Source organism: Rhinopithecus roxellana, chromosome 4, assembly GCF_007565055.1.
Source record: "Rhinopithecus roxellana isolate Shanxi Qingling chromosome 4, ASM756505v1, whole genome shotgun sequence".
NCBI lineage: Eukaryota > Metazoa > Chordata > Mammalia > Primates > Cercopithecidae > Rhinopithecus > Rhinopithecus roxellana.
In genome coordinates, this window is record NC_044552.1 from 76,198,421 (window position 1) to 76,338,678 (window position 140,258).

Sequence of the window (140,258 nt, forward strand, 5' to 3'; positions counted from 1 at the left end):
CTCAGCCTCCCTAGTAGCTGGGACTACAGGCATGTACCACCATGCTGGCCTAATTTTTGTAGGCTTAGTAGAGATAGGATTTCACCATGTTGACCAAGCTGGTCTCCAACTCCTGACTTCAGGTGATCCACTCACCTCGGCCTCCCAAAATGCTGGGATTACGGGTGTGAGCCACCATGCCTGGCCCAGAATACAAATAAAAATCTAAGGAATATATTTTATACACATCATCAACTAAAGAATGATAAGGTTCATAAATTTGGAAAGGAGACCTTCATTTCTCCTAAAGGTTTGCAGATTGCAGGGTGGCCATTCTGACAGGCTGGGAAGCATAGCCTCCAGTCAGAAGCCAGTAACAGGCACTTCATGGGAGGGGTAACAGGAATGGCAATTTATGCTGAGTGAAGTGGCTGGATATACATAATTAACAAGCTATCAGAGGAGTCATGAATATTTATGAAAGGAGAAACATGCACATGTGTAATTGAGCTTCGTGCCTCCTCATGGGTCTGAGGGTGGGGTTTCTGGCCCTCTGACTTCAACAGGTGAAGCAGAGGACATGAAGAACCTTTGTGTGCAGCCCCTGTAGACTGGCCAGAATCACTCCTTGGTCAGTGGTATCTGATAAGAACCGCCAAAAGGAAGAGGCAGCATCAGGCAGCTGATTGATATCAGCTGTGGAGCCAGTCTTTCAAAAGGGCTGGTTTCTCTTTAACACTTAGGGAAGAAGCCTAATGGTGGTTGGTGAGGGACAGAGTAGAATGAGTTGTTCTGATCTCCTACCTCATCATGGCTGGGAACTCAGTTTTCAAGGGTGTCCCAATAGCCAAGAGGGATCCATTCAGTTGGTTGAGGGGCTTAGGATTTTATTTTTATTTCTCTACCCTTTCACATGTACACACACATAAACTCATATATATAGGAGACAGAGCTAATTTACCGAATGTGTTTTTAAAAGTTTTGCAACACAATAAGAAAAGGACCTACAACACAACAGGAAAAAGGACAGGGCAAAGGACAACTAGAGGCAGACAGAGGATTTATAAGCATAAGGAGAAAATGACCAGTCACATGAATAATTAAATAAATGCTAATTAAAACTTACCAGCAAGATAATATTTTTCACATATTAGGTTGTCAAAGATCACAGTTTTTATAATAAGCACTTTAGGCAAGGCCGCAGGGGAAGAGGCACTCTTAAACAGTTGGGAGAGATGTAAGTTGGTGCAAGCTCTTTGGAAGGAAAATCGACAATATTGACGAAAATTTAAAATTCAAACACATTTTGACCTAACACTTTCTTTTTATGGAATTATTCTAAGAGATTTATGTATAAGGATGTTCATGCAGCAATGTTTGTTACACAGAAATTGGAAAACACCTAAATGATTTTCAATATTGAGTTGGCTAAATACATTATGCACTCCCCCTGCCCTCATGAGGAAATACTGCAGGATGTAGACATATACTTTGTGACAGGACATCTGCACAGGGATAGTCATGGAAGCACATCTGTAAGTAGCAAGAGATGGAGCGACAACCCCAGTGTCCTTCAATGGGAGTCTGGTTAATTGGACTGTGGAATGAATTGGCAGTGATGAGGAGCAGCTACCAGGATATGGTGCTGGAGGCAGATGATATCAGGTATACAATGCACTGCTATTTGTGTGGCAAACACAGAGACATGTATATGTCTGCATGTCTTAGTCCATTTGGGAGGCTATAACAAAATATCAAAAACTAAGTGGCTTATAAACAACAGAAATTTATTTCTCAGAATTCTGGAGGTCACGAAGTCCAAGATCAAGGGGCCAACAGATCCAATGTCTGGTGATGGCCTGTTTCCTGCTTCATAGATGGCACCTTATCACTGGGTCCTCATATGGTTGAAGGCACTAGCTAGCACTTTCAGGTCCCTTTTATAAGAGCACTAATCTTAATCATGAGAGGTCCACCCTCATGACTTAATCATTTCCCAAAGGGCCCATTTCCCAACACTATCATTACTTAGAGATTTGGTTAGAATTTCAACATATGAATTTTGGGGGCATGCATGCATTCAGATGATAGCAACCACCTTGGAGAGAAATCACAGGAAGAGGGTGGCTGTGCCCGCCTCGGGAGAGAGGACCTTGGTGTCTACAGAACAGGATAGAAAGGAGAGACCTGCTTTTCATTGTGTACTTATTTGTTCATTTTAAATTTAGTGACATATATATGCATTACCTATTCAAAATAATGTATGAATTAATCTGTCAAAAAAGAAAAAAGAAAAAAAGCAAAGTGGCTGGGCACTGTGGCTCACACCTGTAATCCCAGCACTTTGGGAGGCCAAAGCAGGTGGATCACCTGAGGTCAGGAGTTCAAGACCAGACTGTCCAAAATGGCAAAACCCTGTCTCTACTAAAAATACAAAAATTAGCTGGGCATGGTGGCAGGCGCCTGTAATCCCAGCAGCTCGGGAGGCTGAGGCGGAGAGAACTGCTTAAAACCCAGGAGGTGGAGGTTGCAGTGAACTGAGATCATGCCACTGCACGACCGTTTAGGTGATCATTTAGGTGATCTCCATCCTGGACCATAGAGCAAGACTCCATCTCAAAAAAAAAAAAAAAAAAAAAAAAAAGCAAGATGTGGAATGATGTTTATTATATGGTCTTAGTATAAATTAGGTGAGATATATGAAGTATATGCATACATACACATAAAGATTTTTCTGGAAGATGATACAAAATAATAAGGTTGTATCTTGGGCAGTGGACTGGGGAATTGAGTGAGAAAAATTTCTTTTCGTTGTACACTGTTTTGTCTTGTTTGAATTTTGTTTTTTGGTTTTACTGTATGAAAAAACTAGTTGCCTTTACAAAGTGTAATAGTGCACTTAGACACTATACGTGTTGGACTAATAGTCCAAATATATAGTATTCAATGAAAAAAGCAGTTGTGAAAGCACATTTGTGGTTGCTGCCTCAGGGCCTTTGCACTTGCTTCCATAGATTTCCATGTCTGGCTACCTATTGTCATCTGGCTTTCAGCCTAAACGTTGCCTCTTTTAAGAGGTTCATCATCCTTTCCTTAGTAATCTCCAAGTCACTGTTCAACTCATTTCCTTATTTAACTTAAAAAAAAATTGAGACAAGGTCTCGCTCTCTCACCCAGGCTGGAGTGTAGTGGTGTGATCATAGTTTGCTGCAGTCTCAAACTCTTGGGCTCAAGCGATCCTCCCACCTCAGCCTATCTAATTTTTAAAAAATTCTTGTAGGAATGGGTCTTGCTATGTTGCCCAGGCTGGTCTTGAACTCTTGAGCTCAAGTGATCCTCTCACCTCGGCCTCCCAAAGCACCAGCATGAGCCACCACGTCCAGCCTTAACTTTCTTTAAAGTGCTTATAACCCTATATGCTGATTCTTCCTCCTTCCTTCCTTCCTTCCTTCCTTCCTTCCTTCCCTCCTTCCCTCCTTCCCTCCTTCCCTCCTTCCCTCCTTCCCTCCTTCCCTCCTTCCCTCCTTCCCTCCTTCCCTCCTTCCTTCCTTCCTTCCTTCCTTCCTTCCTTCCTTCCTTCCTCTCTCTCTCTTTCCCTCCCTCCCTGCTTGCTTGCTTTCTCTCTCTCTCTTTCTTTCCTTTCTTTTTGCCTTACTTGAATGTGAGCCTCAGTAGGCAAGACTTTATAGTCTGTTAGTACTGTACATAATACAGAGGTGCTTAAGTGATAGGAGGAATAAATAGAATTGTCCCATTTTTATAAACATTATTTTAATAACAGTGAATATAAGTATATATAGACAAAAGTGAGAAAATGTGCACCACATTGTTGATAATAGTTGTTAGTTGCTTATGAGGGGTGGGAGGACAGGATGTATTACATTCTAGTTTTTACGTTTCTATAATGTTTGGATTCTGAATAGTGAACATGTGTTGCTTTCATATGTTTATTTTAGTTTCAAAACACATCTACCTACAAAGAGTGAGCAAGGTTTAAAGAGAACAGTCTGGATATGCACTGCATATATGTTAGCTAGTAGCCACGTGTGGCTATTGAGCACTTGAAATGTGACGACTGCAACCCATAAACTAAATTTCAAATTTAATTAGATTAATTTAAATTTAATAATTGATAACTAAGTGCTTCATTCAGTTATTGGAACACTTCTAAATATGCTTGGAACAACTTGGGTGTGTGAATCTACTTTTTCAGGTATAAATTTCATAACATCCATAGTCAGATCACGTTTTTCTTTTTTTTTTTTTCTTTTTTTTTGAGACAGAGTCTCGCTCTGTTGCCCAGGCTGGAGTGCAGTGGTGTGATCTTGGCTCACTGCAGACTCCGCCTCCCGGGTTCACGCCATTCTCCTGCCTCAGCCTCCTGAGTAGCTGGGACTACAGACACCCGCCACCACGCCTGGCTAACTTTTTGTATTTTTAGTAGAGATGGGGTTTCACTGTGTTAAGCCAGGATGGTCTCGATCTCCTGACCTCGCAGATCACGTTTTTCTAATGAAAATGTAATGTCCAAATTGAGATGTATGGAAAATCTAAACTACACACTGGATTTCAAAAATTTAATACGAAAAAGAATGTAAAATATTTCACTATTAATTGTCTATATTGACATGATAACACTTTGGGTAGATGGAGTTAAATAAAGTATGTTATTAAAATTAATTTCACCCATTTCTTAAAAATGTGCCTGCTAGAAAACTTGAAATCTCATAAGTGGCTCCCATTCTCTTTCTACTGGACAGTGCTGGTCTGGATGGTGGAGGAAGCTGGCAGAGAGAGGTTAGAGAAATGGAGCAGAAAAGGAAGGCTGACTGTAGAGCAACCCCAGGCCTGGGACTTTGGAATATGTTGTACTAAGGCTCATCCCAAGGCCCTGCTCTCCAAATTCACAGCTGCCAGAGAATCAGGAGCTTGTGCGGAGCCTGCGATTGACTCACCGTGTGGCCTACATGTAAATAGCAAGGCACCTCCTGACCCCTCCTCCTGCCTTCACTTGGTGCTTCACTTGGCTGCTGGTGGATGAGCTGACTGGGCCACCCTTCCCTCCCCCACTCCGAAAGCAGTTCCCTGAGTGTAACCCAGCCTCCCTTCTCCAGGCCTGTGCTTTCTTGGCAGGGAGCATTCAGGAGGCGAAGGAAATGGAACACTGATTACAACAGGTGGCTTTTTGCAGGCAGCAGAGGAACCACGTGGCCTCTACTAGGTTCACTGCTCCTCCAGGAGGCTGGGGGCCAAGGGGTAAGGACCTCATCAGAGCAGCCTCTTGGTCCCAGGACCCATTTTGGCTATTACAAATTATTGCTGACCCCAGAGAGCTTCAGTTTATATAGGTTCTATTGGTTGAGTTTTACCATATTCGAAATTAAAGCTGAGAAAATTTGAAAACACAGACACATTCCATCATTTGTCAGAGCACTGACGACATCAGAGCAGCACGTTGCCTCTGGAAAATTCCACTGGATACTAGTGAGAGACTAAGAGTAAAAAGAACAGGCCGGGCATGGTGGCTCACGCCAGTAATCCCAACACTTTGGGAGGCTGAGGAGGGCGGATCATGAGGTCAGGAGTTCGAGACCAGCTTGACCAACATGGTGAAACCCCATCTCTAGTGAAAATACAAAAATTAGTCAGGCATGTTGGCATGCACCTGTAGTCCCAGCTACTCAGGAGGCTGAGGCAGGAGAATTGCTTGAACCTGGGAGGTGGAGGTTGCAGTGAGCTGAGATCGCGCCACTGCACTCTAGCCTGGGTGACAGAGCAAGACTGTCTCAGAAAAAAAAAAAAAAAAAATTACAAATGTCCTTATAGTATTCTTATGAAAGTAGTTTTGACCTTGCAATCTTCCTCCAGGGATCCTTGGACCACACTTTCAGAACCTTTTAGAAACCCTGTTACAGATAATGAAACAGACAGTTGGTAGATTGTGACAAAACCAAGCACACAGACCCGGGCTCCTGACACCAAGCCTGGGCCCTTTTAAAGCAGTCTGTGTCCCAGTGAAATGCTATCGCCTGGTGTCTCCTCTCTCCCTCCAGCCCCACCCCTCACTTCGCCAGCCTACCTACCTGGGCTGCTGCGCTTGTGCTTGACTGTAAATAGCCATTCAATCTTGAAATGTGTTTCACCCAGGCGCCTCATTTCCTGGCTTTGGAGGCAGGTATGTGATCACTTGGCTGAGTAGTGCTGATGGGATTTGTGGGAGCTGGCTTTAGAGCAGAGGCCATTTGGAAATGGGACTTCAGGCCTGAGACTCTTAAGAGGTTCTGCTTGGCAGCCTGGACAAGAAGTAGAGTTTAAGAAAAGCATCCTGCAGAGTTCACAGAAGGGCTCGGCCCCTGCCTATCACTAAGGCACATAGTTGGTAGGGGCAGCAGGAGCCCAGCCAGGCTCCTTCAGCCTCTTGCTCTTACCTACCTTCAGCATCGCAGTTTCCACTGCAAGTTGGCAGCATTACAACCGGGGGAGAGGAAGCATCTCTAATGTTCTGGACTACTGCTGGGCGTGGTGGCTCACACTTGGAAACCTAGCACTTTGGGAGACCAGGTGGGCAGATCTCTTGAGCCCAGGAGTTTGGGACTAGCCTGGACAACATAAGGAGACTCCATCTCTACAAATAATTTTTAAAAATTAGCCGAGAGTGATGATGCATGTCTGTGGTCCCAGCTACTCGGGAGGCTAAGACAGGAGGATCACCTGAGCCTGACAGGTCAAGGCTACAGTGAGCTGTGATGGCGCCACTGCACTCCAGCCTGGACAACAGAGTGAGACTCAGTCTCCAAAAGCAAAAAAGTCTGAACTAAACTAAGCTTGGAGAAATGAGGCCCTAGTGAGGTGGGCTAGGAAGAAGTCTGCCTTTGAATTTTACTCTGGGTACTTCGCACACATTAGCTGACTTAAATCCCACAACACTGTGAAGTGGCTATTATCTCCATTTTACAACTGGGGTAATCGGGGCTCAGAGAGGTTAGCTCACCTGCCCATGGTCACACAGTTGCTAAGTTATGGAGCCACACTCTACTCCATCCGACTCAATGCCCAAGAACCCTCACGTAGAAGCCTCCTCCTGACTTTTGACTCCTTACCCCAGCTAGTTTTGGAAGGAATCCTCCAGAGTTACCTAATCTCTTTGGGGATCTGACAGATTTAAAAAAAAAAATGTGATGGGTCAGGAGATGGGATTCATGGCTTTCTTTGAATTCTTGGTGAAGTTTGTGTAGGTAACTTTATACAATTTTTTTTTTTTTTTTTTTTTTTTTTTTTTTTTTTGAGACGGAGTCTCGCTTTGTCGGCCAGGCTGGAGTGGAGTGGCGCCATCTCTGCTCACTGCAACCTCGCCTCCCGGGTTCAAGCAATTCTGCCTCAGCCTCCTGAGTAGCTGAAACTACAGGCACATGCTGCCACGCCCGGCTAATTTTTTGTATTTTAGTAGAGACGGGGTTTCACCGTGTTGCCCAGGCTGGTCGTGAACTCTTGAGCTCAGGTAATCCACCCACCTCAGCCTCCCCAAGTGTTGGGATTACAGACGTGAGCCACTGTGCCCGGCCAATTTTATACAAAATTAATCTGACCCAGCCTCATCACTCCCATTAGCACCTCTGGAGAACTAAGGAATTTAGTTCCTTATTAGATGTGGATACATTCAGGTCAGGGGCATGACTAAGAAAATGTTAAATTGACTTATCCTCAGGGTCTCTGGGACCATGTCTTGGCTGCAACTTGCTGTGTGACCTGAGAAAATCACTGATTCTGTGAATTTCAGTCAGTTCATCTGTAAAAAGGTTTGGACTGACTTTATCTTCTCCCCCCGCCCCCTTTTTGTGGAGAATGGTGTCTCGCTATATTGCCCAGGCAGGTCTTGAACTCCTGGGCTCAAGCTATCCTCCTGCCTCTGCCTCCCTGGGAGTTGGGATTACAGGCATGAGCCACTATGCCAGGCAGACTGAATTTATTTTCTGCTTAAACAACAACAACAACAACAACAACAAAACTCCTGAATTTTTTTTTTTTTTTTTTTTTCTGATGGAGTCTTGTTCTATCACCCAGGCTGGAGTGCAGTGGCGCGATCTCGGCTCACCACAACCTCCTTCTCCTGGGTTCAAGCCATTCTCCTGCCTCAGCCTCCTGAGTAGCTGGAATTACAGGCGCATGCTAGCATACCTGGCTAATTTTTGTATTTTGAGTAGAGATGGGGTTTCACCATGTTGGCCAGGCTGGTCTTGAACTCCTGACCTTGTGATCCACCTGCCTCGGCCTCCCAAAGTGCTGGGATTACAGGTGTGAGCCACCGTGCCTGGCCTGAATTAATTTTAAATTCCATATGAAAGCAGAAGTGAAGATCTGCCTTGGGCAAATCTTCCCCCTAGCCTCCCCTCCCCACTTTTGGGAGATGAGGGCCACCCCTTCTGGCCTGACTTGCCTCCGTCCGTTGGCTTCTCTGGGTCAGATCACAAAAGCCAGAGCTATGGGTACAGCCAACGTGCTGGACTTGTCTCTCCAGGGCTAGCAACTCTCATGAGCTGGTTTCAGGCACCAACTGCCTGGCAGAAGATGGGGTTGGGCAGGAGCAGACACAGATTGGGTTCATTTGAAAGAGTGGAAAGTGATATTCTGGGGAGGTAGGGCGAAGGGGGCAGGCCAGGAGGAGAGGCCTCATTCACTGGGGGGGCTGAATCAGGAGGGTCAGGGCCCTGAAAAGACCCTGAGAGTTGGAGCCAACCTGGAGAAGAGACTGACAGAGAGATGTAGGTGTCCCTGGGTCAGGGGATCCAGTGATGTGATGGGCAGTAAGAGTGCCCCCAGGGCTGTCTTTGTGAGAATTTCTCTTCTTTTCCAAGTAGATGGGTAGGTAGTACTGTTGATGGGTTTCCTGATTCAGTCACTCCCTGCTTCATTCCAGAGATGGTTATCAGTCCGCTGGGAATCGGCTAACGGGGCCGCACTGGACTGTGGAAGTCAAGTTGACCTGCGCAAAACACTGGGTCATGCCCTCCCTGGATGTGTCCTCTGGGCCTCAGTTTCTCCATCTATAAAATCAAGTCCAAATGATGTAACTGGTCATGGGGCTCTAAAAATAAAGGAGGCATAGGAGGTCCTCATTATCAGGGGAAGAGTAGTTCTGGGGCTCAGCTACTCACAGGTATCCTCTTAAAATGCAGACAACATGTCTCAGGAAACAGAGAAGAAAGGTTCCATTGCGGCTTTGTCTTGGAAAATAAAACTTTAGTTTCATGTTGTGTTTGTATTACCCACCATGTATTCTTGGGCTCTCAAGTCAACAGAAACTGACATGAGGCTAAAAGAGATTTCCCAGACAAAGCTTCACTGGAGCTTATGCCTGGGTATAAGGGAGGCAACAAGACAGAGAGAAAGAGAGACAGAGAGAGAGAGGATTCCTTGACTGACTCCCCAGAAAGAGCCGGTATGGCTTTTTAATTAGGCATTATGCAGGAATTGACACAGGGGCAGGGTGTGTGGGCTGAGCTAGGCAAAGCACACGAGGGGTGGAGTTTGCAGAGCTGCATTATCTGGTTGTGATGATTGTCTTGAGCAACGGACTACCTGGTGGTCTGGCCAGTGGCAACAAGGCTGTAAATCAGTTGTTCAGCATTCCTTCCAGAGATGGGACACTTCACAACCACGGTTATCTTCTAAGGCCAGTTCCCGGAATTCTTTAAGTAAAAAGTATGGTTAAACATTATGGTAGCAGTGATGTAGTGGTGTGGGGTTTATGGTCAGCAGGAATGCTCTGTGGGGGGTGAGCTGAAGCCAAGTTCTGCCTCTCTGTCTCATGCCCCACTGAGACACTTTATCCTCCTTCTTCTTAAGGAAAAAGGCAGCAGTATAGTCTTCTGGAGCTACTTTCTGCTTAACAGGGTTGTTGTCCTCGCCCAACCCTGGAGGCCACAAAAATCTCTTGATTTAATGTTTTATAGGGGCTTGGCTCTTCTTGGGATGGGAGGGTTTGGAATCCTTGCATGACTATCAGCTTGACATGGAATGTTGAAGCCTGGAAGACACAAACGTTTATAACTGTCTGCACCCTGGTTGAATATAAGAAATTATTTTAAAAATCAAATCCTATCCAGTGATAATTAATAAAATGCTTAAGCCCAGTTTAATAATGCTTATAAGAAAAGATTAGATGCCATTTAGAATTTAAGTGAATAGACTGGAAAATGAGTCTCCTCTTGCTTGAAATATAAGGCAAACAGACTTTTAATAAGTATTTCTATGGTAGCAGAAGAAAAACAAACATTAATGGTGAGCATAATCTATCCAAATGTTAGACTCAAAGCATCTTTAGCTACAAAGAAGGAAGGTAGTGGTACTCGCACACATTCTTCTTACCTGTACCACCAGAAATAAGTTTAAGCTCGTTGGACCTCGGGAAAAAGACAGTAGCAATTCTATTATGTTGAAGTTAGAAAAATGGAAGAAAAATTCGAAAACATTACCTTGGGGACTTGTAACCTGGAAAGGATTTAAGATTCAATCCAACTTGTCTGATAGAGTGGTTGTTATGATTTCAGTACTTTTGCCTTTGCCGAGGAGTGTTTTGTGTCCATTTATGTGATTTATTTTAGCATATGTGCCATGTAACAATGAGAAGAATTTATATTCTGTTGCTTTTGGGTGGAGACTTCTGTAGATGTCTATCAGATTCCTTTGATCCTGATATCCTGATATGGTTTGGCTGTTTCCCCACTCAAATCTCAACTTGAATTGTATCTCCCAGAATTCCCACATGTTGTGGGAGGAACCCAAGGGGAGGTAATTGAATCATGGGGGCCAGTCTTTCCCATGCTATTCTTGTGATAGTAAATAAGTCTCATGAGATCTTATGGGTTTATCAGGGGTTTCCACTTTTGCTTCCTCCTTATTTTTCTTGCTGCCACCATGTAAGAAGCACGTTTTACCTCCCACCATGATTCTGAGGCCTCCCCAACCATGTGGAACTCTTAAGTCCAATTAAACCTCTTTTTCTTCCCAGTCTCAGGTATGTCTTTATCAGCAGTGTGAAAACGGACTAATGCAGATCCAGTGCTGAGCTCAGGTCCTGAATATCTTTGTTAATTTTCTGTCTCAATGATCTAATATTGTCCGTGGGGTAATAAATTCTCTCACTATTATTGTGTGGAAGTCTAAGTCTTTTTGAAGGTCTTTAAGAACTTGCTTTATGAATCTGGGTGCTCCTGTGTTGGATGCATATATGTTTAGGACAGTTAGGTTTCTTTGTTGAATTTAACCCTTTACCATTATTAATGCCCCTCTTTGTCTTTTTGAATTTTTGTTGGTTTAGTCTTCTTTGTCTGAAATTAGGATTGCAACTCTTGCTTTTTTTTGTTTTCCATTTACTTGGTAGATTTTTCTCCATTCCATTATTTTGAGCCTATGTGTATCATTGAATGTGAGATGGGTCTCTTGAAGACAGCATACCATTGGGTCTTGGTTCTTTATCTAGCTTGCCACTCTGCCTTTTAATTGGGGCATTGTACCTTTTAATTAGCCCATTTACATCCAAGGTTAGTTTTGATATGTGTGGATTTGAGCCTGTCATCATCGTGTTAGCTGGTTATTATGCAAACTTCTTTGTGTGACAGCTTTATAGTGTTACTGGCCTGTGCACTCAAGTGTGTTTTTGTAGTGGCTGATAACAGTCTTTCATTTCTATATTTAGCTTCTTTCAGGAGCTCTTGTAAGGCAGGTCTGGTGGTAACAAATTCCCTCAGCGTTTATCTGAAAAGGATCTTAATTATTCCTTGCTTCTGAGGTTTAGTTTGGTTGGATATAAAATTTGGGTTGGGTTTTAAGAATGTTATATATTGGCCTCCAATCTCTTCTGGTTTCTGCTGAAAGGTCCACTGCTAGTCTGATGGGCTTCCCTTTGTAGGTGACCTAATCTTTCTCTCTAGCTGCCTTTAATATTTTTTCTTTCATTTTGACCTTGGAGAATCTGATGATTATGTGTCTTGGCAATGATCTTCTTGTGAAGTATTTTACTGGGGTTCTCTGCATTTTCTGAATTTGAATGTTGGCCTCTCTAGCTAAATTGGGGAAGTTCTCATTGATGATATCCTGCAATATGTTTTCCAAGCTGCTTACACTCTCCCCATCTCTTTCAGGGACACCAGTGTGTTGTATATTTGATCTCTTTACATAACTCTATATTTCTTAGAGGTTTCGTTTGTTCCTTTTTCCTTTTCACTCTTTTTTTTTTTTTTTTTTTTCTATTCAGTCTGACTGTCTTATTTCAGAAAGCTGTCTTCAAGCTCTGAGATTTTTGCCACCACTTGGTCTATTCTGCTATTAATACTTGTGATTACATTATGAAATTCTTGTATTTTTTCAGCTGTATCAGGTTGGTTACATTCTTTTCTGTACCAGCTATTTTTTTCTGTCAGCTCCTGTATCATTTTACTGTGATTCTTAGCTTTGTTGGATTGGGTTTCAAGGTACTCCTTTATCTAAGTGATCTTCATACCTTTCCATATTCTTAATTCTATTTCTGGCATTTCACCTGTTTCAGCCCAGCTAGACCCTTGCTGGAGAGGTGGTGTAGTCATTTGGAGGAAAAAAAGGCCCTCTGGTTTTTGAGTTGTCAGAGTCCTTGTGTTAGTTCTTTCTCATATTTGTGTGCTAATGTTTCTTCAATCTTTGAAGTTTAAGATAATTTTTAAGGCTAACCATGGCATTATTATGCCTCTTTTTAAAATTTAAACTTCTTAAAAAATTGTTGAGAATAAGATATCTCTAAAGTCCCTTTTCTTTTAATGGTGTTCTTAATTCCTATAATGACTCATTCCAAAAGTCTTTTAAAGCCCAATGATAATTTTTCAGGTTTTAAAAATCATATAAGCAAGAGGTTTTTCTAGAAAGAGGGTAGAGGAGGCATCTCCATGACCCCCAAGAATTCACTCTCATAAATGGGCATAAGATCAAAGAAGATGAAAAATCCCCTAAGACAAAACTCCCCCTACAGCTTGACACATTTGGACCAACAGTGTGCTGATGAATCTCAGAATCCTGGTCTTTAATGACCAGCCACCTGACATGACTCCAAAAATTCTCACTCTCTGGATGGCAAAGACCAAGGATACCCCACATGGTCATATCATGTTCCCAAGGACATAAAACAAGATGAATAGGAAACTTCATCCAGTTTTTGTTTCAGAGACCTGCAGTAAAGCTTATAACTGACCAGTCTGCTGGGCAGCCTCAAACAGTGGGTTTATGGAAGTCCTAGGCCTGTGTTCTATCCTGTAATACCTCTTTCCATGACAGAATGACACAGACAAATCCTTTTTCCCATTAATCAAAACTTTACAGAGGAGACAAACAGTAATTTTCCTCATTCATTCAACTGGTTTGTGCAGAGAGACAGGTCAGAAGCCTGACTGGTAAGAAATTCTTTAGCCACTATGCCAGAAATTTGGGTTTCCTTTCACTGAGTCACTTTAGTGACCCTGCTCACTGTGACATAGCTGTGGGGGCCAAGCCATGTTACCAATAAAAAAAAAAAAGGAAAAAAAACACAAAAAATCTTTTCCATTATGGGAACATAGGCAAAATTCTCTCAAATTACTCTACTTAGTTGCAGGTTAACCATTTGAGCTCTAAACTTTTCTTACTGTACAATAAGAAACCAATACTGATGGTCACATTCAGGTGTCACTGGTGCCTTCCTGAAGGCCAGCTGGACATCCTTGGCACCCTGTCTGAGGCCGTCTCCCCAAACTGACAGGACTACACATTCAGTCAGACAGACAGACCTGCTAAAACATTACAGGCCTCACTTCCCCACCAGAAGTGAAAAAGGGAAGTAAAATTATGATGGGTTTTGAATAGAGAGGGTCAGGGTGCCAGAGAGAGAGAGACAGGAAAAGAGAGAGAGACATTTTTTCTTGGTACTCAAACCCAAACCAACTTAGGCCAGAGGAGGGGTGTGATCCATTCCAATGCCCATAGGATTGATCAGACCCCATAGTCAACCATTTTAATCCATCCTGCAGGGATGTTATTCAGGCAACCCAAAGCAGTAAGGATTTGGAGAAGAAAGGCAAAGCAACCGGGTGAGAGAAAAGATAGAAGGGGAAAGGAGAAAAAGAGAGAGCGGGGGGCGGGGGGAAGGAGAAAAAGAGAGAGCGGGGTGGAGGGGGGGAAGGGAAAGGAGGAAAGCATTTCCTGATGGAAAGGCAAGGAAGTCCAGGAGGCTGGAGAAAGACTCACGATGACAATGAGTCAGTAGTTCAGGCAGCTGCTTGTCAGCTGTGAAGGGATCTTGTCCAGCCGTCCTCTCAGCTCACAAGTCTTCCCCTTGGGATGAGAAAGGCTCCCTACATCCTGTGATCCTGGATGAGCCCCCAAAGAATATGTTACTGACCATGGGTTCTTGGGCTCTTAATGCAATAGAAATTTGTGCCTGAACATAAGGGAGGCAGTGAGAGAGAGAGAGAAAGATTCCCTGACTGACTCCCCTGAAAAGAGCCAATAGGGCTTTTTTATTAGGCAAAGTGCAGGAATTGACATCAGGGGTGGGGTATGTGGGCTGAGCTGGGCAAAACACATGAGGGGTGGGGCATGCAGGGTAGCATTATCTGTTTGTGATGGTTATCTTCAGTAATGGGCCACCTGGTGGTTTGGCTGGTGGCAACAAGGCTGTAAATCAATTGTTCAGCATTCCTTCCCAAGATGAGGCACTCTACAGCCTTGGTTATCTTCTAAGTCCAGTTTCTGGATTTTTTTTTTTCTTTTTCTTTTTCTTTTTGAGACAGGGTCTTGCTGTGTCACCCAGGCTGGAGGGCAGTGGTGTGAACACAACTCACTGTAGCTTCAACCTCCTGGGCTCAAGCAATGAGTAGTTGGGACCTCACATGTGCACCACCATGCCCAGCTAATGTTTCTATTTGTAGAGACAAGCTCTCACTATATTACCTAGGCTGGTCTTGAACTCCTGGGTTCAAGCAATCCTCCTGCCTTGGACTCCCAAGGTGCTGGGATTACAGGTGTAAGCCACTGTGCTTGGAAATGGAATTCTTTAAGTAAAAGGCATGGTTGAACATTATGGCATCAGAGAGGTAGTGGTGTAGGTTTTGTGATCAGTGGCAATCCTCTAGTGGGAGTGAGCTGAAGCTAAGCCCAATCTCTCCTCTGTCTTATTTGGGAATAACTTTTCCCTCCAGCCATTAAACTAAAATATATTATAGTCACAACTTACCCTGATTCTTTAAACAAACCAAAAATGTTGACTGTTAGAGTTTCAATTGTTTCTCTTGGAATAATTGTTTTTTGACAAATTCATACAGGGGTATGGTACAATCTTTAACCATGTGTTTGATTTTCATGGTACATTCATAAACAAGGTCATTTCTTTGCAAAAATATTCCAGAGCTTTATTAGTTTTCCCAAGGGTTCAACTCAAACCTTTGATATTCAAATGATCTCTTTTGAAGCACATATCTTGTCATCACCCTAGAATTTTCTCTTCTCCAGTTGCTAACTAGTATAACTTTCCCAGATTCTCATTTGTCAATGGCTTCCAGTGTCTGATTTGAGCAGTTTACCAATAACACTTTCACCTACTTTACAAAAAATTTATATTTCCCAAGATTTGCCATTATTTGCATTTGTGCATGTATACTATGCAAAACAGCTGACAAAGAGCATAACTCATTATTGCTGAAGGGGTAATGGCTAGTGTTAAAAGGGAGGAAGAGGTGGCAGAGTAGAGATGAAATAGAAAAGTGGTCAGTTCCTTTAGTGAATTTTTTTGTGTTATGATGACTTTCGCTTTCTCTGGGTAGTGTTATAACTGAAACTTAGGTAGGAATGCTCCTATCGTAAGGACCATGAGAAAGTATCCAGTCAATTTAGATAAGGAAGAGCAAATAGGTTTCACCTAGTATACCAACTCTGATTGGTTGATAGTAGCTGACTAAAGTATTATGTTGAGAAGGATCCTGAGGCTCTTTCTGGCCTTAGCAGGGAAGAGCACTATGATTGATTACTGATGCTTGTTGGAATGTTGAAGGGGTAAGTGACAGTCTCTGTGCTACATAGCTGACATAGCTTATAGTATATATTCAGCAAGTGGCATTTTTTCTCTCTTATAATGTGGCAGTATTGAGAGGGATATAAAAATGGAAAAATATGATCATTTCTCAGAAGTTCACAGTCTGAGGAAAGAGAAAGAAGCCAGAGTTGGTTGAATATTCTGGTGTGACTGCTTGGCTGTTGGGTCGGCCAGATGATCAAAAAGAAGCCCAGTGGTTATTGGGGACGTATATAACATTTTTGTTGTAATGATGTTTGCATCTCTCTGCTGGCCTGCAATTATGGAACTGTAGATACAAAACAAGGAAGTGGGATAAGGCAGAAATGTTACCTCTTACGATAGCTCTGGAGTCAGACCGATTTGGGTTTAATTCTAGCCCCAATATTTATTGTGTGCTATTGGAAAAATTGCTAAGTCTCTCTAGACCACAGTTTCCTCATCCGCAAAATGGGCATAATTATAGCAGCTGCTACATTACATTGTTTTAAGGGATGTGTGTGTGTAGCAATTTCCTCCTTCCTAAAATGGGTATGGCTATTTTTCTCCCAGAAAAGAAGTGTAGTTAAGTATATAGTTAAGTTAAGTATATAGTTAAGTTAAGTTAAGTTAAGTATAGTTAAGGTAATGCATGTGAAGTGCTAGGAGCTTTCCTGTCACCTAACCCTGGGGTCATCTAGATGTCAGTAGAGCCACAGAGGGAATTTACAAATGCAAAAGAAGCTGGTGAGCCATTGGGGTTAATGCTCAGGATTCTCAGCTCTGTCCTTCCTGTTTCTCTCCAGGAATGCGGTAGTTGTTCAAGCAATAATACTCCCATCTCCATTAATTATCTTAAAAGCTAATCAGAAGATACCAGGAAATGCAGCATTCTCTGAGTGCCTAACCTTTGCTGAACTCTTAAATGCTTTTGTTTGAGAGAAAGTTGTATTAACTCAAATCTATTCAATCTTCCAGGTTCTACCTTCTCTGTTTCACCCAAGCTAGGAGTATACTTATTCTCCAGCCTGGGAGGGAGCACTTGAAAAAAGCTGGGAGAGGGGGATGGGGAATAGGGAGACTGAGGGAGAAGGTTAGTTATTTAATAGTCTGAAAGTCAGTGGTATGTTTGTTTTGCCATCTCATTTTGAGATTTTTCTTGTTGACATGAAGAGTTAGATTTTTTGAGCATGAAAAAACAAAATTATTTAGAAGCAAAGGAGAGCAAAGACTGAGCAGGCCACAATTTAGAATATTAGCAATGACTTTTGAAGTCAGAAGGGTAGTAAGATAAATGAGAATAGTAAGATGTCTGCCCCAACATAAATTGTAGATGTAGATACCCTTTGTAAATCTGGCTCACTTGCAATTCTGTCTTAAACTGTGACGGCATCAGTTATGGGGCAGAGTTGAAGGCACTGGAAGGGAGTAAGGCCTTGGGCCCATGGAAGCAATGGTATCAAGTTGAACTGTCTTCTGGGCTCCTGAGGCCAATGGACCTGCCACCTACCAGTCTGGGCGCCGCCACTTTCTAGTTGTATGACATTGAGCTATATCTCTCAAAGCTTTAGTCTCCTTGACATAATAATGGTGCTATTAGTCAAGCCAGGCTAAGCCATGCTGCTGTACTTCCACTAAATAATGAATAATTAATTGTAATGAACATTCAGCATTTTAGAGTTTACTTTCTGAATTTCAGGAAATAAGGAATCCAAACCAGGGTCCAAGCCAGGATTCAGGCACAGGTTTGTCCACTCAAAATCCCTTTCTTTTTATATTACATCTCACTGATCTTACAGAAGAAGTCATGGGGTACCATAAACAACTGCTGCTCAACCAGACTGAAAGCAAAGTAATTATCTTGGATGGTCCTGGTGCAGCCTCTTTGGAAAACTAAACAAAAGAAAATTTACTTATGTGACATATACTACCAAGTACAATTTCTGGAAAGTGCTCATTACTCTTTGCTAATTGGAAAAAAAAAGATTTTTTTTTTTTATTGCTTAGGCTTATTTGGCATTATCTAGACTCATATGGGCCTTAGGCTTATAAGGATAAAGGCTGAGAATGTATGAAAGCACCTAAGAGGGAGGGGCACCTGTGCTCTTTCAGTCATGCAGAAGCCTGGCCCTGTTTCTCTGTACCCTGCATTACTATTTAAACCCTCCCATTGTGGCCATAGGGGCCATTGCCTAGCGAGTAGAAGTGGGCACTGAGCTGGCTATAGTATTACTTGCCAGATCTTAACTACCCAACCCTTCTCAGCTCTTCTTTTTGCCTAACCTGCTGCAAGGCAGTGCTTTTTAGACTTTAATGTGCATGCAAAGCTTCCAGGGATCTCATTCAAGTGCAGATTCTGATTCAGCAGGTCTGGGTTTGGATCTGAGATTCTGAAATTATATCAGGCTCCTGGGAGGTGCCAATGCAGCTGGTCCTCAGACCACATTTTGATTACAAAATAACATTATCAGCTTTTCAATCTAGAGCAAATGGAGCATCTTGAAGTCTTATAGTTCTAAAAGAGACTTTAAAAAAATAATATAATGGCACCAGGTGTGGTGGCTTACACCTATAATCTCAGCACTTTGGGAGGCTAAGGCGGGTGGATCATTTGAGCCCAGGAGTTTGAGATGGGCTCAAGTGGGCAACATGGTGAAACCCCATCTCTACAAAAAAAATACCGAAAATTAGGAGGGTGTGGTGGTACACACTTGTCCCAGTTACTCAGGAGGCTGAGGTGGGAGGATTGCTTGAGCCTGGGAAATCAAGGCTGCAGCGAGCCTTGATTGCACCACTGCACTCCAGCCTGGGCAGTAGAGCAAGACCCTGTCTTAAAAAATAATAATAATACAATAATGAATTCTACCAGCCATGCACAAATAATTTACTAAAACAGTCTACTCTTTAAAGATACTCTTCTCCTCAAATAGTGTCAGTATACTGTGTCCTGATAATGCATTCAGTCAAACTCCATGCTAGGATTTTTTTTGCTCGACTCTTTTCCCCTGTGTTTTATTTCCACATGTGCCTGTATCAGTTTTTGCCTAGTGTTTCAAATGTAAGTCTCTTAGGGAGCAGTGCTCTAATCTGATCTCCACGTTAACCCTTGGCTGCTGATGGATGGAAAATGAGCCTGGCGGAGCACTATAAGATGAAGGGCTGGTATTCCTCTGTCTGCCACTCACCGTGAGCTCTGGTCTTGGCAGCTGGCTGCAGTTGTAAAGTCTGGCTCATGAAATCATGGTTTCCTGACCAGGTCCCCTCTCTTCACACTGGAAACAAGCTTCATCCAGCACCTGACAGGGCAGGATCTATTCACAGCTTCCACTATCTTGTTGCTTCTGTGAGACCATGGACTTCAGCTGACAGCAGGCGCTCTGGAACTTTAGCCCCCCATATTTTTGTTTGTTTTCCATATTTTTGTTTCCTTCCCAGCAGAAGGCAGGAGGGCTGGATCAAGCAACCACTGTCCTACTCCTGTCAGTCAGACATTAACGTCCCTTCACAGGCAAGTATGGGAAGTTCTTTTACCCACGTCCCCTCCTCTTCCCACCCCCGACTGTGAACAGCTGAAAGGCAGCCAGAAGTTAGAAGACTGTCACAGAGAAATCCGCAAGATGGCTTTATGGACATCACCCAGGTATTACTTTCTTACTGAGTCTCAGAGCTGTAATCAAATGCCTTCTGATGATATTCATCGTGCAGATTCGGGAAGCTTTGTGTGTCTCATTGGTATCCCACAAAGGGATGGTAAAGGAAGGGTATGAGATGAATGTGCCATTTGGTCTTTATCCCCCTTGCACACATCTAGGTGCCATGGCAACCACCTCACTCTGGAGACAGGTCTACCAGGGGCTTTCCTATAGGTCAGCCACAGCCCTAAATAGCTGCTTCAGGGACAAGACAATTTTAAAAGAGTTTCCCATCAATCACTAAGACCTGTCATTTTCTTCTTCAAAATGCTTTTTGCGTGCAACCCCTCCCCAACTTTGCCTGCCTGCTAGCATCTCAGTCCAGCCCTCCCACCTGCACCCCCTCTCGCTGTGCCTTGAGGCCTGCCTCCTTCTGCACGTGCTTGTAAGAAAGAGCTCCCTAAAGCATTGCTCTCCTTGGGCTGTTCCTCCACTTGGAAACCTAAAATAGCTTCACATTGCCTTGGAGATCCAGCAAGAATACTCCCGCCTGTTTCCAGGCGCTCTGCAATCTGGTGTTCCCATTTTCATTCACTTCCTGCCTCTTCAGTGGTGGCTCGGGCCAGCCTGCCTTCCCTGCTCTCCTCTCCTCGAGGCGAGAATTCTGGACCCAGGGGTATTTCAATTTTGTTCTTCAGATCCTCTCAAAACACCTTGTCCTTGTCCTTCCTAGTGCCCTGCACAGCTGTCATGAATGTATAGATTTCATAGGAGTTTGTTTGTTGTCTGGCCTCCTCAACACACTGGAGCCCTCGGAGGGCAAGCACACTGTATGAATCTGCTAAGGCTGCCATAACAAATTCCACAGACCAGGGCACTTTAACAGTAGAAATTAATTTTCTTGCAGTTCTGGAGGTGGGTAGTCTCAGATCAAAGCCTCAAGAAGCAGGTTTGGCTTCTTCTGAGGCCTCTCTCTCTGGCTTGCAGGTGGCCTTTGGTGTCTCTTTGTGTCTCCAAATCTCCTCTTATGATCACACCAGTTAGATTGGGTTAGGGCCGACCATAAAGGCCTCATTTTAACTTCATCGCCTCTTTAAAGCCTTATCTCCAAATCCAGTCACATTCTGAGGTACTGGGTGATTCGGGCTTCAACATATGAATTTTGAGGAGACATAATTCGGCCCATAAGAGGTTTGATGCTCTCTGGCTCATGTACCTGCAGCACCAAGCCCATGTCTGGACATGGAAGGTAGGACTCAGTACAGGTTTGTGGTTGGAATGACGTCTCTCTCTCTGAGATGTCCTGCTCCTCACCCGCCAGTCCTTCCAGGCTCAGTTCCAGCCCTGCCCCACATGAAAACCCTTCTTAAGCCCTGAGCGACTTTCTTCTCAGAATGTCTCCAGTTTGCACATATGCACAGTCTCATCTTGCTAACTCTTTCAAGGGTTTTAGCTTAACCCTTAACTAGCATAGACCACTGGGCTGTCCCTTCCACAGATCAGCCAACAAATGGACTGCTCTCAAACAAACTCCCCTCCCCCACGTGAATGGTGGTTTTTCCCTTAGGATCTGGATCCACCATTGATTAAAATCTTCATTGAGGAGGTCCTTGAGGGAGGACAGCCAGTTCCAGGGAGAGGCCCCCATCAAAATCACCTGGCCCTCCAGAGTAGAGCTGGAATCGAAGCTGTGAGTTTGGGTACTTGAATCCATAAACCATTAGGCTGGTGCAAAAGTAAATGTGGTTTTTGCATTAAGAGCAATGGCAAAGATGGCAATTACTTCTGTACCAACTTAATATGTTTCTTTTGTCCTAGAAATAATCACAGACCAAGATGAGAAACACAATCTACTCGTCAGCTTTTCCCAAATAATGGATTGAACCATTTTACTACCTCAAAGCATTTCAAATCTGTGTGGAGATTTTGTTTGGTTTCTAACCATTATTTTCTTGCCAGGCTGGGGAGCAAGTCTTCTGAGATTTAAAGAGTTAAAGCTGGTTATGTCTACACATTCCCGGGTAACTTAATTATTGACCCAGCTTGTAAATCATTCATAGCTTTCCAGAGGTATCTATATACTTCTGCTGGCAGCAAGTGCAATCCTGGGCTATTTGTGGAATGGAGGTTGGGGTCAGGGAGAGTGTGAAAAATTAAGAATAACAACACTTCCTTTCCTTCCTGAACTTTAATTGCCCCTTTAAATAAAGCCAAGGTTTTCTTCCCTTGCCACCTGCTCAGAGCACCTCAGTTAACTGCCAAGAAGGCTCTGGTTTCACTTGCCATTCTCCATGTCTTGCCACTCCAAGGATACTAGGTGACTTTGGTTTCATTTAGGAGTGAAGTCGCTGGGATCAGCCGTCTTGCCTGGAGTCCCCCTGGGTTACAGCCAGGGCTTTAGGAATGCAACATCTTACATTTTAGGCAACTCTTCTAATCCTATCCCTTAGGGGCTGGATAAGAAATAACAGCTTTCAGCTGGCCTGCCAGTGAGGCATCTGGGTGGGTTTGTGGTTAACCAAGGCCACACACCCAGTGAGCAACAAGATGGGGTTTAATGGTAGCCGTGTCTGGTGGGGGCCACACCTCTGTGGTGTCTGGTGTCAGCCAGGCCTGCCTACTTTCAAATGAGAGGAGTGGTCCAGTCAGGGCTCCCCGGCTGCAGGGTCAGGTCCAACGCCTGTGAAAACAGACACCCAAATAATCAAAGACTTGCATTCTTGTGTCTAAATAGCAGTTAATCCTCACTCCTTTGAAGGAGCAGAAACCACAGGTGACAGTGAAGCCCTCAGTAGAATTAGCCACCTGGTTTGTTTGTCCCCAAGTCCTACAGTTCTCAGAGCCCAAAGGAAGCTTAACAGCGTCTTGGTTCATTTTACAGATAAGAAAAATGCATGGAGGTCAGAATACTTTTATTGCAAATTAATACAATCTGGAAAAAGGCTATTTTATTCAAACCAGAAAAGAAATTAATGGCAAGAGACTTTTTTTTTTTTTTTTTGAGATGGAGTTTCGCTCTCGTCAGCTAGGCTGGAGTGCAGTGGTACAATCTCAGCTCACTGCAACTGCTGCCTCCCGGGTTCAAGCGATTCTCCTGTCTCAGCCTCCCAAATAGCTGGGATTACAGGTGCTTGCCATCACGCCTGGCTAATTTTTGTATTTTTAGTAGAGATGGGGCTTCACTATGTTGGCTGGTCTTGAACTCTTGAACTCAGGTGGTCCACCCACCTCGAGCTCCCAAAGTGCTGGGATTACAGGCATGAGCCACCACAACCAGCCTTAAGAGACTTTTTAAGGTAAACAACTGAATATTTTAAATGCCAAAAGCTGATGTCATAACTTATTAAAGCCAGAGGCGAATCTTTCTCAACTTGTTCAGTCAACATAGTCCAGTTTCTAGTCAGTTCCAGCCCAGTGTGTCTGGAAGCACATTTTCCCTCTGGGGAAAACTACTGGCCTAGCTGGGCCACTCCTTAGGGCTTCAGAGTTGTCTCTTTGTTTTCCTTGGATGTGTAGTGTGGCTCATTGTGTGGGGTGGGGAGGAATCCAGAAGAGGAGATCTGCAGGGGAATTTTCAAGAAGCTTTGAGTGTTTTACAGGCATCTTCGCAGACCACACTACAAGGTATGGCTTTGTGACTAGCCGTCCTCTTACAGAGGCTTCTAAGAGCCTGAGATTTCAAAATCAAACTTGACAGGCAGGCGGTCTCAAAGCCTTGCGTCAACCAGCCACACACCACCTTTCTCAACAACCTAATTTTGCACCTTTGGAGAACATCTGTTAGAATCAAGCAAACCCTTTTTCCAAATTCTGCTCTTGCTTGTTACCATTTCTGGTCAGTTGTTTTTACGTGTTATTTTATTTAATATTCATGAAAATCCTATAAGTTAGGTTTTATCATCTCCAATTTTCACATGAGGAAACCGAAGCTCTGCGCAAGTGAGAGCTTTCTCAAGCTGCATAATTAGTAGCATCACCAGTGCTGTCTTCATTCCATCATGCCATTTAGCAAAGCCCAGTACTCTATAATTTTAAAAAGACTCTCTTGACCCTAGTGTAGAACTCTGTTTGGATAAACAGATGACCAGAGAATGTGGCCTATATCAAGAGACTTCACACTGCAATTTTAGAGTTCTCTACCTGTAACCTGTGTGTGTGTGTGTGTGTGTGTGTGTGTGTGTGTGTGTGTGTGGTGTATACACATTACTATTGCCTCTTCTCCTTCTCATCACTTTCCCACCAGGATGAAGTCCTTGTCTGGCTTGAGGATGAAGTCTCTATCTGAAGGCTGCAGAGCTTTGTCTGTTTGCTGGGGAGAGCTGTGGGCCTTTAAAGTATACCGCTGTGCTGAATTGTTTTGGGGTAGGGGTAGGCTTGTGAGGTAAGGGGAGAATCTTGTTTACTCACACTCAGTCCCAGAGACTGTGCATCTTGCCCTGGCTCAACCAGTTCACAGAGGCCTGGATGAGTTTTATGCAAGAGAGGTCTTTATGGAAACACAGATGAAAAAAGCTGCCTGAACACACACCAGAAATGCCACTGCGGGTGGTTAGGTTCTTGCGCTTCTCTCTCTGTACGCCTTTTTGGCTTTGAGTAATTTGAAGGGGCTCCAAACCCCAGTTCCTTACCAGGCCTCTTTCTTCCACCGGTTTCAAGGCTTCTGCCAAGCTGAAAAGGTGAGCCCAGAAGCCCTCTTTCCTCAAGCAGTCCTGCTCCATCCCAGCTACATCCTGGGTCAGGACACTAAGAACCCACCTCAGAGTGGATGTACAAGAACAAGATTTTACTTAACATTTTGGCTTTTTAAAATTAAACTTAGATGAAAACTGGCTTTACAGATGGTGGAACACTGGTGTGGCCCTAAGAGCTGGCTTAGTTGGGGTTTATGAGGGTTATATGAGATGATGTTTTCCCATGCCTGAGTTAGGGTGTAGTCTTTACATGAGGGAAAAGTTCTTTTATCGGACCGTGCTGCAAATGATTTAACACTAAGTCTATTGTTCACACTGTCAAAATTAAGAAATATGATTGTATTCATGTTGGGATTTATAATTTATTATTTTATTGTCATTTTTGTTTGTCACATTTATTAATTCAAGTTTTATGTTGCCTCATCTTAACTTTAAAACATGTGCTATTGCTGGGCACAGTGGCTCTTGCCTGTAATCCCAGCACTTTGGGAGGCCAATGTGGGTGGATCACCTGGGGTCAGGAGTTTGAGACCAGCCTGGTTAACATGGTGAAACCCCCGTCTCTACTAAAAATACAAAAAAAAAAAAAAAAAAAAAAAAAAAAAAAAATTAGTGGGCCATGGTGGCGGGCGCCTGTAATCCTAGTTACTCAGGAGACTGAGGCTGGAGAATTGCTTGAACCCTCCGTCGGGAGGCGGAGGTTGCAGTAAACCGAGATCGTGCCATTGCACTCCAGCCTGGGCAACGAGAGTGAAACTCCGTCTCGAAAAACAAACAAACAAAAAATAACAAAAAATGTGCTGTTTAATATCTCATACTTATTCTCTTATGATAAAGAAATCATATGTCAACCAACAAAAGATGGTTGAAAGATGAGTTTTTTTTTAAGAATGTGTGGCCGTATATTCATTTGAGCCTCTGAAATGGGCTCCCTGTCCCTGGTTTTGGTGTAAATTAAGTTTCCTTATCATTGTCTGGCAGAGAGGGAGCTAAATGGAATAAAGATGGGAATGTCTGCTGGCTTCCTCCCTTTCCCAGATAACCAAAAACTCACGCTATGATGGCCTGCCAAATTTCCTCCCTTCTTTCCTCTCCCAAAGAGGAAGTGTTTTCATTCCCTTTATCACTGGGAGAGAGGCGATATCAACGACTATAATGAAAGGGTAGACATAAGAGAGGAAGTAAAGAGAGGAAAATGCAAGTGTGGAGCTCAGCCTAGAGAAAGCCCTCGGGGAATTGTGGCGAGGGACAACCTCAGAACAAAAGCAGCACATATGAGTGAAATGGGTGCAGAAGAAAGGGAAATTCGTAAGTGTTGCTGTATACTCTATATTTGCCTTCTCTTTGTGGTTTCCAAGAATCTCAAAATAAATCATTTGAGTCTTTGAAATTCTTTCTTGTGTCAGGCTGTATTCCTTGACTATCATCTTGAGACTGAACTATTTGGATCCTGCCTTTATACAGGTTATACCCCAGAAATATTCCTGTGTTCCCTGCTTTTCCGAGGCTTTCTACTTTGCTCCATTCAGAGGTACAGTATTATATTTCACGGCATCAGGATTTGGCTGTCCTGCAGTAGATCACGGTAATTTGGATGGGTCTACAATAAGTCTAGACACAGTTCACCTCAGGGGTCATTTAATTAACCTGATGAATCCAAGAGGAACTGTTTTAGTACTATGAGTGAGAAATTTTCCAATTGGAGTTTGTTTAAATAATGAGGACATGTGGAATATATTCTAATTGTATTGGCTAGCTAATATCTGTTAGATGAGCTTTAGAATATTTCAGGTTTGGGGACTGGGCATGGTGGCTCACACCTGTAATCCCAGCACTTTGGGAGGATGAGGCAGGTGGATCACCTGAGGTCAGGAGTTCGAGACCAGCCTGGCCAACATGGCAAAACCCTGTCTCTACTAAAAATACAAAAATTAGCCAGGCATGGCGACACATGCCTGTAATCCCAGCTACTTGGGAGACTGAGGCAGGAGAGTCACTTGAACCTGGAAGGCGGAGGTTACAGTAAGCTGAGATCGTGCCACTGCACTCCAGCCCGGGTGACAGAGCAAGACTCCATCTCAAAAACAAACGAACAACCCAAAACATTTCAGGTTTGTTCCATCCTCCTGTCCAGAGAATCCTAAGAAGCCTACCCTTGTCTTGTAGAAATGAAGTTAGAATTGTCTTTTACAGGGAACAGTGATTTTGCTGGTGGCCTTTCAACTTAAATTTTTTATTAGAAGAATCGCCAATGCCATAATCTGTCAAAAAGATGTGGCAGCATGTTTATCTGTAACAGACATATCTTCAGTCATTTTTTCCCTGTGTGTTTAACTCGAGAAGTTGTTTGTATTATTTATGACTTTCAAAAATGCATTCTTGGGCAATGTTCACAGCTCAGTCACCAAGAGCACTTGTGGAGTCCCAGAGAGGTGCTCTGCTTCCCTGAGCTGCCAAAGCCTCAGAGTTGGGACTTCTCTCCCAGCCTTGTGGAAATGGTACGCTCTTAATTTCGGGGCAACTTACTAACATTTCAGGATCATCCAGTTTTTCCTCTCATCCTCTCATTCACTGTTCAGATGTTTGTCACCCCAGCAAGCAGTTTGTGAATGATGAGTTTTAAGTCATGGATAAACTGGAGACTTATTTGTGGTGGTTATAGTTTCCCTGCTTCTTTTTGGACAGGAAATAGAAATTTGTCTGTATTTCCTAATGTTTTCTCTGCACTCTTTTAATGATTTAACTGAATTTTGTCTTTGCAAGACCTCATGCTCCAATTCTTTGGCTTTTTCCATTATCCCTAGCATTTCCCCCTCCTACCTTCCCAACTCTTCTCCTGGGGTTATATATAGCTGGGGTTATGTTAAATTTTTACCAATCCCTCCAAAGGTCACCTAATCCAGGAAGACTCTCCTGATGACCTTGGGTTGGGTTAAAGGGATTATGCTTTTTTCCAGACTTCTTTGATGCATATTTTGTATTCTGTGTATAACTCACTTCCCCCACCAGGTTGCAGGCTCTAGGGAGTGGTGTCTGGATGTCACCTATTCTCCTTCTTACTGGGAAGCACCATCCAGGTAGTCAAACGCAGACGATGACTTTGGTAGGAGCTGGGGCTGCAAGCTCCAGCCAGGATCAGGGGAGGTGACAGGGCCTGAAGGATCAAGCGAAGCCAGAGTCCACAAGGAGGACAGAGGATCAAATACCAGGGTATATATGGGTAGATGTGAAATCCAGAGGGCCCAAAGGCAGGGATTTGAGTCAGGTCTTCAGAACTTAGAGTCTGGAGTTTGAGAAATAAAATAAAAGTGAAAGGAGATTGGGATCAAGCCTCTGGAGGGAGGAAGGAAAATGTCTCAGCGATTTTCTTGAACCATACACAGTGTGTGTTGGAGTCCAGTTGTAGAGTAATACATAGGACAGAGAGGAAAACAATGCATAGTTGGTTGAATAAATAAATGCTTAGACATTTACAGAGATGCTTCCTATTTGAAGAATAGGCAGGATATTTGAGTGTAAGAATTGAAGGTCAAAGTCACCTAGGACTTGTTTTTCAGGCCAGAGAATACATATTTCTGTGCACCTCCAAAGGTTATTTTAATTTCTTACTCATCGTTCACCCCTTCAATCAATATGCAGTTAAAACTTGATCTTCTGTTCAATCAACAAATATCAAATTCGGTTGGTTATAGTGTCTCCGAGAAGTAATCAATACATAATTCTGTATCAGTCAGGGTTTGATCAAAGATGCAGAACCAATGTAAGTGATATAGAAAAATGGATGGCAGAGTCCTAGCTTTGCCATAAGGGAGCTGGGGGGAGGCCATCTATGCCCATCATTGCCCCTCTGGTGTCTACTGTTGACCTGAAGTCCTATGGGTCAGACAAACACACAGTTGGAATGGGAGCTGGGTGTGGATAAGAACAGGGACAAACACGACACCACAAAGACGGAATGGAACCCATGAAGACAATTAGAAACCATGAAGACAGACTAACTGGAACCCATGTATCTCTCTCCCATCCACTCCAGCCTCAATTCTGCATGACCTGCTGGAGAAGCTGGAGCCCTTTGCCATGGAGCTGTACTTGCACCTGGCCCAGGACTCAGAGAAACAGATGGAGGAGATCTGGAAGGAGCTGGAGGAACTGTGGGTCTGGACACGCACACCACGTCAGCAATGATGTTTGCCAGCTGCCACAGCACCTGCTGCCCTGTTGCTACATTCAGGGCATAGGAAATATGGCCACTACTCCATGCCCACCTTCCAAGTCTGATGCAAAATGTGTCTTGTGGCCAACCATAACCTAGAACTACACAGTGAAGGGAATTCTTGGAAACATAGCTTCTGTTAAGCTCAGTTGTCATGGTACAAAGCCACCACAGTGTATTCCTTGTAAACTTGGCATTCACACGCACTTTTTAACCATGTTTAACTTCCCAGTAAAGACAATAGCAACATTATGCTTTTGCCTAACATGATGCAACTTTTCTTATATTGCCTAAAACATGCTATTCTCTCCTGCAAAGAGGTTTAAGTCTATCTATCTTTGGATGATGTTAATCCTCCTCTAGCCAAGTCACATTTCCCCTTTGCTATTCTGTAATTTAAATACTGAGATACAGGTTACTTACCATGAACACATCTTATATTAGATGCTAGGTGAATAAGAGAGAGGTAATTACCTTCTTTAGACAATCAAATATTTTTGACCAAAGCTAGACTCAGTAAAACTTTTATTTTGAATTAAATTATGAGCCTACAAACCTGAGGACTTCCTTCCTGAGCTTAGGTTGGCTATTTCGTCTGTTTTTTAATGCTGTCAAACTTGTCCTGAGAGGAGTCAGGCACCCAAGCCAAGCCTAAACTGTGATCCTGCAATGTAGCTTGGTCTATCTGATGGGCTTATGTGTGGTGAACCCGTTGTGCATCTATTTACCCAGGAAAACCAAAATTGTGCTGTAGAAGCTTTGAACAAGATCGCACCACTGCACTCCAGCCTGGGTGACAGAGCGAGACTCCATCTCAAAAAAAAAAAAAAAAAAAGAAGAAGAAGCTTTGAACAGAGGCCCCAAGGGGACACAGGTTTAGCGATTAGGAGGAAAGACACTGTCTTGCTAAACCCAGCCCAGTCCCAGGGTTTAGATCTGACCTTCGAAGACAAGGAAACTGCAGTCAGAATGGGTAGGGGGCGTACAGTTTGGGCAGATGCAATCTGCTTTGGGACTCATGTGGCCAAATGCGACATAGAGCTGGAGAATGGACAGTCTCCCCATTTCTTACAGAATATCCTGTATAAATGACGCACACTGTAGCTCCATTTGGCATGCCTGATGTGTCTCGGCTTCGGGGGAACGTGGAGGTGGTATCCTGGGCAGGAGGGCATAGGCCTTTAGGAGACTGATGACAAAGGGGCAGCCCCAGGCCTCCCCGGTGGCTTGCAGGAAGCAACAATTTCAAGCAGGCTTGAGTGGGAAAACATGTCTGAGATTTCTCTGAGACACCTCCTGGGGACACCCCTTGGGGGGCAAGTATAAAGGAGGGGCAAGAAAGGAGGTGAGGAAGCACAAGGACCTCTGTGCTGATAGAACCATTCTGTATCGTGATCATGGTGGTGGTCACACGCATCTACACAGGCGATAAAATGATGCAGGCACACACACACACACACACACACAAATGAGAGCATGTAAAACTGATGAAATATGTAGGTTGCACCAGTATCAATGTTCTGATTTTGTACTGGATGTTAGCATTGAGGGAAGCTAAAAGTACACAGGACATTAAGTCAAGGAAAAACAATAATAGTAATAGAATTAATATTTTTTGAAAACTAACAATATGTTAGGTGCTTTGCATTTTTTTTTTTTCTGTTTAATCCTTACAACACTCTTATGAAATAGATGTTGGTATTACCCATTTTTATAGACAAGGAAACTGAGTCCCAGTCATGTGAAGGTCACTCAACTAGGCTGTCTGTGTCAGAGTCAGAGCCAGAGCCAGGACTTCTAACATTGAAGTCCTTAAGGAAAAGGTTTAGATTGCAGTGACATGGGGGATAGGGTGGAATACAAAATTCAGCACGAAGAAGGACTTCTGAGCAGTTCTGTGCAGGAGTGGGTGGAGCTTGCCGGCAGGGTGAAGTGCTCCAGAGGAGAGCTTTTCTCAGAGCAGACTGGACAGATGCAATCTGTCATGGCCCTGTCTTTTGGTTCCAGGCTACATCCACCTCTTAAATGACTTGGGCTTTCTCATCTGTACAAAGGGGAAAATAAATTTTATCTCATGGGTGGTTGTTAGAATTGCAAGAGGTATAACAAAGGGTTCCAAACCTTCAGCCTTCTGGAAGTCACACTTTCTTTAATATCCACATCAAATGGCTCAAGCCTCCGTCTGAAATTACATGGGGAATCATGCTTCCTCTCAACATTTTCAAAGATTCTCCAGGGCCTTCGCATTTGCAGAGCCTGCCTTCCCTCCCATTCCTGCTCAGACCCAATTTTCTGTTGCCCAGGGTGGTCCTGGGTCCAGTGTTTGCTCATCAAAGCCACTGTCCTCTCTCCACACTGCTTCCTCTGTGCTGGAGTTTGCCCCTTTTTTTGTTATCCAAGCAATACCAACATCTATTCACAAATGTTATGGTGGGCAGTGTTGGCACATCTGGCTGACTTTCACCGCAGATTTGGGGTAGTAGAAGAAAATTACAGTTCTACTTAACGCAGCACAAAAACATGCCACTAGAGCTTGTCTAGTCACACTAGACAAGCTCTTACAAATTTCTAACAGGTTGTTTTAAGTTTTTAAGTACCAAAACCTCCTTCCTTTTTTGCTGCAAAGTCCCTTCTGTCTTCAATAACCATCCTCTTTCTTCAAGTGCTAGGACCAATTTGGCAACCCTCCATCATTTTATTATGCTGAGTAGTCCAGCTCTTTTTTATCTTTTTTCTGTCTTCCAGATGAGGCCCTGGGGACCACCCTTCCTAAAGCAAAAGGGAAGGGATGCATCTGTCATTTTCCTCTGTGCTTTGGCCTGTGTGACCATGGGACAGTTATAGAGCCACTGTGAGCCTCCATTTACTCGTCTACTATTTACTTGTGTACTCTGGAAGTGGATAGTAACAGTACTTAACCCCCAGGATTATTGTAAAGATACAGTGAACATAAATCACTTAGACTGCAGCAGAGCTTTGTGTCTGTTTATTCGTATGATTTCTCTGACTTCAAACCTTCTGGAGACATTCAACTTTGTTTCTCCTCTTATTAGGCAGTGAGAGTTTCTGCTGCTTCCGTCCTCCTGGCCAGAGGGAGGTAAGTACTGTCCATCAGGGCACGTTCTTGAAGCCTTTGCCTCTGTTGTGGGTGGTCCTTTTTTTTACTGTGGAAGGCAGGAGAGAGTCTCAGTGACCAGGCCTAGCCCTGCCCAGGACAAGAAGGTAGAAAGTGGAGGCCACAGTTTCTGTGGTCTGTCGATCAAGTGTTTGAATTGTATATTGACTCCATAGGAGATTAGATCATAGGCAGTCACATGGCCCTGGAGACTTGGAGTAAGAACTGATGAGGGAGGCTCAAATGTTTGATGCATGGTTTCCTTTGAGAACAACTGGGAGAGGGTGGAAGGAATAGAATGGCATAGAAGCAAGGAAATGGATTTTAACAGTAGGATTTAAAGTGTCTATGACTACTGAAGTGTGTTGTGGATGAGATTTGGTGCATATGAAAAAGTACTCAGCGATGCTGTTCAGGGCCTTATGTAAGCAAGAATGGAACAGAGGGAGAGGGAGAGCTCAGCAGCCTTGCTGAGACAATGGAGGCATGTGCACCAGAGCCAGGGTCAAGTGCGGCAAAATCTACTAAAGGTTCTTCAGAGGCTAGCCCAAAATAGGATGGCCCCTGAAGTTCAGCAAATCTTGGTGTTCCACTCACCCCCTCCGCTGATGTAAGGTGCAGCTCCCTCTTTCCCCAGGGGCCCTTCCTCTTGACTGTCTCCCCCAGGATGGGGGGATGGCTATGCCCCGCTGGTTCCTGACCTTCTCCTGCTCCATTGGAGACCATTATGCTTAAGCATTGATTATCTGTGTCCAGTCAGTGTTTTGCAGCATTCCTGGCACAAATGGCCTGCGTGTGTGCTGAAGTGGAAGGAAAGGACTCTCAGGGGCACATTCTGTGGTCCAGGAGAACACAGAGCTGGCCTTGTCTCTAGCTGTTGGCCATCTGTGTTCCCCGGAGCAACAGAACACCAGGTGCAGAGCCCCAACATGGGGTTGGAGCTTGGAAACCTGGCTGGAAACAGAAATGGAGCTACCCTGTTGGGTGGGGGACTTGGACAGGAGAGTGAAAAGTCTCCTGTTTCTGGTGGGTGGGGAGTCTGGGGGTAGGGGTCTGGGTTCTCTCAGATGGCCTGTAGAAGAAGGGAAGATGCTGCAGAGAGGAAAAAGCCCCCACAAGGGACCAGATTCTGCACCTCCAGGTTCTATTTGATTTAGGGAATGAAGGAGGGAGAAGAAAAGAAAGAAGAAGAGGGGGAAGGAAGCTGCTGACTACTTGTTCTGGGCTAGATGCCACTCTGGGCTTCAAGAAGAGGTACAAAACACTGCATGGCACCCAGCATGCAGAAGTCCCTTGGTCAATACAGCTGTTATCATTATGGTTGACATTACTGCTTAATTTTCACACCACCACCATAAGGCAGGTATTATTATACTATCTCCATTTTGTGGATGACAAAATTGAGGTTCAGAAAAGAGAAGCAATTGGTGTAGGGGGTTCAAAATTGAAACACAGCCTATCTGACTCCAACGCCTGTGTGTCCAAGCCCTGTGAAAGGCAGAGATGTAGGTGTTCCACCAGTACCTGGCAAGGCAACAACTGGTGATGGTAAAGGGTCAGTATGGGGTGGAGTTGAGTGGGGGTAAGGGAGTTAGGGAGGGAAAGAAGCCCACTCACTTGAAAAGTTCCCCAGGGCTGGGCTGCCGTGCAAAGCCACTCACCTGGAAGTATGGGACTAAGGGAGGCCAGAGGCAAGACTGTCCTGGCTGCCCCCACAGGCTTAGAGCTAGGAGGCAGGTGCTGGGTGTCGGCAGGAACAGCAGCCTCTAGAAGAGAGAGAAGTAGCCTGGCATCCGGGGGAGCCATACCTGGGATGGACAAAGGTGGGCACGGCTGCTGAGCCTGCAATGAGTAGGTGGTCCTGGATTCTTCGGCAGGTGTGGTGCGGCTTGGTTTCCAGCAATCGTGCTGGTGGGTGTTCAGCCAGTGACTGTATGTGTATATCTTTGTCATTGTTGTTGCCAATATTATGGTGATCACATTCTCTGATTTTTATGCATTTAGGTTAAAGGAATCTAGAAAAACACGTGAATCAAAATAAAACTTGATTCACCTTTCCAGGTCAGAGTTACAAGTGTCAAAACTCTCAGGTGGGATCTGCCCGTGATGTTCTGACCGCGTGCCTCTCTGCAAGGAAAGTGGTATGTATTGTTTTTTCCAGCAGTGGAAATACAAATGATTCACTCTGGAAACCATGGCTGTTTCGCTGATAACAAATTTGTTTGCTGATAAATGATTACCCAGGAGCCAGAATAGAGACCCAGAAGTCAAACTGCAAAAATTAAGTTCCCTCTGTATGCAGAATATTGTGCAAAATGGTTATGGGTAGTACAATGGATGTGAGTGTGTAGACCTTGTACAATAGAGCTTATAGGCTAATGGAAGACAGGAAGAAACAACAGGACCACATAAAACTGGAATGCAGATGGGATCTGTGCTACTTACACTAGCCATGGGATGATAAGAACAAGATAAGAGACATGAGGAAGACTTCTTGAAGGAGGTCCTCAAGCCATGTTTTGGAAAAGAGAACTCAAGATCTGGCAGAGAGAAAGGAGCAAGGTAACTAGGAGATGTCTTGGAGGAGAGCAAGGTGAGGCTGAAACTGCCCTCACTGTTGGTTTTAATGCTGCTTTTGTCTTACTGGTCGATTCAGAGCATTCACGGTGCAAGAGAGATAGGGACATTTGATTTAAGAAATAGAGCAGGATCTCCTAAAATTAAATCTGAATTTTTGACGGAGTAGAGGTCAGAGCTATGTTTTGGAAGTGTTTGGGAAATTGTTAGTTTTGTTCCCAGGATCTGATGCTTTTGTGGTTGAATGTTCCATGTGAATGTTTTCTCTGCCCATGCAAACAGTAGGTCTCCCAGACAAATATCTCAGTGGTGCCAGCGCTTCATTTTCCAAATGTAGGAGGATCTTTCTAATACTTCCTTTGTAGGGAACTGAAACTGTTGGAGGCTTGTAATCATATCTATATTTTAAAGAAAGTTTTTTTTTTTTTTTTTTTTTTTTTGAGACGGAGTCTCGCTATGTCGCCCAGGCTGGAGTGCAGTGGCCGGATCTCAGCTCACTGCAAGCTCCGCCTCCCGGGTTTACGCCATTCTCCTGCCTCAGCCTCCGAGTAGCTGGGACTAAAGGCACCAGCCACCTCGCCCGGCTAGCTTTTTTTTTTTTTTTGCATTTTTTTAGTAGAGACGGGGTTTCACCGTGTTAGCCAGGATGGTCTCGAACTCCTGACCTCGTGATCCGCCCGTCTCGGCCTCCCAAAGTGCTGGGATTACAGGCTTGAGCCACCGCGCCCGGCCCTTAAAGAAAGTTTTTTAAATCAACAGACTATACGGAAATGTATTCAAAACTCTGTTAGTATTATGGTTGGATATTAATTTTGAAGTATTATATAGTTTTTTCCTCCTGTATTTCTTTCTTAACCCTCTCACCTACTTCTCTTCTTTTTATTTTGTTTTTGTTTATTTATTTATTTATTTATTTATTTATTTATTTATTTATTTTGAGACAGAACCTCGCTGTGTTGCCCAGGCTGGAGTGCAGTGGCACAATCTCCACTCACTGCAACCTCCATCTCCCAGGTTCAAGTGATTCTCTTGCCTCAGCCTCCCAAGTAGCTGGGATAACAGGCATGTGCCACCACACCCAGCTAATGTTTGTGTTTTCAGTAGAGACAGGGTTTTGCCGTGTTCGCCAGGCTGGTCTCGAATCCTTGACCTCAGGTGATCCCCTAGCCTCGGCCTCCCATAGTACTTCTTGCTTTTTTGAGCAAGGTTAGTCTGTCCTCATTGCCTTAATGAAGGGATGGTCAACAGGGGTCAGAGATATAGAAGACCATTTTCCTGGCTTTTGAATTTTTAAAGCCCTTGTGTATGAAGGAAGGACTCTGACTTATACAAGAGATTTAGGAGAATATGTGGTGCTCCACTTGAAATTCCCTGTTCCCAGTCTCTGGGGACTTGCAGGGAGGGAGCTGGGTCACAGAGAAAGTAAGAACTGTATATTCATTAGGGAATTCTTGAATGTGGTATTGTGTGTCCTGGGTGAACTGGAATGGAACCCACTGATTAGCTTGTCTACGTTTCTGTAGACTAAGGTTGGTACCTGCAACTGTCTCATACTAAATGGTAAATATTTTTCTTCCAGTTGATTTGCCTGGGGTTCTCATTAACTTTCTAGAAGATTTTGGATAGAACTCTTGGCTATTTAATGTCACAAGTTTTAGTTCTGCTCTTGCCTTTTGGGCTCAATGTTGCATTCCCATAACTCTCCAAATTACTGAAAAACAATTATTGGAATAACCCAAGTTTGCATGAAGAGTAAACACAGCAAAGAGTTGCAAAAACAGCATGTGGTGGGTCATGGCCAAATCTGCCCATGGAAAGCCCCTAAGTGGATGTGGGTAGAAAATTCTTAGGTCCTGCAGTGTAAGTGCAGGTAAAGGGAAGTTGCTTAATATAGAGCACTGGCACAGAAACAAAGAATGATTTTATGTAAATGTTGTGCAGTAAGTACCTTAGAACCCCAAACTGGGGCATAGGCCTGGGGGATGTGGCTTATTGGGTTAAAGAAGGATTGTCTGAAATGGTGAAATACATCATCCTGGGGGCTGGCATGCCCTTTCTGGAGGGGAGAGGAGCCTTTGTTCTGGGTTTCTGGGGCCTCGTAGATTCCTCATCCTGAGAGCGGCTGCCAACAGCCACCAGATGTGTCCAGTTTAGGAACAAAAGGGGGACTCTGGCAGGCTGGCTGCTATGCTGTATTTGTGGTCATTATTATTATTATTATTATTTTTTGAGATGGAGTTTTGCTCTTATTGCCCAGGCTGGAGTGCTGTGGTGCAATCTCAGCTCATCTCAACCTCTGCCTTCAGGGTTCGAGTGATTCACCTGCCTCAGCCTCCTGAGTACCTGGGATTACAGGCATGTGACACCATGCCCCTCTAATTTTGTATTATTAATAGAGATGAGGTGTCCCCATGTTGGTCAGGCTGGTCTCAAACTCCCAATCTCAAGCGATCTGCCCACCTCGGCCTCCCAAAGTGCTGGGATTACAGGCGTGAGCCACCATGCCTGACCTTGTGGTCATTATTTTTAAATACTGTAGCATAAGTAATGGAATATGTGTGTAAACCGATTAATCCTAATCTGCTTTTACTCTTTAGGGTTGATTAATTAGTGGATAACATAAACAAGTGAACTCTAGTCTGTGTCAACAACTGAGTTTCCTTTATTTGCACACAAAAGTGTTAAAAGTAATTGTTGATTTGGCAAACCAGCAGATTTTTTTGTTTGGTTAGGAGTAATCTAATAGGACTAATTGCCTTGTATGAATAAGGGATAAAAATGATCAAGCCCAATAGTTATGCCATCTGTGTAGGGCTAGGGGTCTAGAGCCCACTGGTGTGACATCTCCAAGGATAAGACCAGTCTCCCCTTGCCCCCCACCACCTAACCATTGGAAACTGGTCTTTGTGTTTGCTTCAAAAACCTATCTCCAACATCTGCAGGCTGGGGCAAGAGTGCAAATGGAGACCCACATAGCATATGTTTAAATATCTAAAAGCTATAAATCCAGCCAAGAAACCATAATATAGAACATATTCTATCCTCTTGCTTTGAAAAATATATATTCAGAGGGACCTAGAATATCAAGTTTGGATATAGAATTATTGGACTCAGAGTTCCATCTGCTTGTCCCAGTGTCTCTGTTCTCTCTCTGCTCCCAGCTCCATCCCTCATCCTGTATTAAAGACACCCCAGTCTGCATAGCCCATTCTTTATAAATGACTGCCTGGTGGCCTAGGGATGAGGACAGCCATGAGACAGATGACCTCAGGACTCAGACCCCCTGAAGAGGCTGAAGTGGGTTCAGGGCCCTTGGGATCCTGGGCACCAAAGAGTGGTCTAGGTGGGGTATGGTCTTCCACCGGTGATGAGTCACAGGTGCAGACACATTCCCTGGGCCCTGTGACTCATCACCTGTGGAAAGAGGGTGCCTAGGAGGGGGCAGAAAGAGACCCTTTAAAGGACAGAGCCTAGGACAGCAGCCCCCTCTTGCCTGCGCATTTCTGCTGTTTTTTGTTTGGGGGAGCCAGAGGTTGCAAGGAGAGAGAGAAAGAGAGAGAGAGAGAGAGAGAGACAGCGTGCAAGAGAGAGAGCGCAAAAACTTCTTAGCAAGGTTTTTAAAGATTAGTATAATCTGGTATGTAACATAGATCCCTGCATTTGATGAAATGTGGTCTGAGCTGAGACTTGCATTTACTGCAACAGCTCCACTTGGTAGCAAGCTAATCGGGGTGGGGACCTACAGTCTCTACTTGTGTCCAACCACAGGAGGTGACTGATTTTTTTATGGGGAGATCACGACTTACTGATAAAGAACCAAGCATGCCTCAAGAGTTTTGTTTGCGCCTGTTCCCCTCCTCACTGGACTTGACACATGCTAAATGATTAGTTGGGTGTAGTAAGAGCGTCTGTTTCTTATTGCACATTTGAAAATGAAGTTCTCAAGTGGGTAGTGTAAAGTCATGAATCTAATTCATAGTACCTCTCTCTCAGTCCACCACGCACCCTTCAGCAAGCACTCTCTTCCCACTGGTCTTTGAGCCTCATTCAGCCCCAGCTGGTGAGTTGAGGAAATACACCTAGGTGAATGTGAGCTCTGATAATCCAAGGGCTTTCAGAGAACCACAACAAGCCAGGAAAACCACCACGTTTTCCATGGAGGCAGCAGGGAAAGGGAGGAGGATGGGTCTGAGTGTCTGCTAGATTCTAGACTCGACTTTGTGAGAATTTACCAGTGAATTTGTACAAATCTCTTTCTTCTTTCTTCTTTCTCAGTTTCTCTGTCTTAAATGATGAGTGTGAATTAAATGGCTTAAAGTCCCTTCTAGTGCCAACATTCTTGGGTTATTTGGCTCTCATTGGCTATACTGCCTTCTAACATAAGCAAATGTAAAATTCCCTCTTCCCCATTCAGCACAAACTTCATTCTCAAAGCACAATGGGGAGCCTGTATCCTGGAGGGCCCTAAGAAAGGAGCCAAGTTCATTTGCTGTGAGTAGATGGGGACAGGAGTCCTTCTACCAATCTCTGTGTGGCTGGCCCAGACCGCCTGCTCAGCCAGGCAGTGCTCCTGTAAGAGCAGAATAATTTTCATTCCCCTCACATTAGTTTAAGCAAGCATTCACTTTTGTGTCTGCATGTCAGTTGATACTCAGCGGATCGTGTGGTTTATAGCTGGATTGATATCATTTAAATCTGGAACTCTTTTCCTCTGGCCTCAATAGCCCAAACAACTTCTATGCCTTTCCTCAGCTCCCTCCCTTTTCAGGAAAAGTGATGAAGAGTTCAAAGAGAACTCAGTAAGAGGCAAGTTGCTGCAGCAAGCTTTCCCCAGCTGTAATGTTCTCTCAGACGTCAAGGCTGTTCCCTGTTCTTAGAGGTTGTTCCAGATCTTAGATAGTCACTATGCCCAGAGGTAAATACAGCTGGGGCAGCAGCCAGAGGGAATGATCCTCCAGCTGCCTGCTGCTGTCCTTAAGTGTGGCTGTCACGAGAGGCACAAGTCTGTGGGGGAGACTGAGTGCCTAAATTGCGGGAAGAAAGATAAAATGCCTCAGCCTTGTTTATGTCCTAAATTGGTAGTCTGACTTGGTGAGCTACAGATTATGAGAAGGTTGCTTTGCAGACTATGAGGAGTCACCAAGCAGCTCTTCAATGGCAGAGGTGAGCCTGGTATCGTGGCGTCCCCTTCTCTTCCAGGGGCTCGTCCCACCTTCCTCTGTTTCTCGTGTTCACATTGATTCTCCTGCCTGATGCTCTCTCCCTCCCTCTTATGCCTGGGTCAGCTCAGGCCCTACAAGTGTTTCTCATCATGATACCTCTCTTCCCTGGAAGCCACCCCTAAGTTCCTGCTTCCTGCCTGTGAGTATGCTAGGGTGCTGTCAGCAGGACTGTGGGGGTGGAGATGCCTGATACCTTTCACCTGAAGATAAGAGGTGAGCAGGCAAAATGCCTGAGTCTGTCTTTTCTGCTATAGCAAAATACCTGAGACTATATTGGGATAAAATTTTTTTTTTTTTGCTATAAAATGTTTGTGTAGTATCAATAAAAGATGGCCCTGTAGTGATTTGTCTTTGGTGGAGGGGGGGAAATGGCAGGGGAGAAAGATTGTGTTTCAGAAGAAAATTATAGTATTATATTAACCTTGGATTCCTGGGTGGTCAAGTGTTCACCCATGGTATGAAGCTGCCCACAACGTCCCTCCTCAGTATGAAGCAGCCAAAAAGATTGGTGACCAGATTCCTCATGATGGAGAACTGTACTGGTCTGTTTTCACGCTGCTGATAAAGACATACCTGAGACTGGGCAATTTACAAAAGAAAGAGGTTTAATGGATTTACAGTTCCACATGGCTAGGAGACCTCACACTCATGGCAGAAGGCAAGGAGGAGCAAGTCATGTCATACATGGATAGCAGCAGGCAAAGAGAGAGAACTTGTACAGGGGAACTCCTCTTTATAAAACCATCAGATCTCATAAGGCTTATTCACTATTACAAGAACAACACGGGAAAGACTTGCCTCCATGATTCAGTTACTTCCCACAGGTCCCTTCCACAACATGTGGGAATTCAAATGAGATTTGGGTGGAGACATAGCCAAACCATATCATTCTGCACCTGATCCCTCCCAAATCTCACGTCCTCACATTTCAAAACCAATCATGTCTTTCTAGCACTACCCCAGAGTCTTAGTTCAGCATTAACTCCAAAGTCCATAGTCCAAAGTCTCATCTGAGACAAAGCAAGTCCCTTCCGCTTATGAGCCTATAAAATCAAAAGCAAGTTAGTTACTTCCTAGATACAATAGGGGTATAGGCATTGGGTAAGTAAAGCCATTCCAAATGGGAGAAATTGGCCAAAACAAAGGGGTTACAAGTCCCATAGAAGTCTGAAATCCAGTGGGGCAGTCGAAGCTTAAAGTTTCAAAATGATCTCCTTTGACTCCTTGACTCCTTTGCAAGAGGTGGGTTCCCATGGTCTTGGGCAGCTCCACCCCTGGGGCTTTGTGGGGTACAGCCTCCCTCCTCGTTGCCTTCATGGGCTGGCACTGAGTGTCTGCAGCTTTTCCAAGCACATGATGCAAACTGTCAGTGGATCTACCATTCTTGGGTCTGGAGGATGGTGGCCCTCTTTTCACAGCTCCACTAGGCAGTACCCCAGTAGGGACTCTGTGTGGGGACTCTAACCCCACATTTTCCTTCTATACTGCCCTAGCAGAGGGTCTCCATGAGGGCCCCAACCCTGCAGCAAACTACTGCCTGGGAATCCAGACATTTCCATACATCTTCTGAAATCTAGGCAGAAGTTCCCAAACCTCTATTCTTGACTTCTGTGCACTTGCAGGCTCAACACCACATGGAAGTTGCCAAGGCTTGGGGCTTGCACCCTCCAAAGCCATGGCCCGAGCTGTACTTTGGCCCCTTTTAGTCATGGTTGGAGCAACTGGGACACAGGCACCAAGTCCCTGGAATGCACACAGCAGAAAGACCCTGGGCCCAGCCCGTGAAACCATTTTTTCCTCATAAACCTCCAGGTCTGTGATAGGAGGGGCTGCTGCAAAGGTCTCTAACATGCCCTGGAGACATTTTCCCCATTGCCTTGGGGATTAACATTCGGCTCCTTGTAACTTACGCAAATTTCTGTAGCTGGCTTGACTTTCTTCTCAGAAATGGAATTCTCTTTTCTATCACATTGTTAGGCTGCAAATTTTCCAAACTTTTATGCTCTCCTTCCCTTATAAAACCGAATGCCTTTAACGGTACCCAAGTCACCTCTTGAAAACTTTGCTGCTTATAAATTTCTTCCATCAGGTACCCTAAATCATTTCTCTCAAGTTTAAAGTTCCACAAATCTCTAGGGCAGGGGCAAAATGCCTCCAGTCTCTTTGCTAAAACATAACAAGAGTCACCTTTGCTTCAATTCCCAACAAGTTCCTCATCTCCATCTGAGACTACCTCAGCCTGGATTTCATTGTCCATATCATCAGCATTTTGGTCAAAGCCATTCAACAAGTCTCTAGGGAGTTTCAAACGTTCCCATATTTTCCTGTCTTCTCCAAACTGTGCCAACCTCTGCCAAAGTCGCTTCCATATTTTTTCAAAGTCGCTTCCATATTTTTGGGTATCTTTTCAACAGCTCCCCACTCTATCGGTACCAATTTTCTGTATTAGTCCGTTCTCACACTGCAGCTAAAACATACCAGAGACTGAGCAATTTACAAAAGAAAGAGGCTTAATGGACTTACAGTTCCACATGACTGGGGAGGCCTCATGATCATGGCAGAAGGCAAGGAGGAGCAAGTCATGTCTTATATGGATGGCAGCAGGCAAAGAAAGAGAACTTATGCAGGGAAACTCCTCTTTACATACCCATCAGATTTCATGAGACTTATTCACTATCATGAGAGCAGCACAGGAGAGACTTGCCTTTATGATTTAATTATATCCCACTGGGTCCCTCCCACAACATATGGGAATTCAAGATGAGAGGTGGGAACACAGCCAAACCATATCAAGGAGTGATAAATAGAAAGGGGGGTGGAGGACTGAAACCAGCCCAATTGTCCTATAGAATTGATGTTTCCAGTTTCTTTGAATAAACATAGAAATTGATTCTCCCAGTCTTAAAACTTCAGAAAGTTACATTTGTCTTATCTGAGTTTCTTTCTCAGGAAACCAACAATTAGCCCTCCCAGATAGTGGCAAGGAACTAAAACTTACCAGATCTTGGTATCTGGACATTGAGACACAAGAGCCCCTCACCTATCATGACTGTCTAATTGGCCACCTGCTTCCTTACCCCTCTTGAATTCCTATTTTCCCACACACGGCTTCATTTCTTCCCTGCTATGTAAACTCTCCATTTTAGTCAGTGGGGGAAATGGATTTGAGAGTGGTCTCCCATCTCCTGGGCTGTAGCACCGAATTAAAGCCTTGTTCCCTGGCAATACTCTTTGTCTCAGTGATTGGCTTTTTGTGTGGCAAGCAGCAGGACCTAGACTGAACCTCTGGCATTTTGGTAACAGACATGTGTATATTATGTGATGCTGAGGTTTAGGGTATGATTGATCCCATCAGCCAGGTAGTTAGCATAGTACCCAATGGTTAGTTTTTCAACCGTTGCGGCCTCCCTTCCTTCTCCCACTAGTAGTCCTCAGTGTCTATTGTTGCCATCTTTGTGTCCATGAGTACCCAATGTTTAGCTCCCACTTACAAGTGAGGACATCAGTGTCTGGTTTTCTATTCCTGCGTTCATTTGCTTAGGATGATGGACTCCAGTTGTATCTGTGTTGCTGTAAAGGACATAATTTCATTCTTTTTTGTAGTTGTGCAAATATCACTTACAATTTGTAAATGAAGAAAATAGGCTGGGTATGATGGCTCACACCTGTAATCCCAACACTCTGGGAGCCCAAGGCAGGAGGATTGCTTCAGCTCAGAAGTTTGAGACCAGTCTGGGCAACATAGTGAGACCCCATCTCTAAAATAAATAAATAAATAAACAAATAATGATTCCATACTCTATCATGACAATTTAACTTAGCTAGGTCATGTTACACTAAACATGGACAATTTTAAGGGTTATCTTGTATAACATTACTCACTAGCAGTTGATGCAGATGGAGAATATTTAGCTGAAAGACTTAAAAATGCTTTATTCCTGGCTATTCGAATTGTGGTTCATGGATCAACAGCATCAGCATCACCTGAGAGCTTGTTAAAGTGCAGACTCTCAGATCCTACTCAGACCTGATAAATCAAAATCTGCCACCTAACCAAATTTCCCACATGATTTGTAGGCATATTGAAGTTTGAAAAGCAAAGTGGCCACCCATCAGAATGACCTGATATATTTTAAAATCTAGTTACCTGGGTTCCATTCCCAAAGTCTGTTTCACCAAATTTGGAGCAGAGCCCAGTGAACTATGTATTTTTAAAAAGTATCCCCCAAAACAGACAAGTTTGGGAACCATCACTCTAGCCAATCATCTCTATTCTGCTGATGAAGAAAATGAGGCACAGTGTGGTGAAATGATCTCATCAAATTAACAGCAGATTAAAATCCAGGCCGGGCACGGTGGAAGATCACTTGAGCCTAGGAGTTTGAGACCAGCCTGAGCAACATGGCAAGACCCCCATCTCTATTAAAAAAAAAAAAAAAAAAAAGCCAGGCGTGGTGGTGCACACCTGTAGTCCCAGCTACTTGGGAGGCTGAGGTGGGAAGATTGCTTGAGTCCAGCACATTGAGGCTGCACTGAGACATGTTCGTATCACTGCACTCCAGCCTGGGCGACAGAGCAAGACCATCTAAAAAAATAATAATAATAATAAAATAAAATACTATAAAATACAGATCCCCTGACTACTAGACCAATTTAGCCTATGCACACACACACACACACACACACACACACACACACACACAATTATCTTATTACATATAGTTGAAACGACTGTGCTTATGGAATTTGTTCCAAGAAACAGAAGAGATTTTGCTTGACACAAAACTGAAGCTTAGCAGCAATATGAAGAAATTGGAGGACTTGAGACTGGTTCTCAAGAAATGTACATTCAATGGGGCAAAGAAGATACTGGGCGATCCAATAAATAAAAACAAATGTAAGGAAAGGAACTCATGAATGCATTTGCCACTCCACACTCGTCTGTGTTGGAATTGTTTCCTTCTCTACAATCCCACAGAATTTTGTTTCTGTTTCCCTGGTGGGACTACTTCCAAATTCTTTATGTGTTGAGCTTTGTGCCTGGCCCATGAGTAACAAAGTACCAAACTTTCTTAAAGATCTTTGTTGCCAGCCTGTCAGTGTTTTGCAATAGCATTTGAGGACTGGAATGCCAGGGAGAGGATGGAGTGGTATTCACATAGTCATGTGATTACTTATTGCTCAATATGTATGCTATGGACTAAATGTTTATGCCCTCACCCAGAATTTATATTTTGAAGTCCTAATTCCCAATGTGATAATATTTGCACTTGGGGCCTTTGGGAGGCACTTTGGTTTAGATTAGGTCATGAGAGATGGGGCCCATATGATGGGCTTCATGCCCTTGTAAGAAGAAGAGACCAGAGCCCCCTCTCTCTCCCATGTGAGGGCTCTGCAAAAAGGCAGCTTTCTGCAAACCAGGAAGAGGGCCCTCACCAGACAATGAATCTGTTGGCAGCCCCTTAGGCTTCTCAGCCTCCAGAATGGTGAGAAATAAATGTTTGTTGTTTAAGCCACTCAGTCAGTGGTATTTTGTTATAGCAGTTCAAACAGACTAAGATAATGTACATTACATTGAACTAAGTGGTGAGTAGAATAGCAAGCTTATAAAACTCAGGCCCACCCTAAGGATATGCCAGTGGGGGGGAGGGGGAAGGGGAGGGAGAGGCGGAGGGGGGAGAGGGGAGGGAGAAGGCAGGGGTAGCTTGGATATGGTGGGCTGTAGGTCCCGAGCCCTGCCCCGTGGGGAGGCGACTGAGGCCCGGCAAGAATTCGAGCATGGCCCCGGCGGGCCAGCAGTGCTGGGGGATCTGGCACTCCCTCCACAGATGCTGGCCCGGGTGCTAAGCCCCTCATTGCCCGGGCTGGTGGCACTAGCAGGCTCCAAGTGTGGACCCGCCGAGCTCATGCCCACCCAGAATTCGCGCTGACCAGTGAGCACAGCGTGCAGCCCCAGTTCCCGCCCATGCCTCTCCCTCCACACCTTCCCGCAAGCAGAGGGAGCCAGCTCTGGCCTCGGCCAGCTCAGAGAGGGGCTCCCACAGTGCAGTGGCAGGATGAAAGGCTCCTCAAGCGCCGCCAGAGTGGATCCCGAGACGGAGGAGGCGCCGAGCTAGCGAGGGCTGCCAGCACACTGTCACCTCTCACTAGTAGGCAGATGATTCATGGTCTCTTAAAAATATATTCAAGATTACAAGACGAGCCGGGTGCAGTGGCTCACGCCTGTAATCCCAGCACTTTGGGAGGCTGAGGCTGGTGGATCACAAGGCTAGAAGATTGAGACCATCCTGGCTAACATGGTGAAACCCTGCATCTACTAAAAATACAAAAAAAATTAGCCAGGCATGGTGGCAGGTGCCTGTAGTCCCAGCTAGGGAGGCTGAGGCAGGAGAATGGTGTGAACCTGGGAGGCAGAGTTTGCAGTGAGCCGAGATCACGCCACTGCACTCCAGCCTGAGTGACAGAGCACACTCCATCTCAAAAACAAACAAACAAACAAAAAACTTTGTGTGTAAACAGGAATTAGATTCCCAGCTCAAATAATTAAAAATAGGTTTTTCACCCACCAGACTGCCTGGCAGCTCTTTAGAAAGTTGTGTGACATATGAACAAATTCTTCCCTATATGAGACTGTACTGTACATCACAGGCTGTCCAGCATCGACCCCACTCGTGGATGCTAGTAGTCCTCCTGCCCACCACTCAACACTATGACAGCCAAAAACGATTTCCAACGATTTCTGCATTTCCAAAGCCCCTGTCAGGGTAGCAAGACTCCCGCTGAGAGATCCTAGTAGAGATGGTAAGTGGAGGCAGAGCAGAACCTCTTACACTTCCATGTGCCCTTGAATGCCCCCACGGATCTCGGTAACATGCAGATTCAGGATGTCTGGGGCGGAGCCTGAGAATCTGCATTCCTACCAGCTATTCTCAGACCCAGACTGGCGAGATCAGAGGAAGAAGAAGTGACCTTGGGTTTAGGTGGCAAAGACTTCACAGAAAAGAAGGGAACATAAACAAGGTTTTGAAGAATACATGGAGGTGGAGCTGATGACATCCCACGAGGTGCAGGCTGCTGGCAGGCAAGCACACTGGACCAGCAGAGAGGGATCCGTAGCAAACTGTGCCCAAAGTGAGCAAACAGCCTTGAGCCAACAGCGACAGCACTGCTGGGCACAGAGGGTAAAAATAACAACTCCCTACTGGGGTCGAGTCTGCCAGACCCTGGCGAAGTTCATTTCTTTCAATAAATCCAGCAGCTTCCCCTTTGATAAATACTGTCACGGCTGGAACATGTGATGCTAACAAAATATGGTTTTAATTTGGGGCCCACTGCACTCAAGGTTAAATACTGCGTGTGTGTATACACAAGCAGACTCACAGCGGGCCAAGTTAATATGCCTGGGCTGAGAATGGCTAAACCCATGGGGATTCAGTTATACAGATTTTGCTGCTCTGAAAAGCAACCTAATCACCATCATCAATTCTAATGCGCTAAGACTTCTTAGGAACATGGAAGCTTTTAAAGTTCAGCCATTTTGTGTTTGCATCCAGTGCAGACGCAGGGGCACATTTGTTTTCCTGATATTTTATGCCTACTTTATTGTCATATGTTGTCTGACATTCAGAAGATAACATGCTGTTTTAATCAACAGCTCAACACTGCATTAAAACATGATGGTCCATAGCTTTGTAGCAAAGGGAGGTGAGGGGTAGGAAATGAGAATCAGAGTTTAGCAACAGACCGAGGCTTGTTCTGGTGGGATTCATTCCTGGGAACACAGAAACTCTCAGAGTTTTTGTTAGTCCGTTTGTGTCAGTTTTGCAGCAGCCCAGTGAAAGAAGGAAACTGGCTAAACAAGTTTCAGTTTGGCCTCTGCGGTGGACCGCTGCTGGTAACTGGAACTCCAGGCCATCATGAATAATGAAGAAGTCTGCTTCTTCAAGAATGCAGGTCACAGCAACTGCACCAAGGCAATTGCCCAGCAAACCAAAGATTACAGCACCTGGCCAGTAATCTTATGGGGGAAACAAACACAGTGGGAATGCAGTGAGCAGCAGGTGTCCTCAGGGCAGTAGGAGAGCAGAGAAGGTGAAGAAGCAAGGTGGGTAGTGGGAGTGGGAACCCACCTGAATGTCCCCAGTGCAGGATGCAGAACAGTTGGCCCTTCCAGAGAGCAGCTCCTCAGGAAAGTGAAACTCAGGGAAGGGAACTGGTCGTTTCATGAAACAAGCAAGGATCAGAATAATTTCCTGGAAGGACTAGGGGTTTATCACATGGGGAATAGCAATATGAAGGGAGCTGCAGGAATTTTTCCTTCCAGGAGGCACCTGCCCTGTTGCATTTTGAAATTGGTTAAAAATGTATTTCTATTTTATTAGTATTTATTCGTAGGGACAGAGAAAGCCTGAGATCCTGTGAGCAGTGACTTCCCAGTTAGTCACTGGTCAGCTAGAGGCTATCTAAGGTGGAAAAGCTTGGTGCTAATACTTAAATTTTGCACACCCATGCTTGTTTTTTGTGGCAAAAGTGAAGCCTGTTTATTGGAGAAAAATGTAAGTCCCTAAAAAGTGCAGACATTGTTTAAAAATCAGGGAGAGTCCTCCTAGTTATGAGGGGAAGTCCTTCTTTAGGCTACTCAAAACTTCAAATTAGAAGGTGCTTAGGAGCAACCAATGAGGACTGAGTGAATTAGGGATTCCCAAGGTATTTTCCACTGGTCTCTAGGGTCCTCTATGTTTTCTCTGGCATTCTGAAAGGAGAGATAAAAGGCAATTCTCCCTACCCTAAAAGCTGTTAGTTGATTTGGAGCCATGGGGGATGCTGGTCAGATGCTGCCTAAGCTGAGCGAACATTCAGGGCATGGCTGCACTTGGCACTGGCTTCTTTTTTCCTTGGATTGCTTCCTCACTAATGGAAAGAATTGAGAGAAGGGCCTGGCAATTTTATCTGGAAAAATAATTCAGATTTCTAATGCTATAGAGATTATGTACCATTAGAAAGGGCAGGGGAAAGGAGGATTTGTTCCTGCATATTCATTCCGGTGTTGAAATTCTCTAGGACAAGAGGTCAGTGGGCATTGAACCCAAACCAAATTTAGCAAGTGGAATAAGCCTCTAATTGGAGGCCTGGATTCCACATTAAAAGCTATTCTCCACCTGATACCTTTTAAAGATACCACTGCAGTGTGTAAATTTCATGGATTTCACTCACTGCAGGTCCCCAAGCATGCTAACCATGAAGCAGTGATACCGCCCAGCACCTGCTTCCAGCAGCCTGGAGCCAAGGGGCAAAATGGAAAGAGTCAGCATTTCTCTTTCAGGTTCTCTGCTTCTCCAATGTGTAAGCTTTTAACCCCCACTATGCATCTTCGTTCCATTCTCCTCCAGTACCCATTTTAGTGAGCTTCTGTTGTTTCTGCCCCAGGATATCTCTAACAAAGAACCAAGATATTTATCAGGAGAACTTCTCCCACTCTCCTCGCAGTCCTTGGGGATCCGAAGAAATGACACTTCTTAGTCTGTGGGGTGGAGCATGTGAATCACACCTGGACCAATCATTTTATCCTGACCACATGACCAATTCAGGGATGGGAACATGACCCAGGTGGAACCCATGAGAGGCAGTGAGATCTTTCCAGGTACTTCTAGGAAAGAGGGTCTCACTTTTCCCTCTATAATGTGCACCACAGAAAATGTGTGGCTGAAGCTGCTACCATCCTCTTGTGGCCACAGGAAGCTGGGATTAATTGTAACAATGCAATTGGCAGATCTCAAAGCTGAGAACAAAAAAAGCAAAAAAACCTGTGTTCTAATAACACTATATATGAGCCCTAAATCCAGCTATGCCTGGAGTCAATCTTACCGTGGAATTTTAACCTAAGCTGGTTGATAAATTATCTTTTCACTTAAGGCAAAATCATGGCAGATTTTCTGCCACTTGGCAAGAAGAAGACAGATACACCCAAGAAGCTCCTGTCCTTTCTCATTAACCCGTATTAAAACCCACTTTCAGGAAAGGATTCTCCATTCTAAATTATGAATAACTGATAATGCTTCAAAGTATGAGTCTTTCAAGAAAGTTTTCAGCTTTCAGGATTTGTTCAGCAAATACTGAGCCCCTTCTCATGCAAATAGACATGGCAGTGTATGCTAGGAGGAGAGTGTAGCCAAGTTTACCCATCAAACTCAGTATTTCAGTGCCTAATTTTGGCCATTCAGATAAGTTCTAGCTTCTAGTAATGGCCAAGTAAATTACATCTAACTAACCCTTCTGCCAAAGACAATGGTAAATTCTGGACCCAAAACACAATGAAAACAACAAAACCTGTTTGAAGGTCCTTGAAACCAGCCAACATGGTTTGGTTCTGCAGACGAAAACTGAAGAAGACATGACCCTTGAAAAAGGAAATCACATATGGCGAGATACACATTTATCAGGTTTTCCTTTGATAGCACTATCCATTTCCTGTAGTGGACACAGGTAGAGCTCAGCAGAAACTGGCAGTTCTACTGAGCTTTCTAAAGTTAGAGGTTAGAATTTGGGGCTTCTACAGTAGCAGGAGATTGGGAAGGAGGGAATCTCACAAAGGAGGGAGTCTCAGATTGGGGTGCTCCCAAATCTGTGTACAAACTTCCCTGACTCCTAAACTGTGCCTCAGGGTGAGGTTCAAGGAGCTGAGGGAAAAATAACAGCTGGAAGACTAAAAGGGGGTGTTGTCTTGCGTTGAGCAGATGGTGCTTAGGGTTTAGTTCTCACCAAGTTAGAGGGCTCTGGAGAACACCTAAGGCTTTCCACTGAGACCACACAAGGAGTAATGATTACTCACCAGGACTAAAGCCTATGCCCTAGGAATAAAGGCAAAACCAAAATAGGCCCACCCTGACAAAGCCTAAAACCAACTCTTCACAGCTGTGTTATGTAATATAGTAACCTCTAGGCACACATAGTATTTCACATTTAATTAAAACTAAGTAAAATTTAAAATATAGTTCCTCAGTCACACTAGCCACATTTCAAATGTTCGTAGACACATGTGGTTAATGGCTATTATACTGGACTGCACAGACCACAGAATATTTCTATCATCATGGAAGTTCTATTGAATGGCATTGCTGCATAGGATCAAGAAACTATGCTAGTAATTGAACCGCTTGCTAGAACAAATGTCAAATTTTTTCTAAGGAAGATAGCAGGCTCCAAAGTCTTTTTAATATCATCCAAAATTATCAGCATACAATTTTTAAAAATTACTAATTGTTCAAAGAATCAGGAAAATGTAACCTACAGTGAAGAGAAACAATAAGCGATAAACATAGACTCACAAGTGACCCAGATGTTAGAATTACAAAAGACTTAATAACTATAATAAATAAGTTAAAGAGTCTATAGGAAAATACATCTGTAGTAGGTGAAGAGATGGAAAATTTTAAGACAGCTATGGAAACTTTAAAAAATAACCAAATGGAAATCCTGAAACTGAAAGATACAATATCTGACATTGAAAATGCATTAGTTTGGAATTAACAGCATAATGAACACAACAAGAAATCAGTGAGGCCGATGTAGTGGTTCACACCTGTAATTCCAGCACTTTGGGAGGCAGAGGTGGGCAGATCACTTAAGGTAAGGATTTCAAGACCAGCCTGGCCAACATAGTGAAACCCTGTCTCTACTAAAAATACAAAATTTGGCTGGGTATGGTGGCGGGCACCTGTAATACCAGTTACTCGGGAGGTTGAGGCAGGAGAATTGCTTGAACCAAGTAGGCAGAAGTTGCAGTGTGCTGAGATCACGCCACTGCACTCCAGCCTGGGTGACAGAGCAAGACTCTGTCTCAAAGAAAACCCCAAAAAACATAATAAATAAATATATAAGAAATCATCAGTGAACTTGAAGACAAGTCAATGGATATTATTTAGTCAGAGTGAAAAAAAAGATTAGAGTAAGAAGAAGAATAGGGCCTAAAAATCCTGTGGGATAATATCAAGCAATCTAACATATATATATTTAGAGCTCCAGAAAGAGAGGAGAAAGAGAATGAAGTAGAAAAAGTATTCAAAGAAATATTGGCTGGAAAGCCAGGCCCAGTGGCTCATACCTATAATCTCAGCACTTTGGAAAGCCAAGATAGGAGGATTGCTTGAGCCCAGGAGTTTGAGACCAGCCTGGGCAATATAGCAAGACCCAGTCTCTACACAAAAATTAAAAGATTAGCCGGGCATGGTGGTGCATACTTGTAGTCCCACCTACCCAGGAGACTGAGGCAGGAGGCTCACTTGAGCCCAGGAGGTCAAGGCTGCAGTGAGCTGTGATTGTACCACTGTACTCCAGCCTGGGTGATGAGTGAGACGCTGTCTCAAAAAAGAAAAAAAAAAAAAAGAAATATTGGCTGGAGAATCTTCCAATTTGATCAAAAACAGTAACCTCAGCAAACTCCCAACGGAATTATTTCAGCCGTTTAGATGTCTCTGACCCAAAATCCAGCCCCACCCACTCACTGACAAGATATAAGGTAATATATGGACCAAGAATTTCTGCAAGGATAATAGGGCCTGAGATGAGGGTACAGATATTCAGAGGCAGTGCTGACACTGAAAAAATTCCACAGGTTTTTTCTCAGAGTCTTGCTGACTCCAGAAAACAAGTCTAGAGTATATTTTTCCTACTGAAGGATCTGACAGTCCTCCTTCAGGCCATCCTGAGATGGGCTTCATAATATTTTGAAAGTATTAGGTTGATTTGATTTTAGCTTCAATTCTATTTAAAGGGAAAGGTATATTTAGAGAATAGATTTCTGGGAGCTAGAGAAAATGAGGCAAAAAAGAGCTAGAGTACAGCTAACCCAAAGCATTGACAGCCCCTTATCAAGAATCGGGTTGAGTGGAAGGAAGAAAAAGTTGGCAGGATTTACCCCGGCAATGATGCACACATTCTTGGTGGGGGCCCTTAGTTACATGGGTCAGGAACTAATAAATCCCTGTGGCATTTTTGATGCTTTCTGTGGCAAGTAACAACAACAACAATCACCACAATCATAACAATTTATCAAACTGACTTAAACATAAAGAAATTTGTTATTTCACAAAACTGAAATTTTAGGACTAAACTCAGGACTTTTAAGTTGCACCTTGAATGGCTAAACAAAGTGTTGAGTTGCATCCTTGGATGGCTGAACAAATCCGGAGCTGGTTAATTTCAGAAGCTCAATGATGCCAACATGGACCCTTGCTCTTTCCTTCCCTTTTCCGCTCTTCTTGTCAAAGGTTTCACCTTAAGGTCATTTCCCTTCAAGTGTAAAGTATACATGTGCATACCTGGTCATATCTAGCAGGAGAAAGAGAAAGCAAGAAAACTCTTCCCTTGATCAAGGAGTGTAAGTCCTTCGCTTTAGTCTGATTTAACCAAATTAAGTTGTACCTATAAGGAAAAAGGTAATTTTTTACCTTGTCTCAGGTAGTAGCAATGAGATTTTAAAACTGATACTGGTTGGGTACCTTCAAGTCTGTGTTTCTACACAGTTTCCTAACATGGGCCTTTGATATTAGGGAGATTCTGGAGTTACATATCTTGATAATTTAGGAGTAAATCTCCCTTAGCAACAGTTAATTATGCCTTAATTTATTTTGTGTTGCTAAAGAGCAAATGATGAACCCATTGAGTTGCTATTGAAGCTTTGATTTGAATTTATTAATTCCTGATTGCCTGTATCATGGGACTTTCTATAATATTAGACAATCTTCCAGTTCCTCAAATGAGGCATGTTCTAATAGGCAGCAACTGGTGTGTTTGAGACCATTTGTAAGTATTTCAGGTGATAGACAATAATACACATAGTGCTAATGATAGAGTCAATCCAGTCACAGAACCACCCAGAAAATATTGAGGGCTCTAACAAAAGGAGCAACAAAATCCAAAACAATAATAACAAAACAAAATGAAAGAGAGAACACTGAATTTGATGAATTAAAAATTATGAGGAGATTTTTGGTTGGAAATATTCAGATGGCAGTAACTTACGCGACTAAGCCATCCTGCTGCATAGTGAAACCAGTTTGCTAAGTACCTTTTGTTTTGTTTTGTTTTGTTTGAGACAATGTCTTACTCTGTCACCCAGACTGGAGTGCAGTGGTGCCACTATGGTTCACTGCAGTCTCAATTTCTCAAGCTCAAGCCATCCTTCTGCCTTAGCCTCCTGAGTTGCTGGGACCACAGGCACATGCCACCACACCCAGGTAAATTTTAAAAATTTTTGGTAGAGATGAAGCCTCACTGTATTGCCTAGGCTAATCTCGAACTCCTGTGCTCAAGCAATCCTCCCACCTTGGCCTCCCAAAGTGCTGGGATTACAGGTGTGAGCCACCGCACCGGGCCCAAAGTACATTTTTTACACCTGATTGGATTTGTGTTCTAGTTGGCCTATCCACTATGTGGTATGAGTATACTTCCTGGGTAATGAGAAAAATAATAATCTAGAATGCTAGATTAGAATTAGTAATCATCTTGACAAATGGATAATCACAAGTGTCTGCCACTATTTGCCAGAATTAGTTTCTAGATTAGAATTAGTAATCAAGTCACAGTGAAAGAAAAAAAGAGTTTCTGGGAAGGCAAAAGGAAAAGTTGGTAAATTCACTTTTACTGTTTACATGTTGACTTGTTTTTCTTAATGTTAACTACAGAATTTGTTTCATCATCCAAGGTGCAAATAAAAGTCCTGAGAGTTTAGTTCTATGTCATCTCTTTTATAAATAGCAGATGTCAGTTACACTACTGTGCACCTGTTAACCTTGGAGGCACCCTCACTACCCACTAACCCCCACATTGCTCTGGAGGTACTGAGAATGGGTGAAAGCAGAGGGTGGATACCCAAGCAGAAGTGAAGCAGAGGTAAAATGGCACAGAGAAAATCACTGCAGGACAATACAAAGTCAAGGTCAAATGATGGGATGAGACAGAGACATAGAGAAAACCATCCAGAGAACACTGGCCTAAAGCAATCCTTGGTGGTGGTGATGGGGGTGGGCGAGGGGTGCTTTTAAAACCATGGTGTTTGGTAAACTGGGAAATAAAGAGATGAAGGTAAATATCATGCCAGACTCAGCAAACAGCAGCTAGAACGAAAGAAGCCCAAGGACAGCCCTGAGCATGGAGAAAATAGTGCTGGGTAGGCATTGTTCTCTAGAGCCAGAGCACACACACAGAGGGCCACCACTGAAAGTGAAGGACAATTAGAGTTGGGAGTATGTGTGCATCTTTGAAAAAGGAATAGCGCTTTCTAGAGACAGACGCTGATTTTGAAATCATTTTAATGGCAATTCTTTTCACAAGCTGTGACCCAAACATACTCAAGTTGAAGCATCACCTCTTTTTGCCTGGTGACTTCTGCTGCCTGAGCTTATCTCAGGAGATCTTGGTATCTCAACCCTGATATTTTCTCCTCCATCTCCTTGCCTGAATTAAAACTCTTCTTTACCCAGAGAGCACTGCTTTTCTTGTAGCCCTCTTAAGTCCTTTTCCACACCCTACATACCCAAGATTAGGATGTGGGTGTGGCTGCCTCCTCATTCCCTAATGCATCCCCAAGCATTCTTGTAAAAATGGCTGCTCCTCTGAAGTTCAGGTAGTGTTGTTCTTGTCCACTGGTCTCTGGAAAATCCTTCTTGTTCCCCAAGGACTTTCCCTTCTTGCTCCTAGTATTCCCTCACACCTCAACCTTGTCATCCTCCGGAGAAGTGTTACTGTATCCATGGATGACCTAGTCAACCTTCTGGCATCTCAATGCCTTAGTCTACTTCACCACTTCCAGCACCCACCTCTCAGTGGCACCTGGATCTTGTCACCTCTTCAATCTCTTGCTCTGACCACAACTCCCTCATTCCAGTCCACTTGCACACCTGCTCTGTGCCTCACCACACAAGGTCCTTAGACCTCGCCACTCTACTTTTCCTTATCCATTAACCCACTCTGCCCTTGTTTCTCTTTGAAGTCACATTAGACTCCATAGTCCATTATCTCAGTCATTGTCTTGCCAATACCCTAAACTTACTGGCCTATTTTTTCCTTTCATCACATCCACCTGGGCAGGGGGGAATCCTAGAAGAACTCAACTGCATACTTTATTCTTTATGTCTCTATCCCTAGGCAGCAAAACATGACTAGAGAGAAATATCCCAGCCTACAACGTGCACCCAGTCACCACCTTCCCTGACTCTCAAACCTCCTTCACCCCTAGGGAATCTCACTGTCTTCCTCTTGTCCCTCACCCTTCTATTTCTGAAATGACCATTTTAAACTTTCTCCACTTCTCAAAGCTTTGAGCCCCCATCTCATTGCTCACTTCAGCAGATGTCTTTGTTCTTGCTTCACAGAGGAAATAGATGCCCTCTGGTGGCAAATACCTCACTTCCTGCCACCGGCTCCTATAAACCAACCTGCACCTCTGTAGCCATCCTTTGCTCTTCCCATCTGGCAAAATGGAACTGATGTCTGTCCTCCTACAAAGGTCAAGTCTCTTTTTATGCCATATATTCCAGCCTTCTTAGGAAAGGTACGTTATAAATCCTCCCCTTTTTCTATCTTTGAATTATTCCTCTCTAATGGGCCGTTTCCATCAGCATGTAAACATGCTCCAGTCACTCCCATTCTAAAAAACTCTATTCCTGGACTCCAAATTTTCTGTTCAGTTCTGCTGTTTTTCTCCTCCCCTTCACTCCTAAACTGATTGGAAGAGTTGTACATAGTCATTGTTTGCCCTTATTCGTTGCCCATTTACTTATCAGCCTCCTCCAGCTGGCTTCCTTCCCTACTCCTCTATTAGAACTTTTTTTGTTGAAGGACCCAGTGACCTCCATGGCCCGAAATCCCATGGGTACTCCTCAGTCTTTGTATTATATGATCTCTCAGCCTACTTCAACAAAGTTGACCCTCCCTTCTTTTGGAAAAAGCTATTTTTCTTGGTATCCAAGCTACCACACTCTCCTGGGTTGTCTCACTCTCTGGCTCTCTTTCTCTGTCCCTTTGCCAGCTTTTCCTCTTCCACCTGACCTTTACACGTTGGAACTCCTCAGGTTCAAACTTAGATCCTCTTCTCTCACCCTAGCTACTTTATCCGTCTCAATCACTCATATGGCCTTGCCTCTATGCTGAGAGCTTTCAGATTTATACAACAGTCCAGACTTTCCTCCAATCTCCTGAGCCATGTAAGTACCTGCTTTGCACAAGCACCTCATACTAAGGTTGTTTAGAACATCACTGCCTTTCCTAATGTGTTTAAGATTTTTGCATTTTCCCCTCCAGATTAACGCTCCACCCAGGAGGCTGACATGGTTGACTACATCCACTGGCTTCCTTGCCTCTAGCTTTGCCCTGGGTTTGGCCACTGGGGATCCCTGGCAGGAGACTGGAAATTAGGGAGAGAGTGAAGTCAAGGTGATTTTTCCCTTAGCTCTGTTTCTGTGAGGTTGCCACAGGCTGTCTGAGTCTCTGGACTGAAAGTCACTGTCTCTCTTCTCTTTATGCTCCACTGCTAGCTCTTGGTTTATCACCCTCTCCCTTGGGATTTCCCTGTGCCCTATCTACACCACTGTAGACACCTCCCTCTTTCAGTCATCCTAGCTTGAATGTACCACCTGTTTCTTGCTGGTAATGAGACTGATACTAGAAGTTTTACTAGTAAATAGATCCTCAAAATGGGATTTGGGATTGGGTTGATCATGTTTGAGGAGCTGAAGGATAACCATGTGGGAAGTGGGGAGGTTTGAAGGATGAACATGAATACTAGTAATCTGCATGCAGTAGCATTATGCACATTATCAGTGGTCATAGCATGGATGAAGAGTAAGGGGAAGGCAAGTATTTCAGAAAACCATCAGGCTGGGTTTTTCCTCTGCTCTCTCACCACAACACAACAATCAGTACAGAAGACTTCCATGACCAAATGTGGGAGGGGATGGGTTCCTCACATATCAAGCAGTGGACATCAGCTGGGTGTCTTCCAGTTAAATCTGACACTACCTGGAAATAGTGTCAGATTCCACAGGTTGAGGGCTCAGTCTCCAAGACTGCAACTTTCCTCCCATCTCTCCACATACTGGCCACAAGTCCTGGCCTCCAAAACTTCTGAATAACTGGCTTCCAGTTGAGGTTCCCAAGAAACCCCCTTTGGGTTCCATTAATTTGCTGGAATGGCTCACAGAACTCAGGGAAACAACACACTTACCAGTTTATTACAAAGGGTACTATAAAGGATACAGATGAGAAGATGTGTAGGGCAAGGTATGAGGGAAGGGACATGGAGTTTCTACGCCCTCCCTGGGCACACCGCTTTCCAGGAAGCTTCATGTGTTCAGCTATCTGGTAGCTCTCCAAACTCTGTCCTCTTGGGTTTTTATGGAGGCTTCATTACATAGACATGATTGACAGCTGTGTAGAAATGTGATTGGACAAAAAGTGCATTATCTAAACTCAACAAAGCCCATCTATTTAGACTTGACTTGGTCTTTCTGTGTACCATTCCTTCCTCTAGGGTATGGGGCAGGACTCTCTCTGGAATGAAGGTTTTTTGACCCACAATCAGATTAGAGTCTTGCCTTGGGCAGGTGAAAGAAGGAGAGGAGAAGGGCAGAGAGAGAGAGATCTGTTTCCTGAGGTCTAAAGTGCTCCAACATTATAAAACGACTATGGGAGTTAGGAACCAGGAACTAGGGATGAAAACCAATATATGTATCATAATACCATAACAAGACACTGGGAGATCAAGTGACTGTGGCTGTTTTTGTTCATCTTTCCTGTCATAACAGAACACCACAGACTAGGCAATTTAAAAAGAATAGAAGTTTATCTGGCTTATGGTTCTGGAGGCTGGGAAGTCCAAGATTGAAAGGGCTGCATCTGGTGAGGGCCTTCTTTCTGTGTCATAACAAATTGGAAGGCATTAGAGGGCACCCAAGAGAGGGCAGGAGAAGAAACCAAATTTTCAAGATAATTAACCCACTCCTGTGATAACTGCATTAATCCATTCATTAGGTTGGTGCCCTCATGATCTAATTACCTCTTAAAAGTCCCACCTCTTAATACTGTCACAGTGGCAATTAAATTACAACATGAGTTTTGGAGGGGACATTCAAACCATAGCAGTGACACTTCATTGTTCTGTCAAAGGTAGTGATTTTAAAGATTATGGAGCCAGCTGGCTATGTCTTACAGTTATGGTGAGCATATATAGACAAAAAGATAAATTAAGAGCTGTAGCTATATGTTGAAGAATACTTGTGTGTAGAGTCAAGCCTCTATGGAAACCTTGAGGGGATCACAACAATCTATTGTTGTTGCAGTTCACAGTCAAGCCCTGGGCCTCATTGCAAGGGCTGCAGAATTTCTGTGGCAATTAAAGATTCAACCTTGCCAGGTCTCTAATACTAATGAAAGGCACTAGTAGGACATAGATGAGGATGAGAAATTTGAATCCTAAATTTCCCAAAGGCCTCTTTCTGGAAAAAAATAATTTTCAGTGACTACACCTGGAACTGTTGCCTCAGGAACTGATGCCTAGTCTCAGACCCACTCCCTCTCTTCTTTTTGCCTCTGGTTCTATAACAAGAATTAGATTCCAACATAGCCCAGAAAGAGAGATATATAAGACCTTCTCCAGGGTGATACAGACTATCCACAGAAAGAGTTACAAGATCTTGACAAATGGGAGCCAGAGGAGAATATGTAATGGGGAGGTTTTTGGGGGTGTTAGAAGAAGGGGGAAACTATGTAAGGCTCTATCAGGCTAAGTTTATGGACATGGGACATCATCTAGGATTCACAAGTTGCTCAAGCACCAGGAAGTTGTGTTTTTAGTCTGCTAGATTGGCTCAAAGCCTGGAGCCAATGATGGCCTATGGTTATTTGTGTTGAAATTGTATAAATTCAGTGAAACCGCCCATGTAATTTCCTGCCATATATATATATATATATATATATTTTTTTTTTTTTTTTTTTGAGACAGGATCTTTCTGTGTCATTCAGGCTAAAGTGCATTGGTGTGATCATAGCTCACTGGGCTCAAGGGATCCTCCCACCTCAGCCTCCTGAGTAGCTGAGACTACAGGCAGGCACCACTATGCCCAGCTAATTTTTTATTTTTTGTAGAAACAAGGTCTTACTATATTGCTTATGCTGGTCTTGAACTCCTGGATTCAAAGGATCCTCTTGCCTTGGTCTCCTAAGTGCTGGGATTACAGATATGAGCCACCAAATCTGGCCTCTGTCCTAGATTGTATAGTGTAAGGAGACATACCCAGTAACTGGCTGAACCCCCATGTTTGCTCCCTGAGGACTATTATGGTAGGAAGGACCGAAAGAAAGCCCCAGATACTAGCCACCACTTCTCTGCCTCCACTCCCAAAAGAAAACCAAAGCAATATTGTATTTTTGTCGCCACTGGATAGCCCAAAAAAGCATACCTTTCCGGCTTCCCTCTTACCTTCAACCCTTTACATACCTTCCTCAAACTCTTCAAAGGATACTCTCCCAAGAGCCCTGTTCTGCCGCAGATTCCACTCCCCTGCTACAGCCTTCTGCTGTCTTTACAGGAACTTGCCTCTCCCTGATTCCAGCTCGCTTGAGACACTGCTCGTTACCCCGTAATCTAGACAGATTTGTAACCACCCATTATTGGCATATTTAATTTATCCTTAAAATGAAAACATTTTTAGAAATCATGATAGTAAGACATGTTGATTGTAAACCACTGCAACAATACAGAATAATATAGAGCAAAAACTAAGTTTCTTTTCCCTTTCTCTTCTCCAGAGATAATCAGCATTTTCTATTAATTTGCTCACATACAATCTGATATAGGGCTTTGTTTATTACAAATATAATCACACTCTGCTCCTATTTTTTTGTGACATGCTTTTCTCACGGAACAATATATCATCACATCATAGTATGTTATATAGATCCACCTTATATATGTTTCTTAATTTAACTTTTTACTTTGAGGCAATGGTAGGATCACATGCAGTTGTAAGAAATGATTAGCACAGCGTGATGGCATATACTTGTAGTCCTAATGATGTGGGACAATTGCTTGAGACCAAGAGTTTGAATCCAGCCTGGGCAATGTAGAGAGACCCCCATATGTATTTTTTTAAAATGTTACAGAGAGATTCCCTGTTCCTTTTACCAAGTTGCTCCCATGGTACTATCTTGCAAAATTATGGAACAATACCAAAACTAGGATATGATATTGACGTTGATACAATCCATCAATCTTCTTCAAACTTTTCCAGTTTTCTCTGTACTTATTTGTGTGTGTTAGTTCCATGCAATTGTATCCTGAGTGTGGGTTCATGTATCGACTATCATAGTCAAAATACAGAGTAGTTCCTTCACCAGGAGAATTTGTCCTGTTACCCTTTTATGGCCACATTCTCTTCTGTCTTGCCCCTTCCCCACATCTCTAACCCCTGACAACCGCTCATCTGTTCTCCATTGGTATACTTTGGTCATTTCAGAAATATTAGATAAATAGGGCCTGGCATGGTGGCTCATGCCCATAATCCCAATGCTTTGGGAGGCTGAGGCGGGTGGATCACTTGAGGCCAGGAGTTTGAGACCAGCCTGGCCAACATGGTGAAACCCCATCTCTATTAAAACTACAAAAATTAGCCGGGTGTGGAGGTGTGCGCCTGTAATCCCAGATACTTGGGAGGCTGAAGCACAAGAATCGCTTGAACCTGTGAGGTAGAGGTTGCAGCGAGCCAAGATTGTGCCACTGCACTCCAGCCTGGGCAACAGAGTGAGGATCTGTCTCAAAAAAAAAAAAAAAAAAAAAAAAAAGCTGTATAAATGGATTCATTTAGTTTGATTTGGTTTGGTTTGTAACCTTTTGGGATTGCCTTTTTCACTCAGCATAATTTCTTGGGGATTCATCCAAGTTGGTATGTGTTTCACCTTTTTATTGCTCAGTAGTATTCCATGATTTGGATATACCACAGTTTGTTTAACCAGCATTCAAGAACATCTGGATTGTTTTCAATTTTTGGCCATTATAAATTAAATAAAATTGCTATGAACATTTATGTACAGTTTTTATGTGAAAATAGGTTGTTGCAGTTTTTTTCCCCTGGGATAAGTGCCCAAGAGTACAATTGCTGGGATATATAGTAATTGCATGTTTAGGGGGAAATGGTCATACACATATTCTGCAGATGTAAATGTAATGTAGGGCAATATTTTAGGAGAGTAAATTGGCAGTATTAGGCCAGGCATGGTGGCTCATGACTGTCATTCAGGAGGCCAAAGCTGGAGGGTGGCTCAAGCTCAGAAGTTTGAGACCAGCCTGGGCAATGCAGTGAGACACTGTCTCTACAAAAAAAGAATTTTTTAAAAAATTACCCAGGCATGGTGGCACACTCCTATAGTCCCAGCTACTCAGGCATGGCGGTGCAGAGGGTGGGGAGCAGTGGGAAGATTGCTTGAGCCCAGGATGTTGAGGATGTTGTGAGCTGTGATGGTGCCACAGCACTTCAGCCTGGGTGACAAAGTGAGACCCTCTCTCAAAAACAAAACAAAACAAAACAAAACAAAAAACTGGCAGTATGTATCAATTTTTAAATTGCATATAAGTTTTAATTCAATTTTGCTGTTAGAAACCTATTTTATAGGAATATGTACGTATTTGCTAAGAAATATATGTACCGGGATGTTCATTGCAGCATCATTTGCACTAACAATTTTTAAACAACCAAAAGATTCATATAAAACTACATGTCACAGCTTTATTTATTTATTTATTTTTTGCCACTCAGCTGAGTGAAAACTGTCATCTTATTTTAATTTGAAACCCCTGGCTGGGTGTGGTGGCTCACATCTGTAATCCCAGCATTTTGGGAGTCCAAGGTGGGCGGATCACATGAGATCAGGAGTCAGAGACCAGCTTGACCAACACAGTGAAACCCCATCTCAACTAAAAATACAAAAATTAGCTGGGCGTGGTGGTGCACGACTGTAGCCTCAGCTACTTGAGAGGTTGAAGTAGGAGAATCACTTGAAGCTGGGAGGAAGAGGCTGCAGTGAGCTGAGATCATGCCACTGCACTCCATCCAGCCTGGACAAGAGAGTGAGACGAAAGAAAGGAAGGAAGGAAGGAAGGAAGGAAGGAAGGAAGGAAGGAAGGAAGGAAGGAAGGAAGGAAGGAAGGAGAGAGAGAGAGGGGGAGGGAGGGAGGGAGGGAGGGAAGGAAGGAGGGAAGGAAGGAAGGGAAAGAAAGAAATGCCTTCTGTAGGAGCTAGAATTACACGACTTTTCATTATTTGTATTTCTTCTTCCGGATCTCATCATCATGTTCTCTGCACAACACATTTGAGTGGTTGGCCTTTTATGGTCAACCGTAACCATTTTACAGGCAGTTTTACACAGTTGTGGGTATTATCCTTTATCTGTTGTTCTGCTGCTTGATCTTTGCAACACAGAACTTTTAGATATCTGTGTAATCACATCTGTCACATTTTCCTTTAAGTCTTCCTGTGGTGTTTGGGAAAAGCTTTTCTACCTCCCATCCTGGTTTTATCCTTATTAGAATTGGGCTATACATACTAGTTTGTAAGTTGCCTCAAACTCTTTTTGAAAGAAGCAAGGGATATATAGATCCTATAAATAAATACATGTGAGGCATGATAAATCATTTTTATTTATTCATAAATAAATAAAGAAACCATCACATTTCTTGAAAAATATAATTCTTGCTGTGCTGTATATATTTTCAAGTGATGCTGGAAGGAGTATTATATTATAACTTTAAAGGATTATGAACACCAAAGGGAAAGGTGCTGTTTAAACACATTGCTAATAATATGTTTGCACATTTTGCAACTGCTCAAATTACATTCACGTGGATCAGCAGCATGACTTGTACTGGCTTCCTCTGAGAAGGACGGAGAGTGAGAGGAGTTCAGATTACTATTGCCTGAGAAGCTGGTTAGGCAAGGAAGTCGTTTATCTTGCTGTGGACAGAATAAAGGACTCACCATCCAGCAATTTATAGTTGATCACAGTTGTGTTGCCTAGTGGTGGGGTGCAAAATGATGCAACGTATTTGGTTAAAAGACAAACACAAATATTGGAGTTATTTAGTAAGATCCAAAATTTAAGTTGATTTAGCATTCACAACAAAAATGAAGTCATTTGAAAAAACCAAAAATGAACAAAGAAATAAAAATGGAGATTTAGTCCACATGTCGCGGGTTGATGTTTCCTTGAAAAGAGTGGTCAGAATTTTTGAGCCTAAAGCAACCACATATTAAAGTAATTTAACTAATGTAGACATGTTATCCGCTTACCACAAAGAAAATAAATTATAGCGGGCTCTAGACTGATGGCTAAAAAGCCAATTCTCCTAAAATGGAAGGATATTGATGGTGCTCCCATTATGTAATCGGTACAGTATGTCAGTCCTAGTGGTCTGGCTAACCAAGGAAGGCTCTGGTTTCAAATGAAAGCACATTTAGTAAAATTCAGTATAATTTTTTCCTAGAACTACTTTGCTCAATTATGGCAAGATAGATTCTACTAATCACAGACTGCGGAGACTTGGAGATTGAGCATGGTTTTTTGGATTGAAATACTTTTTATTTTATGTGTTTGGTCTTCTGCAGTGCCTTAGGGAAGATGGGTCAGAGAGAGTAACATGGTTCTTTCTTCTTTTATTTAAGAATTTAAGTGATCATGGAGCTGGAACAAACTTCAGTGCCCATTTAGTCAATTGCCTTCATTTTATAGAAGAGGAAATTGAAGAATAAAGGTTGTGATTTTCCTAAGGTCATGTAGTGAGTTCATGACAGAGCCTTGATTATACTTAGGTCTTGTGACACCCAGACCAGTTTTCTTTCCTTTGTAGAAAAATGCATGCTCCAAAAGTCCAGGCTGACCCAATATTGGGTAACTCAGACATTTTCATAATTTTTCCAGATATAAAGCTATGTTATGTCCATTGAACAGTGGAAGTAACTCTTCCAAGTAAAAAATGGATCCAAAAACTAGATCTCTGAACCATGCGATTAAGGCTTTTGTCTTTTTTTTGTCTTTTCTAGAGCAGACTTTGAGTCTTTGCTTCAGATGCAGAACAAGATGTGGCAACTTATTGTGGAGAACCGGGTCCCTTGTGCCCGTGCTGTCTCTTTTTTCTGGTGGCTTTGTCATTTGGAACAATGCATAGTAGACTGTAGGCTGAGAAACTGTGAGCTGAGGTAGGAGTGTCATCTAAGAGTGGGAAAGGGTGTCTAAACGCTGAATGGAGCATTTTAAAAGTTAGAATTTGCTATTTTCTTTTCTCTTATCTTTTTTTTTTTTTTTTTTTTTTTTTTAGAAATGGAGTCTTGCTTTGTTGCCCAGGCTGCAGTACAGTGGCACCATGGCTCACTGCAGCCTTGGCTTCCTGGGCTCAAGTGATTCTCTTACTTCAGCCTCCCAAGTAGCTGGGAATACAGGTATGTGCCACCACCCTTGGCTATTGTTTTTTTCTTTTTTTCATGGTACAATGGTGCGATCTCAGCTCACTGCAACCTCCACCTTCCACGTTCAAGTGATTCTCCTGCCTCAGCCTCCCAAATAGCTGGGATTACAGGCATGCACCGCCATGCCTGGCTAATTTTTTTTTTTTTTTTTTTTTTTTTTTTGTATTTTTAGTAGAGACAGTGGTTTCTCCATGTTCGTCAGGCTGGTCTTGAACTCCCGAACTCAGGTGATCTGCCAGCCTCGGCCTCCCAAAGTGCTGGGATTATAGGCGTGAGCCACCACACCCAGCCTACCCTTGGCTATTTTTAAAATTTTTTGTAGAGATGAGGTCTCACTATGTTGCCTGGGCTGGTCTTGAATTCCCAGCCCCAAGTGATCCTCCTGCCTCAGCCTCCCAAATTGCTGGGATCACAGGTATTTTCAGGTATTGTGATTTATGTATTTTGAAACCTATACTTTTTATCCTCAAGTCTCAGACATTTGCTTAGGCCTTTAGAAGCTCACACCTGAAAAAGAGTGCCATACCTAAGCTGTGATCTTCCCCCCGTTCCACCGTCTCCACCTCCCACCACCTCCACCCAGGATCCCCTCACACAGGTTGTACCACACTGCAAGGGGATCCCAGAGTGACTCAGACATGCCAAAAATGACAAATTAAGAAATTTTGTGCGAACAGGTGTGGTGGCTCACACCTGTAATCCCAGCACTTTGAGAGGCTGAGGCAGGTGGGTCACGAGGTCAGGAGATCGAGACCATCCTGGTAAACATGGTGAAACCCCATTTCTATTTAAAAAATACAAAAATTAGCTGGGCGTGGTGGTGCGTGCCTGTAGTCCCAGCTACTCAGAAGGCTGAGGTAGGAGAATCGCTTGAACCCAGGAGACGGAGAGGTTGCAGTGAGCTGAGATCATGCCACTGCACTCCAGCCTGGGCGCGACAGAGCAAGACTCCATCTAAAAAAAAAAAAAAAAAAAAAAGAAGAAGAAGACATCTTATTCAAGTCCATTTGAGAAGCGGTGAGCAAATTGACTAGGCCTTTATTGTTGCTGTCGAATTCCCTTTCCTTGCTCACCCTATAGGCCCAGGCCAGTTTCCTTTCATTCGCCCATAGCTATTAACACAATAGTGTGTATTTAATGCTGTTGAAGGTAGGCCTGTAGTGAACATGTGGCATTTCTTTGGCTACTCAACATCCATTCCTCCTTCCTGATGGCATGTGATTTCTTTTGGGGAGTTACTTATTCCCGTGGATGCAGCCTTCGTGGGGTATAAATCCAGGCGTCTGCTCCCCACGATGGAAGATTGTGAAGTGGACAGATTCTGCTTCCTCCAGCCCTGAGGGTGGGCATGCGGCCTAAGCTCAAACAAATCTGATAAATGCTTCTGGATCTTTGAACTTTGAACAAGTGACACAAGGACCACAGAAACAGTTAACAGGGAAGCACACTGACTGAGCTGCCTGCTCCTGGCCTTCTGGATCCTCCTCGGTTCCTGCTCATCTCTAGGCCTGGCTCTCAACTCTGTCAATTCTGTGGGTCCACAAATATCCTTATGTACATTCCCACTTGATCATGCTATTAGGTTGGTGCAAAAGTAATTGTGGGTTTTGCCGTTACTACTTTTAGTAGACATTACTTTTAATGGCAAAACCTGCAATTACTTTTGCACCAATAGCTCAGGCTAGTCTCTGTTACTGGCAACCAAGTATCCTGGTCTGAGCTCCCTTTCTGACTGGATCGTCAGACATGGGTCTGCAGTATTGTCTTAACACCCATCTGGAGTGTTATGTTAGAATTAGCCTAAATGAGCCCTTTTCCCCACTGGTTACACCCTCCCACCACCCCCAGAATTGGCTTTCTTTTAGTTGGTACTGATACAAGATAAAAAATATTTCTCTAGCTTTCTAGCCCCACAGTTTCTCATTATTAAGATGAAACAAAATGAATACTCATCAGAACTGCATTTCCACATCTATCACTGATAGGAGGCCTCTATTCTCCTGCCAAGGACCCCCAGCTCAGGAATTTACCTCTCGTAGCAAATGTACTGCAAATTTTTCTCTGCCAGAATAGCTAAAATTGAAAAGACTGACCCAATGTGAAGTGACTACAACTTTCACACATTTGCTGGTAGGAATGAAAAAAGATATAATCACTTTGAAAATCTATTTGATGGTTTTTAATAAAGTTATGTACATGTCTACTCTATGAAACAAGAATCCCACCGCTAGGTATATGTCCAAGCAAAATTAGTGCGTATGTTCACAAAACCTTGTACAAGAATGTTTCAGCAGCTTTATTCAAAATAGGAAACAGTTTTTTGCAAAACTGGAAATAACTCAAGTATTTATCAACAGAAAAATGGATTAAGACATTGTAGTAAATACTAAGCAATAATAGAAAAGGACAGATGACTGATATATGCAACAACATGCATGAATCTCAAAAATATTATATTGAGTCGAAAAGTCTGGGCTCCACATGGCTGCATTTACATGAAGCTCAAGAATAGGCAAAACTATTCTAGGGTAACAGAAGTCAGAAAAGTGGTTATTTTTGGAGGAGTATTGACTAGAAAGAAATGCAGGAGCCTTCTAGGGGCACTGGAAATATATTTAATCTAGGTGGTAGTTTGGTTACATGAGTGTATACATATGTAAAATGTATTAAGCTGTACATTTAAGATTTGTAGACTTGTAGACTTTATTGCATGTATGTTACAGTTAAATGAAGAAGATTAAAAAATGGAAAAATGACTATATGGACATCAGCAGTTCTATAATTTCAATGTATTTTGTTAATTCTGCACCTAGTCAAATTAGATTTATACTCCAATCCCATTGGGAAGGTTTGAAACCTTTGGCACTTTCCCCTCCATTCTTTGTTTGCATAGAGGCATTAGGAAGCAAATCTTTTCCCTTCTAGAAGTGCTTTTATGTTCAAAGGAAGAACATTGGGAGAAAGTAATGATTAACACAAAGGAATGACTAGGTTAATGGTAGGCTTTCAGGCACCAGTAGAGGAGGTATTTCGGGTCAAGGGAGGGGCAAGAGAATCTTCTGGAGTATACCATACTAAATGGATAGAAATGAGTAGTAAGCTCTTAGTAGACGCTGGATCCACTGGTGCAACCAACAGCCTTTGCTGTTTCACTCCTGTGATGGAAAAATCAACCTACTTGTTTCCAATGGACAGGAGGAAGGGTTTGTCTTCTGGGACCAGTATTTCCCCTGAAAGCTGGCAGAGAGGATGAGAGAATTACCTGGGGCAAAGCAAGCAGCTTTCCTCACCCCCCACCCCCACCCTCCATGTTGAATACCAGAGCACAGAGTAGGAAAAGGAGAGGTGAGCTCAGGAAACAGTGATGTAGGGTGCAAGTGGAAAAGTACAGGAGAAAAGGAATACAGGGAAGCACCCAAGGGGGAGCAGGCAGGAGACACAGCAGAGGCATGGGGAGTTCAGCAGAAAGCACCATGAAAACAGATGGGGCAAGTGGAGGAGCCTGCTGTCTGGGAATCTCCTTGCCCCTCATGGAGCAACTGGGCAGAAGTGGCCTCTTGGCTTCTTCTTTCAAGTCTCCAAACCCTCACTCCCACCTCTATGCCTACAACAGCATAGACATTTTCTTTTTTTTTAATTTTTAATTTTATTTAATTTTATTTTATTTTAGACAGAGTCTTACTCGGTTGCCCAGGCTAGAGTGCAGCGATGCAATCTTGATTCACTGCAGCCTCCGCCTCACAGGTTCAAGTGATTCTCCTGCCTCAGCCTTCTGAGTAGCTGGGATTACAGGCACCTGCCACCACACCCAGCTAACTTTTTTGTATTTTTAGTAGAGACGGGGTTTCACCATCTTGGCCAGGCTGGTCTTGAACTCCTGACCTCAGGTGATCTACCCGCCTCGGCCTCCCAAAGTGCGGGAATTACAGGTGTGAGCCCCGCGCCCGGCCAGGCATTTTCTTCAACCCTCATCTGATCACATTATTCCCTAGATTAAAATTGTTTGGTAGCTCAACATTGTCTCCTTAAACAAAATCCAAGCTCCTTAATGTGTCCTACAAGAGCCTTTTGTGACAGGTCCCTGCTTCTCTAGCCTCATTGATTTTGTGAATAATGAGTGAATATGTTTAGTACATTTTAGTTATAAATTCTCTTTACAGAATCTGGCTGTAAAGTTCCACTTTAAGAACCCTAGAAGGATATTGGTTGTATTTATATAACCCAACTCCAGGAGGAGGCCGTGACTGAACTCCTGTCTGTGCAGCAGGTGCCCTGGAAGGAGCTGATTCCACCCACCAGGATGACCTGTACTCTTACCTATTGAGTGGGGCAGGAGGCTGGGGTTACCTAATAGAGATTTGAATGAATTACACCATCACTCTATGACTCTCATCAAGGACCCTGGTGCTGACAGAGAAAGTCCTCTCTTTTATTGTCCAAATCCTGGCCACCCTTCAAGACCCATTTCAAATACCACCTCAGTCTCAGGAATAAGGATTTCTGGTATTTTGGCAGCATCCCTGGTTTGTAGGGATGAGGAAGATTTGGTACCAGAAGTTGACAGGCCTTGGCATGAGGAGGTGCAAGTGGTCCAAGGTCCAGTCTTCAGGGCCCACAGCAATCTGTCCCCCTACTGGGGCACAGAGGTAGGCAGTTCCAGCAGCAAACAGTAGCTGAAATAGAATGAAAGCTTTTGTCAGGTTGGTTCTGGGTGACCATTCCCTTAGAGCAGGAACCTGCCTAGGGATATGAAACTAGGTTCAGGTGCCTGAGGTAAGATGCAGGCAAGACAAACGCAGGGTGTCAGGGCCCCAGCCTGGGTTAGGAATGTGAGTCACATCCCAGTCATGCAGGCCAAGTCAATCCACCAGTCATGGCTGAGGGAAGGCAGGAATTCTGTGGGTCTCCAGGTGTTAGGGGCCCAGTGGATGATGCTGCATCCATGAACTATCAAAAAAAAAAAAAAAAAAAATGCTTGATTCAGCCTGACCAGCTGCTAGATTGGCAAGGCTAAAGTCATTCTAGCCAGAGCTCAAGAACTAGGTGTGGCTTAGCTTGAGGGCAAATGGTGCTGTGAGCTGCAGCTGCTCCTGGTTGGGGAGGCAGGGGCTGGACCTCCTCCTGCCCTCCCCATGATATGTGTTGGCACCTCTCCTCACTCAAGTCTACATGCTCTTCCTGTAAACCACCTCTGCAGCATGAAGCACAGGGCCAGGCACACACAGGAAATGAGAATCCAGTTGGATGCAATTGCATGTAGCTCCTTAGCAGTGCAGGCCTTGGTGTGCGCTGAGCTCTGTAACCCAGCCCTTTCCCATGGTACTGATAGCACTGATCAGGACCCCTCTTCCTCTGTGTGCAGTAGAAGGTTGAAACAGCCACTCTCCATTCTTGCTGGGAGGTAGCCTGGGACCAGTAAGGAAATGGAGGACAGTACATTATAATCCATACATACCTTCCCCTGCCATCTCAGCGTCTATTCCTTCTGCCTTTCTGCCCCCGACATCAGCGGAAAAACTTCATCTGGTTGCCATGGAGACCAGCCACTGACTCTAGAGTGCCTGTTTATTAAAGATGAAAGTAATATATGCCTGGTTAATCTGAGCAGCTGGCAGAGAGAGATTTGGCTATTAGTAAATGAAGGCACTAATTTTGAGGCATGATCACTCATTTAGGAGAAAGAGACAGGCTCTGCTCCGTCTTCTGAGTGGAGCTGGGTAGTAGAGGTAAGGTCTGCCCTAGGCAAGCATTTCTTGTTTGGGTTTTTATGTTTATTTTATAACGGGTATGGTAACTGTACTTCTTTTTCCCCTTATTTCCTACTGAAAATATATAGCCTTTCAGTAGTGTGATAGATTAATTAGGCTTTGTGGGCAGGCCCAGGAAACCCAAGCCCTCCTATGACGTCGTTTCCTTTGGAAAATGCATTCTGGATTCCAAGCCACCTACTTACAAATGAGGTTGTCTGTTTATTCATTCAACAGTCTCCACCAGGTGTGCGAGAGGAAAAGAGGCGGTGTTGAGCCACATGGAGGACTTGATGTGATTCATGTGTGCTTAGACAGGTAGGAGAGAAGCCGTCACCTTCCAAGGGAGTTGATCAATTAGGTGGGAAGGGTGATGACTTGCGTGATCTTTAAAAAATTGGTCCATTTGTTTTTACTTTTTGTTCTTTTCATTTTTTCAATAGTAAAATCTGAGAGAAAATTTGAATTCTGAGACTCATTATATTGATTCACCAAGTACTTTCTAAAATCAGGTAAGTAGCCTGTGTTAATCCCTGCTGGGTTGTGAAGAAGAGCACACTCTCCTTCCCCACACTGCAGTGCGTTGGGATGAGCAAACCACCTGGGAGTGGTACAGGGAGAAGGCTACTGGCAGCTGGCCCTCAAGTGCAGAAACAAGGTTCCAGCCCCAGCGATCTCGTCATAGTCCAGCCAAGTCTCTCACCCTTTCTGACCTCAGTTTCCTCAACTGAAAATGAAGGAAAGAGCAAGCTAATCTTTTCCAATTCAAAATATTCTTTTGTTCTTGAAGAAGACTGTCAGTGCAGAAAGGGCCCCTAACCTGGAACAGCTGGGCAAGGGTTAACCCTGGTATTAGGTTACCGTTAAGCAAGTACATCCTGTGCCTCTGGTCAAATATGTCTCAGGCCAAAGCCGCTACTTGTCTCTAGTTAGTCTCTCTGCATCAGCACCCAGGCATTCACGTGGTGGTCTGGGCAGGAGCTCCCACTCTGTTTTTCCTGAGCTGCCTAGTCCATGGGAAGGAAGATATATGCAGCTAAGGAATAGGAAGTGGATATTCTCAGTGCCTTCAAGATATGATGCATCCAGAACCTAGATCAGCCAGGAGCTGCAGAAAAGAAGCTTCAGGGCAGCAGGCCTCAGAACTGCTGCTAGCCAATCCCCTGAAGCATTTATTTCTCACCCTCTTTGTGCCTAGGGCAAGTAGAGCTACTGCTGTCTGGTGCCACTGTAATGCTTTCTCCTCCTCTGAGTTCATCCTGGAAACATTTTCTCCCATAAGACACACACAGGTCTTACGTTTACATGTTTCACTGAAAGAAATTTGATTCCATTGATGGGATGACAAGGTAGATCATAAATGAACACTTTTTAAACACATCTTTAAAAAAATAAGTTTATGCCAATTGTACAAAACAATAGGGGAAAGGAAATAATATTCATTTGTTTATCCATTCATTGGTTTAACAATTACCTACTGTAGGCACTTATTATGAGCCAAGGATTGTTCTAAGTATAAACCTGCCCTAGAGGATCATATATTAATTTTTCTTAAAGTCAGCTTTATTGAGGTACACTTTCTATACAATAAAATTCACTCATTTTAAGTGTAAAGTTTGATGCATTTTGACAAATGCACGGGGTAGTATAACCACTGTTAGGATCAAGATAGAGAACATTTACATCACCCTGAAAAGATTGCTTGCGCTGCTGGTAGTCAATCTCCTACCCTCCCCCCAGCCACTGGCAACCACTGATCTGATTTCTGTCACTATAGTTTTGCCTTTTCTAACATGTCATATAAGAAGCATATATTTTAGCAGTGAATACAGCCAAATGAGTAAATAGACATTTGCATTCCCAAGTGAGGCAAGAGCTTTGAAATGGGACATACAGGCTGTGCTATGGGAGCATGTAAGCTAAGTTGAGAAGGGGGTTCTAAGCTGAGATCTGAAGGGCCAGTAGCAGTTTTTTAGGCGAAGAGTGAGAATAAAGAGTGTTCCATGCTGGGAGGCTACTGTATGCAAAGGCCAAGAGGAGACAGACTGCAAGGCGGATTCATCTAGGACCTGCAAGTTTTCACAGCTCAAGGATGGAGTAGGAGAGAGTAGGAGTGGCTAGTCAAGACTTTGAAGAGATAAACCAGTTCAGACAAAGAAGTTCTTTCTGAGCATTGTTTGACCTTTATTCCCAGTGGGGAGCGACGGAAGGATCTTCAGCAGAAAAGTGACGGGATCAGATTTGCATTTTAGAAGGATCACTCTCCCTGCATGTAGGGAACAGACGGAGGGCAAGGCAGGAGGTAGGGCCCCCCTATTAAGAGGCTGGTGCAGTGATCCAGATGAGAGATGCTTAGAGCCACCGCCAGGGGAGGGGCAGGCAGTGAGAATGAAGAGAAGTGGATAAGTATGGGAGAAATACAGGAAGCAGCAGTAACAGGACTTAGTAACTTACTGGATAGTGGAGAGGACGCGAGAGCAAGGCCTCATGGAGGATTCCTTGGTTTCCAGCTTGGACACCTGGGTGGGAGATGGTGGCATCAATGAGATAGCAACTTCAGTGGAGCAGGGTTGGAGGGGTGGGGAGAAGAGACAACAGGTTCTGTTTTAGACATGTTGAATTTGGGGGTGTCTAAGAAAATGATGTCCAGCAGACAGTTGGGTGTTCAGGTCTCAGGAAAGAGCTCTTCACAGAGCTTATTCTTCTCTAGTCTCTGTAAACAGGCTTCCAGGTTCTTTCATAGAATTTCCTTGCAGAAAAAAATCAAAGGATTTGTCCTGTCAAGTGGAATGTTTATCATATGAAGGGGATTGGCTTCTTGTGTAGTTTGGTCTAGAGAGATTTGTTTCTATGTTACAAACTTTTGAAAAACCGGAAAAATTCAGTGATATCCAACTTTGATGACATCTCTTCTTCCCCAATACAATCTATCTATTGACATAATAATCTTGAATATCTTGCAGATGAGGAAGAAAAAATAAAGTCAAATGAGCACACCGAGGCCAACCAGATCTGAGCTTTCTAATCTTAAATTGCCTGGGGGTGTGGATGTTATGTGTCTACTGACATTGGTAGATTGTATATGGTTGCCTTTATAAAATGAAGCCCATAGAAATGTTTCAGTAAACAGAGTCCTTCAAGTGAACTAAATGTCAAAGGAAAATCTTTCCCTTGCCATCTTCCTTTTCTCTTTTAAACAGAAAGATCCTAAAGAAGCTGTATTAGTGCCCTCAAGAGAAACAGAAGCAATAGGATATATAGATCTATATGTTGGATCCTATATATAGGTATAGGATATATAGATGTATATATCCTGTATATAGATATCAGATATATAGCTCTATCCTATTGATCTATAGATTGAAATATAGGATATATATAGAGAGATATGCATAGGCCTGATATATACACATAGGCCTGATGGCTGAGGCCAGAAGACAGATGCCTCAGCTCAAGGAGAGAGCACATTCACCCTTCCTCTACCTTTTGACGCTACTTGGGCTCTCCACGGGTTGGATGGTGCTCACCCACATTGGTGAGGGCAAGTGTTCTTTATGCAGCTACCAATTCAACACCCTCATGACACACCCAAAAATAATGTTTTACCAGCTGTCTGGGCAAACCCTTGGGCCAGTCAAAATGACACGTAAAAGTAGCCATCATAGAAACTCATTTCAATGTTGTTTTGTTTTATTACAGGAAGACTGGAGAAACCTAATCTTAAGTGCTGCCACTGGGACAAAGAATAGGAACCAGACACAGTGCTGTTTTAGGGTGGGGCAGAATTATGCTGAGGGAAAAGTTATTATCACTCTTTAAGGCCAAGGAACCCACAATTTTTAAAGAAGCTTCTAGAAATTCTACCTAATAGAAAATAAAGATAAACTTCTGTAAGGAATTTCGTTCTTTTCAGAATTCACAATCTGAAATGTAGAAGCTCATTCCTTCATGGTTCTCATAGATATTTAGTGTGACTGAGGGGTCAGTGGATCCATAGCACTCAGGCCAGGCTTCTCCCGAGTCCTTTTCTTCGGCACAGAGGGAGTGACTCACAGATCCTCTACCCCCAAAGGCGTTGTTTTCTCATCTCAACAAGAATCCTGCGGCTGTCATTTTATCAGCACATGTCACTAGCTTCTCAAGTGAGACTACTCTTAAGTGATCTGTGTTTGAAGAGTGTCTTTCCCTTTCTCTTCCGTAACTAAGAGGATGAAAAAGTACACTCACTCCCTGTATAAAAGCTGTGTGTTGTGAGCAGTCATCTTGCCTGGCTGAGAACTCTAGGATCATTTTCTCTGCTCTCCGTTAGGCTGACACTCATAGCCAGTCCTTCTGTTTATTAGCCCTCTGAATCTATTTGAAAATACTTTTGCTTTCATTATAACATAAGTCACATTCTTCTTGCATCTGCCACTGCATTTTCCAAAAGGGTTGTGTCAAGGGAAATTCAACACTCACCGTTCTCATTATTTGCCCACCAGCTTGCTCACTCATCAAAAGACCAGAGTTATTTGATACTTCAGAAGAGTATTTCCCCCCTTAGATGATGTGTCAAGGGAAAGGGAGCTGGCCCCAGTGTCAGGTGACAGAATTTTCTTCACATTTCTGCTGTTGACTCAATAAATGTCCTTGGGCAAGTCACGGAGTCTCTTCATGCTTTGGTCTCTGGGGATAAAATCTGCCAACCGCAGCGTGTGTATTTGAACCTCAGTGCCCTCTGGAATAAAAATAGGAGGGGACCAGGTGTCCATGTGACCCCAAGCTGATGGGAAGAGGATGACCACAGGATTTCAAAATGTCCTTGAGCTGTAAATTCTATAATAGGGTCAGGCCCACCAGTAGCCTTCAAGCATTGGTACAGTGGTGTGTGGTTAAGTTCTAGTACTTGAATTTTTTCAGCAGAAAGGAGGCACTGTGTCAACCTCCCACCTATGGATATTCTATTTGCTCTGTGTCCCCGCGTCTCTGCATTTCCCTGCCATATTACTCACTACTGGTCGTTATTACTTGCTTGATCACTTGTCTCCTGGTCTGTAAGCTGTTTGAGGGAGGGGAGCATGTCTGCCCTTTGCAACACTGTACCCTCAGTGTGGTACACAGGAGCACATGCCTGGCACATAGAAGTTATGTAAGAAACATTTGCCAAGTGGACAAATGAATCGTGGTGCCTGGCCTCTATAGAAATCCCTTTTCTGCATCATTAAGGTTCCCAAGCCTGGCCAAGAAGTAGTGGGATCTGATCAGCCTCATCTCCTCATAACCCTACTTCCTATCATGTTATAATGAAAGCAGATCTCAGCCCAAATGCTGGCACACATACATATTTATTAGTAAGAAGATTCAAAATCATTCACGCAGCTGGTTCTGTAAGCTTGGCAAATTTCCAGACCTCTGACCTTTTCAGTGTTTTGTCCACACTCTACATGAAAGGGCCTCTTAAGAGTGACAGGGCAGTATTCTAAAGACCAGATTTTAATTGCACCAGGTAACTGAATTGTCTGAATTCATAGCTGAACACAGGACAAGGTCAGAATCACATTTCTTATGCCATTTAGAAAGATGACAAGTGAAGGGCTGGCCAAAATCTTACACCCAGCTTATGGAAGAGCAGAGACCGTCCCTAATGCTTTCTCCAGTCCACTTGTCTTGAACACCATTAGGTTCAACAGGAAAAGCCCATTTCTCACATCCTTCATGTTAATGAACTGATTACTAATTTTACCAATGAGAAGCCATTTTTATTATTTATCGTTATGATTTTTATCATTTTGTTAATTAGCCAAGCTTCTGCTGTTGACTCCAGATAAAGACAGTTAAAGCACTTGGGGTAACCACCTAAGTAAATTTTTTCATGGTGAACCAATGGAAGCAACAGAAGCAGCTCAGACTTTTGAAGAATGATGAAAAAGACCCATGATGCCCTGTTCCTTGAAAATGAAGAAAAGGGTGACTTAGCCCTACAGAGTTTTTTTCTTTGCATGTTCTTACCAAACCTCAGGAGATATTCAGTCTACTAGCTGGCTTCCCCATGTGGATCTCAGTCTATGGGATGTAACTGGGAGTAATTTGCCTTCTGGGTTCTCTTACAACCTCCTTAGCTATGTAGGTGATTTCAGGCCCAAGGGGGAAGACATCAGATGAGCCCAGAACATTTTGATTCTACTGACCGAGGTTCCTCACCTCCCTCCCTTTGTTTCTGATAAATACACATATTAAGGTCAGCTGAAGAGTCATCTGTGATGACTACCCTGAATCCTTACTCCTCTGAGTTTCTGTCTTCTATAGCCTCTTAGCCATGTTGCAGGTGAAGGTCTCAAGTTATCTGCACCACTAGGAATCTTTTGTATTATTGTGACTGATACATATCCTCAGAGTTGTATCAGTGTTTTCCCCTACACACACATGCACATACACGCACCACACACTATGCACATTCTGTAAGACGGAGCCTCTATTTTTGGTGTCTCCTTAGCCCTCCAGTTTCCCACTGGGAGTAGTGGTTTTCTCCGAACTTGAGACAACTTGGAGATCCTGTCTAACTTTGGTTGCTCTTCCTTGTCAGACTGGAACTTACTCTTAGTACAGTACAGCCAGTCACTGGCTCTCAAGGAACTCATCACCCTGAACTATGCCTGACAGGACCAGAACACCATCATCTCGGGGACAAACACCGCCACTTTAAGTTCCAGCTCCCTTTCTATCCTCATGCATTTCAAGGAAATCACTTGTCTTCTCATCACAAGCAGCCAGAAAGAGCAGACAGTAAAATACAGATAAGACGGGCACAGAGGGAGATGGGAGGTAAGTCTCTTGGATAACTGCAAACTTCACCCTCATACAATGGGCCCCAGTAAAACAGTGGGCCTTAATAAGCACATTCCTTTCCTTTCAGGTGCACTAAGATAGGGAAGCTAAAGGCAGACTGGGGGGATATGCCTGCAGCTGCAGAAAGATGTATGGGAACAGACACACAATTCTCCCTCCCAGATAAGCACAACAAAGAGACACAGAAGCAGTCCAAGCCTGTTATAAACTCTCCCACCCTGAATCTTTAAAAACTCTTAGTCTGCAAGAGAGTGTGGCTTCTGACTAACTCGGTCAGAAGTCCCTCCAAGGTTTAAAATAAACCTGTTAACTGTTAAGCCACCCTTCGTATTTCTTCCCTCTTTCTTTAATTCTTACAATGCCTTCCTGATGGCTGACTACCAGGAAACTCCTTGGATACAATACTCAGCCTGAAGCTGCTGACTCCCCTGGGTGTTGCCCTCCTGACTACCCATGGAAGAGCTAACCCTGTTGACAAGAGCTTCCCCCAGCTCTAATCCTACCTGGTTTTGGTTTCGTTTCTTTCCCTACCATCTGGGCAGCTATATTGGCCCAATGAATTTGACTTATAGTATTATCATAGTATAGGGCTAATTTTATATGTATTTATTTCCATGGTAAACAAGTTACTCACATTTTCTGTCATTCCCACTAACCTTGCTAGGGACAGTCCAAAGGAGCAGCTGTAAGTGAGGATACTTTGCTGTGTATGACCCTGTCCCTAGAGCAGATTGGTTCAGGGTTGACACCTGGCAAAAAGGCAGTCAATAGGTTGGTCAGCAACTTTTCTCATAACTTGATGCACACATAAAAGCTGGGTTAAACGCCATTTCTTCCTTGGAAATTTAACCAAAGAAAGGTCAAGAAAAAAAAAAAGGACTTGGTAGGATGCTTTGAAATGAAAAGATAAGAATTGGAGCTACAACAGGTTATAAGAAGCCCCCGTTGCAAAATATTGAAACTATGAGCAAGCTGTAATGATGGTGGAGAGAAGAGTTTCAGGCCAAGGGAAAGAAGCAGCTCAGGGGAGACTGAGCTAGGCCAGTGGACATGGCCCCCTAACTCCTGCCACAGAGCCCTGGAGTCTCCTGGAGCCAGAGCGGCTCCTCAGTACCAGGGCAGTGAGGCCTTTCCCTTCCAATGCCTCTTCCTGCCTTCCGTGGAAGGCCAACTCCATTAATGTTTCACATTTGCTCTTACAAAACATCCCCCTCCTAAGCTAACCTAGATAAGTCTGCTCCTTACAACCAAGAAAACTCGCCTACTTTACTGGATTCTCTCTGTGTGCAGAGATGGTGGCATATATCTTTGAGCTTTTTGCTCCTAATATAATGCATCATAAGGGTGAATGATGAGTTCTCAGTAAATGAAAGTTGAATAAACGAATTTTTGAAAGTCTGAAGGAACAGACAAGTTCATACACTTACTGTTTGTTGTAAAGTCTTCAGTCTGGCTTTCTGGAAGTTGAACAAAAGATGGCTACATTCCTAGCATCCCCACCAAGCCTTTTCCTAGTCCATGAGTTTAGAGATGGACTGCAAATTTTAAACAATACAAATCTATAATCAGATTCAAAATCTCCCTCAAGAGGATAGATTCTCTACTCCTATTCTCAATCCAGTTTGTTGAACTGATCAACACACACACACGCACACGCACTCAAAATTATTTTAATATATGGATAGTCCTCAGTGTTGTTGTTTTGTTTTGTTTTGTTTTTTTGAGATGGAGTCTCGCTCTGTCGCCCAGGCTGGAGTGCAATGGCGCGATCTCGGCTCACTGTAAGCTCTGCCTCCTGGGTTCATGCCATTCTCCTGCCTCAGCTTCCTGAGTAGCTGGCACTGCAGGCGCCCGCCACCACACCTGGCTAATTTTTTTTCTATTTTTAGTAGAGATGGGGTTTTACTGTGTTAGCTGAGATGGTCTCGATCTCCTGACCTCGGGATCTGCCCGCCTTGGCCTCCCAAAGTGCTGGGATTATAGCCGTGAGTCACCACACCCGGCCAGTCCTCAGTGTTTTTAACACCTGAGTTTGTGGTTCTAATTGTCTGATTGAGTTAAAAATTAACCAGAACTGGTTTGAGATCATCTTCCTGCTTGGAAGTTATTTCATCAATTCATTCTTTTATAACATTGTAAAAAAGTAACTTATGACAAGGAAGTAGTAACCTTTTCTTCCAAAGATATATAAAAATAAATTTGGTTATGAAGATAACTTTTGAACTTGGAGTTACTGAAAATTATTTACCATCAGAGAAATATGTACTGGTCCTAAGAATAATGGTAAAAGCCACGGCCCCTACTCTGGCAGCTGCTGGGCTGGTGGTAGAAGTTGTCTCATCTGCTTTTCCCCACCTTTCTGGGAGCACTAGTAGCTTTGACTATCCACAGCTATCAGGAGAGGGAGAGTTCAGCCTAGACCAGGGGTTGGTCTCAAACCTTTACTGCAAAGGGCTGGACAGTAAATATTTCAGGTTTTTATGGGCCTCATAGTCTCCACTGCAAGTATTCCACTGTGCTGTGGTTGCACAAAAGCAGTCATAGACAATATGTGAAGGAATGAGTATGATTGTGTTCCAATAAAAGTTTATGGATGCAGAAATTTGAATTTTATATAATTTTCATGTGTCCCAAACTATTATTCTTCTTTTCAGCCATTTAAAAACGTAAAAACCATCCTTGCCTTGTGAGCTGTATCAAATCAGAGGATGAGAACATGGATGCAGGTTTGGGGTCCCTGCTTCCTACCCTAGCTGAGTGCTGGGGGAACAGGCTGTAGAATAGACGCCTCAGGTCAACATGCAGGGCTCCCAGGGTGGAAAGACTAGGGTCTCCCTTCCCAAGGTGAGTTCTGGAGTGACTGTGAGCCCTAGTGAAGCTTCATGTCCCTCATGGTACCACAGCAGCAGAGCAATGGTGGCCAAGAGGCCTGGACAGAACACCGTGGAGCCAGCTCTGTGACAGGCCCCTACAAATGATAAGGAAAAAGAGTCGAAGCTCCTGAGCCTCCATTTCAAAGTAGAGAAAAAGATGATGATGGGTGGCCAGCAAATTCAGAGAAGGCTAGGTTGGAATGCGAGATCTGCCTGGACTCTACAACCAGAGGCCATTACAAGATGGGGTCCCCTTGGCCAATACAGTAGGGGCAGCAGCTGATGCCCAAAGACTGCATGGGATGGAGGAGGCTCTCCTCAGAGGAGAAGTAGCCTGCCTCCATGCCTGTGGGTTCCCTAGAGCTGGTGAGGGGTAGGAGAGAGGGTGCTCATTGTCTGTTTGTGCTAGAGGTACAGGGATAGTTGTACACAGAAAACACTCCAAACTCCTCCAATGCCAGAACTAAAATGGAGTGCATCTTAGAAGCAGTATCTACCTTTCTTTAGAGAGCATTTTAGTCCATAAACAAGGGATATTTAAAAGCCACACAAAGCTAGGTGCTGTGGCTCACGCCTGTAATCCCAATGCTTTGGGAGGTACTGGAGTTTAAGACCAGCCTGGGCAACATAGTAAAACCCCACCTCTTAAAATAAAAGCCACACCCATCTCTTCCCACTGGACTAGGGGTCTTCCCAGACCAGCTGCAGGATGCCTGACCTCCCGGGGGGCTGCACATCCTGTCTGAGACAGGGTGTCACCAGGCAACAGCAGGAAACCCAGCCAGCCTCCATGCTCTGGACACTTCTTGTGTGGTGATGACTTTACTCTGGAGAGAGGTGGCCACACTGAAGTGCTCCCCCTTCTGCAGGTCAGCTTCCACGACCTAGAAGAGCTCTGTGAGTAAGGCTGTGGTCTCAGGAAGATTATTCCAGAATCCCTTCAAAGTATTTGTTTAAGTTTAGAAACAGTGAGGCCTGGAAATGATAAAATTGTCCACATTTGACTGCCATTAATTCACTTTTATGAGAAGCAAAGTCTTTGATTTCTTTAAGCCTCAATTTCTTTCTTCCTTTTTTTTTTTTTTTTTAAATTTGATTTTTTGAGACAGAGTCTCGCTCTGTCACCCAGGCTGGAGTGCAGTGGCGTGATCTTGGCTCACTGCAATCTCTGTCTCCTGGGTTCAAGCCATTTTCTTGCCTCAGCCTCCCAAGTAGCTGGGATTATAGGTGTACGCCACCACACCCGGCTAATTTTTGTATTTTTAGTACAGATGGGGTTTCACCATGTTGGCCAGGCTGGTCTTGAACTCCTGACCTCAAGTGATCTGCCCGCCTCAGCCTCCCAAATTTCTGGGATTACAAGTGTGAGCCACTGTGCCTGGCCTATGCCTCAATTTCTCCCTGCCTCACTATAGTTACGTCATATTTATTTCTCTAAGTCCCTCCTCAACAGATTTTATTCTACTACTGAAATCCAGTCTGCAGAACCTAAAAGTTGTATAGTGGATATGAAATTTATATAACCACCATAGTTCAATATCTCAGGGGTAAAAATAAAATGTGACTATTTATTTCCACAAAACTGAACCTATCCATTCAGGATAACTTTTGCTTTAAAACTCACGACTCCTTGAATCAATAGTCAATTTCTGGATCTTTCCCCTCCTCCTAGGTCATCTTCTCCCTGAAGGCTGTCGCAGTTCCTGTGCGGAGAGAGAGGGCACTGCAGCACCCAGGCGCTGCTGAGAGGGAGCTTCTGGCTCACACTATTCTCTGCCTTCCATTGGCACTGACTCAGCCGAAACTTGGCAAATCTTGTCCTCTTAGTCATGCGCTGGCATCTACCACTTGTGCCCAAATCCACCATGGCCTCACGTCACCAGGCCCACATATTCCCAGGTTCCTTTGGCTCTGCAAGCCTGTGGTGCTTGGGCACGCTTGGGCATGCTTGGCTGCTTTTTCTTCCCCCTGCTGTATTGCGGGGGCTTCTGAGACACTGACTTCCTTGGCCTCTCACTCAATCCTTACCAGATGGGGGCTTCTCTTATATGCTTGCAGAGCCTCTGGCTCACACCCAGGGAAGTGAAGCATAGTTCCCTCTGCACCCAGTTCTTCTTTGACTAAAATGGGTTTTTATTGCCCACCCCGCAAACTCAAGCAAGACCAATGGTGAGGACAGAATTTGGGACCGTCTCCAAGACATTCATTAATATCTATTTTAATCTCTTGTCACAATTCTCTCCCCTCAGACATGCCAGGTCTTAGATGACATGACTTAAATTAGAAAGATGTCAAATATCCCCAAATTAACTTATAAAACTAGTGCAATCCCAGTTAAAATCCTAGCTGTAATTTTTTTATAGATACTTGATATACTTATTCTAAAATGTGTAGGGGTTCTCACCGTGGTAGCACCTATACTAAAATTGAAATGATATGGAGAAGATTAGCATGCCCTCTGTGCAAAAGTGGCATGCAAATTTGTGAAGCATTCCATATTTTAAAAATAAATAAATAAAACGTATAGGAAAAAATAAGTTCCACAGGGAGCTAAATCAAATGGTACAATAAAGAGGGGAAATTGCCCACCAGATAGCAAGACAGCCTACAAAGTTGTTTTGAATGTGGCAGTTGAGTGGAATAGACGGTTCACAGGTAGCTCTGCACTTGCCTGTGAATTTCGTACAATGTCGAGTTGGCTCCACAGTTTAATTAGGGGGTGGATGGATTGTTTAGTAGATGGTGATAGAAAAATAGGCAGAGAAAGAAAGGATAGAGAAAATTAAAGTAGGATCCATATCTAACCCCACATATAAAGGAGTTTCCAACAGACAAGAGACCTAAATATGAAAGATAAGATCATAAGGTTAACAGGAGAAAAGCATTGCGACCTGGAAGGGGTAAAGAAATCCTTAAACAAGACTTCAAAAGTACAAGCCACAAGGCAAATTGATAGATCGGATTACATCACAATTAAGTATTTCTGTGAACAAGTGACATTGCAGTTGAACTGAAGAGATGATGACAGATTGGGAAGAGATTATGAGGCCTAAAAGTGACAAAGGGGATGAATATCTAGAATATATAAAGAACTCCTGATAGTATCCCAAAAGAAAAATGTGTGACATATTCAGACAATTTACAATCACTCAAGGCTGTGTAAGGCTGTAAGGCTATTTCACAGCTATTAGCATAGAGAATTTAGAGAGCTCGAGAATGCCAATGCTGGCAGAGGTGTGGGAATAAGGTTTTCCTGCTGCTGGTGGGAGCACAGGTTGGAGAACGATCTGGCACTAGCTAATCAAATTAAGTGTCTACTCAGGGGGCATAGGTCCCTTAGAAATTCTCACACAGGTCCATTAAAGGGGTATGTAGAAGAAGGGGTCAATCTAGGATTTGTGGGGCTTGAAGTTTATATAATTTGGGGAACCCTGTTATGATATTGTGATATAATAAATAAACCATATTTGGTCCCTGCCACTGGTTCCTGACACCTGGCTCCTAAAACCTTTGGAATCTCCAAAGAGATAAGTGTCTTTTTGTAAGCAAATGAGATGACTGGTGGCTGGGAGCTCCTAGATAGCTGTGGGATGGAAGCTGGTCACCAAAAGACCAAGGCATGATTAGGGAATTGGGACTTTCAGCTCCAGCCCCCAATGTCCAGGTTGGGGAGAGGGACTGAAGGTTCAGGTGATTGCTGATGGTCAATGATTTAATCAGTTATGTCTATATAATGACTCCTCCATGAAAAAAAAAAAAAAAAAAAAAAAAAAAACCAAAAGGACAGGGCTTGGATGAGCTTTTGGATAACAAAACATGTGGAGGTACCTGGAGGGCATGCTTGGAAAGGGCATGGGAACTTTATGCCCCTTCCCACATACCTTGCCCTGTGTGTCTCCTCCATCTGGCTGTTCATCTGTATCCTTCGTGATATCATTTATAATAAATGGATAAACATAAGTAAAGTGTTTCCCTGAATTCTGTTCACCACTTTGGCAAATAAATCAAACCCAAGGAGGGGGTTGTGGGAATCCCAATTTATAGCTGGTGGTCAGAAGCACAGGTCACAACCTGGGGCTTTTGATGGGCATCTGAAGTTGGGGATAGGAGCAAACTTGTGAGACCAAGCTCTTAACCGGCGAGATCTGATACTATCACCAGGTAGACAGTGTCAGAATTAAACTGAATTAGAGGACATCCAGCTGGTGTCTGCTGGAGAATTGCTTGGTACGTGGAGAAATATCTCATCAAAGAAACATTCTATGTTGTGTGAGTATAGGAGGAGAAAAATAGTTTGGCTCTTTTTCCCCTCAGATCTGTTTAAGAAAAAGAACATAAATGATGAATACACAATTAGGTATGGAGCTTTGGAAGAAGCTTGTACAAGTGAGGAGCCCCAAAGCTAAAGCTTTATCAGCATCTCTGTGGATTAGCCTCAATTTATGGGGAGGTTCTCGGCAATGTTGTATGTAGAGTGAGGAGATGAAAGCTTTTAAGCCAATTCGGTTATCACACCTCTTGGGCTCATTGGGATAGATAATTGATGATACTATCTCAGCCTTCTCTTTAATACTAAAACATATACATAAACCTAAAAAAATAGTCCTCAAGTAATGGGCACCCAGATCGCCAAACTGGCTCAAATAATCTCCCATCACTAAGGCTAAGGGCTGCTGGGTGTAAACATGCCAGACCCATAGAGATAGGGTTAGGAAGTCCTCACGCCTCTGGCGAGGCAAGATCATTCAGTTATACCTGTTGAGAGAAAATATTTTGCAATACTTCCAAGTTCATTTATTTTTAGACATGCCTGTCTACTAAGGAGAGTGTTTGAAAAAAGAAGCTCCGTGAAATCTTCTGTATGTGCTGGGGCTTGCTCCACTCTGTGAACTGTGCCCCCAGGGTGTGTGCTGAGTTCACCTGCCCCAGCCAGTTTTCTGGGAGGGGATCTCCAACCTATTTCTAATGAGGGGCAGTGAAAGCTGGAAACACTGGGCTTCCCTATGAAGTAAGGGACTCAGAGAAGGGGAAGAAGCTAAAGGAGCATCAGTCTCTCCTGAGTGGAGCTAGTTCTAGAGATGGCTACTGTAGGGGATCAGAATATGCCACCCTAAAATTTGTACTTTGGTGTAAGGATTATTTGAAGCTGAAGACAATTGAAAACAGCGGACACCAAAAAAACACTCTCCTTGCCCCACCATTTGCCTAGAAGTAGGCTTAGATGCTTAATCACCAGACTTTTTTTTTTGTTTGTTTTGTTTGAGATGGAGTCTCGCTCTGTCGCCCAGGCTGGAGTGCAGTGGTGCAATCTCGGCTCACTGCAAGCTCTGCCTCCTGGGTTCACACCATTCTCCTGCCTCAGCCTCCCGAGTAACTGGAACTATAGGTGCCCGCCACCGTGCCCAGCTAATTTTTTTGTATTTTCAGTAGAGACAGGGTTTCACCGTGTTAGCCAGGATGGTCTTGATCTCCTGACCTCATGATCTGCCCGCCTCAGCCTCCCAAAGTGCTGTGATTACAGGTGTGAGCCAACGCACCTGGCTTTTTTTTTTAATTAGCCCAGTGACAGCATGAGGGGAATCTATACCACAAACCTTACTAAGACAATCCTGACTTTCTATTAGTTTCTCTCATATATTTATCTTCCCACAGTTTTCTGCCCTTGTGTCTTAGTCTGTTTCCTGCTGCTATAACAGAAGCTGCAGATTGCATAATTTATAAAGAAAAGATATTTATTTGGCTCATAGTTCTGGAGGCTGGGAAGTCCAAGGGAATGGCACCTGCATCTGTCAATACTCATTCCATGGTTAAAGAGAGGAAGGTGGAAGTGAGTCCATGAAACAGACAGAGAGGAAATCTGGCCAAACTCATCCTTTTTTATCAGGAACCCACTTTCAATAACTAACCTACTCTTATGATAACAGCATTAATCCATCCATGAGGGCCGAACTTTCATGACTTAATCACTTCTTAAAAGCTCCACATCCTGCAATAAATTATTTTTAGAGATGGGGTCTTATTATGTTGCCTAGGCTGCTCTTGAACTCCTGGGCTCAAGTGATCCTCCCACCTCAGCCTCTCAAAGTGCTGGGATTACAGGCATGAGCCACCATGCCTGGCCCTGCCATAAATTTCAACATGAATCTTGGAAAGGACGTTGAAACCACAGCACGTTGGAATCCTAAAATCCTTTCCTTTGTCTCATCACTTCTCTACAAATTTATTGTTCTTTGTTAAGATGTTATATAAGCCCCAACCTCTAACCATCCCTTTGACTTGCTCATCACTGAGTTCCTTCTGTGAGGATGTTCATTACACATGTTAACAAACTCTGTTTTTCTCCTGTTTTTTAGACTGTCTTTTGTCAGTCTCATTTGCAGGCCCCCAGCTGGAGAACCCAGGAGGAAGAGGAAAAAAGTTTTTTCCTCCTCTACACTCCCCATGCATGACTATAGAGTGAGGAGGAGGCAGCAAGCTATGTGACCGCAACCGCAGCGCAGAAACAGCAATGAAAGGACTGATGATCCAATAAGGACCAAGCAACATTTCTGCAGCTGTGGTCAGTGTGAATCTGGCTTGTTTGATGCCCAGAGTGAATTCGTTTTTATCAATCTTCATCTATACAACAAAATTATCTTCAGTAATAATCATAAAAATGGAATAGATAATAACAATGTCCAGGAAAAAAACAGTCAGTAAATGTTAAAAATTGAACTTCGTATATACTGTTATGCCAGAAAAAAAGAAAAAAGAAGTGAAATAAATATTATAGTAAAATAAAAAGAAATAGATTAAATATTTTATAACATTAATATGATTTTTGAAAACAGGGAAAACTTATACCTACATGTTCGTTGTAGTCTGAGATAACATTACAGTTTATAACAAATAATAATAAAGAAAATTTCAAAATAAAAATATATTATGTCCAGGCACGGTGGCTCACACCTGTAATCCCAGCACTTTGGGAGTCTGAGGCGGGCAGATCACCTGAGCTCAGGAGTTTGAGACCAGCCTGGCTAACATGGTGAAACCCCGTCTCTACTAAAAATACAAAAATAAAATTAGCCAGGCATGGTAGTGGGTGCCTGTAATCCCAGTTACTCAGGAGGCTGAGGCACGAGAATCTCTTGAACGTGGGAGGTGGAGGTTGCAGTGAGCTGAGATTGCACCATTGCACTCCAGCCTGGGCAACAAGAAAGAAACACCATCTTAAAAAAAATATATATATATATATATGTATATATATATATATGCATTTAAAAATTAGTAAAAAATGTCACGTGTGAACTAAAATTTGTACTTGCAACCAAAAATGGAGGGGAACGGGGAGTGACTCTGCATAATGGGTATGGAGTCTCCTTTGGGAATGATGAAAAGTTTTGCAACTAGACAGAGGTGATGGTTGTACAACATTGTTAATTTACTAAATGCCATGGAATGTACACTTTAAAATTGTTATTTTTATGTTCTATAAATTTAACCTCCATTCTAAAAGAGTTTAAAAAATACCATACCTTGAAGTGCATGCTCTGTTTCACTGCTACATTTTTTAAAATACAAATAAAAACTACAAGTGGTCACGTGGAATGGCAATATTGAAGCAACTGAAGTTCTATTTCTTTGTCTTTACAGTCATTGTTTTCTCTTTGTTTCGACTGCATTATGTAAAGGCAGACATATATAGTACCCAGGAGATGGATAAACAACTGCCTTGGTGGAAACCCAGAAAAACTCTGACCTTTCTGGGCTTATCCTGGTGCCACTGAGACTGTGCATGTGAGACTGTGTATATTAGGAGACAGTACGACTAACAGGGAGTTCCAAAATTCACTTTCATGTAGAGAACAATGCATATCAATGGATAACTAATACAATTTGCTAATTTGCAGCTTACATGTATTTAATTAAAACTCACAGAAATTGTTTAGAATTTAAACCCAAAACCTACTTTGTGAGGAAGGCGTTTTATCACAGCCATTATGTAGAATTGCCCATTTGTGGGCAATTGTCAGTTCATGGGCTTTTCATAAAAAGTAGATTACCTTTTATTTGGTTTTATTATTGCTTATAAACCTCTACTGTCTGCACCTGTAGCAAACCATGCATCTGGCTCCCCTCCCACCTTCTCACCTTGGAACACCATCAGCTGTGGGCATCTACATGTAGCAGGAAGCATCACTGAGTAAGCTGAACTACACGTCAAGGGTAGACACCGCACTGTCCATCCAGCCTGCTCTGAACTGGCCCTGGGAAGGCGTGTCTGGAGAAGCTGTGTTGGAAGGATTAGAATAATACACATCTCCACACGTACCCACTCTGCATGGGCTGCCTGAGAAAACTGCGTACCAGATTGTGTTAAGAGTTGGAGAGTACAGATGCAGGTTTTAAGAGCCTGTTTTTCTGTGCCCTCTTCAGGAAGATTTAAGTGGATCCTGCTATAGAAAGGTGCATTCATGAAGGCTGCCTGCAGTGGACCGAGTGGTCATTCCACTTGGGGTCAAGATGGGGTTCATGACAAAGCAAGTAACAGGGCACCAGGGAGGTGCCCCTGGCCATATTGGATGGAGTTCAGGACAGAATCCAGTGACAAGGAGGAATGAAGTACCTGGTCAGTGCTCAAGACAGAGTCTCATCCTTTTTTTTTTTGTTTACTTTTCTCTTTCTTTCTTTCTTTCTTTCTTTCTTTCTTTCTTTCTTTCTTTCTTTCTTTCTTTCTTTCTTTCTTTCTTTCTTTCTTTCTTTCTTTCTTTTTTTTTTTTTTTTTGAGACAGTCTCACTCTGTCACCCAGGCTGGAGTATAATGGCACGATCTCGGCTCACTGCAATCTCTGCCTCCTGGGCTCAAGCGATTTTCCTGCCTCAGCCTCCAGAGTAGCTGGGATTATAGGCGCCCACCACCATGCCCAGCTAATTTATTTTGTGTGTGTATTTTTAGTAGAGACAGGGTTTCACCATGTTGGTCAGGCTAGTTTCAAACCCTTGACCTCAAGTGATCTGCCTGCCTCGGCCTCCCAAAGTGCTGGGATTATAGGCATGAGTCACGGTGCCCTGCCGGCCCATCCTTACAACTTGCCCATCATGCCAACATGATAGCATGTTGTAAGTCCATGTTATGTGTGTGCCTGGTGTGTGTGCGTGTGTGTGTGTATGATGCATTGGGGGGTGGCATTGCTGCTTCAGCTCCCTGGGTTCACCCCAGCCTCAGAGCACCAGATTAAAAACAACTCAAAAAATTCTAGTCACCATCTGCTGGAGCAGCTGAGGCTTCTGGTCAGGGACTCGGTCTGCAACAAAGGAGCAGCTGAGCAGAACTAGACCAAGTTACCAGCCTCTACAGAAGCAATGAATTCTGGCTCAGGAGTTGAGAGCTATTTACTGGTAACGTTTTACCTGGTCTTACAATTGAAGTTTGCCTATCAGGTATGGAAAAGGAGAAAACTTCATGAGCCAATGTGGAAAAGAGACATTTTGTGGCCCCTTTGGGGAACTCTTGACTGTGGCATGGATCTATGGCCTGAAACGGTAGAAGAAGAAAACAAAGGAGAAATTTGGCATCAGGTTGGCAAGAGTCTTGAATGCTTGCCACAGAGTTGGGACAATGGGGAACAATAGAAGGTTTGTAAGCAGAAGAAAGGGGGAATGAAGTGTTTTAGAGATACAACTCTGGAGGCAGTGAAAAGGAAGAACTGGGGAGGGGAGATGTTGATTGGAAGCATCAAGACCTATTATGAAAGTGCCTGCAGAAGTCCTGGAATAGATAACAAGGGCTTGGGCTGGGGGTACAAGAATGAAAGGCCCAGATAGATCCCTGCTAAACCTAGTGTGAAGCTAAACAGATCAATGCACTCATCAGATACACCCATGGTGGGGACTATGGCAAGGCATAGACAAGCACTTCAGCCAACATGATGGTCAGGGATGTCATGCAGAGATGCTCCCTGAACTGCATTCTGAAGGATGATTCAGTGAGCTAGGCAGGAAGGCACCAGGCAGAGGGAGCAGCACGTGCAAAGGCATGGAGACCCAAGAGAGCATGGGGCCTTTGACCTGCAAGAGATTTCCTGTGTGTGACTGCTATATAGGGTAGGTATGGGTAGGGGAGTGTCAGCAGGAGGATGACTTACAAGGGGCTTGGTTGGTTTACTGTTGGTTGGTTTACCCGTGCTGATTGGTTTACTAAGGGCAAAAAGGAGCCATTGAAGGTGAAGGTTGAGCACGCCCAGATTTCTTCTCTTTGTGCTCTATTCTTTAAATTGTATTTTATGTGGCAATCGATTTACTGGTATTTTTCCCCCAGTCTAGATAATTATTAAGTGTATGGATTTTGCCAGTATGAAATGAATCTGCTCTGTGGAGCAAATTGTTTGGACAGAACAGCCTTCAAACTTTGTTTCTGTCCTGGCAGCCAGAAGGTTGCAATATGAGCTGAATTTGGCCCTAAACTAAGTCCTGGTGGCTAATTAACCATGAGTCAAGGCTGAGAAGTGGAGTGGCTTGTGCCCTGCAGTCGTCAGAAAAGGCACAGGGGAGCGCTACGTGGACTTGAGCTTAGCATCTCCGGTTGCTCAGAGGGCAAAGTGTCCTGCGGGAGGTAAATTGCGGTAAAACAGTTTAAAAAGTGAGAGGAATAGGAGAGGTGAAGCTTAATTCCTGCTGGTTTCGCAGTGATGGTATTACGCTTAGGAGTTGAAAAATGATTTCTCTAGCCCATAGAAACTCAAACTCACTGAAAGAGAAAAACTTGGCATTGCTTTAGCAAAATTCAAGTAGACGCTACATTCCACTGGAACAATCTAGAATGCCTGTGCTAGTTTCTTCTATATTGCAGGTTGCATTCTCTGGCAGGCCTGCTTCGCTTGGCAGCACCACTTTTAAAGAGAAATGGCTGCGTCTCCAGGTTCTATGCCCCAGGCTTGCAGAGAAAAGAAATAAAATTAAAACAGTATTTGAACTTTTAAAAATATTTAAATTGCTGGCTCATTTCAGATTGGCATTTCTTAAAATAATGGTCTCTACTCACCAAGCCACTGCCAAGGGACCCACGGTGGCTGTCCTGTATCCTTGGATTTGATTAGAAGAACTCTCCTTGCTCATCAAGGCTTTCCATAGCTGTCTCTCCCATTTATCCTCCACGCCTGTGAACTTCTGTCATAAGTTCTAGTCCAGCCCATCATCTCACTGGTTTCACTGGACACCAGGCACTATACTTACTTTTTCTTTTCTTTTCTTTCTTTTTCTTTCTTTCCTTTCTTTCCTTTTCTTTCTTTCTTTTTTTTCTCTCTCTCTTTCTTTCCCCCCCTCCCTTCCCTCCCTCCCTCCCTTCCTTCCTTCCTTTCTTCTTTGTTTGTTTTTTTTTGAGATGGGCCCTCACTCTGTTGCACAGGCTGGTCTCAAACTCCTGGGCTCGAGTGATCCTTCTGCCTCAGCCTCTTGTGTAGCTGGGACCACAGGTCCATAGGCATATGCCACCACATCTGGCTAACTTTTTGATTTTGTGTAGAGACGGACTCTCACTTTGTTGCCCAGGCTGGTCTCGAACTTTCAAGCCATCCTCCCGCCTCGGCTTCCCAAAGTGCTGGGATTGTAGGTGTGAGCCACCATGTTCTACCTGTACTTGCTTCTATTTTTGCATTCTGTTAGATTGTGTTCCTCATGACGTAAAGAATGCAAACCCAGTAGAATGCATTTCTATTCTTGCATGCTACCTTGCATTCTTGTTTATAAAGCTTCCCCTAACTTCCTCCCTCCTTCTCCACCTGCTCAAATATGTCAATGTTCAGACTTGGACCCAACCCTTCTGTTGCTGACTGTACTGGTGGCAGTCCCTTCTGCCTGCCAAACAGGACCTCAGTGCTGTTTAGGGGTCCAACTCTCTCCAGCTAAGGGGAAGGTGATCTGGCCACAGCTCAAGATAATTTCCAACTTCTAAGTCAACTATCATGGTTCCATCCCCTGACTATGACTAGCTGGGGTGGGCAGGCTGGTTGGTTTGTAGAACATCCTTCAATTTCCAATTTCCAATTCAATTTGCCTGATTATTTCCTCATTCCTCATGATTAGATTCAGGTTAAACAATTTGAGGTCGGAATATGAATAATCTCTTGATTAACCGAGAGGGTAACTGGTATTTATCATTCCTGAATCCTCTAAAGTGTGAGGGGAGCCACAGAATCCATGCCCTTGGGGGCATCTTGTTTATTTTTATTTTTGATTTCATAAACTTTGGTTTTAGGTTTGAGGGTACACGGGCAGGCTTGTTACATACGTAAACTCGTGTCACCCAGGTATTGAACCTAGTACCCAATGGTTATCTTTTCTGATCCTTTCCCTCCTTCCATATTCTACCCTCAAATAGGCCCCAGTATGTTTTGTTCCCCTCTATGCGTCCATGTGTTTTCATCATTTAGCTCCCACTTATAAGTGAGAATATGTGGTATTTGGTTTTTTGCTTCTGCATTAGTTTGCTAAAGATAATGACCTCCAGCTCCATCCATGTTCCTTCAAAAGACCTGATCTCATTCTTTTTCACAGCTTCATAGTATTCCATGTTGTGTGTATAAGTACCACATTTTCTTTATCCAATATGTCATTGGTGGACATTTAGGATGATTCTGTGTCTTAGCTATTATAAATAGTGCTGCAACAAACTTTTGAGTGCATATGTCTTTATGGCAGAATGATTTATATTCCTTTTGGTATATACCCAGTAATGAATGGGATTGCTGGGTTGAATGGTAGTTCTGTTTTTAGCTCTTCAAGGAATCACCACACTGCTTTCCACAATGGCTGAACAATTTACACTCCCACCAACAGTGTATAAGCATTTGCTTTTCTTTTTTTTTTTTTTTTTTTTTTTTTTTTTTTTTTTTTTTTTTGAGACGGAGTCTCGCTCTGTCGCCCAGGCTGGAGTGCAGTGGCCGGATCTCAGCTCACGGCAAGCTCCGCCTCCCGGGTTCACGCCATTCTCCTGCCTCAGCCTCCCGAGTAGCTGGGACTACAGGCGCCCGCCAACTCGCCCGGCTAGTTTTTTGTATTTTTAGTAGAGACGGGGTTTCACCATGTTAGCCAGGATGGTCTCGATCTCCTGACCTCGTGATCCGCCCGTCTCGGCCTCCCAAAGTGCTGGGATTACAGGTTTGAGCCACCGCGCCCGGCCGAAGCATTTGCTTTTCTCTGCAACCTTGCCAGCATGTTATTCTTTGACTTTTTAATAAAGACCTAACATTCCAACAGGTGTGAGATGGTATCTCATTGTGATTTTGATTTGCATTTCTCCCATGCCAATGATGTTGAGCTTTCTTTCATATACTTGTTGGCAGCACGTAAGTCTTCTTTTGTAAAGTGTCTGTTCGTGTCCTCTGGGGGACATCTTTTTTATAAGTGAGTTTCTAAATATATACCAGTCATGGGGATCCTGTGATGTTGTGTTTCTCGTCCAAACTAGTGAAGCCACTTGCATTGAGAGAGGCCCTTACCTCTCCAGGCCCTTGGCAGTCCTGCATTATCCACAGAATGCCCAACCCAGGGCCCCACAGTTAGGCCTGTGCTGCTGCCAGGGATTGCTGTGGGTGGAGATGGCAAGGGCCTGACAGATGCCTATGTTATTGCCACCACCCCCAGGACAAACTTCTCCAGGGATTCAGCAGAGGCTCAGCTTGCAGCCTCAAGGGCTCTCTGGCTCTACCTCCTTTCTGCCTGGAGGCTCCTAGCCCTGGCCCTCAAAAGGCTGAATACTGAAGGGAATGGGGCCAGGTACTTTTACAGTACATCACATAGGCACAGGATAAATGTTTTGAGGGAATCAAGGGTAAGGAGGTAGAAAGAGCTCTAGTGATAATTGACTGTTTTTCAGATCAATGCCATGAAATAATACGAACAGCAAGAGGAAATCTGATTGTTGGTATTTTGCTTACCAATATTCTGGAGCTTCAGGCAAAATTGCAAAGGAGCTATTATTTTTCTTTGGTGCCTTCAAGCCTCCCCTTCTGGTCCCTCACAATTGTCCTTCCTTAGACTTCTAGAGCTCAAAATGGCTTATGTCAGGAATTAGCTTCAGTTTCTTTGTTCACACTGAGGTGTATATAGCTAATAACATTTTAAAGTGTTACTTCTATGGAGATGTTGGTATTTTGCCAGGTTCCACAGCCAGTAGAAGAGATGCAGCTTAAAATTCCTTGCATCTGCCAGATGGGGAAAGTATGTGACTCTGTATATGGGTCTCCCCTAAAATTCATTTATTTGTTCAATAAATATTTATTGAGGCCTATTATAGCAAAACTTAGGGAAATAAGGTATGCATATAAAAGTACCCGGGAAAGAATTCACACGAATGGGCAAAATGTGGCAGGGAGTGTTACATGTCTTGTCTGAGATTACCAAATTTACTTCTGACAATCAATCCATAAATCACTCAAGAACCAGAGGAAGTACTGGAGACCTGTTTACTCAGTCTGTGATCTGCATTTACAGTGTAGTTTGGATAGCAAGAATAATAAGCATGAAGCAATTAGCCAATTGTTATGGATAGAATGTGTCCCCCCAGCAAATGCACATTTTGAAGCACTGACCCCCAGTGTGATAGCATTTGAAGATGGGGCCTTTGGGAGGTAATTAGGGCTAGACGGAGTCATGAAGGTGGGCCCTAGTAGGGGATTAGGGCCCTTGTAAGAAGAGAAATCAGGCTGAGTGCGGTGGCTTACGCCTGTAATCCCAGCACTTTGGAGGCTGAGGTGGGCGGATCACCTGAGGTCAAGAGTTTGAGACCAGTCTGGCCAACATGGTGAAACCCCGTCTCTACTAAAAATACAAAAAATTAGCTGGACATGGTGGCGGGCGCTTGTAATCCCAGCTACTTGGGAGGCTGAAGCAGGAGAATCTCTTGAACCCGGGAAGTGGAGGTTGCAGTGAGCCGAGATCGTGCCATTGCACTCCAGCCTGGGCAACAAGAGAGAAATTCCATCCCCAAAAGAAAACAAAACAAAATGAAAAACAAAAAAAGAAGAGAAATCGAAGCTTGTTTTCTCTCTCTCTCTCTCTCTCCACATGTGAGCACACAAAGAAGATTGTCATGTGAACATACAATGAGAAGGAGGCTGCTTGCAAGTCAAGAGAAGAGGCCTCAGCATGAAACCTGCCTTACTGGCACTTTGGTCTTGAACATCCCGGCCTCTAAAACTGTGAGAAATAAGTTTCTGTTGTTCAAGCCACCCAGTCTATGGTATTTTGTTATGGCAGCCAGAATTAAGACACCAATGAAGCAAGATAATCAGTAACTGGATACTTAACTGTGTGGTATGAAACACAGGGGCTTTAGTAGAGAAGAAAATTGGACTTTCTTGGGGACATCCTTACTACTTCAGCTCATGTATCACACTTTAGCTTGTTTCTGTCTTTGGAGGAGGCTGCACATTTTAAAAATACCCCCAAAAGTACAAAGATGAATGCTACAGCCCCTGTGTTCTCATTATCCAGGCTTAATAAATGTTAGCCGTTTTCCACTTTTGTTTCATACATGAGTTTTCTACAAAATGAGGACAACACCTTAGATAAAGCTGAAATTCTCCACGTTTCATTCTGCATCCCTTCCCCCAAGGGCTTCTTTTGCTCAATAAGGGACTCATGAGAGTCATCAGTGTTGTGTGAGGCAGCTGTTTGTTCATTTCTGGACCAAATAATGTTCCATTGTGTGACTGGACATACTTAGTCTATTTGTTCTACCGCTGATGAGCATGTGAGCTGTTACTATTTTTTAATCATTACAAATTATCTTGCTAAAACATTTTTGTACATGGCTTTTGGTGACCAAATGGACTCATTTCTCTCAGGTATGTAGCTCAGAGTGAAACTATTTTATCGTAGTGTATGCTTTATATTTAGTGCTTTACAATTCCTGATTAAGAAATCTTTGCCTGCCCCTAAGGATGTAAAATTATTCTCTTATGGCCTGGCTCAGTGGCTTATGCCTGTAATCCCAGCAGTTTGGGAGGCCAAGGTGGGAGGATTGCTTGAGGCCAGGAGTTCAAGACCAGCCTGGGCAACATACTGAGACCCTCATCCCTACAAAAAAAAAAAAATTGTTTAATTAGCTGGGCTTGGTGGTACCTGCCTATAGTCCTAGCTACTCAGGTGGCTGAGGCAGGAGGATCGCTTGAGCTCGGGAATTCAAAGCTGCAGCAAGCTATGATCATGCCACTATATTACAGCCTGGGTGACAGGGTAATCTCTAAAGAGATACAGCTATTAAAAATAAATTTTAAAATATAATAAATTATTCTCTTATGTTATTGTCTAGAATCTTTATTATTTTACCTTTCAGATTTAGATCTACAATCCACCTGGAATTGATTTTTGTATATGCAGTGAGAGGTAGAGGTCAAGTTTTGCTTTTTCCCATATGACTATCTTATTAACTTAACATCATTGATGTAAATGACCACTCTTTTCCTACTATGCTTCAGTGCCACCTTTGTCATAATTAAGTGTTCCTTCAAGTCTGCTTCTGCTTCTGAGTCTCTAATTTCTGTTCCTTTGAGCTATTTGTCCTGGGCTTTTACTGCACACCTCAGATTTGTCCCAACAAGGACTGAAGAAGGTGGGTTATTCGTCCACCAATTCCTATTACTCATTGATGAAAAGTTGCTCCTGGGGACCTGAACTCCCTTGCACTTCTGCTGTGCTCCGGGAACTAGCCAGGAATAGCCCTATGACTAGGGAAAGTCTCCAGGATCTACTTCTCCACTCACACAATTGTTGGCAGCATCCAGTTCCTTGTAGTTATGGGACTGAGAGCTTCAGATTTTTGTTGATTGTTGGCCGGAGACCACCCTCAGCTCCCAGAGGACACCCACAGTTCTTTGCCATTTGGGACTGCCCAACATGGCCACTTGCTTCCGCGTAGTCAGCAAGAGAAAGAAAGACTAGCATAGTGGGCACTACCCTTCTATGGAATGTAATCATGCAATCATGTATACATAATCACATGTATCTTACCACCTTTATTTCATTTGCGTCACAGGTCCCACACTTATGGGGAAAGCATCACCCAAAAGTGACAATGTCTAGAGGCAGGAATCATGGAGGCTTCCTTAACTGTCTGTCTGCAACAACAGGTACGGAAGCAATCTGTCAAGCTGAAGGTAACTGCCAGGGTGTGCCACATAGAGACTGGCAAGACACCGTCAGGGCCTACTGTATGTCTGTATTCCAAACCCCTCTTGAATTTCAGACTCATATATACAATGGGCTATGAAACATCTCCTCTTGGACAGCTAATAAGCATCTTGTTGGCATGTCACAAGGTAAACTTAATCCACGCTTCCCTACCTCAGTAACAAATAGAAAAAAGCCATCACTCTTCCAATTGTAACACTCCTGCAGTTGTCTTTGACTCCCCTCTGTCTTGTAACTCTGTTGGTTCTGTTTTCAAGATAGATCCAGAAACAGAAACTGACCACTTTTTACCCCTCTACAAACTGCCAACCTGATCTGAACCACCACGATCTCTGATCTGTTTCTCCATTTTAATCTCTATAGTCAGTAGCCAGAGAGATTCTGTTTCAATAAAAGTCAGAAAACTGCAGTTCTCAGGTCAAAAATTCTCCAGTGGTTTCCCAAGTTCCTCAGAGTTCAAACCAAAGATCTTCCATGCCTGCAAGCCCTACACGTCCCCAGCCACAAGCCCTGTAGCCCATCCCCACCCTTCTCCCCTCTTCACTCTGCTCCAGCCACACCGGCTGCCTTGCTGTTCCTTGACCATGTGGAGCACATTCCCACCTCAGGGGCTCTGAACTTGCCATTCCCTCTGCTAGAATACTCCTCACCCAGTGAACACATGGGTCACTCCTTCAACTCTTCCTGGTCTCTGATTAAATGCCCCCTTGTTGGTGAGGTCGTTCCTTCTCATCCAACATAGCACCAGACCCAATTCCCTTTACTCTGCTTTATTTCCCTCCATAGCAGTTATCACACAATGTGACATATTATGTCTTTATTTCCTTTTTATTTTTCTTCTTTGTAGAGATAGGGTTTGGCTACATTGCCCAGGCTTGTCTCAAATTTTGGCCTCTTGCCTTGGCCTCCTGAAGTGCTAGGATTACAGGTATGAGTCACCATACCTGGCCTGTATTTATTTTCTTATTTATTGTTTTTCTTCCCCTCCTAGAATGTGGGTTCCCCAAGGCTAAGGACTTCATCTCCTTTATTCACTACTGCTTTCTCCAGATACAGCCTAGAGCAATACTTCACATGCAGGAGATGCTCAATGAATAGTTATTGAAGGAATGGATGCAGTGTCCCAGAAAAGACCTTAGAGTCACCTGGTCTGGTCTCAATTCAGAGAAGGACCAGGCTGTTGTCACACATTTAGTAAGTGGCAGAGCTGGGACAAGAATCTAGGTTTCCTTTTTCTTTTCTACACTGCTCTTCCCACTCTTCTCTGTTCTATGCATAGGTGAAAGCTCAACACCATCAACTGATAATTAAATAAAATAATGAGGAATAGGAATGAATGTGTTCCTGAAAGTTTTGCTAAATAAAATGTTGCCACTCTTTTAATCTATTAATCGATTATCCAAAGCAAATGTCAACAGTGAGTAGAAGGCGGCAAGGCATGAGTTATTGTAACTGATAAAGCAGGAGTGGCGCAGTGGGGGGTTGGCGGGGTGATAGATCAAGTGAGTCATGGTCCTGCCCCAGGGAACCATGGTCTGAGTTATCTGCAAGGTAAATGACTCTGGTAAATAACTCAGTTTGTTCCTTTGATTAACAGGGGAGGGATGGATCTAGCAGCTCTGCTCAATGGCTCCTTTCATTGTGTTCTTTACCTGAGCAGTGGCTCCAAGAGCCACTCTTAATAAAGCCAGTGTCTAACCTACAAAGCCCGGAAAATAAATCTCTCCTCTGTGCGGGGGCTTAGGCTCCTTTTGCGGAGAGAATGCATGTAGAGAAAAATGTTCTCCACCCGCATCTTCTTCCATCCCTTTCCTTGTCCAATCCCTCACCCTGCTTTTTAGTAAACTCTGCTCTGCTAAAATAATTTAATTAAGCTAAAACAACTTCTTAGGTTCCCTGGTCCTTCCCTTCCTTCCCTTCCCTCCCTCCCTCCCTCCCTTCCTCCCTCCCTCCCTCCCTCCCTCTCTCTCTCTTTCTTTCTTTCTTTTCAGATGGAGTCTTGCTCTGTCCTCCAGGTTGGAGCGCAGTGGTGTGATCTCGGCTCACTGCAACCTCCGCCTCCTGGGTTCAAGCAATTCTTCTGTCTCAGTCTCGCTAGTAGCTGGGACTACAGGCATGCGCCACCATGCCCAGCTAATTTTTGTATTTTTAGTAAAGATGGGATTTCACCATATTGGCCAGGCTGATCTTGAGCTCCTGACTTCAAGTGATCCGCTCGCCTCAGCCTTCCAAAGTGCTGGGATTACAGGCATGAGCCACTGCGCCCAGCCCCAGGTCATTTCTTTTTGCCACCTTGTTTTCATATGCTTTCCTTTCTCTGCACTCTATTCAAACACATTTTCTGTAATGGCTGGACATTGAGATGGGAGGCAAACTAAAGCAAAAATTGTACTATTTTATTTGCATTTTTTTTTTTTTTTTGAAACGGAGTCTCGCTCTGTCGCCCAGACTGGAGTGCAGTGGCGCGATTTCAGCTCACTGCAACCTCCCTCTCCCGAGTTCTCGCCATTCTCCTGCCTCAGCCTCCTGAATAGCTGGGACTACAGGCACCCGCCACCACGCCCAGCTAATTTTTTTGTATTTTTTAGTAGAGACGGAGTTTCACAGTGGTCTCAATTTCCTGACCTCGTGATCCGCCGGCCTTGGCCTCCCAAAGTGCTGGGATAAAGGCGTGAACCACCGCGCCTGGTGCTTATTTGCATATTTCCACAATTTCTCCAGCAATATGATAGACTGGAATAATAGAGTGGTTTAAGATGTCAGTTTTAAAAATTAATTAATATTTAATTGACAAATAGAACTGTATATATTTATCATATATAACATAATGTGTTGAAATACGTATACATTGTAAAATGGCTAAATTAAGCTAATTAGCATGTGCATTATCTCACATACTTTTTTTTGTGGTGAGAACACCTAAAATCTACTCTTAGTGATTTTCAAGAATACAATACATTGTTATTAACTATAGTTACCATGTTGTACAAAGATGTCAAATTTATAGGCAGGATATGTCAGAAAGTTATATCTGCTAATTTAAAATAATTCTGGGCTGGCACAGTGGCTCACACCTGTAATCCCAGCACTTTGGGAGGCCAAGGTGGGTGGATTACCTAAGGTCAGGAGTTCAAGACCAGCCTGGCCAACATGGTGAAACCCCGTCTCTACTAAAAATACAAAAAATTCACCGGGTGTGGTGGTGAACACCTGTGATCCCAGCTACTCGGGAGGCTGAGGCAGGAGAATCACTTGAACCTGGGAGGTGGAGGTTGCAGTGAGCCGAGATGGCACCACTGCACTCCAGCCTGGGCAACAGAGGGAGACTCCGTCTCAAAACAAATAAATAAAATAAAATAATTCTGCATAAACACTATGATATACCTATGTGTAAATTAACTCTAATATCACTCTAGGTGGCATGGATAGCATTTGCAAGAACCTAATCAAGAAACCATGATCTCGAAATGGTTATGTAAGCTTTATAAATATTGTTATAGATATCTACAGCAGAGGGTGTGTTTAGCTAATTTTAATTGGCTAAACTAATAGTCTTCTAGCTATGAGGTTGGAGAGATTGCACTAGGTCCCGCCATCCTTGCCTGGGAATAGTACACCTTTGCAGCAAGCCCATGAGCCATACACCTTGCAGCAGTGCCCCAGGTCCAGAGGCCCATCTGGCCCTGCCTCCTTCTCCTGCATGAAGGGCTCTGCTGCCTGATCTTCCCAGAAGCCTGACTGAGCTGCTGTCAGAATAGCATGGTATCTGTCTCCTTCTCATGCAAGGTGCTTGTTAGTATCTCAGTGTGGGGGGACTTAGAGCCAAGACTAGAAGAAGGGTTCTATGATAATTTTGGGGCCTGCTTGCTAATAAAGCTTTGTAAGTTTGTCAGAAACTGGCCCAAGACTAGCTTTCATCATAATGAACCATCTGGGAGCAAGGATATATATATATATATATATATTTTTTTTTTTTTTTGAGACAGACCCTCACTCTGTCACCCAGGCTGGAGTGCAGTGGTGTGATTTGGCTCACTGCAACATCTGCCTCCCAGTTTCAAGTTATAAATTGGCTCAGGTCAATTTGCAACCCATATCTTCAGCTGTATATATGTATATTTTTTCTTTTTTGAGACAGAGTCTCGCTCTGTCACCTAGGCTGGAGTGCAATGACATGATCTCCGCTCACTGCAACCTCTGCTTCCTATGTTCAAGCGATTCTTGTGCCTCAGCCTCCCGCGTGGATGGGATTACAGGTGCACACCACCACACCCGGCTAATTTTTGTATTTTTAGTAGAGAAGGGGTTTCACCATGTTGGTCAGGTTTATCTCGAACTCCTGGCCTCCAGTGATCCGTCCACCTTGGCTTTCCAAAGTGCTGGGATTATAGGCGTGAGCCACCGTGCCCGGCTCTATATTTTATTTTTATTGTTCTTGATGAAGAGTAAAAAACAAATAAGCCCTAGAGGTTAGTGGAGGGTGGTAAGAGGTAAGATTTTCCTTCAAATTTGTCTTTCGATCTACTTAAGGATTCTAACGTTCTGGACTTCTTGATGCCTGTTGCTTCCCTCATCTGGGAACATGACGGACCCAAATGGAACTTGGGTTTTCTCAGGTAATATTTATTTAATAAAGGAGAATCCTTTCAATGGTAGATGAAAGTCAGGCCTGGAGAGAATCTAGGCCAAATAATCAAAATATATTTTTCACCTGTGATTTTGGCGTAGAGGCCATGGGTACCTGATGGGGTTACAGAAGGAAGAGAATGAGAAGAACATCGTCACAAAAATGTTTCTCCTGGCCAAGGCACCCCCTGAGTAGACAGGCTGGGGCATCCTTCTGCAGGAAGGGTTTGGGCTGATGAAGGCTGCTTCCCAGAAAATAAGTGATGACCAATCAGGAGAGGTCAGGTTCCTAAGGGCCAGATGCAGGAGGACGTCCTCACTTATAAGACTGAGGAAGTGGTGTACGTGCAGACTGACTTACAAAGTTTTACTGAGCCAGTCAGCTCCAAAACACAAAGAGATACATTTTTGCCCTTACACTTTTAGGGTGGGTAGGCCTCCCCCAAATCACACACTTAGAGACCATGCCTCCGACCATTCTGTCTTTTGGCCTGGTGTGTATATGAAGGAAGAGGCAGCTACAGGCAGGCTTTGTTTTCCCTTTTTCAGTTTGGAACATTTAGGGGCAGATAACTTGGCATAAAGCAAACATAATTACATGTCAACTTCAAAGAGGGAAAATATCACGTACTTTAAATTCCGTAACCTGCCATGAAGGAAATTTTTCATGTTGACCTAATTTTATTTCTTATCTACCTACCATAGTTCAGAATAAAAATGTTGGTTGATTTTATAACTCAGTGCTTTTATTGGAAAACAATGTTTTTAAGTGGCAATATACTTCTGCATAGAATATACATTGTCCCAATAATGTATTTTACAGTAACTGATAACTATGGATAATGAATGGCCACTTTGGTAGGGAATTTAACATCTTTTTAAAAAGCAAAACTATAGGCTCATTCATTTTTGTCTTTATTTAATTTTTTGTATTTTATTCTTATTATTACTCATTTATCATTATTAATCATTGTTTCTTTACCTTCTTGTTTTCATGCACTGACTCAATCAAGTATCCAAGTTTCTGGTTACAGCAATATTATTTTCACTCTTTCATTAATTTCTGGTTTATTTTATTTTAGGTGCCAGAGAAGACACTGCAGGGTAGAGATCAAAGGAATCTTAGTAATTGTTCAATCCAATCTCCACACTTTAAAGATGAAGAAACTGGTATTGAGAAAAATGCACAGCTTACCCAAGGTTGCACTGCCGGTTAGTAGCAGAGATGAATTTAGAACCCACATCTGATGACTACACCATATTGCTCCCAGTTTCCCTGTCTGTTCCACATGCAAAAGTCTGATTCTTCACTTCTCCTTTGAGTATATAGACTTTTAATATTTTTGTATGTCAAGATGGAATTTTCCTCATACAGAGCCCCTGCCTTTTCTCCTCCCTTCACATCTTGCAGGATCTTTAACAGAATTTAAAAGGAATTTTTTGTTTTGTTTTGGTGTATCTGATAAAAGTCAAGGGAGGGAGAGGGCCAGTATAAGCAAGAGAACTCTTTGTCTATCTTGTAGATGCTGTAGTCTGAGGTGTCAGAAACACACAAAGGTTTGAAGAACTGGTACATGCTCCCAGGTGGGAAGCCAGGACTCTTGGCAGGATCTTGAGGACAAGGCAAAGGACAATAAGAGAGTGAGGGGATCCTAGAGGTGAAATCAAGGAAGAGAAACTAGAGACAGAGAAAGAAACTGGCTATCCGTCCAAGATGGATCCTGTGTGGACTGATGGGAGGCTTGGCACTGTCCTTTGGTAGACTTCATGTGGTTGAATACTTGGCCAATGGAAGGAATTTCTTTTTTGGTAACAGACTCTGTGCGTACAGTTATGGATCTTAATTTATAATAAAAGGTTACATTGAAAATTGAGCATATTGGCAACTTTGGGCTTTAATATTACTACTGTGCTATTTAGGTCCCAACCATCATTTTAATCTGGGCATTCTTGAAACAGCTCTCATTATTGGTATGTCAAGCTGTCTCATAGGGCATCTACTTAGCAAAAGTGGAGTGAAGTGTTCAGGATGCATAAATGGGGTGAAGCTTGTGGTATTCCATTCCTTTTTGCTGAAGCCACTCCTACCAGCTGCTTTCTAGATTATTCACCTTATATGAGCATGGTGCAGTATAAAAGTTGTAGACTTTGGTCTCAGACGGATCTAAATTCTAATCTTAGCTCACTACTTCCTAGTTAAGGACAAGATTTCTTTAACCATCCCAAGTCTCAATTTTCTCATGTCTAAAATGGCAGAAATAATGTGTACTTTGCAGGGTTGTTGTGAGAATTAAACAATATGGGTAATGCACTTGGGACAGTGCTTCACACAAAATTGTCAATAAATGGTGATCTTTCTTTTCCTGGCACTACAAAGCTGAGGAGAGGAGGGAGGGAGATGAGTGTCTGGAGGAAGAAAGGGTAGGAGTTTCTTTATCTTTGAGTGAAGAAGTGTTGGGGGGTTAGTAGGGATATAGGAATAGTGAGATGGCTGGGAAGAAAAAAGAAGGATGAAAAGAGGAAAAGAATAGGATAAAAGAAGGATACGGTGGAGAAAATGGGCAAGGGCCCGAGAAAGAAGAGCGAGAATGGCAGTGATGGTGAGCATTGGTGGAGTGATGGAAGGTTCTCCAGCCCCGGTCAAGCTTGTTAGAAGTGCAGAGTCTCAGGTCCCTCCCCAGACCCTCTGAATCATGATTTGCAGTTTAAGGAGAAGTCCCCAGGTGATTCCCATATCCATTAATTCTGCAGAGTTGATGTTTTCATCTGCTGTGGGTGGGGGATAGGGGGCAGATGTAGAGCAGATTCAAATCAAGAGGAAGTCCCCAGGGCTTTGGGTTATCTCTAAATTTATCAGGAAGACTTCCCAACGAAGTGGGTTGAGATCCAGGATGTGTCACTTTCCTTTGTATTCACATCTGGCTGGTATGGACACAGGTTCTGCAAACCAGAGTCAGGCTGTGGACTCAGGGATTCTTGGAAATTCTCTTCTGAATCCAAAGTAGCAGGTGTGGAGGAACAAGGAAGTGGAGTGGTGAACATTATTTGCCTATAGAGGAAACAGGAAGAGAATGGAGATTGTCCTTTTAGACACATTTGGCAAGTGAGGTAGTCATCCTGCACCGCACCCTCCTCCCTACCCCTTCAGCTCTCGGTGTCCTACCTTTTCTCTGAGCAACAGAAGCACTTTTGTCTGCATTTAGGTTGCTCATCGCTGGTGCTTTGGAAAGAACACTGGGCTAATGCCCTCGGGCAAGCCACTTCACCACCCTGATCCCAGTTTCCTGATATGCAAGAAGGGCTGAAAATTGTGATGGTAGGTGCCCAGGGTTTCCCAGTGCAGTGGGGACTGGAACTGTGGTCTTCTGGTGACTATTTCTGCCTGATGGTACTCTCAAGTCAGCAGCTAGCCAGGTGATAAAAGGGAAAGAAGCTGCTGGGTGTAGAATAGAAAAGTGCTGGGCCTGGGGCCAGTGGAAGAGCAGGAACAGTCGCTGTTCAGTCCTGCTACTTGTCAGCATGAGGGAATTTGGGTCTAGGGTAGCCAGACAATCTTTTCTTTTTTTCAAGAAAAACTAGAAGTCCAGACTTTTCTGTTAGATTTTCTGAGTTTTAAAGACTGACTGTGAATTCATTAAAAACACACACACACACACACACACACACACACACACAGACAATGAGAAAACCTGCTGCTCATATAAAACAAATCTGAGGGCTGTTTTGAAGACTGGCAGTGAATTCATTTAAACACACACACACACACACACACACACACACACACACACACACACAATGAAAAAACCTGCTGCTCATACAAAACAAATCTGAGGGCTGCAGCAGCTCACAGGCTGCCAGTGTGTGACCTCTTTCCTAAGTCTTTTAAAAGAGGAGAATTGACATTTTCATCAGACTTGAAATAGGTAAACAGGACCAAGACTCTGGAATAGCTGCTTGCTCCTGTATGGCAGGCCCTGGCAACGCCTGCCCCAGGGATATGAAAACACGGATTTGGCTGGGCATGGTGGCTCATGCCTGTAATCCCAACACGCTGGGAGGCCTAGGTGGGTGGATCACCTGATGTCAGGAGTTCGAGACCAGCCTGGCCAACACTGTGAAACCCCGTCTCTACTAAAAATACAAAAAAATTAGCCAGGTGTGGTAGTGCACACTTATAATCCCAGCTACTCAGGAGGCTGAGAGGCAGGAGAATTGCTTGTATCAAGGAGGCGAAGGTTGCAGTGAGCCAAGATCGAGCAATTGCATTCCAGCCTGGGCAAGAGCAGCGAAACTCCGTCTCAAAAAAAAAAAAAAAAAAAAAAACAAAACCACACACACACCTGGATTTGTCCTTCTTGATGGACACAGTTTGAATAAAATAAAGTTGCCATACCCTTTCCATTGCAACTAAACATAAAAATACAAGAATATTCAATAAGTCACATACTATGGGATGAAAAGAGCATGTTATAATTAGTTTATTAATCACTGTCACCCTCTTGTCATGTGCTGATACATGAGTAATGTATGTTCAGAGTATTGATTGCATCCAAGCCAGGATTCCTTTGTGGCATCAGCTGAAGGACATGGTGACCACAAAGGTCCACCTCAAGTTACTACCTTTTGTGAATTGATAATGGGGTGCACAGCCAGGTGTAATTCAAGCACATCTTCCCACAGGCAGCGGGTGTTTATGGCTGCACTGCAGTCGCTGTGTTGCTTTCAGCCTTAATGGGAATCTTCATTGAAACAGAAGCCTAATTCCATTTAGGTTAATAATTTGCTCACTCAAGCTTCTTTCCCAGAACTAGCCTGATTTTTACACCTTCTGAGGGGAAACTGGCAGTGGTTCCTCACTGCAGGTGGATATCTTATCAGGTAAAGTAGGGTTAGGAAAGACTTACATTTTTACTCCAAGCCATTTCGATTGCTTTTTTTCATAGTGAAAGTGTAGTAACTCTCTCTTATCTCTGCATGCACTGGTGCTAAAAATGTGTAGGACCACAGTAGTTGGCATTTGTCTCCCAGATAGGCCAGCCTGAAACTTGGGAGTGGAATGAGCTTGTATTCAAGCTGGTGTTAACCAGGACTGTAGCTATTCATTCCAACTCTACTCTTTTCATCCAGGCTGTTGAATGATCAATGGCTATGGAAATAATTTACAGGGCCAAAAGAGGGTTCTGGGAATGTGATAATTTGGATGCAATTTCTATCTTTCCCACCCCCCACTCCAAAAGTTCTTCCTCTCTGGACTCAAACAGCTGCTAACTCCTGTGGATGGCTGGGTGCCAGTGAGGTCTCAGGCTTTGGTGGGTTCCAAGCAGACAGAATTGTAAGCTTCCTTCTTCCAGTGGGCTTGGCAGGTGCCTAGAGAATAATGTCAAAGGTGAAGAAGGGAAGGCAGTCAATCCTAAGTGGAGAGGGGCTGTCAGGGCTAATGTCAACACAAGCCTAGTGTGACTGTGCTGGGTTTTCCCAGCTGAAGGGGCCAAGGAGGAGCTGAATGGGAGCCTGAGTCCTCCACCTGGAAGCTAGGGCAGTGTGAGAAGTTTGGGAGGTTTCCTGCAGGTGACTAGCAGAGTGCTGGCAGCTTCTACAATTCAGTCTGTGGGGACCTTCTGCCACCTGTGGGGCTCCCACCACTTAGAACACATAAGCTGCCACACCCTGAGTGGGGCTCCCACCACTTAGAACACATAAGCTGCCACACCCTGAGACCTATGAGCCCATAAAAAAAAACACCCCATTTAAAATGGGCCAGCAGCCAGAGACAGGAGAATCAGTTGGAAAAGCAGAACACACTCCCAGCAAACTAAAGCTTGGAGAGGAGTGTCTGAGTTGGGGAGGGGTGCGTATAGGAGCTTCAGTGAGAAAATAGCAACTTTTGGTGGGTGGAAGGAGAGGGAGAAATAAGATTCTAAGGGGCTAACGAGGGGGAGGAGAGAGAAAGTAAAATGATCCTAAAGCTCTCATCTTGTTAAAGTGAAGGGATCAGGAGGAAGCGGAAGCGTCTCAGTGGGGTAAAAGGTGAGTATTGGTGAGGATAATAGTGTCTTGTTTTCAAATGCTGGTAGAGAAGTATGTATCAGAAAGCAACCAGGAAAGAATGATTTGTTCAGGCAAACTAATATAAGGGAAAGAAAGAAAAAAACACTGAAAATAAATTACAGAAAAAGTAGGTTGGGCTGGGCACGGTGGCTCCCACCTGTAATCCCAGCACTTTGGGAGGCCGAGGCCGGTGTATCACTTGAGGTCAGGAGTTCGAGACCAGACTGGGCAACATGGTGAAACCCCATCTCTACTGAAAATACGAAATTAGCCAGGTGTGGTGGTGCATGCCTGTAATCCTAGCTACTTGGGAGGCTGAGGCAGGAGAATTTCTTGAACCCAGGAGGTGGAGGTTGCAGTGAGCCGAGATCATGCTACTGCACTCCAGCCTGGGTGACAGAGTGAGACTTTGTCTCAATTAAAAAAAAATAATAATAAGTTGGAAGAAATAAAATCAAGTACTGTATCAGTCACACACAAAATGTGAAGACTACATTCTTTCTTTAAAAGACAAACTATTCCACTGGATTAAAAAAGCAAAACCTATTTATATAAGGAACATAATTAAAATATAGTAATAAAAAAGGCTGAAAAATCAAAGAGTAGGCAAATGCAAACAAAAAGAAAGACGTAGAAATGTTAATGCATAGTGGAATTTTAGAAGAAAAGCACTACAAGGCGTTATTATGTAACGATAATATAAGTAATACTATCATTAAAGAAAATATAACAGTGAAAAACCTTTGGGTACCAAACAATATAGAAGCCAAACCTAAAGCAAAAACAATCAGAAATGCAACAACAACCCAACAAAACTGTACAGTGAAGGTGAGGGACTTCAGAATATTCTCTCATGAGTGAATAGGTCTAATAGATAAACAATAATATTGACTTAATGGCTATATGTAGACATTATATCCCTCAAATAGAGAGTATCATATTTCGCTGTGTTTATGAAACACTAAAAAGAAAAAAAAAATTCTGTATTTGATCATAGAGAAAATACATTTTTAAAAAGTGAGATCTAACAGATTACCTGATCATAATTCAATGAATTGAGATACAAATAATATAACTTAAAGATTCTCAATGGCATGGAAATTGAGAAATGTGCTACTAGATAGCAGGTGGATCAAAGAGAAAATTTAAAGGAAAATTACAAACTATAAAGCAAAGAAAAGAATAACTTATACCAAAACAAGCCACAGTAGAGGCTTACTCAGAGGAACGTTTATAGCTTTACATTTTTTTAGGAAGAAAGATGAGAAATAAAGAAACTAAATATTCATCTTAAGATACTAGTAAAAGAGCAATAACTAAAAGGAAAAGGAAATTAACAAAGATAAAAACTTACATAGAAAGCAAACCAAAAAAATATATAGAAAGAAAGTATAAATCAAAATGTGGCTCTTCAAAAAGACTAATAAGATAGATAAATTCCTCAAGAGCCTGATAAGAAGAAGGAGTAAGAGAAGAAAAATATGCATGAATTAGAATGAGAAAGGAGATATAATTCAAATAAAGACTAACAGAATCATCAGAGACTACTATAAGAAACTTGGGGAACAAGTATAAAAACCTGATGAAAATGAAGGATTTTCTAGCAAAATATGAATTAACAAAATGAATACAAGGAAATGTGGAAAACTTGAACAGATCAATTACCATAGAAGAGATTGGAAATGCAACTAAAAAATCTACCATTGAAAAAAGAAGGCCAGGTGCGGTGGCTCATGATAGTAATCTCAGTACTTTGGGAGCCCAAGGCAAGCAGATCGCTTGAGCCCAGGAGTTTGAGACCAGCCTGGACAACATGGTGAAACCCCATCTCTACAAAAAACACAAAAATTAGCTGGGCATGGTGGCGTGTACCTATGGTCCCAACTACTCAGGAGGTTGAGGCAGAAGGATCACTGGAGTCCGGGAAGTCAAATCCGAGTGAGCCGTGATTGTGCCACTGCACTCCAGCCTGGGCTATACAGTGAGACCCAGTCTTGAAGGGAAGGAAAGGGAAAAGGAAGGGGGAAGGGAAAGGAAAAGGGGAAGGGGATGGGAAAGAAGAAGGGAAAAGGGAAGACAAGGGGACTGGATGACTTCACAGCCATGTTTTATCTAACCTTTAACACAGATAATTCCATGTTATTTAAATTACTCCAGGCCATAGAAAAGGATGAAAAGATAACTACTTTGTGAGCCAGCAAACTTGAATACAAAAGCCTGATAAAAGATATTAAAAGAATAGAAGATTATAAAGTAATCTTACTTATGAATGGATGCAAGTTTCTTTCTTTCTTTTTTTTTTTTTTTTGAGACAGAGTCTCGCTCTGTCACCCAGGCTGGAGTGCAGTGGTTGGATCTCAGCTCACTGCAAGCTCCGCCTCCCGGGTTTACGCCATTCTCCTGCCTCAGCCTCCGGAGTAGCTGCGACTACAGGCGCCCGCCACCTCACCCAGATAGTTTTTTGTATTTTTTTTTTAGTAGAGATGGGGTTTCACCGTATTAGCCAGGATGGTCTCAATTTCCTGACCTCGTGATCCTCCCGTCTCAGCCTCCCAAAGTGCTGGGATTACAGGCTTGAGCCACTGCGCCCGGCTGAATGGATGCAAGTTTCTAAATGAAATACCAGCCACCACCTCTGGTTAAGCTTCATGTAGTGCACAGAAGTATTTGCTACTGTTCCTTCCCAAAATTCTGATAAAATGACAGTAAAATGATTCGAGAGGCATAAACTTGAAGGACAAAAAGAATAGGAGAGGAAGCAACACCAACAAAATTTTGCAAGTTTGAAAACATATGTACAAGTGGTAACTGACTTAGCAGATCACAGAAAGCCAAAACCCAAGCCAGAAGTAAGTTTGCCTCCAGAAATGTTCAGGAACTGGAAGAATCAAGTACCTCTGAAAATGGGGAATCTAAGAGGAGTGGAAAAACAGGAAAATTAATTTAAAATCTACATAAGGAATAGTCTCCCAGGTCGCCTTCCTTGCCTTACACAGGATGAAGGGCCCTCTACTACCTCTTTATACAAGACTCTCTAAAGAGGTTGAGCCAGAGGGATTCCGAACTCAGAGACACCAGGCACACTGAGGCAGGGATCCCATGCTGAAAATGGGGATTAGGATATTAGTTACAGAAAAGTGAGACTGCTTGGCCCTAGTCTTCATCCAGACTTTACCTCCCAGAATGCTAACAGTTGTGCTTATCCCTTCCAGGAGGGAAATTAGAGGTTTTCTCTTTGGGAACCTGACCAGCTAAAGAGAGAATACCTAAAGATATTGCCAGAAGGCCCCTGTGAAACTGATAGTGATACAGAGCCCAGTCAATGAACAGGTTTCACCTACATCTTTGAACAACTCCCAAATAGCCATTTAGTGCATCACTCTTAAATATGAGCAGACAATCAAGGACCACCAGACATGTGAGGAAATCTAACATGAAAGGCAGAGACAAAAAAAAAAAAAAAAAAAAAGAAAGAAAGAGAGAGAGAGAGAGAAAGTGGCAGCAGAAGGAAGCTTTTATTTGTTTATTTTGCTATGTTGCTCGGGCTGATCCTGGAGCTCCTGGGCTCAAGCTATCCACCTGCCTCAGTCTCCCAAGTACCGGTGTTAGAGGTGTAAGCCACCACTCCCAGCCAGAAGGAAGCTTCTTAAAAGCCCTCAGTCTCTCTAGAGAGAAAAGAGAAGGTATTGTATTCAAGAAACAAAAGAGGCTACTACAATGGAACATTTGGAGAACAATTGAGAGATCTGGAGATTAAAAAAGGGACCACATAAAGGAACAATTCAATAGTAAAGTTAGCAGTTTTTGTCAAACTGGCCAGAGGATGGTGGCTCATGCCTATAATCCAAGCACTTTGGGAGGCCAAAGTGGGTGGATCACTTGAAGTCCGGAGTTTGAGACCAGCCTGCCTAACATGGTGAAAAACTGTCTCTATTAAAAATACAAAAATTAGCCAGGCATGGTGGTGTGCACCTGTAATCCCAGCTACTAGGGCAGCTGAGGCAAGAGAATTGCTTGAACCCAGGAGGTGGAGCTTGCAGTGAGCTGAGATTGTGCCACTGCCCTCCAGCCTGGGCAACAGAGTGAGAATCCATCTCAAAAAAAGAAGAAAAAAAAAAAGAAGTGTTGTCAAATTTAGCAAATAAAAGTTCAAGACTCTCCATTTAATTTGAATTTTATAAAAATAACAAATAACTTTTTTGTATAAGTGTGTCCCATGTAAGACTTAGTTTGTCTGAAATTCAAATTTGCCTAGGTATCCTGTGTTTTATCTGGTAACCCTAGTTGGAAGATGAAGTCTCCAAGAAAGGAGAGAGAGAGAGAGAGAGAGAAAGAGAGAGAGAGAAATAAAGAGAGAAAAGATAAAATCCAAAAATCAAATCAGTTGAGGAAGTCCAATATTTGAATGACAAGGAGTTCTAGAAAGGGAAAACAGGGGAAATAAAATTATCAAACAAATTTCCCAGAACAGAGTGAGTGTCTACCCAGAGCCAAGCATCAAGGACAAAAAATACCCAACACCAAAGTGCATCACTGTGAAATTATAGATCACTGATGACAAAACAGTGAAAAATCAAGCTAACACAGAGAATGAGGAATGAGAATGGCAACGTTTCTCTGTATAAATAATCTATCTATCTATTTATCTATCTACCTATACACCGGCACACACACACATCAGTGGCTCATGCCTACAATCCCAACTACTCAGGAGGCTAAGGCAGGACAATTGCTTTAGCCCAGGAGTTTGAGGCTGCAGTGAGCTATGATCACACCACAGCACCCAGCCTGGGGACCGAGTGAGACCCTGTCTCTAAATAAATAGCCTAAATTTTAAGAAATGATCAAATTGATGCTGAAAATATTTTAAATAAGTTTTAGCAGACCTTTCTAATAAAATTTCTAAGAAGAAACTACATGTGTGTGTGTGTGTGTGTGTGTGTGTGTGTGTGTGTGTGTGTATCAGGTTTGTCAAAGATCAGATGGTGGTAGATGTGCAGTGTTATTTCTGAGGTCTCTGTTGTATTCCATTGGTCTATATGTCTGTTTTGGTATCAGTACCATGCTGTTTTGGTTACTGTAGCCTTGTAGTACAGTTTGAAGTCAGGTAGCATGATGCCTCCAGCTTGGTTTTTTGGCTTCCGATTGTCTTGGTTATATGGGTTCTTTTTTGGTTCCATATGAAATTTTAAGTAGTTTTGTTCTAAATCTGTGAAGAATGTCAATGATAATTTGATGGGAATAGCATTGAATCTATAAATTACTTTGGGCAGTATGGCCATTTTCATGATATTGATTCTTCCTATCCATGAGCACAAAATGTTTTTCCATTTGTTTATGTCTTCTCTTATTTCCTTGAGCAATGGTTTGTAGTTCTCCTTGAAGAGGTCCTTCACATCCCTTGTAAGCTGTATTCCTAGGTATTTGATTCTCTTTGTAGCAATTGTGAATGGGAGCTCATTCATGATTTAGCTCTCTGCTTGTCTATTATTGGTGTATAGGAACGCTTGTGATTTTTGCACAATGATTTTGAATCCTCAGACTTTGCTTAAGTTGCTTATCAGCTTAAGGAGTTTTGGGGCTGAGACGATGGGGTTTTCTAAATATAGAATCATATCATTTGCAAATAGAGCGAACAGGTAACTTACAGAATGGGAGAAAATTTTTGCAATCTACTCATCTGACAAAGGTCTAATATCCAATCTACTCATCTGACAAAGGTCTAATATCTAATACACGGAACTTAAACAAATTTACAAGAAAAAAACCCCCGTCCAAAAGTGGGCAAAGGATATGAGCAGACACTTCTCAAAAGATGACATTTATGTGGCCAACAAATATATGAAAAAAAACTCATTATCACTGATCATTAGAGAAATGCAAATCAAAACCACAATAAGATATCAACTTATGCCAGTCAGAATGGTGATTATTAAAAAGTCAGCAAACGACAGATGCTGGCAAGGATTTGGAGAAATAGGAACACTTTTACACTCTTGGTGGGAATGTAAATTAGTTCAACCATTGTGGAAGACAGTATGGTTATTCCTCAAGGATCGAGAACCAGAAATACCATTTGACCCAGCAATCCCATTACTGGGTATATACCCAAAGGAATATAATCATTCTACTATAAAGACACATGCACACATTTATTTATTGCAACACTATTTACAATAGCAAAGACATGGAACCAACCCAAGTGTCCATCAATGATAGACTGGATAAAGAAAATGTGGTACATATCCACCATGGAATACTATGCAGCCATAAAAAAGAATGAGATCATGTCCTTTGCAGGGACATGGATGAAGCTGGAAGCCATCATCCTCAGCAAGCTAGCACAGGAACAGAAAACCAAACACTGCATGTTCTCACTCATAAGTGGGAGTTGAACAAAGAGAACACATGGACACAGGAAGGGGAACAACACACAGGGAGGGCCTGTTGGGTGATGGGAGGCAAGGTGAAGAAGAACATTAGGAAAAATATCTAATGCACCTGGGGCTTAAAACCTAGATGACAGGTTGATAGGTGCAGCAAACCACCATGGCACATACATACCTATGTAACAAACCTGCACATTCTGCACATGTATCCCAGAGCTTAAAGTAAAATAAAATAAAGTATGTAAAAGACTACCAAAAAATAAGAACAAGTATTATTCTAAATGGCAAAAGGAGACTGGTAAGAGATTGTTCTAGAGAGGTAGCAGCCCCTGCATCATGAAGAACCTTTTTCTATGAAGTTAAGAAATGTAGGCCATATCTTTCCTATATTTCCGAAAATGTGAAGGACCACTTGCATTAGAAGCACTTGTTTTGGAGTCCCAAAAATTGACATTTTAAACAGAACCCCAGGTAATTACATTTTGGGATAATTTTGAGAATGCCAGCTTAGACCAACAGTAATTACCAGAAGAGTTTGAACTAAGGAGCAATAAATCAGATTTCCAGAGACCCCTCCTTTCCATTCTGTCCCCAGACTACCCCTCCCCTAGTCATTCCAATGCAGGACCAGCAGGGTTGTTTTGTAAGTCAACTGCACCATTTTCCTATGGAAAAGTTAGGCCACTTGGCCTCTCAATGCTAGAAAGGTTACTGGAAGTGGCCCTGGTTCCTGGAGCATCATGCTCTATCTGATTCACATAACACAGCAAGATAACATCATCCTGGGACAGAGAAAGGAATGAATGCTAAGTTTTGTCTGAAAATCTGAAGCTGGTTTTGAAAGTTTGTTGTTTGTTGTTGTTGTTTAAATTCCATAATAACAACAATTAAAATAGTTATCCGAGGTGGTCAGTGCCATTTTTGCAAATGCTGGAGGAAGTAACCAGGATAGAGGAAATCCTCTGGGCGGGTCTCAGAGCCTACCTGGAGTTGTTTTCATTCAGAATTTGGTGACATCAGTTGAGGGAGGGAGATGGGCTGTCTCTAGAGATCCTGGTGAGTAACAGCCATACAGAACCACAGAACATCTCAGGAAACTTAAAATAACAGCAACAAGAACAAAGTGTCCTTCTCATTACATGGTTTTCAAATGGGCCCACTGCTTCCATAGAACTTATGTTTATGGTTTCTTTTGAATAAACACAGAAATGGACCCTCCCAATCTTAAAACTTGAGAAGCTTACATTTGTCTACCCTGAGTTCTTTTCTCAGGACACCAGCCATTAGGCCTCTCAGATAGAGTTAAGGAACGGAAACTTACCCATTCACCACATCTGGGAAACATCAGACCCCTCGCCCATCATGACTGCCTAACTGACCAGCTGCTGCCTGTGGATCAGCTCTTCTTCCTTATCCCCTCCCTCATTCCTGTTTTCTCACTCTTAGTTATATTTCTTCCCTGCTATATAGGCTGTGAATTTTAGTCAGCTGAGGAGACAGATTTGAAACTGATCTTCCATTCTCCTTGGCTACAGCACCTGAATAAAGCCTTCTTCCCTGGAAATTCTCAGTGATTGGCTTTCTGTGCAGCGAGCAACAGGACCTAGACCAAACCCCTGGCGTTTCAGTAACTGCTCCATAGAGGGCAAAGGAAATGACTGAGTGACCTAATGAAACCTACCCCTGCCTTTGAGAACAGAGAAACTCTAGGCAGTGGTTCTTAAAGTTTAGCACACATCAGAATCACCCAGTGTTTTAAACACTGATAGCCGAGCCCCATTCCAGAGTTTCTGGTTCTGTAGATCTGGGTACAGCTTGAGAATCTGCATTTCTAACAAGCTCCCAGGTGACGCTGATGCTGATGCCTAAGGGACCACATTTTGAGAATGACTGCCCCGTGGTAGGTAAAGGAAATCCTCTCATCAATGTATTTTTTTTGCTTGGGCAATGGCCTCATTACCTTTCCGATGGAGAAAAACTAGGAATGTTGATGGGATGGATGCGGGGATCATGCTGAAAACTCTTCTCTCTCTCTTTTTTTTTTTTTTTTTCTTATTTGAGACAGAGTGTCACTCTGTGGCCCAGGCTGGAGTGCAGTGGTGTGATCTTGGCTCACTGAAACCTCTGCCTCCTGGGTTCGAGCAATGCTCCTGCCTCAGCCTCCCGAGTAGATGGGACTACAGGTGCGCACCACCATGCATCACTAATTTTTGTATTTTTAAAAGAGACAGACTTTCACCATGTTGGCCACACATGGTGAACTCCTGACCTCTGGTGATCCACCCACCTTGGTGTCCCAAAGTGCTGGGATTACAGGCATGAGCCACTGTGCCCAGCCTTGAACACTCCTCTTGAAGCCAAGAAACAGATCTGGGCCTGCCTGATCAGACAATTATGCACCTGTTTCTACGAATCAAACCATAAACAACTTATGAGTGACTCATAATTATAGCTACCACTTATTAAGTGCTATCTATATGCCAGGCATGGCATGTACATTTAATCGTCACAGCAGCCTGCTACCCCCTCCACACTAATCTTCTCAGGCGTATTCCCACCCCAGGACCTTGGCAGAGGCTGGACCCTAGACCTATGTAGAGGAAAATAAATATCTTTTCTTCCCATCTTAGGTTCACAGCTGAGGCCCCTATAATAGAAGACAGATGAATAAAAGAAAAGTATAAAAATGTATGTAATATAAGTTTTACATGGCATGGGAGACTTCATAAGAAAATGAAGACCCAAAGAAACAGGTAAACCTGTGTATTTTTTATACTCAGTTTGATGGAGAAGTATGATTGGACAAAGGGAATATGATCTAATGCTAATAAACTGGGGGAAACTTAGCAATGGTTCTTTGCTCAAATTTTTCTCTGTGTCCCTGGGTCTTCAGAGATAAGGATGTACCTTTCCTCTGCGTATAGGGAGGGTACCTCTTGAATAAGGGTCTTATGACCTGCTTCAGGGCAAAGTCAGAAAAATCCTTCCTAGGTTTAATTTGACCTGTTTCAGGCGAGAAGAGGGGAAGGTGAGAGTGACTTTTCTGCTTCTGCTGTTTTCTTTAATTCCAAGGTTCATACTTTGGGAAAATATGTCCTGAAATCCATCACCTGGAATGTGCTTCCCCCATACATCTCTCTCCGGCTCTTCTTTAAGGGTCTTGCAGATACCATTTTGTCAGAGAGGCCTTCCCCTTTCCTGGCCACCCCATCTAGAATCTTAGCCCCACACCTGTCCCCAACCCACCGTCACTGCTTTATTCTCTCTCCTGAGCATTTATCGCTAACATTCTATATGTTTTGCTTGTTTATTATCTGTCTTCCTTATTAGCACATAAGCACAAGGGCGAGGATTGTGTCTGGTACACAGAGTCTGGAACTATTTAGTAGGTAGTTAGAGGCAATCCTTATTGATAGAATGAACAAACTAAACCTTTAGAGGGCCAAGCCTTACTTGGCAGGGATGCACAGAATTTGGTAACATGATGATTAGAACCCATCAGTTAAAAAAGCAACAAACACATCTGGCATTATTTCCTTGGTGGGAGCTGTTTGAAGATGTGGGAAGAAAATATTAATAAGTAGAAATTAAAACAGAGAGGATGAGAAGTAGGGAATGAGGAAGAAGCAGGATGGGCTAAGAGGAAGTCTGGGCCATAGCACTACTTACTTTGGCCCTGGGGGCACTTCTCCCTGAGTCTCCTGCCGAGGGTGGCTCTGGGCGGGTAGGTATGTCACCCTGGCTCTTACTGGGGACAGAAAACAGCTGCTGCAGTTAGCAAGCCAGGAGAACCCTGTCCAGCCCAGGTGCTGGAAAGCAGGGTTCATTTCTGAAATGACAAAGAAGGGTTCGCTGAAAGAGCGGCTTTCAAATAGCCAAACCAGTTGACTCTGGAGGGAGCTAGAACTAGGATTTCACCGAGAAGCAGCGGCCGGCTCAGCAGCATGGCGGCATTGAAGATGCAGGGTCAGAGAGAGGGGATTGTGTAGAAGCTGGCTGCGAGCCAGCCACCAGACAGACTCCTGAGGCAAAAGGAAGACTCTGAACCTACCATTTAACTGCGTAAACAGCCTCTGGTTGGAAACATTGTCTGACAGAGCCCATGCCACGTGGAAAATATTAAACATTTCCTCTCTTGGCACCTGTTTCTAACAGACTGGAGTGTTGACTATTTTGCAACGATATATAAATTTGGTTCGTTAGCAAACTCCCTGGAGAGTCCACATGCCCTGGCCAACGTAGCTTATCTCATATTTAAACATGAAAAAAAAAAAAGAAAGTGGCTGAAAGGTTGAGTTCACGGCGCTGTGAACACACAGGCAGGTGCTCTGTCACGCTTCACAGCACAGCACCCACATGAAGCAACAGGAGAAGGAACATAAAGTACTGTAAAAAGCAACCAACAGACTTCACCCATAGTGATCTGCTGACCACCACTGGATTCAACTTAATTCCATAAATAGCAGTGGTAGAAATCAACTTAGAATATAAACTTACTCTTTAAATAAAAGCTAAGAAGTGAGAGTGATGATTGGGCCTGCAGTGGTTAAAGTCCCCAAATTGTAGAGTAGGTAAATTGGCAAACCTTACTTCCTACTCCATCAAGAAATTGGTGAGGACCTAGTATGGGCTGCTTAGGGAAGATCGTATGTTGTGTGACAATAGTCACAAAGCTAAGAGGCAGGCAGCTGCATTCAGCCCAAAAGGGAGTAGCTATCAGGCTAAGGGCTCAGGCTAGGGTAGTGGAATTGTTAAGAGAGGTTACTCCACAATCAAATAAGTTTAGGACATAACAGGTTAAACATAGTTAAATAGGTCTCTTCTTTTATAGGCTTCTGTTATAGGCTGGGAATCTATAAGAGAAGATAATAGTAGGGAGTGTCTCTCAAATATTTGACCATAGCAGGCTTTTATAAGAGAGCCCACATTAGAAAAAACTGCTCTAAACTTCTTTATTTCATCTGCACCTATGCTGGGGAAGAAGGCTGTGGTCTCAGTGTGATTGTTTATAAGCAAATTTGGTTAGATTGGTAGGAAAAGGGTTGGTCACAACTAGATTAGTGAGTTTCTGAAATGGAAATCAAATTTCCTCAAGCCCCTAAAACTGACTGTGACAAATGGTGACCTAGAGAGGATGCCCCTCCAGATGGGACTCGGGGTTGACCTTTTCTGGATATGCCTCACGCTGCAGGGCTTTAGACAAGACAAATCTACCATCAGATTCTAGTGTGTTTGTTTATTTGTTTTGTTTTTAAAGTGCTGTTTGCAACCTACCAAATTGATTTTATTAACCTTTAAAGGATTGCAATCTGTCATTTGATAAAACACTAAACTCTATCTGCACCTAAGCATATTGACATTCTTATACCCAGCCAGGCATGGTGGTTCATGCCTGTAATCCTAGCACTTTGGGAGGCTGAAGTGGGAGGATCACTTAAGCCCAGGAGTTCAAGACAAGCCTGGGAAACATAGGGAGACTTTGTCTCTACAAAAAAAATTTAAAAATTGGCCAGGCATGGTGGGGCATGCCTGCAGTCCCAGCTATTCAAGAGGCTGAGGTGGGAGGATTGCTTGAGCCCAGGAGTTTGAGGCTGCAGTGAGCTGAGATCGCACCACTACACTCCAATCTGGGTGATAGAGCAAGACCTTGTCTCTTAAAAAAAAAAAAAAAAAAAATTCTTAAATGCTTTTCCTCAAATAATTTCATGCTCACTATTTTATGAGGTAAGAGAAGAACAAAGGTGGATTGGAAGGGCTTTAGGACCATGTCTTTCTTTCAGGAAAGGTAGTACCTAGGATCTTGTTCAAGCAGTACAAGATCTGGACCAGAGCCCTGGTTTTGAAAAAGAATACGGAGAACCGTGGTTAGAGCCATTGTTAACTCTAATTTAGAGTTAACTCAAATTTAGAGCCATTGCTTTTAAATTTTAAATGTGATTTCATATTCTAATCTTATTCTGTAAGCAACTCACATCTATCTATTTCCTATGTTAGTTCTAATGAAGATTACAGATGAACTCCCAGATAACAGGATTGCTTTGGGTTTGGTCTGCAACACACTGGGTGGATCTTAGGAGTAGGAAAAAGAAATATTTTTCTTTTCCATCTTAGGTTAGTGACTGAGGCATTTATAACAAAAGACAGATAACAAGAGACAAGCATTAACGTTTTCTGTGGCACAGCAGCCTTCAGGAATGAAGACCCAAAGAAAGGACTAAACCTGTGTATTTTTTGTGTGTAGGTCGTTGAAGAAGTGGATGGTTGTGGAGAAGTATGAATGGAAAAAGGCCATGTCTCATGGTAATTAACTGGGGAAAGCGTAGTAAGGCCTGTTTGCTCAGATTCTTCTTTGTGTCCCTGTGTCTTCAGAAATAAGGAGGCTTCTTTGGTCTGGGTATGGGTTGGGCATCTCTGGAATGAAGGCTTTATGACCTGCTTCAAGGGAGGTCATAAATAGAGCAGGTAATTTGGCAAACCTTATTTCATATCTTCATCAAGATTCCAGGGAGAAGGGCAAGGGTAAGGTGAGAGAGACCTTCCTGCTTCTGCCATTTTCTCCAATTTGGGGCCATTGTGTCCTGAACCCTATCACAGGCAATCACAGGGCAGGTAGACTTACCTAAAGATGTTCTTTCCTTTCCCTCACAATTAGTGTCTTGATGTCAGCTCCTTGATACTGAACCTGGCTCAGCTTCAGAAGAAAAGCAGAGCCCCAGACCCAGGACCCCCATGGTCTCCTGCTGCATTGAGAAAGATTAATGGTTAAAAAAAGTTGAAAAGATTCTCTTCATACCTGCCTACCATATCAGAGAGGCCTGAGCCTAAAAACCCTGGCCCCACCCTGGGGTGTGGTTTACAAGACCAGCCAGAGACCTGACAGAACCTCCTCACCCTCTGCTGCTCTGCTGTCCCAATGGCACTTCCAGTGAATCTTGTTTTTTTTTTTTTTTTTTTTTTTTTTTTTTTTTTTTTTTTTAGCTAGCAATTGAATGTGATATTTTGCAAAGCACTGTGGTTTTTCAAGCTTTATTTCAAGGGGTCTAGAAAATATTTTTATTTTCAGTTTTCTTTTTCCACTCTCTTTCTTCTCTTCTTGATTCACTTGATTTCCTTCTTAGTATTTTGCCCGTGAAGTTCCTCAATATTGTTCCTTAGAGTAATATCTGAAATATAAAATGCAATCTTGTTTAGCAAATTAAAAGGAAACTATAAATGCAGATAATGGGGCTTGAGGAGCAGCGGGAGAGAAGTGGGGTAGCTGCAGGGGCTGGAGGGCCATAGTCCAGTGAGAATGGCAAATGATTCGATATAATTTCAAGACTAAAAAAATATAGATTTTTACCATCCTAAATCCATTTAACTGCTCAAATGATTATTGCTCCCCTGGTGTTTATAAAAACATTGCAGTGAAAGGAGACAGACACAGACTTAAAAGAGTTTTTAGAACCCATTAAACCCACTAAGTCTGTTTTGGTTTTGCCCGATTGTTATGAATCCTAACTTAACCATTTCACTGTCTGCAGAAAAGGGACAGTGGCATTCTGTGGTCAAGGGGTGGCTCTGGACACCGCCTCTGCATTCCTAGCTCTGCCAACAACTCTCTAGGTGATCGAGGGCAAGTCACCTCACCTTGCCAAGCCTGTTTCCTCCTTTTAAAATGGGAGGTCGGCTGGGCGCGGTGGCTCATGCCTGTATCCCAGCACTTTGGGAGGCTGACGAGTGTGGATCACTTGAGGTCAGGATTTTGAGACCAGCCTGGCCAACATGATGAAACCCTGTCTCTACCAAAATTACAAAAATTAGCTGGGTGTGGTGGCACACAGCTGTAATCCCAGCTACTCGGGAGGCTGAGGCAGGAGAATTGCTTGAACCCAGGAGGCAGAGGCTGCAGTGAACTGAGATCATGCCATTGCACTCCAGCCTGGGCAACAGAGCAAGAGCGAGATTTTGTCTCAAAAATAAATAGGCTGGGCACAGTAGTTCACACCTGTAATCCCAGCACTTTGGGAGGCCAAGGCCGGTGGATCACCTGAGGTTGGGAGTCTGAGACCAGCCTGACCAATATGGTGAAACCTCGTCTCTACTAAAAATAGAAAAAATTAACCAAGCATGGTGGTGCATGGCTGTAATCCCAGCTACTCAGGAGACTGAGGCAGGAGAATCGCTTGAACCCGCGGGGTGGAGAGCCAAGATCGCGCCATTGTACTCCCGCCTGGGCAACAAGAGCGAAACTCGTCTCAAAAAATAATAATAATAATTAAAAATAAATAAAAATAAAAAGTGAAATGAGGGATCATTCACAATTGTACTCAGGGTATTGTCAGGATTAAATGAAACAATGTGTAGAAAGTCCTCACTAAAAAGTCTGTCATCTGGTGAATGCTCAATACATTTTATTTTGGGACGCTACATGAATAGAATTACTACTGTAAGTAAACCAAGATTCAGTGATTGGCAGAGAGTTCCATGAAAGCCCTGCAAGAGACGGAGATGGCAGAGGAAAGCTCCCTGCAGACCTTTTGCTCCGTGTATTGACCACAGCAGATATCAACCTGGAGAGATTTGCTTCCCAGGGGACATTTTCACACTGGTGTGTGTGTTGACGGGAATGGGGAGTGCTACTGGCATCTACTGGGTAGGGCCAGAGATGCTGCTTGACACCCTGCATTGCACAGAAGAGTCCCTGCAACAGAGTTATCTGGCCTCAAACGCCAACCGTGCAGAGGTTAGGACTAGCACAAGAGGACTAGCACAGTCCCTTTAGCCTCTTAGCTCCAGGAGTAATGCTTTCCTTTATGGCTAAAAATAGTTGTAAATGGAACTGAAACCGCCCTTGCAAAGATGATGACAACGAGAGAACTCTAGCACAGCCAACTCCATCTTGCTTCTAGCCTCAAAGGCTGGCTATCCTTGCTCAGTCGTGGGCACAGGCCAGGTTAACCATGGGAGGAATTTAGTTTATAGTTTAACTTTGAAGCAAGGATGATAACAGTTCCTTCCTTAAACGGATCCCCTCCTTGTTCCAGGGCTGAAAACATCTTTGTACAACTAATAGAAGAACACAAGATTAGGATTATGAAGTTGAACCATTTCAAAATAATACAAAAATTGAATAGCCTTCTTGGTTTGGCGGGAGAATGATGGCAGTATACGGAATACACTGACCTTGCCACTTTATGAGCAAAAGGTAGTTGTGGCTTACAAAAGAATGTTTCATAATATCCACAGGAAGTGAATAAAGATTCCCCTGCTGTCCCATTTGAATGCTGTGCCACAGTTAGGAAGGTCAAAAAGTTTGATTATAGGGCCACCTTTGTGGTAAGAATGGAGGTTCCAGTAATCTTCATAAAGTTGGTAGAAGTGGGTTGCATAAAATGTTTCAAACTTAGAATGCCCCTCAGAGCACTGAAACTTTTGGTCATAGAGGGAAACATCTGCAGGCAAATGACTTTATGACGAGCATTATCTTTTTCACGATCAGCATTATATTTTGAAGAGCTCCCCAACTGACCATGATATAATAACGACGTCTATCTTCAAAACACTTAGTACTACAGAGAGGCTTTAATGGAAGCTGAAGATATGTACGGTCAGAAAGAAATCTCCTTGACCTCCACATGAGTGAAAAAGACAGCATGGAATAATGCTCAGTGGTAGGGAGAGCACTGATCCAGGAACCCAAAGATCCCACCAGCTTCTGACTTACTGCGCATGTGGTCTCGGGCAGTCTCCAAGCCCTTTAGTTCAGTCCCGTCAGTAAAATGAGGATGGATGTTAGCATCTGCTCTATGTACCCTAGTGGGCTGTGAACATTTGCGAAAGCTTCACGAATCACTGACTAAACAATCAGTGTCTTACTATTCTTGTCAAAAGGTAATGAGAGTTAGAATCAAATTGTATCCTATTAAGGAAATATGTTTATAACCAGATTATTTCCTAAGAACTTCATGTTTCCTGGCATAGTCTTTCATTTCTCTCCTAACATAAAATCTGTCAGGAAACCTATGTTTCACTGGGTAGAAAGTTGCATATCCAGTAAACATATTTTATAATGTCTTATTTTATGGCCATCTCCTCTGGTCATCTAGATAGGATATTTTGGAGGTGATCCTAGTCAGAGATCTTTTCATGACAATGGAGAGAAACCCACCCAAGTTAGTACAAATGAAAGCGTATTACGAAAACTAAATAAAAAGCAGCAGATCATCTCACATGCATCCCAATCAAAGTAGAGCCACTCTTCATATAAATCTCATCCCAAACCCACAAATGACAAAATCAGCCCAGTCAATTCCCTCAAGTCTATATGACCTTACTGCTCCAGTACTCATCACTGATGTACTACAATTTCTTTCTTTTTCTTTCTTGAGATGTAGTCTTGCTCTGTCGCCCAGGTCGGAGTGCAATGGTGCCATCTTGGCTCACTGCAGCCTCCACCTCCCGGGTTCAAGCGATTCTCCTGCCTCAGCCTCCTGAGTAGCTGGGATTACAGGCACGCACCACCACGTCTGGCTAATTTTTGTAATTTTAATAGAGACAGGGTTTCGCCATGTTGGTCAGGCTGGTCTGGAACTCCTGATCTCGTGATCTGCCTGCTTTGGCCTCCCAAAGTGCTGGATTTACAGGCGTGAGCCAATGCGCCCGGCTGATGGACTACAATTTCTGCATCCCTTAGTTTAATCTCTTTCCTTCTTCCTTCATCTTCTTGCCTGCAAAGCAGATGCCATGCTGTTGTCTCCACATCAGCTTCCTTTTTAGCACTTCAAGTTCAGAGTGCATATCACTAAAGCAATAGAGGGACAAGGACATTGGGAAGGGTACTTATACAGAACCACCTTTGGATAAGGTGCTTAACCTCTCAATGCCTCAGTTTCCTCCTCTGTAAAATAGGAATAATAGTATTCCCAACCATAGTGCCTGATCCATGATGCTCAGCATTAGCCATTGTCATTATTAATTTTAGGGATAGGTAAACCTATGAAACTGACCAAAAGCAGGAATAGAACTGCATAATCCAAACTCTATCAAATTCTAAAATAAGATGAGCTGTATTAAGTTTGTCAGGTACGTTTCCAACGTAGGTGATTTGGCCTCCGTCTTGAAGGAGGTGATGGAAATGACTTGGTGGAGAGAGATGTTTTGGTTTTCAATGGCTATGTAACAACTCATCCCAAAACATAGTGGCTTAAAGCAATAGCAGTTATTCATTTACCCACAATTCTGCAATTGGGCAGGACTTGGCAGGAATGACTCACCTCTGCTGTACATGGCATCTATGAGCTGCGCCATCCAAGATGACCTTTTTACTTACATGATGGCATATCAGGTAACAGCTGGCCAGGCATCTCTCTTTCCGTGTTATCTCCACCTGGCTGGCTCGGGCTTTCTGTCATCATGACAGTCTCAGGATAGTCGAACTTCTTACAATGTGGCCAGCTTCCCCCAAGTACAAGAGGAGAAGCTTCTAGATCTTGGTGCCTGGACTCGGGAATCCCAGAAATACTTTTCACCACATTGTATGCATTGCTTGAAACAGGCACAGGGCCAGCCCAGCTTCAAGAGGAGAAGACTGTACAAGGGCACGAGTCTCAGGAGGTGTGGCTTACTGGAACGCCCATGAAAGAGACGATGACAGGAGGTTAACACAGAAGCTTAGCTGCAGGAGATGGTGCATGTGAAAATCAAAACAAAGAAAACACACCAGGATCAGCCAAGATGAGCATGAGAATTGTGAAAAAGACTGGCCTGGCTGTTGTTTTGAGGGGTAGAAATAGAACCTGAGGGTTTATTCAAATCTAAGAGAGTTCTATCATATCCCCTGTACTGTAAGATTTATAGGTTCAAACTACGGAGTAACAGAAACCCCCCACGTGTCCCTGGAAGCCATTGTCTTTTGGGAATTTGAATAATGTCTTCCTTCAACTCTAGGTCAAATTTACCTGTTGAACTCCTGTCAGTTTTTTAAATTGGGAGGCTCAGGAGCAGATACCAACTGTCACAAAGGCCCTGAGTCAGGCCTCTAATAGGAAGTTCATTTCTATGGTCATTTTTTTCTTTTACTGTCTAGTGTAGTACTTTTCCTATCTATTTTTTCCCTCTATTTCTCTGTTTCCTGAAGTGGTAAAACCCTTGGTTTTCTATCGGCTGATTATCTTTCATAGCTATAGATCTAGAAAACTTCCCAAGCTCTGGGCTTGATTGATCCAGGGTGCCGTTTGGGGAGCTGCTCTCTGTCCCATGGTGCAGGTGTATGGGGTGGGTATAAGGGAAGATCTGAGGTAGGTGAGGGCATAGGGGGAGTGGTATTCAGTGTGACTGCTCATCTGGGGCTTGCAGTGTATGCATCAGTGCTTTTCTCTCCTGGCTGAGAAACAGAGAGCTTAGGCCTGCCTCCAAGAGTCACTTCTCTCCCCTAGAGGGCTGGCGGAGCCTGATACCAGCAAGGCGTACCTGCCACAGGGAAGGCATCACAGCTACATGTTAATTAACCAAGAGGGCATGGTCCCACTTCACATCTCATTGTCAGAAAACGTTTTTACCAGAGGAAGTCATGCCAGAAATTCAGAATTTGTGCTGAGCTGCGACCTGCCCTGCAGTTACAGCTGAGAGAAGGTCAAGCCTTCCTCTTCCTTAGCCCCTGCCTCCTCTTGTCTCTGCCTACTAAGGGAACCACTGCCTCACTCCACTCCTGCCTCTTAGCCCTCCAGAGATTCCATCCCCTCTCCTCCTTTCCTCATTCTAATCACCAAACGTCTCTATGGTGCCTTCAGAATGTGAGATTTTTTTTTTTATGCACAGTTTTGTTTTAAAGCAGCGTTAGTCTCAGGGTTCATTAATTAAAACATCACACTTAACTAGACCATTATCTCATTCATGGCTAACTCCTCATGGCTAGATCCCCTGCACCCATTCTTTCTGCCAGTTCCTAGGACTGTTGAAACAGGAATGAGCTATAAACTGGTTTGAGGATGGTGCAGGGAGCTTCAAGATTAACTTTCCTTTTTCTGTTCATCAGAAGGGAAAGAAATTAGATTTTGGAGTCATTTGACAAGGGGTAGGAGCGGGGCAAGGAAACAGTTACTTAATTATTAATAATCTTTTTAGCACTCGGATAGGTTTATCACTGAGGAAACCCCACGGGAGGTCCTATTACCGCCCTGGCACAGAGGAGTTCTATCCATAGCTGTTGAATGATGCGTGAGTATCACCCTGCAAGGAATCACTCCCCTGCTTCGTATTTTATATTTTGTTCCCTAAGTTTGTCCCTTAGGACTCTTCTTCCATCACAGACTGTATCAACAGAAAACAAGAGATGAGTTTCTTAGAAACAGCTTCTGTCAACAGTCCCTCCACCTCCCTCCACCTCCTCTGCCAAAAGTGGTGAGGCTGTAAACAGCTTTTATCAGAAAACTGGCACTTGGAAAACATAAAACCAATTAGGGAGCTGTGAAATGACTCAAGAGAGCATGATTGGAGAGCCAGAAGGAAGAATACACACATACCAGACAAGAGCCTTTAAGAGGTAACCTTTTGGAAGACAGCGAGGATTGTAAATAGTCAAGCTCTAAGTTTAATCATTTGGTAGTTACTGAACTTCTTTAGATACATTGGTGTGTGTGTGTGTGTGTGTGTGTGTGTGTGTGTGTGTGCGTGCGCGCGCGCTTTGTAAGGTTGCTGGGCTGAGAAGATTTATCAAGGGGAAAGTCTAGATAGTTCTTCAGGGAAATGTTTTAGGTGTTCTTTTGCCTTGTGTATTAATTTGCTCAGGCTGCCAGAACAAAGTATCAAAGACTGCGTGGCTTAAACAACAGAAATGTATTTTCTTACAGTCCTGGAGGATGGATGTCCAAGATCAAGGTCCCAGCAGAGTTGGATTGCCCTCAGGTCTCGCTCCTTGGCTTGCTCATGGTTGCTCTCCTGCTGCCTCTTCACACAGTGAAGGTGTGGACCCCAGGTGCCTCTCCCTTTTCTTACAAGGATATCAGCCAGATTACATTAGGGCCCCATGCAATGACCTCGTTTAACCTATTACCTCTTTTTAAAAAATAAAAACAAATAGAGGCAGCGTCTCACGATGCTGTCCAAGTTAGTCTTAAACTCCTGGGCCTAAGTGATCCTCCCACCTCGGCCTCCCAAAGTGCTGGGATTACTGGCGTGAGCCACTGTGCCCGGCCACCTAATTACCTCTTTAAAGGCCCTTTGACATACACATTTTGGAAGGACGTAATTTATCCACAACATCTTGTTTGCTTGCATTGGGTGCCAAGTAACACTCTTTCTTCCCTGTACCCTCTCTTTCTGCCAGTTCCTACGATTGTTGAAATAGGAATGGGCTGTAAACAGGTGAGGGAATTGTACAGGGCACTTCCATAGCTTTCCTTTTTCTGTTTGTCAGAAGGAAAAGAAATTAGATTTCAGAGTCATTTGACAAGGGGTGGGAGAGGGCAAGGAAATAATTATTAGTAATCTTCTCAGAAGTTCTGTAAGTTTATCAGAGGAAAACCTGTGGGAGGTCACATCATAGTGTTTTCATTTGAATCTAGGACAAAGAATGGGCTTGGTAGCTATAGTTTCTCTCCAAATCTAGGAATGCATAACACTTGTAGGTTTTAGTCTCCAAGGGTGTCTTGTGTAGCAGTAGAAACCAAACTCATTACAAAGGAGAGGCTGGAGCAAGTTGTCATGTGATGCCGCCAACTTGCCAGGTCAGGACTTGCCACCAAAGCCCAACTAGCTGGCAGTCCCCTGCCAAGATACAAAAACCCTTTAATGACCTGCAGAAACCAGATGGCAGGCTTTGCTTTTCAAAGGAAAGAGATCATGTCAGGACCTCTGGAATTAAAAGTCCAGATTCTTTTAAAAGGACTGGATATAATGCTGCTTGTGCAAAAGATTTTTTTTCTATATTATGTAAGTTTTTCAAGGTGCATACGATTATTGAGTAGTCTAGAAGAATATACACTATAGAAACAGATCAACCATGTTTCCTCTGGATGGTGGGATTATAGGTTTCTTCTTTTAATTTACTTGCACTTTGTAATTTTTTAACAAAGAGGTTGACATTCTTAATAATAAAAAGGTTTTTTTCAAAGATAGGAGCATTTCCAATTTGTTATTTTAGTCTTTCATTTACTCTACTAGCACTTGACAGCGTAGAAATATCACCTTTATTCAGTGAGTTTGCGCATCAATGCCTCATATTAAAATATGTTTAACTACCAATGTCTTAGATGAGAGTGACTGGATGTGATGACTTTAGTGTGGCTCTGGGAGACATATCTTCTGTATGGCTGGGGTTGCTGGAGCTCTATGTTTCAAGACCAGAAGAAACAGGTAGGTCTTCTAATCTCTCCGAAGGAAGAAATTTCCTGATAGCTTAAAACCTGATTTAACCTTAGCCAACCAAGATACTTTATTTCAAATGAAATTGTGTTTACTTGCTTTCTTTATGAGAATGGGAAATGCCATCAGAAAGAAATGATATTGTATGTTTTTGCCTTTACTTTTACGTCCAGGACTACTGAAATCATTTAGTTTCAGAAGCACTTTATCTGTAATAAACACCATCATGAAGAGAGGCTTACATTTCCTTTGTAGGCTACCTAAATACTTTTCTCGTCAAATAATAGCAAATGGAATTATTTACATAATTGAAGCAATTCTTTAATATTGAATATGTAAATTTATCAAGTTTTCCTTATATAGGTATTTCTATTGTGTTTTTGAGAACCATAGAGGTTTTCCATGGGAAAGGACACATCCAGAGATACTGGGAGAGTATGTGTATGATTTTCAACCAAAGACTTAGCTTTTAACAGGGATAATTTTCTTAACTATAAAAACCCTTATTGACCAAAAATAAGAAAAGGCTTGAGTTAAAATTAGAAAAAAAAATCTTAGAGCATACACTTAAAAACTACTCCTTGGGGTTTGGCTCATGCCTGTAATCCCAGCACTTTGGGAGGCCGAGGAGGGCGGATCACAAAGTTGGGAGATGGAGACCATCCTGACTAATACGGTGAAACCTGTCTCTACTAAAAACACAAAAAATTAGCTGGGCATGGTGGAGGATGACCATAGTCCCAGCTACTCGGGAGGCTGAGGCAGGAGAATGGTGTGAACCCAGGAGGCAGAGCTTGCAGTGAGCCAAGATCATGCCACTGCACTCCAGCCTGGCAACAGAGGGAGACTCCATCTCAAAAACAAAACAAAACAAAACAAACAACAACAAAAAACTCCTCAAAGCTTTATTTTAACTTTTATTTCATATGTTTGATTTCATATAAACTCACTGAGCTTATTTTGCAGAGGTATGCAAAAGTCATTCTTGTTAGCACAGTGAGTGATTCTTTTACTTAATTTGATTTCTTTTTCTTCATAGAGAATATATTAGTTTCCTAAGTCCATTGAAAAACTAGCAATGATAAAACTACATCATTTAGCCTGGCGTGGTAGCTCATGCCTGTAATCCCAGCACTTTGGGAGGCCGAGGCTGGCAGATCACCTGAGGTCAGGAGTTCGAGACCAGCCTGACCAACATGGAGAAACCCCGTCTTACTAAAAACACAAAAAATCAGCCAGGCTTGGCGGCACATGCCTGTAATCCCAGCTACTTTGGAGGCTGAGGCAGGAGAATAACTTGAATCTGGGAGGCAGAGGCTGCAGTGAGCCGAGATCACGCCATTACACTCTAGTTTGGGCAACAAGAGGGAAACTCCGTCTCAAATAAATAAATAAATAAATAAATAAATAAAATACGAAAAATTAGCTGAACGTGGTGGCAGACACATATAATCTCAGCTACTCGGGAGGCTGAGGCAGGAGAATTCTTGAAAGTGGGCAGTGGAGGTTGCAGTGAGCCAAGATCATGCCATTTGCACTCCAGCCTGGGCAACAAAAGTAAAACTCTGTCTCAAAAAAAAAAGAATGACATCATTTTAAAACTGTTTTCTAGTCCAGAGCAATTTCTAATTAGACTTTGTGAAAACAGTTTTGATTTTATTTAAATAAATAAGTGGGTTTATTAATTTGTCAAGGACTTAACGAAAGTGTTATACTTTTAAATGAGGTGCCAGAATAAAAGACCAAAACACTTAATATGCCCAATGCATGCTCGCTGTCGGCACACGGAACTTTCAGAGAATGACGAGTCCATGGTGTGGAGGGAATGGAATCTCTGAGTACAAACTAAAGAGTTCCCATTCTGTATTCTTACACTTAGTTACTTATCAACCTCTTTACTGATGGCCTCCTGGGTTCCTGTCTTAAGATTCAGTGTAAATGCAGCAACTCCTGTGTTACCTAGTCTCAGCCTAAGCCAACTCCATTGACCAGAGCAACCAATGGAAAATGCTAATGACTCTTAGGCACGCATGGTAAGTTTAAACATAATGTGTGGTTCATGACCAGCCTGGGCAGCATGGTGAAACCCCGCCTCTACAAAAAATACAAAAATTAGCCAGGTATGGTGGTATGTGCCTGTAGTCCCAGCTACTTGGGGTGGTGGGGGGCTGAGGTGGAAGGATTACTTGAGCCCTGGAGGTTGAGGCTGCTATGAGCTGAGATCACACCACTGCACTCCAGCCTGGGTGGCAGAGTGAGACTCTGTCTCAAACAAATTAAATTAAATTAAATTATTTAAAAAAAGACCCATAATGTATGGAGGTGCAGGAGGATTGCCAAATGTCCTTCACAAAAATTCTGGTCAGCCCCTGTGAAAATTAAAAAGTATTTTTACATTTCGACTGCGAATGTGCCGCTATTGTTGCCTGAAGCTTTTTATTTCTGCATTTTTAATTTAAAAAAATTAACGGCTTACCTTCAGAACAATTGTAGGAAATGTTACACAAGACACAAAGTCCATTTCTAGCAGACTCTACTTGCTTTCTGTTTCACTCCTGGGTTAACACATTCTTCCTAACACTGAACATTTGTCTATGCCGGTGTTTGAGACAGGAATTGAAACACTTTTGCAAATATGAATTCATATGCCACCTTGTGAGTTCTGGTTAAATATGCCATTTAGACAATTATGCTTACTATCACTTCCTCTGGAAATAACTCCTAAATGACATTAAATAATTTTAAATGGCAATGTGATTTTAAAAGTCACAAAAACAAAGAGAACAAAAGAAAAAAACGAAGTAGCATAAAAAAACTAGAAGCTGGAAGTGTTTGCACTAAATGATTTAGGGCAAGGTTTCTCAACTTTGGCACTATTGACATTTTGAGCCATATAATGTTTCACTGCAGATGGCATCTGTAGCAGCATCCCTGGTCTCTACCCACAACTAGGGAGGGGTGCCAGTAGCACCCCTCCCTAGTTGTGACAATCAAAAATACCTCCAGTTATTGCCAAATGTTCCTGAGGGTAAAATTGCCCCTAGCTGAGAACCACTGATTTGGGAAATAAGAAAAATCAAATGTATCCCCAGGAAAAGTCTAGAACCAGGCTTACTCTGGCCGAAGGATGCCCCACTCCCCTCACCTCCGACCTCCCCAAATAAAAAACTAGAGGCACCAGGCAGAAAACAGCACTGGTTAAAAATCTGTAAAAGAGGTAGGTTGAACACTCTGTATGTTCTCTGCTTTAAAGATTCTTTCTTTAAAAAGGCTGAATCTTGGGGCTCCAAGGTTGAAGACACCAGGCACAGCTGAGGGTGAAAGTTTCATACTGAATGTGGGCATTATATAGAAACCTACTAAACAGGTGTGGGATCCTAGTTCTTTGCTCAACTCAAGTTCTAAGAACACTGGCATCTAGGTACCTACTTTTTAGGGAGGAGACTGGAAGATTCTTCTGATAAAAATGGACCGAGCCATTAGCAGAAAAAAAATTGACTGTCACTCAAATTTAGTGAATTGTCCTGGCCAGATCACCCTAAACCCTAAGTAAAATCTACCAGTCAATGACCTCTCCCTCTCTTCTCCACACAAATCTTCTAATTACAGGCTTTTCAATGCCTCACTCATATGCAAATAGCCAAGAATGGCCAAGCATTTAAAGAAAGGCTCCAGCATGGAAGAGAAAAAAACAAACAAGAAGGAACTTAGAGAAAACAGAAATATTGGGGAGCAGATGCAAAGTTCAAAAATGTTTTAAGTGAAGCTTCCCTTCTCAGCTTGGTTTCCAAATAGCATTCGCCACTGGACTGGGGGCACAGAAATATCCTCTTGTGTCAGAAAATGTAAAAATGTGCAAAGAATGATGAGGCGATGAGATAGAACATAGAAGCCAGCTTGAAGCAGTGTCCCCTGGCCGAAGGAGGACAATCTAAGCATAAAAATAAATAAAAGTATAGAATTGTAAACCTTGATTACAATAGAAACCCATGAGTCCATGATGATATAAACAAATATGAGCAAGGGAAAGCACTTCCTTTCAGTAGAATGCCACCTAATAATCGTAGAAGGAATAATGGAAATAGTTAATTACCATTTGGCAGCACAATCTGTGGTAGCTGACAGAGATGAGGTCATCAATGGATGCTAAGGCTGGTAGGTAGAAGTTTGGTGAGGAATAGGTATTGGCATAATCTCAGAATATTTCTGCACAAAATAACCAACCAAATGCAAAGGGAGGACTGGTGACTTTACAGTCGAGAAAACTGGCAGACTCCAGGTGATCAAGGGAAGTATCACCAGTGGTGGGATGGGTTGGCCTTGTATTCCTGATGTGATGGGCTAAGAAAGAGCACAGAATCCCTGTTGTAGTATTCCTTCCAAGAAGCTATGACTCTTCTCTGGCTGTGGGGAAACACCGGACACACCCAAGTGGATGATCATCCTACAAAATGAAAGGCCTGTACTCTTAAACTATGAGAGAGGGTGGACCGGGTCCGGCGGCTCATTCCTGTAATCCCAGCACTTTGGGAAGCTGAGGTGGGCAGATCACCTGAGGTCAGGAGTTTGAGACCAGTCTGACCAACATGGAGAAACCCAGTCTCTACTAAAAATACAAAAAATTAGCTGGGCGTGGTGGCGCATGCCTGTAATCCCAGCTACTCGGGAGGCTGAGGCAGGAGAACTGCTTGAACCCAGGAGGTGAAGGTTACAATAAGCAGAGATCACGCCGTTGTACTCCAGCCTGGGCAACAAGAGCAAAACTCTGTCTCAAAAAAAAAAAAAGATATGAGAGAGGGTGAAAGGCTGCAGAATTGTTCTAGACCAACATATAAATACAATGTATGTTTTCATATGGGATTCATATACCTTAAAAGAAAAAGAGGCGTTGTTTGGATAGATGGTGAAATTTCTAGCAAAGATATCACATTTGGCCCAACAACTGCAATCAGGGCTACTTTTTAGTCCACAGTTACCCTTCAAATTGTTTTTGTTTGTTTGTTTGCAGGGGACAAAATGGTGAATTAAACGGAGATATGATGGGGTTTACCACCCCTGTATTCTTTAAGTTTTTAAAGGTAGCACTAATTTCTGCCAGACCCTCTGTGATGCAATATTGTTTTTGCTTTACTATTTTGCATGTGTGTCTGTGTGTGTGTGTGTGTGTAAGAGGGTACCAGTTTCAGAGCCTTACACTTGGCCGTATTCACCCTGATAGCTCTTACCCCACTGGCCAAAGAAGCAGTGTGGGGTTGTGTTAATTGCCAGGAATGCCTATTCCAAACATACATTCAGAGACTAGGAAATGACGATGGATGAGTGTGCAGACCCATTGAATTCACTGTAAGCCACACCTGAGCCATAACTCCATTTATTACCAGGCCCCTCATATATTCCCCACCATGACCAACTGCATATATATTTTAAAGGGGCCCAACACAAACTGAAAATACAGGACCCCTTGTTAAAAAAATTATTAAGAATTTCAAGAGGGTAACAGTAGAGCATTAAACCAATAATTAAACCACACATAGAACCTTCTAAATGTGAAGTCCTGTGTGGCTGCGCACGTCGTACATCCACAAAGCCGCTGCTCTAACAGGGTCCCATGATGGTGGTTCAGGTCTCTGGGTATTACTGTCAACCTGGAGTCTGTGTCCAGCAGTCCTCAGAATGTTTGGATAGTCCCCTTTCTCCAGTGTGAAGTTACCCAATTAAATGGCTATTCACCTCTCTGAGGAAGAATCGGGAAATCATTACTGCGAATACTTGTGCCTTCCTGGGCACCCAGCCTCTCTTTCTTTCTTTTATTGTTTGTTCGTTTGTTTGTTTGTTTTTGAGATGGAGTCTTGCTCTGTCACCCAGGCTGGAGTGCAGGTGTGATGTCAGCTCACTGCAACCTCTGCCTCTCGGATTCAAGTGATTCTCCTACCTCAGCCTCTCAAGTAGGTGGGACTACAGGTATGCCACCACGCTTGGTTAAGTTTTTGTATTTTTAGTAGAGACAGGGTTTCACTATGTTTGGTCAGGCTGGTCTCAAATTCCTGACCTCAGGTGATCAAGTCGCCTTGGCCTCCCAAAGTGTTGAGGTTACAGGTGTGAGCCACTGCGCCCAGCCCCAGCCTCTCTTTCAATTGATGGGCTCTGGGACCCAAAACTGGCTCAGTTCAGAAAACTGGGCAAGACATCCTGACTTTTCATTGGAATGACCGTCCTGACCCTCCATCGTTGATGTGTTTGTACAGATCGTATAGTACTCTTTTTGTCTCCTCATGTGTTTTTCCCTAAGCACATTATATTCGTTAACCATCTCCATACCTCTCTGCAGGTCAGGCCCCTTGGCTGCCACTCCACCCTGCCAGTGGTTACAATAATTGCATCCACCTGCTAATGATGGTTAAGTACTCCCACTTGGCCTCTATGGAGGGTGTGTGTAGGGGGGAGTGGGAACTGGCCTATCATCCTCATTGCTACACAGTGAGCCCAGTCCTGTAAAGGCAGACTGTTACCCTCTTGAAATTCTTAATAATTTTTTCTTTTCCTTTTTTTTTTTTTTTTGAGACGGAGTCTCGCTCTATCGCCCAGGCTGGAGTGCAGTGGCATGATCTCGGCTCACTGCAAGCTCCGCCTCCTGGGTTCACGCCATTCTCCTGCCTCAGCCTCGTGAGTAGCTGGGACTATAGGCGCCCACCACCACGCCCGGCTAATTTTTTCTATTTTTAGTAGAGACCGGGTTTCACCGTGTTAGCCAGGATGGTCTCAATCTCCTGACCTTGTGATCCACCCGCCTCAGCCTCCCAAAGTGCTGGGATTACAGGTGTGAGCCACCACACCGGGCCGAAATTCTTAATAATTTTTTTTTTAACAGGGGGTCCTGGCCTACCTGTTAAAAAAAGGGAAGAACTACCACTGAACCCGTAGAGATGGTGGTGCCCTCTCCGCAGCTGTTCCTTATTCCCTTGGCGAACTGTGTAGACTCTGAACTCTCCCGCAGAGCATAGTCATCCATGCCTTACATGGCACATCTATTCTGTTCTAGTGTGTTCACTTCTGTGAGCCTTGTGATCCATCTGCCAAGGCAATTCTGGCGTTTCAGTCACAGCATGGACCACTGCTTTTTCCTGGCTTCCTAACAGCATGTTTGCACCATCTCCTGGGGCCTTGCCAGAGTGTTGAATCCAGAAGAGTGCTCTCAATAAACACTTTCTTATTCAAAATAATGTTTTGTCTGCCTTGATCCAGCACCCTAGGACATCCTGTCCCATGTCTTCTCCCCTGGCTCCTGCCTGTACTTGCTGACCAGGTCCTACAGTTTCTTTTGTGTCTAGTCCCTTTCCTCCCCAGCTGAGTTATGTGGTGACCTAGTCTAGGGATTGGCCTAGTGGCCAGGATAGGAGATTGGGATGGATCTGGGGGGCACATGTTGTTATGCAGGGGAGCAGCCTCTGCATTGTTTTCAAGAAGAGAGGAGTAGTAGCCCACAGTAGGGGAGGGATGGACCTCAGTTCTCTAGGTGCCTCAACCCAGATGCCCCCGTCCTACTGTCAGGCTCCTATTTTTTGTCAACCAGAGCCCTGACCTTGGCAGAGCAAACCTGCCTAGGTTGAGAGATTAACCTTCTTTAAAGCTACCTTCATGAGAAGTTCTGAGCCTGGTCCTCAGCTTTCTCTGCAGCCCTGCGACAGGAGAAAAGAGATTCATCATTTTATTTTGATGAGGCCTTCTGGCTGCCACTCTTAGCTTTTGAAAGTTGATGAATCACTCTTATTTGTTTTCTTTTTCCGAAGCACTGGGTGAGCATAGCGACAGCCACCTTTACTATCCTTTTTATGACTATTTCCTCTACACTGCTCAAATGCCTGGTACAATGTACCAGCCAGTACATTTGCCACCTCCAGTGAAATCTGGGGTTTTGTTTTGTTTTGTTTTTTGAGATGAAGTCTTGCTCTGTTGCCCAGGGTGGAGTGCAGTGGGGTGATCTCAGCTCACTGCAACCTCAGCCTCCTGGGTTCAAGTGATTCTTCTGCCTCAGCCTCTGGAGTAGCTAGGATTACAGGCATGTGCCATCACGCCCAGCTAATTTGCTATTTTTGTATTTTTAGTAGAGACAGGGTTTTGCCATGTTGGCTAGGCTGGTCTCAAACTTCCAACCTCAGGTGATTTGCCTGCCTTGGCCTCCCAAAGTGGTAGGATTACAGGCGTTAGCCACCGTGCCTGTAAAAGTTTTAACAATTGCACTATTGCCTTGTGCTGTCTGTGCCTCTCCCACAACCGGCAATGGGCTTCTCAGTGCCAGCCAGAGCTCCAAAATCCCATCTTAGCATTGCTTTCTCAGACCATTTCTGGTACCAGATTATCACGGATTGGGTTGCTCAGCATGCACACTCAAGAGACGGACTGGCAGGCAGGAGGTTGACCAGGGAGGACTCTAGGGATCAATCGTGGGAGGGAAGGAAAGGCAGGGAAGGGGATTGGGTTGCATCTAGTTGTTACATTTTCATTTTCCTGGGCAGGAAATTAAACTACCAAGTCAGTGCTCAACACCGCAACCCTAGTGTCAGTGAAGACAGATGAATTGGGCAATTTGGATGCATTTAGAAGGGACTGGTTACCTCTTTTAAAATAAGTAATGATAATGGTCTATTTAAAATTGTAGGCCGATCACGGTGCTCATACCTGCAATCCCAGCAATTTGGGAGGCTAAGCGGGGAAGATCGCATGAGCCCAGGAGTTTGAGACCAGCTTGGGCAATGTAGCCAGACTCCATCTTTACAATTTTTGTTTTTTAATTAGCTGGGTGTGGTGGCACATGCCTGTAGTAGCCTCCAGTCCCAGCTACTCAGGAGGCTGAGGCAGGAGGGTTGCTGGAGCCCAGGAGGTTGACAGGTTGAGGCTGCAGTGATCTGTGATTGTGCTGCTGCACTCCAGCCTAGGTGACGTAGTGAGACCCTATCTCAAAAAAATAAAATAAAATAAGATAAAATTGTTTGGCATCTTTCAAATTGCTTTCATGTCTTCAGTTCTCATGGGAATTCTCCAGTGTCAATGGAGAAGATGTTATTATCCCTATTTGATGGATGAGTAAACAGGCTCAGAGGGGCTGGGTTTTACCATGAAATCTGTCGACAAATGCTGGACAATAAATGTAATTATCAATAGATTTCCTTATGTTTCAATTGGTTGTCTTGAATTTTAAAACAATCGCTGATAGACTGGGCGCGGTGGCTCACGCCTGTAATCCCAGCACTTTTGGAGGCCGAGATGGGCGGATCACGAGGTCAGATCGAGATCATCCTGGCTAACAGGGTGAAACCCCATCTCTACTAAAAATACAAAAAAATTAGCCAGGTGTGGTGGTGGGCGACTGTAGTCCCACCTACTCGGGAGGCTGAGGCAGAAGAAAGGAGTGAACCCGGGAGGTGGAGCGTGCAGTGAACCAGGATGGTGCCACTGCACCCCAGCCTGGGCAACAGAGTGAGACTCAGTCTCAAAAACAAAACAAAACAAAAACAACCGCTGATAAAAAAGAAATTGCGGTCAGGCTCGGCCCCAGCACTTTGGGAGGCCGTGGCAAGCAGATCACAAGGTCAGGAGATCCCAGACCATCCTGGCCAACACAGTGAAACCCCGTCTCTACCAAAAATACAAACATTAGCAGGGCGTGGTGGCTTGTGCCTCTAGTCCCAGCTACTCGGGAGGCTGAGGTAGGAGAATCGCTTGAACCCAGGAGGCAGAGGTTGCCGTGAGCGGAGATCACACCACTGCACTCCAGCCTGGCGACAGAGCAAGACTCTGTCTCAAAAAAAAAAAAAAAAAAAAAAAAAAAAAAGAAAAGAAAAGAAAAAAAGAAATTGCCTAAATATTAAATTGTGCTACATAGCAGATATTTTTTCTACCAAAGGTTTTCTATGGTAGTCTTTCACAGACAATAAGCTTGTTCTAGAATAATTTCTTCAAGTTTCAAGAACATCATATCAATGCCCATTAAAACTCTCTGTACGTTGTAAAAGATTTAAATTGAGCTGTCAAACAGCTAATCTTAGAATTAGATAATTCCATTTCTATTGGCAAATGAGATATAAGTTATGCCTGGTGTAAGTTTATAAACTGTAAAGCAAAATAGAAGTGTTTTGGGAGGTGGAGGAGACTCCCAAGGCTTAGCAGGCTCTTTTTAAAAAACTGATAAATAATATTTTACGTATTTATGGGATACAATGCAATATTTTGTTACATGCATAGAATGTGTAATGATCA

General features: G+C 43.4%; 4 long non-coding RNA genes and 1 other non-coding gene across 5 annotated transcripts; 4 read left to right on the forward strand and 1 right to left on the reverse strand.

Moving 5' to 3' along the window:
* The first annotated feature begins 46,043 nt into the window (after nucleotides 1–46,043).
* On the forward strand, nucleotides 46,044–50,930 carry LOC104682952. The gene is made up of 2 exons (XR_750752.1): nucleotides 46,044–46,275; nucleotides 48,693–50,930. It is a non-coding gene; the product is annotated as an uncharacterized LOC104682952 (long non-coding RNA).
* A 5,005-nt stretch (nucleotides 50,931–55,935) lies between these two features.
* Nucleotides 55,936–75,364, forward strand: LOC104682953. The gene is made up of 4 exons (XR_004056870.1): nucleotides 55,936–56,023; nucleotides 70,967–71,047; nucleotides 71,173–71,241; nucleotides 74,429–75,364. It is a non-coding gene; the product is annotated as an uncharacterized LOC104682953 (long non-coding RNA).
* A 7,459-nt stretch (nucleotides 75,365–82,823) lies between these two features.
* On the forward strand, nucleotides 82,824–82,930 carry LOC115897111. The gene has a single exon (XR_004057056.1). It is a non-coding gene; the product is annotated as a U6 spliceosomal RNA (small nuclear RNA).
* A 13,811-nt stretch (nucleotides 82,931–96,741) lies between these two features.
* Nucleotides 96,742–103,437, forward strand: LOC115896987. Its single transcript, XR_004056946.1, has 3 exons — nucleotides 96,742–96,795; nucleotides 97,445–97,538; nucleotides 103,308–103,437. It is a non-coding gene; the product is annotated as an uncharacterized LOC115896987 (long non-coding RNA).
* LOC115896986 lies at nucleotides 103,282–121,601 on the reverse strand. The gene is made up of 3 exons (XR_004056945.1): nucleotides 121,282–121,601; nucleotides 115,647–115,759; nucleotides 103,282–105,274 (listed from the first exon to the last, which is right to left on the reverse strand). It is a non-coding gene; the product is annotated as an uncharacterized LOC115896986 (long non-coding RNA).
* Nucleotides 121,602–140,258: the final 18,657 nt, after the last annotated feature.